This window comes from Mytilus edulis, chromosome 2, assembly GCF_963676685.1.
Source record: "Mytilus edulis chromosome 2, xbMytEdul2.2, whole genome shotgun sequence".
NCBI lineage: Eukaryota > Metazoa > Mollusca > Bivalvia > Mytilida > Mytilidae > Mytilus > Mytilus edulis.
Genome location: NC_092345.1, coordinates 94,138,687 through 94,242,877, shown reverse-complemented (window position 1 = coordinate 94,242,877; position 104,191 = coordinate 94,138,687). Strand labels below are relative to the sequence as shown.

Genomic DNA, 104,191 nt, shown 5'->3' with positions numbered 1-104,191 from the left:
GAGGTCTTGAAAAGCAATAACAAATAATACTGTATTAATGAATGCTCGCAGTGGCTGAAAACAAGCTCAGTGTACATACGAACTAACATGAAACGTTCCAACACCATCATTGAAGTGATCGACGTTTGATTATGAATAGGATTGAGTTTGTAGAAGTATGTCAAATGGTTGAAAATATTGTTTGAAGTAAATCTTATATTCTCTTTAACATTGAATTTCCAGTCGGCCAACTTTTAGGATGTGATGAAAACATGTTAAACTGGCCTATCCCTGTTAACGTCCGCAACTGAACTTATATTAGAAAAGATAGGTACGCAAACATTAAAAACTTTCGAAGTCGTCAGTTATGTTACGTATGAGTGATCTGTGTAGATCTAAAAGACCTATACAAGTTAGAAAATATCTAGAAAGGGATCTTCATACTTTCTTATTATTCAAATTTTTAATTGGTTTGCTTTGCAAATTAACATTTAATTTCAAACATTCCATATACTAAAATGAAATGCGCTGGTTGTGCAGTCCCATCCTCTCATGTCGGTTCCGGTTTCAAAAACATCTCATGAAGCTTTGTTGTGAAATAATCGGAATTTCTGTTAATATTTTAGCATTTGTTATCTACTCTCTGGCTGGGTTGGTGTCTCTTTGACAAATTCCCCATTTCCATTCGCAATTTTATATCCATTCGTTCTTTTATATGGAACGACGTAAAGATGCTGTGATATGTAACCAGTCTTGCCATGGATTTTCCCCGATGTTTCACATTTATGTTGGTTACTACTCGTTTTTGGATTTTGAGTAACAGGCCAACCGGTTGCATTCAGTTTCTTACATCATCTACGTCATTGTGTATCATTGCTGACCGCCTGAACTATACGAAAATTTGTTCAGCCAAGACACGTTGTTTAGAAGGGGAGTTGATGTAGTAGAGGGACATACGATATTTTGGGATAGAATCAACCATTGAAATAGCCGATTAATTTTGTGATATCACGCGGCATTCGAGATTTATTTTTAAAGGTTAAATCGCAATTTGAAGTCTTAACATAAAAAAAAAGATCACAATGGATATTCTAATAATAATATACATGTAAGACATCATCAACAATCATTTTGATATTCATGTTTTATTGCACCGTATTTGTATTATTAAAAAAATATGAAAAATATCAATGTCCAATTGAATCAAACATTCAGGGAAAAATTATATATATCAGTAAAAAAAGAATATGTGACAGGATTGCCAATTAGACAACTCTCCATAAGAGACCAACACCGTCGACACAGAAACCAACAACAATAGACCATCGCACGACCCCAACAACGAGCAAAGCCCATATCGCAGTCAGCCACAAAAGGCCCCGAAACGACAAATGCAAAACATTTAAAACGAGAAAATTAACTGCCCAATTCATACACAAAACAATAAACGAAAAGCAAACATTGGTGGCCTTGGGCTCTTGTCTGCTCTATGGTCGGGTTGTTGTCTCTTTGACACATTCCCCATTTCCATTATCATTTTTATGTAACACATTCTTATATATCTATCGTTCAAATGAGATATTCTCCTTTTCATTATGCATTAATTAAATTGTCTGACCCGTAACATCTTCAGTATTTTACACAAATTTACAGGTTTTGAAAGTTAGTGCATTCTCTAATGCAAGGCAAATGCTATAGTTATTTTGAATGTTAACTATGGCCAGTGACGTCATTGGGCAAAACGCGTCACACAGCTTATATCATACCTTTCCTGGCTTCATTTATATGTAGACTAAAGTGACATTTTAATTTCTAAGCGAACAACATCACGTAGAGTTTGTAAGCAATTTGCCATTGTTTTCTATCGAGAATTCTAAATTCCCCGTAGAGAGCATTTCAAAATGTAATATTATGATCGCTTCTTGAATAATACAATTCGTTAAACAAGTGGGACTGATATTCAAATAACAAACGAACATATTGATTAGAATAACTCCCCAAACACAGAAAAAGCTATACTTTGATTATTTGAACGAGACTACCAGCACTTGTTTAAATTAGAATTTCTGAGTTTTATTGAGATTGTATTTTTCCCGTGTCATTTTTATTGTGTCAATCTGGAGTCATTTTCAAAGAACCATACAGAGAAAACAGAGCAAACCTTTTTGTTATTATAATATTTTATATTTCAATAAACCTTCTTATAAAAATAGCTTGACATTTTTTTTCTTACGGTTTTAAGATTAATTAAATTTTTACAAATGTGTCCGTAAGTGACCCGCGACGAGGTAAAATGCCTGTCTCTGATAAACACGCATGCCCTCTTCCCCATTACAGTCAAAATATATCGCGCTTATAGCAGAACTTGATTTTGAAACTAATCTCATCCTTCATGTTCATAATATATTTCATTTGAGCAAACATTCCGTTGTAAGATTGATTAGTTCTCTTAATTATTTGTTCTTAAAGTTTCTGACTTGACTGATTATCCATGTGTGTTTTGTCTAATAAAGGATGCATTTTTCAATTCAAACACAAGATTGCATGACTATTTAATTGTTTTGCAGACCCGTCGCCATATTTGTGGTCGCTTCATAGTATACGTCAAAAATTTTGTTTGAATAATTCAGTAAATTGAATTTACTTCAAAAGATTGATTTCTTCTATTTGTGTGTATTATTTACTGGAATTGAATATATTTCTGTATCAAATATGAAAACTAATTTAGTAAATATCAAATCTATTACCTAATTAATTTGCAGAATACACAAACATGAAAAGGGAAGTAGCGATTAATTATTGCTAAATAATTACAAAACGGATGTCTATTATTGTATTATCGCTAGTTTAATTGATTCATTTATTTGACACGAACAGCTGGACATAACCACCAAACATGTTTATATATTTTAATCGAAAATTGTTTTAGATGAAAATTTAAAAAAAGAACATAAATATTATTTGAACATTAAAATGAAAACAACATTGGATTTACCTTTATCAGCAACGATCAAAGCCGAATATTTAAAGCCAATGATGTACAATAAACCAAAACAAGTTTTGAAGAGCTATAAAGAACCTAAAAATAATAGCCTTATCCATCTAATACAAACTTTGACTGAGGATGTTGAATTTTAGTTTCTTTATAATCAAAATTTAGAAACGGAGAATGTAGATAGGTTTGTTCTAAATCATGTCAATCTCAAAGTACCTACTACTGGGCTGATTATACCCTCGAGGACAAATAGTCCACCAGCAGAGGTATCTATCTACCCAGTGGTTATTTTAATAAAATAAAAAAAAAGCACGATATAAATTTCATTCGTCCGAAGCGCTTTCCTCGATCAATCTTTATAAGGAACGCACAAAGCCGAATACTTGAAAGCCAAGCATGTATAAGTCCGTCTAAGGCCAACTTTGCCTGAGGGAGTGGAAACCTTAGTTTCTTTAAAATTTTAGAATCTAGAAACGGACAATTTTAGAAAGGTTTGTTCTAAATCTGTCAGTACAGAAGTGCTACTGAGCTGATGAAACCCTCTGAGACTAATAGTCCACCAACAGAGGTATCGACCCAATTTACTTATAGAGTAATATTATAGCGAGAGTGACTTGAATAAAACATTTTTTTCTACACTGCAGAATAAAACTACATAAAGTTCGAAAGAAACGCTGATATAAAGTAGTTTCAGTTTATCTACTTTAATACATTACGTATCACAGAGTACAATACTAACTATAATGTAGACATATATATATTTACTACACTGACTATACAACGTAGACAAGTACTACCCTGACCATAACGTAATCGCAGAGCACTGCACTGACTAGAACGTAGACAAAGAGTACTACACTGACCATAGCGTAGAAATATGGTACTACACCGACAATAACGTAAATACAGAGAACTACACTGACAATAGCGTAAATACAGAGAACTACACTGACAATAACGTAAATACAGAGAACTACACTGACAATAACGTTAATACAGATAACTACACTGACAATAACGTAAATACAGAGAACTACACTGACAATAACGTAAATACAGAGAACTACACTGACAATAGCGTAAATACAGAGAACTACACTGACAATAGCGTAAATACAGAGAACTACATACAGAGAACTACACTGACAATAACGTAAATACAGAGAACTACACTGACAATAACGTAAATACAGAGAACTACACTGACAATAACGTAAAAACAGAGAACTACACTGACAATAACGTAAATACAGAGAACTACACCGACAATAACGTTAATACAGAGAACTACACCGACAATAACGTAAATACAGAAAACTACACCGACAATAACGTAAATACAGAGAACTACACCGACAATAACGTAAATACAGAGAACTACACCGACAATAACCTAAATACAGAGAACTACACTGACAATAACGTAAATACAGAGAACTACACTGACAATAACCTAAATACAGAGAACTACACCGACAATAACGTAAATACAGAGAACTACACCGACAATAACCTAAATACAGAGAACTACACTGACAATAACCTAAATACAGAGAACTACATCGACAATAACGTAAATACAGAGAACTACAGTAACCCTAAACGTAAAAAAGTAAGCTACACTGAACCTATTACGCAGACACAGACTACTACACTAACCAATAACTTAGACAATGTGTTGTAACATAGATAATCTCTTCTTGATAATTAGATGTTTCATACTGATTTGTGACAACTTAAAAAAAATATATATACAGTACTATAGATACAATACAACTTTCAAATTACAGCAACAATTACCGCAGTAAAAAAAGCTGATTCAATCCATTCATAATTTTTTCAAGCACAATTTTACGCTTCATCCATCGGTGTTCAAATAGTTACTTAAAGGTAAAAATGGTTTAGATGGTTAAAGAACGTGACGTCCTAGTAAAAGAAATGGTTGACAATGTGCACATGTAATGATTATTGCCGTGTGAATAAATGGAGTATCAACTACCCAACTCCACTCCATAGAATAGTGTATAGACATAAGCAAAAAGTTAAATCACAAGGGAATTCAAAACGGAAAGTTCCTTATCAAATGGCAAAATCAAAAGCTCAAACACATCAAACAAATGGATAACAACTGTCATATTCCTGACTTGGTACAGGCATTTTCTGTAGAAAATGTTTGATTGAACCTGGTTTTATAGCAAGCTAAACCTCTCACTTGTATGACAATTGCATCAAATTCCATTATATTGACAACGATGCGTGAACAAAACAAGCAGACATAATAGGTAAAAATGTCAAAATAGGGGTACAGTCGTCAACATTGTGAGATTAAAATTAATTCTGAAGTAGAATCGCACGTTTGATGTCACACAGGTAAAGATATAAAATAATTTTGTCGTTCAAAGTAGGAAAAGAATATAGTCATTATGTATCTAAGAAACTCAAAAGGACATAAAGACGAAGCATTAGCAAATATGAAAGACAAGACAAAATGTATCCTTCCAATTTGCAACAGTCTTTTTAAAAGTGAAACGGATGGCATCTTTGAAAACAAATTTCTCCACATAACTTTGACGCCAGTAACACCTTTTTCTGTTCATCAATACGCTGGTAGACGGACCGTGAGTATATTTTTTTTCCGATTTTGACCTACATGTATTCCAACATATACTTATCAAATACGTGTATCTAAAAGCTAGATGGAGAGCAATTGGCGTCATTCGTTGGCTATATAAACTATACATAAAGTCCACAAACTTTATTTCATACTATCAAAATTGCTAAATATATAGTCGTTATTGATACCAGGCCTCACGGTCATAAAACTTTCGAGCATGATTTTTGTACTCAGACTCGAAAATCAACCAATGAAATTGCTGGATTTCATGTTTCAAGCATGATTTTTGTGCTCCGAGCACTGAGTAAAGTTTTATGCCTTCAAGGCCAGGAATAAAATTGTGTACGTCAGACCCGCGTTTCGTCTACAAGTGACGCTCGAATCAAAGAAGTTAAAAAGGCCAAAGCCGGTAAGTATGAAATTGAAGAGGAAGAATAATATTGTATTTGTCAGTAGAACACTTGCGAAATATAAGCAAGCAAAAGGACTTATTTCACATTCAACAACACTTGACTTTCTGGTCTTTAATTGTGAACATAATAATGGCCAATTATATTAGGAACAAGACAACATTGAATGCAATCTGATTGATATTCCGATCTATTGGAACATGTTTGTCGAAGGATATATCGAAAACGAAATAAGAGATCTATGTCGGTCAGTGTATGTTTACTTTTTTGTATTATTATTTAAATGTGTTTTTGATAGAGTTAAGCCATTTCATTTGATATTTTATAGTGAGTGTTTTTATGTTGTAATGTTACACTACTGTGCACAGGTTACGGTAAAGCTTGGCGCCTGTTAAAACGTTTAAACCAGCTGAATGTGTTTATGCTTTAATCTTAAGTCAGAAGCCTCTTGTTCAGAGTTTGTCGTTTGTTGGTGTTGTCAAAGGTATTTCTCGTTTCTCGTTTGTTATATTTTATATAGATTAGACTGTTGGAGGTGGGTATTTTTCCACCAGTTAGAATGGTCAATTTAAGAAAGACAAGAGGTCAGTGCCTTCACCATTAATTATGATGGTTAATGATATTAGAAAGATAAGAGATGAGTGGTTTTACCATCATTTAGAATTACCAATGATATAAGAAAGACAAGCATTTAGTGACTTCACCATTATTAATGAGGGTTAATGACAATATAAAGATGAGAGATAAGTGGTTTTGCTACCATTTAGAACGACCATTGATATACGAAAAGACGTTACCATTATTTATGATGGTAAATTACACTAAAAAGATGAGAGATTTGTGGTTTTACCATCATTTAGAATGGGTTAGTGGAAAGGCAAGACGCTAGTGACTTTACCATTACTTACGATGGTTAATGTCATTAGAAAGATGAGAGATGAGTGGTTTTACCATCATTTATAATGGTCAATGATTTAAGAAGACAAAAGGTCAGTAACTACACCATCATTTATGATGGTTAATGGCATTAAAAAGATGATGAGTTCATCATTTAGAATGGTCAATGATATAAGAAAGACAAGAGGTTAGTGACGTCGCCATTATTTATGATGAGTAATGTCATTAGAAAGATAAGAGACGAGTGATTTTACCATGTTTTATAAAGGCCAATGATATAAAACAGACGAGAGGTTAGTGACTTCACCATTAAATTACCTTAGCCGTAAGGCACAACTTTTGGGAATTTTGGATCCTCACTGCTCTTAAACTTTGTACTTGTTTGGCTTTATAAATATTTTTATATGAGTGTCACTGATGAGTCTTATGTAGGTCTGGCGTAGTAAATTATAATCCTGGTACCTTTGATAACTATTAATGACATTAGAAAGATGAGAAATCAGTGGTGTTACAACCATTTTGAATGGTCTTTGATTTTAGAAGACAGTGACTTCACCATTATTTATGATAGTTAAAGGCTTTAGAAAGAAGAGAGATGAGTGGTTTTACCATCATGCAGGAGGAACATTAAGAGGAACTGATAAGCTAAGGAGAAAGATTGGTACTGTTTTTAAGCAGCAACATCATGTTATTATGTAGTTATTTTCCAGGATTACAAATAGTTTTACTTAATTCACACATTGTCGAGATGAGGAGATAATTGCAATTCATTGGAACATACATTATGTAATCATCGTGACGACTTATTTTAACAAAAGCAATGTCTATAACTGGTTTGTTTTACCATCTTTACTCAGGAGATCATGAACCAATGTAACACTTGTCTTAATCACTTAACTCATTCAAAATTCATGATTGACAAAATTTGATTAATCAACAGTAAGCCTGATTTATAGTAGGAAATGAATTCTTAGTTCTATAACTTGTTATTATTTTCTATTTCAGGTTAAATGAAGCACAAACTACGAATGTTATTTATACCACCGTTTTATTACCTAGTTTAGAAACTTAGCATCAAAGTCATTTAAAATTTCTGAACATTGTTGGTTAATGTTGATGGTACTATAACTTCTGAAAGATATGTTTTAGCATAAATATGCATACATACTATTCTTATTTATCATGGTATAAGACAACAGCTGAGTGGTTTCATCATCATTTAGGATGGTGAATGATAAAAATAATGACAAGCTTTGAGTTATTTCATCTTCATTTATGATGCTGAATGATAAAAAAGGACAAGATGTGAGTGGTTTCATCACCATTTAGATAGCTTATGACATTAAAAAAACCAAGAGATGAGAAGTTTCACCATCATTTAAGATGTTGAATTATATCAAGATGACAAGATATGAGTTGTTTCGTCCGCATTTAGGATGCAAAATGATAAAAAAAAAAAAAAAAAAAAACAAGCTATGAGTGGCGTCGTCATCATTGTGATACCGGAAGTTTATGACACTAAATGGACAAAATATAAGTACTTTCATCATCATTCAGGATGGTGAATAATATCAATATGACAAGATATGAGTGGTTTAGCCATTATGTAGGTGGTAAATGATAAACACGACAAGATATAAGTGGTTTCATCATCATTTAGGATGGAGATAGATACAAAAAGGACAAGTTATGAATGGTTTCATCATCATTTAGGATGGTGAATAATAAAAATGAAAAGATATTAGTGGTTTCATCATCATTTAGGATGGTGAGTGATAAAAAAAACCATGACAAGATATGAGATAGTTAATGACATAAAAAAGATACGAGATTAGTAGTTTCATCATCATTTAGGAAATGACAAGATAAAAGTGGTTTTGTTCTCATTTAAGGTGGAAAATGATAAAAAAAAAAAAAAAAAAAAAAAAAAAAAAAAGAAGATATGAGTGGTTTCGTCACCATTTAGATGGTTAATTGCATCAAAGAGACACGAGATTAGTAGTTTTATCATCATTTAGAATAGTAAATAATAATAATAATGACAAGTTATTTTATCTTCATTTATGATGCTGAATGATAAAAAAGGACAAGATGTGAGTGGTTTCATCACCATTTAGATAGCTTATGACATTAAAAAAAATAAGAGATCAGAGGTTTCACCATCATTTAAGATGTTGAATTATATCAAGATGACAAGATATGAGTTGTTTCGTCAGCATTTAGGATGAAAAATGATAAAATAAAAAAAAATAAAAAAACAAGCTATGAGTGGCGTCGTCATCATTGTGATACCGGAAGTTTATGACACTAAATGGACAAAATATAAGTACTTTCATCATCATTCAGGATGGTGAATAATATCAATATGACAAGATATGAGTGGTTTAGCCATTATGTAGGTGGTAAATGATAAACACGACAAGATATAAGTGGTTTCATCATCATTTAGGATGGAGATAGATACAAAAAGGACAAGTTATGAATGGTTTCATCATCATTTAGGATGGTGAATAATAAAAATGAAAAGATATTAGTGGTTTCATCATCATTTAGGATGGTGAGTGATAAAAAAAATCATGACAAGATATGAGATAGTTAATGACATAAAAAAGATACGAGATTAGTAGTTTCATCATCATTTAGGATATGACAAGATAAAAGTGGTTTCGTTCTCATTTAAGGTGGAAAATGATAAAAAAAAAAAAAAAAAAAAAAAAGAAGATATGAGTGGTTTCGTCACCATTTAGATAGTTAATTGCATCAAAGAGACACGAGATTAGTAGTTTTATCATCATTTAGAATAGTGAATAATAAAAATAATGACAAGCTTCGAGTTATTTCGTCTTCATTTATGATGTTGAATGATAAAAAAGGACAAGATGTGAGTGGTTTCATCACCATTTAGATAGCTTATGACATTAAAAAAACCAAGAGATGAGAAGTTTCACCATCATTCAAGATGTTGAATTATATCAAGATGACAAGATATGAGTTGTTTCGTCAGCATTTAGGATGCAAAATGATAAAAAAAAAAAAAAAAAAAAAAAAAAAAAAAACAAGCTTTGAGTGGCGTCGTCATCATTGTGATACCGGAAGTTTATGACACTAAATGGACAAAATATAAGTACTTTCTATCATCATTCAGGATGGTTAATAATATCAATATGACAAGATATGAGTGGTTTAGCCATTATGTAGGTGGTGAATAATAAACACGACAAGATATAAGTGGTTTCATCATCATTTAGGATGGAGATAGATAGAAAAAGGACAAGTTATGAATAGTTTCATCATCATTTAGGATGTTGAATAACAAAAATGAAAAGATATTAGTGGTTTCATCATCATTTAGGATGGTGAGTAATAAAAAAAAACATGACAAGATATGAGATTAGTAGTTTCATCATCATTTAGGATGGTGAATAATATCAAATATGACAAGATAAGAGTGGTTTCGTTATCGTTTAAGGTTGAGAATGATAAAAAAAAATTTATGAGTGGTTTCGTCACTATTTAGATAGTTAATGACATCAAAGAGACATGAGATTAGTAGCTTTATCATCATTTAGAATGGTGAATAATGAAAAAAAAAGATATGAGTGTTTTCGTCGTCATTTAGAGTGGTGAATGATAAAAACAAAAACAAAAAAACAAGATATGAATGGTTTCATAATGATTTAAATGTGCCCCTCTTCTTGCCGACTTGTTTCTTTATTATTATGAGGCTGACTTCATACAGGAACTTCTTAGAAAGAAAGATAAGAAGTTAGCATTATCCTTCAACTCTACTTTCCGTTATGTAGATGACGTTCTTTCACTAAATAATTCAAAATTTGGTGACTATGTTGAACGCATCTATCCATTCGAACTAGAGATAAAGGATACAACAGACGCAGTTAAGTCGGCCTCATATCTTGACTTACATCTAGAAATTGACAATGAGGGTCGGTTGAAAACAAAACTTTACGACAAAAGAGATGATTTTAGCTTTCCAATTGTGAACTTTCCATTTCTAAGTAGCAACATTCCAGCAGCACCTGCATACGGAGTATATATCTCCCAATTGATACGATATTCCCGTGCTTGCATTTCCTATCATGATTTTCTTGATAGAGGGTTGCTACTCATAAGGAAGATATTAATCCAAGAGTTCCAAATGGTGAAGTTGAAATCATCCCTTCGTACATTTTACAGACACCATCACGAGTTGGTTGACCGTTATGGAATAACAGTTTCACAAATGATATCGGATATATTCCTTACGTCGTAACTACAATCCCCTTCCCTTTTATGAATGTGACCTAGCGAATAAGACTATTTACCGGATTTGTTATAACATAAGCAACATGACGGGTGCCACATTTGGAGCAGGATCTGCTGACCCTTCCGGAGCACCTGATATCCCTAGTTTTTGGTTGGGTTCGTGTTACTTATTCTTTAGTTTTCTATGTTGTGTCGTGTGTTCTTTTGTTTGTGTTTGTCTTCTTTCATTTTTAGCCAGGCGTTGTCAGTTTTTTTCCGATTTATGAGTTTGACTGTACCTGTGGTATCTTTCGTCCCTCTTCTTTAATATCGTGAGTGATAAAAGAGGACAAGATATGAGCGATTTTATCATCATTTAGATAGTTAATGTCATTGAAAGACAAGCGATATGTAATTTCATAATCATTTAGAAAGTCAATGCCATTAAATAGACAAGGGAACAGTGGTTTCATCATTTCCTTATCCCAGGCATAGATTACCTTAGCCGTATTTGGCACAACTTTTTGGAATTTTGGATCCTCAATGCTCTTCAACTTTGTACTTGTTTGGCTTTATAAATATTTTGATATGAGCGTCACTGATTAGTCTAATGTAGACGAAACGCGCGTCTGGCGTACTAAGTTATAATCCTGGTACCTTTGATAACTATATTCATCATAATTCAGGACGATGAATAAAATAAAAGACCAGATATGAATGTTTTTATCATCATTCAGGATGATAAAAAAAAAAAAAAAAAAAAGACTAGATATGAGTTTATTCATTTGTTGGTTATTGATATCAATATCACTTGAGATGAGTGGTTTCTTTATCATAAAAGAATAAAACTTAGAGAAAGACATTAGCATAAATATTCATCTTTAACTCAATGAGAGGTACAACTAGTTTTTAAACCTATGAATAGTTTGGATGAAAAAAGAATGGAGATAAAACTTGATTGCTGAGACTTATTTATCATGTTTGTGTATCTCTTCATGTTGTACATTAATGCCAATGTATTTACACGAACATTGCATCTCTTAAATTTGTCCTAATATAGGGTCAATCGTTAGACTAGTTATTTGATCATCTCTGCACGCGATCTGTCAGAAATCTAGAAATCTGATACAATGAACTGCTTCGTTATGTAAAATAAGATTCACTAATGAATATAATTTTTACAATTATATCAAAAGATTACCGGTTTAAAGAGGCTAGAAGACCAGCAAAATACAAATGAACGGTTATTGCATTAAACTTTACGTGAGCCCAGTGTACTCTTCGTGATATAGTGTTATTATATAGTATAAGAAACCTTAATTAGTTATTGCTAATGTCATGGAAAGGATGTAGCCCAATTCACATTACCGAAAATGATATGCAACGTTTATCAATATCAAATGGCTTATAAAAGCTTGTAAAAATAAGAGGGTAAAGTAAAAAAAAAAAGTATCGGACAAAATGGTAAACAATGGAAAAACAATCAACACAACACCAGCAAAAGTATTAATTAACCACTGTGATACAAGTTTATAGTCAAAGATATATTATGCTTTGTTGTATTCTTTAAAGAAATAAGTAACACTGGACGTTTGACATACACGGCGTTTTGTGATTGTGAAGTGGTCGTATTAGGCACTTGGATGTTCATATAACACAAAATGCATGCATGTGGCCAACGGCTTTTTTTTTTTTTTTTTAACTCTTTGGTTGGGTTGTTGTCTCTGTTGATACATTCCACATTTCCATTCTCTATTTTAAATTTAATACGTGAACGACGTATGATTATTGTTTTGTACTTACCTACAATTATTGCAGCACATAAGCCGGGCTTCAAAAATTATTGTGAATAGTAAAATCACAAAAATACCAAACGACGAGGAAAATTCAAAACGGAAAGTCCTCAATCAAATGGCAAATTAAAAAAACTCAAACACATCAAACGAACGGATAACAACGGTCATATTCCTCACTTGTTACAGGCATTTTCTTATGTAGAAATCATGGATTAACCCTGGTTTTATTGCTAGCTAAACATCTCACTTGTATGACAGTCGCATAAAATTCCATTATATTGACAACTGTGTGTGAACAAAACAAACAGAGATAACTGGTAAAAATGTTAAAAATACAGCAGTCATCATTGTGTCATCTTAATCACTATAAAAACAAACAAATAGGTAACAAAGAAACACTAAAAAGCATACAGATAAAGGCTAAAGCACATTAGAAAAAATGAAAGACAGAAATACAAGAATTTACCATAGCACAATAACACAATGACAGGAAGTATAAGTACAGAGCCGCGTCATATGTAACAAAGAAACACAAAAAGGCATATACACAAAGCACATAAGAAAAAATGAAAAAGAAGAATACAAAAATTTACAATAGCACAAAAACACAATGGCGGTATGAACAAGTACAGAGCCACGTCAAATGGATATAACCAAAACAGACTAAACAGTAAAAGAAATTGAAAGAGTTGTTCCTGCTTTCTTTCATAAAAAAGAAACCAAACGTAGTTAAAAATATGGGCGTGCCAAAAAATATCTTGTCTTCGAGATGAATAAATCCTATTTGTAGAAATTCCCTGATTCAAACAAAATAATCTCTAAGACTGACATTATCAAGATGTTTAATTTCTTGATTGACAACATATTTGTCATGTTTAAAGGATAGATTTTTCAACAAACAATCGGCATTCCCATGGTAACCAACTATGCCTCTTATCTTGCCGACTTGTTTCTTTTTTCATATGAGACTATGAGACTGACTCCATAAGGAACTTCTTCGGAAGAAAGAAAAGAAGTTAGCAATATTCTTTACTATACTTTTCGCTATATAGATAATGATCTATCACTAAATAATTCAAAATGTGGTGACCTATCACATCGAACTTGATGAATGATACACCAGATGCAGTAACGGCTGCCTCATGTCTTGACTTACATCTAAAAATTGACAATGAGGGTTGGTTAAAAACAAAACATTACGACAAAAGAGGGGATTTTTGTTTCCCAATTGTAGCAACGTTTCAGCAGCACCTGCATACGGAGTATATATCTCCCAGTTGGTATGATATTCCAGGGCTTGTATTTCCAAGATTTCCTTGGTAGAGGGTTGCTGTTCACAAGGACGTTATCAAACCAAGAGTTCTATTGGTTAAGTTGAAATCATTCCTTCATAAATTTGACGAACACCAATGGTCATCAAGATTTGGTTGACCGATACGTGTTTTATACGTTTCACAGATAATAGCAGATATGTTCTTCATGCCGTAACTTCAACCCCGTTCGTCCGCGTTTTGGCGTTGTTTCCTACTTAAGAATTTAAATGTCCCTCTGGTATCTTTCGCCTCTATTTTGTCGCATTGACAATCATACCACGTCATCGTATTTTTAAATCTACAATGAGGGATGATTAATTTTATTTTGTTATTATTAAAAAAGTTCATGTTTTAACCTAAAACAGTATGAAAACAAATTTGAAGCAGTTGTTCCAGCTACCTTGATTACTTCGTCTGGTCTGCTATGTATTCTATTTTTAGAAATATACCTGTGATAAAATAAACGTTACAAAAATACGTCATGTTTTACGGCCTTGATATGGTCGTGTGACGCAGAGTTCATAATTCTACTATGGTGTACTAGTGTACTGTTGTATATTTTTTGGAGGTGGTGTCCGTTGTTATTCTGTGGTTTACATGTTGTAATGTACTACTCTATTATACATTTATGTATTTCTCTGTCCTGAGTGTTATTGTGTTTACTTGTATTGTATTCCTGACACGTAATGATTTCATTTTAGCGGTATTTTTAACATTGTCATATAAGCGGGAGGTTTGGTTTGCCAGAAAATCAGGTTGCACTTCAGTGTTTCTGTTGTTCCGTTGTTTTTCCTCTTATTGTTGAAGTGTTTTTCAGTTGTTCCGTTGTTTTCATCTTTTTCTTGTAGTGTTTCTCTGGGTTTGGGTTTATGACCCGGATTTATTTTTGCTTTATCGATTAATGACTATTGAACAGCGGTATACTATTATGTTGCCTGTATTGATTAGTAGTTATATTAATGCCTACAATATTCGAAACCTTACAACTATAACTTTCTTTCAAAGTGATATACAAAAGTTTTATTACATATGCGATAGCATTGAAGACCCATTGGTAGCCTTCAGCTGTCTTTGCCATATTCCTCATTCCCATTCTCGATCTTAAGTGATCCCGCAATTTGATGTATTAAACATCAAGTACGTCAACATGGTTCCAATTGTTTTAAATTTTAACCCCACCTAAAACCATGCCTGTTTCAATAAGAAGCCAGTAAGTGTTACTTGGTAAATGAAAATGTAATATTTTAGGCTATATAGTTTTGTATTATACTCATTTTTAGCCTGTTCGGCTTTTGATCATAAGAACACAAGAAGCACAAAGGATGTCATTATCCGAATTCGTGACATCGTAATTGAGTATGGATGATGAATGCTAAGCTTCACTCTGTGAACACAACCGTCTTCAATTTGTTTGCAGTTAGCAACATCCCAGCAGCACCTACATACGGGGTATATATCTCCAAATTGATACGATATTCCCGTGCTTGTATTTCCTATCATAATTTTCTTGATAGGGGTTTGCTGCTCACAAGGAAGCTACTAAACCAAGAGTTCCAAATGGTGAAGTTAAATTCATCCCTTCGTAAATTTTACGGACGCCATCACGAGTTGGCTGACCGTTATGACAGATGATATCGGATATGTTCCTTACGTCGTAACTACAATCCCCTTCCCTTTCATGAATGTGACCTACCGAAATAGACAATTTACCGGGTTTGTAATAACATGAGCAACACGACGGGTGCCACATGTGGAGCAGGATCTGCTTACCTTTCCGGAGCACCTGAGATCACCCCCAGTTTTTGGTGGGGGTCGTGTTGCTTAGTCTTTAGTTTTCTATGTTGTGTCATGTGTACTATTATTTGTATGTTTGTCTTTTTCATTTTTAGCCATGACGTTGTTAGCTTATTGTCGATTTATGAGTTTGACTGTCCCTTTGGTCTCTTTCGCCACTCTTTTGTGCTATTGATCATGGTTTTTATTTCCAAATTCGATTTGCGGTACAAAAGCAAGCGAATTAAATATCGGTTGATTGATGTTTGCTCAAATTGTTCATGAAGGACGTGACCAACTTTATAATGGATACAATATTTTCGTCCAGAATAAAAGGTGGTATATTTATTATTTGAAATTTGGTACAGTAACTGCATGAGAGTATTATTATATCGGCACCAAGTGTCTTTTGTCTTTTTGTAAGTTGGTTTTGTGACTTATACCTATATATAATGAGTCTAGCCCTTTTCAACCAATGTGTACCTTTAGTTTACCTGTTGCGTTGTTACACCCCTATCCGAGGGGTGTTTGGACGCTCATAGATATGCTCATGGATGTGTTAATCACTCATAGCTATAGTGTTCATCAGGTTTGGGTTTTCTATTTCAAATAGTTTCTCGTTTTGTAATACATGTACAATTTTACTGTACGTATGCGTTTCGTGCATTGCTAGTCTCTCTTGATATTAACTGTTGAAATACCGCATCTTCTCTTTTTTCCATATTTGATCTTGTAAGAAGTAATCACTTAAGCAATCGATTATTGAATCTAATTTGACATTGTTAGAGCATAACATTAGTGTCGTTGGTGGTTTCATATATAAAAACGTGTAACATGCATGCAGAATGTACAAAGATATATATACGTAACGAACAGATTCATGGTATACACAAAGACATTGCAAAACTATTATCAAAGTTGGATAAATCACGTCTTGTAAAGCGTTCAAAATTAAACATCGTGAATCTTAAAATATTCGCAAGGTGTTACTATGACGTCATTTACTTCTATTTTAATCTCATTTCATTAAAAACAAAAAGACCGTAACACTTTATCATCATTTAGTAATCTGAAAAGAAATGACCCGTTGAAGAAGATTGAAGAGAAAAGTTTATAGAAGATTTATCTGATCTGACGGCTAACCAAGGAGTTTGACAATTGTATAAAGGTATAATTCCTTTTCAGATAAGACTTCCTTCATAGATAAGACTGTATAAACTATAACTTGTAACATTTCGGCATCGGGAATGTCTTTGAAAAAATATCAAAGACAATATGTCTTTTAAATTACCCACTAACTGAAAAGCAAATTGTGTGTATGGGCCACAATCTGTCTTTGTAATACAAATTCACCTATCATACATACCAAAGAAACAATAAGGTAAACAGTGAAGTAATCATCTGAGTACCTGGTAACTTACATTACCTAAAGGCTCATGTCATAGTCCTTATAGAGATATCAAATGTCCTCCGAATCAACCTTACAGTTGAGGAATTCTATAGTTATATCGAGATATGGTATGATTGCAAATACGACAACTATCCTTAAGAGGTGAATGGACGAGGATGCAACAACTATATGTAATTATACAACATTTAATAATGAGCAAAACATTAGTCGAAAAACATATATATGGCAGTCAACCATTCAATTAACGGCTCTGAATGACAAGAATCAGAACAATCAATTAAAGAGAACCTGGCTCGTCAGGTTGGCACGAAGAACAAAACAAGAACTAACAAAATGACATTAAGCAAAAAGTTTCGATATAAAAGTACTCTCAATTACTGAAAGCTAGTTCACAGCCAGTTTCAACTTATTATTTTACCATGTCTGCCCAGAATAAAAATATCAATCAATCAAATACTCATCAAACAGAATAAGAATTAGGACATCAGTATGACAAGCCGTTTTGCTATTTATTCTAGCTTCAAGATATCTCAACAACTTTAAGTATATGTTATATCTTACAACCTATATGAAATATCTTATAAAGTATATAAGATATCTGATATCTTATATACTATATAATATAAGATATCTTACATACTATATGAGATATCTTGCATACTATATAAGATATCTCATATAAAATATTATAATGTAGAGTAAAGTTATTTCTATTTAACACATGACATGGGCAAAATCTCTTTGTTCTTACTGTACTATAATCTGGATAATGCACAGCAAAGGTGTGCATTAACTACCTCAGATATACTGCACAGTTCAAATCTATTTTTACCTTTAGGGGCGGTTCCTAGATGTTGACAGGGGCGTTATTCTATCAAATTAAAAAAATATATCACCGAGTGTAGCGAGACTAAAACAACATTGACGATTTTAAGGCAAAACACGATACTTTGTCCAATCCTAGGGTGAACGACATGTTCGTCCCCACCCCCGAATCCGACTTCTGCCTTGAAATTGCGACAAAATTTAACTTTGTACAAACATCGTAGTTTCAAAATAGGAAAAAAGAAAGGTTTCCCATTCCTTTTTTTTCATCTTAGCTTGAACATAAAAATTTTATTATATTTTGCGTACAACATGAATCTAAAATCAGTGTTTCAAAGTCAGAAAGAGAGTTAAAACAGTGTTTGGTCATTTCCGCCAAAAAAGAAATGTATCTAAAAATATCCGAATAAAAGAAATCTGATTTGGATTAGTTTTAGACTCAATGGAATTTAATATAACGACTTTTTCAATATATATATCTATTCCTAGCTGGAGATCAATCAGACTTCATTTAGATGGACGTGTCTTAAAAATTAATACAGTAGATTCAAAGAAATTTGGGGGAGGGGGAGGAAAAGATTGGAAAGAGAAACGTATTTTCTGTTTATTCAACATTTAAAATTTAGGTAATATAACATCTTCCTCGGTTTATCTTTCTCTATTAAAGCACATCTTTGATGGAAAGATATTCAAAAGCAATTAATCTAAACTCAATAACCCTTTCAGTTATGATTTTTTTTTCATACAACGATTTGAAGGTACTCAAATTGTCAAAGTCTTAATCGTCACTTATAAAAAAAAATGCGAATAGATTAAACAGAAACATTAAGAAAAAATCGTTAAATCGCAATTTTACAAAAAGTCTAAACCCCAAAAAAGTTGTCAATTTAAAACTCACCAATGAAAGTCGTATTTCCCCCTTTCTTATGATCCGTGGATTGCGGAAAATCGTCCACATCTAAAACGTTCACGTAAATTAATGACGTCATGTGTTAAAACAGTTATTGGCCAATCAAATCGGTATATAGAATTTAATCTGCACGCGCTCAGGATGACCCTTTAACCCGAACTCCTACGTCGTTCGGGTTAATAAGGGTCACCTGAGCTGTGCAGATTAAATTCTATATACCGACTTGCTTGGTCAATAACTATAACATATTTCATTTCTGAGTTGTTTAATTATTTCTTTAATTGTATGTGATTGTATTTTGTATTTTTTGTAATTTATCTCTTGTTTCACATGTCAATGTGACGGAGTGTTTTTGAAATAAAAGCATATTGTATATTGTATTGTATTGCATTTAACACATGACATGGGTAAAATCTCTTTGTTCTTACTGTGCTATAATTTGGATAATGCACAGCAAAGGCGTGCATTAACTACCTCAGATATACTGCACAGTTCAAATCTATTTTTACCTTTAGGGGCGGTTCCTAGATTTTGAAAGGGGCGTTATTCTATCAAATTAAAAAAATATATCACCGAGTGTAGGGAGACTAAGAACAATATTGACGATTTTAAGGCAAAACACGATACTTTGTCCAATCCTAGGGTGAACGACATGTTCGTCCCCACCCCGAATCCGCCATCTGCCTTGAAATTACGACACAATTGAACTTTGTACAAACATCGTAGTTTCAAAATAGGAAAAAAGAAAGGTTTCTCATTCTTTTTTTTTTTTACATCTTAGCTTGAACATAAAATGTTTTATTATATTTTGCGTACAACATAAATCTTAAATCAGTGTTTTAAAGTCAGAAAGATAGTTAAAACATTTGTTGGTAATTTCCGCCAAAAAAGAAATGTATTTAAGAATATCCGAATAAAAGAAATCTGATTTGGATTAGTTGAAGACTCAATGGAATTTATAACGACTTTTTGAATATCTATTCCCCATATTTTTGGATCGAATTTAAAGGGGATCATATTTAAGTTTGTTTGAAAACAGGGAGATTAGCTGGAGATCAATCAGACTTCATTTAGATGGACGTGTCTTAAAAATTAATACAGTAGATACAAAGAAATTTGGGGAAGGGGGGGGGGGAGTAAAACATTGGAAAGAGAAACGTATTTTCCGTTTATTCAACATTGAAAATTTAGGTAATATAACTAACATCTTCCTCGGTTTATCTTTCTCTATTAAAGCATATCATTGATGGAAAGAAATTCAAAAGCAATTAATCTAAACTCAATAACCCTTCCGGTTATGATTTTTTTTTCATACAACGATTTGAAAGTACTCAATTTGTCAAAGTCTTAAACGTCACTTATTAAATAAAAATGGTAATAGATTTAACAGAAACATTAAAAAAAATCTACCATTAAATCGCAATTTTACAATAAGTCTAAACCCCCCAAAAAGTTATCAATTTGAGACTTACCAATGAAAGTCGTATTTCCCCCTTTCTTTACCCTACAATAAACTTTCCTAGGATCCGTGGATTGCGGAACATCGTCCACATCTAAAACGTTCACGTAAATAAATGACGTCATGTGTTAAAACAGTTATTGGCCAATCAAATCGGTATATAGAATTTAATCTGCACGCGCTCAGGATGACCCTTTAACCCGAACTCCTACGTCGTTCGGGTTAATAAGGGTCACCTGAGCTGTGCAGATTAAATTCTATATACCGACTTGCTTGGTCAATAACTATAACATAATACATAAGATATCTATATCTTATATAATCTTTTTTTTATAAGATATCTCATATAATATATAAGATATCTCATATAATATATAAGATATCTTAAATAGTTTATAAGATATCTTAAATAGTTTATAAGATATCTTATAAAGTATATAAGATAACTTATATACTTTATGAGATATCTCCGAAAGTTTATGAAATATCTTATAAACATATTTTATACAAGATATCTTATATACTTTATAATATATATCATATAGTTTATAAGATATCTTATATAGTCTACAAGATTTCTTATATAATTTAGAAGATATCTTATAAAGAAAATTATATGAGATATCTTATAAACTATATGAGATATCTCATAAACTATATAAAATATCTATAAAGTTGATGAGATATCTTGTATAAAATATGTTTATAAGATATTTCATAAACTTTCGGATATATCTCATAAAGTATATAAATAGCAAAACGGCTTGTCATACTGATGTCATAATTCTTATTCTGTTAAGTCTTTATTAGATATCTTGTATAAATTTCTTTATAAGATATCTCATAAACTACACTAGATATCTTATAAACTATATAAGATATCTTATAAACTATATGAGATATCTCATAAACTTTAGAAGGTAACTCATATAATAAAAAAGATATCTCATATATTATATGAGATATCTTATATAGTACATGAGATATCTTATATAAAAGGAAAACGAACAACAGACAAACAACAGTACATAAAACACATCATCCTTTCATATAGAGATTTAAAAATATATTCAGTTTCGACTTAATAGTTTGTATGTCTCTTTGGTATTTTTCGCCCCCCCCCCCCCCCCCCCCACCCCCACCCCCGCTGCCTTGCTTAGTGTAAATGGTTTTAATTTTAAATTATGCACATATAAACGACCAATAATTTGTGTTCTAGTCAATAAGAGTACAATATTAAATGTGTACTTCGCCATTAACCAAAATCATTGGTAATGAAAAAGAGCATACAGCCCGTAACAGAGAAGTGATCGAATTGATGTTTCTTTATCGTCAAAATTAGCTACGTTATCGACAAACTTAATTAAGTAGTGACCGACCTATTGGTACTTTAACGTTAAAAAGATTGACAATGCTGACAAACTTCCATGTGTCGATAATCAATTTTAATACCGATAATATTGAAAATAATGCTAATAATATGAAACAAAATATGTCCATGCACCATTTCGATTGAGCGAAAAGTAGTCATTTCTTCAAAGTCAGAACAGAAAAAAAAAAGATTTATGGAAGGACGTCTTAATAGTATTATTTCCTTTACAATTTTACCCAAAACTTAAAGAAATATACTGTAAACAAGTAAAAAGGTGTTTGATAGGAATGAAGTCCTTTATTTTTTCGGACTACAATGTGTCCTCGTAGTGAACGCACCCGACTACGCGTGCAGTAAAAAGTATACTCTAACGTCGGATACCGGGCAGTTTCTTTGTTATACAGCCCGTAACAGAGAAGTGATCGAATTGATGTTTCTTTACCGTCAAAATTAGCTACGTTATCGACAAACTTAATTGAGTAGTGACCGACCTATTGGTACTTTAACGTTAAAAAGATTAACAATGGTGACAAACTTTCATGTGTCGATAATCAAGTTGAATACCGATAATATTGAAAACAAGTTGCTTTCTTTAAAAAAAGAAATGCAATCGTAAACCCAAAAGCTTAATTGTTTAATAAAGATGTGTTGTGTTATTTTAATTTTGTTGTATAAAATTAAGAAACTGACAGCTATTGTTTACTTACTGTAACTTCTGTTCAATGTGGGTGAAATATTCTTGTTGAAAGAATTTTTTTTTTATCTCATCTCTCCCGAAAGACAACATTCTAAGTCACACACGGCTGTTCCATTCTAAGGTGATGTTTTTTTTTAAATAAGATTTAGTTTAAAGACTAAAGTTCAATTGCAAATGTGAAGAAATATAATCAATTAATCATAACAGGCTCCATTTTCCCACATAAGGAAATACATAAAGTAACATGGAAATCCCCTGATGGAAAAACAACAAACCAGATAGATCATATAATGGTACGAGGGGACATGAGGACATCAATATTAGATACAAGAGTAATGAGAGGAGCAGATGTGTATACTGACCACTACTTAGTAAGGTCAAAGATCAGACTCAAACTGGCAAGAAATAAAGGTGATAAGAACAAATGCAAAAGAGAGAGATATGACCTAAACAAGCTAAAAAGTATGGATGTAAGGAAAAAGTACAATATTGAAGTGAGAAACAGATTCCAAGTACTGGAAGAAGGTAACATAGAAGATCCAGTGTTGAAATATGAAGGTGCAGTAGAGATATACACTTAGGCAGCTTAACAGGTATTGGGGAGCAGTAAAAAGATCAGTAAACCATGGATAACCAACAATACATGGAAAATGGTTGATGAAAGAAAAGAAATTAAAAATAAATTGGAAGGAACTAGATCGGAAAGATCAAAAGTGAGACTCAACGAAGAATACAAGCAGAAAAATAAAGGGGTTAAGAAAAGTGCCCGAGAGGATAAAAGGAAGTGGTACAATATGATGGCTGAAGATGCAGAAAAAGCAGCAGAAAATGGCAGAAGCAAAGAGCTTTATAACATCACTAAAATCCTAACAGGTGAAAGAAAGAGGCAACACACAGGAGTAAAAAGTAAAGAAGGAGAACTGAAAAGTGAAAGAAATGATATATTGAATAGATGGGTAGAACATTTTAGTGAAGTTTTAAATAGGCAAGACCCTCTTCATCCAATTTCAGAGGAAGATGTAGATATGGCCGAAATTATAATAGACGAGATCGAGCTAGGAGAATGGACAGTAGATGAAGTTAAAAGAGCCCTGAAGAAGACGCAAAATGGGAAGTCAGCAGGAATAGACAGTGTAACACCAGAGCTTCTAAAGACAGACATCGACCTTACAGCAGAGAAAATGGCAGAAATATTTAATAGCCTATGGGAAGAAAAAAATTGGCCATCAGACTGGAGAAATGGATTGATTTGTAAGATCTTTAAGAAGGGCGATATGACAGATTGTAACAACTGGAGGGGAGTGACGCTTTTACCTGTTTTCAGTAAAGTATTCTGCAGAATGCTAATAGAAAGAATAAAAGAAGGAATAGACAAGAGGTTGAGGAATGAGCAGGCAGGATTTAGACCAAAAAGAGGAACAACTGAACAAATTTTATCCTTCGAAACATACTCGAGCAAACAAATGAATGGAGGGCAGCTTTAATAATACTTTTTATAGACTTCGAAAAAGCATTTGACTCAGTCCACCGAGAGAGTCTATGGTATATCATGAAGAGCTACGGAATACCTGACAAGATCATAAGAACCATAAAGGAGATATATAAAGGATTTAAGTGTTCTGTCATCGATCAGGGAGAAACATCAGAATGGTTTGAGATAAAATCAGGAGTGAAACAGGGATGCGTAATGTCAGGTTTTCTTTTCCTTCTAGTCGTAGACTGGATCATGCGGAAAACAACTGCAGACAAAGCCAGAGGGATACGATGGAACTTTAATACTGTTCTAGAAGATCTTGACTTTGCTGACGACATCGCACTTCTTTCCTCAAAATTTAGCGACCTTGATGAAAAAACACAGAAATTAACAACTGAAGCTGAAAGAGTTGGAATGAAACTTAACCCCAAAAAGTGTAAAACTCTGAGCTCAAAACAAACAAAGAATAAAGAGTTGATAACACTATACGACCAGAAAGTAGAAGATGTAGACAAGTTCACATACCTGGGAGCAGTCATGGACAAAGAGGGAGGAGGAAGTTGTGACATCAAAAACAGAATACAGAAAGCAAGAGGGACATTCCATCGCCTAAGAAATATATGGTATGCAAGAGGAATTGGCCGAAAAACAAAAATTCACCTATATAAATCATTAGTTAGACCTGTATTATTGTATGGATGCGAAACATGGAAACTAACAAACATTGAAGAAAAGAAACTAAATACTGTAGAACACCAATGCCTAAGAAAGATCCCAAAAATAAGATGGCAAAGTAAAACATCGAACAAAACAGTAAACGAAATAGCTAACACCAGAAACATCAGTTGTGAAATCAGAAGGAGACGTTGGACATGGATAGGACATATTTTAAGGCGTGAAAGAGACAACAACAGCTATGTAGCTCTACAATGGGCACCTGAAGGGAAAAGAACTAGAGTAAGGCCAAAAACTACATGGAGAAGAACAACAGAGAGAGAAAGGAACCAACAAGGATGGACAAGTTGGAACGTAGCCAGAACAGCGGCAAAAGATAGAAAAGGGTGGAAAAGCAGCGTGGAGGCCTTATGCGACTTCTGGCGCGGAGAGAATTAAGGTTAAGGTAAGGAATCATGACTATTTGTTTATGTAGTCAATTTGAAAATAATTAAAAATTCTAGCTGCATTCTTTTTTGACAATCACCAACTAAATGACCTTTTTTTAAGACGTATCAAACTGGTTTATATTTATATATGTATATTAAGGGTACATATTACTTCTCTTAATATCACAACAAAAATGTTAAATCTGCAAATTGCGGAAGTAATTTTTTGTTTTTTCCTCGCCAAAATACTTATACATAATTTCATTTAATGTTTTCATTTTTTAATATAGGTGTATTTTTTTGTCATTGGCTATCATAACGATATTTCTGATTAATCTGTAAATACCATGGCAACAAACTCAAATCAAGCTTTTGGAATGAAACAGTATAAATCATGAACTTTATACTTTTCCAACAAATCTCACTTTTTTATTTCTATCTTGTTCTTTTGTAAATTATCTCAAATAAAAAGCAGCTGTAGCTTTGTTGTTTTATACGACTAGGCGATAGAAACTGAGGAGGAAGCAGGATGAAAAGGGCCAATGCAGTATATTTATATCTATATTTGTGGATAGGGTAGTCGACACAGGTCGGTATGCCTTGGAAATCCCCCCTCCCGAAAAATAAATGAATAAAAGCAACAACAAAAGAGAAGACAAACGGATCTCTGACTTGATAAGGTATTCATCACTAAATAACTACGTAAACAATATAGTTTGTTTTTTTAAACCACATACCGGTAGTAATTACAATAGTTTTCGATGGCAAACATTTCAGGAATATATCAAACCCCATTTTTGTTTATCGCAATGACCATATCTTTTAAAGATTTAGGAAGTCAGTGTTCTTAAATCGTTTTATATTGATCTATAGAATAATCAGTTTGAGGATTTAGTCTAACGCGTATGATACGGTACTTTTTGTCCGCAATTCTCTTTTTGTCCGCTTTTGCTTTTTGTCCGATAATTTTGCTTTTTGTCCAACACTTTTGCTTTTTGTCCGTTGTATTTTGTCCGTTTTGCTTTTTGTCCGATTATTTTGCTTTTTGTCCGACACTTTTGCTTTTTGTCCGTTGCTTTTTGTCCGTTTTGCTTTTTGTCCGATTATTTTGCTTTTTGTCCGACACTTTTTCTTTTTTGGCCAGTGAATCTAATGGCAAATGGTCACTATGTCTAATGGCGAATGGTCACTATGTAAAATGGCAAATGGCCCGTGAATCTGATGGCAAATGGTCACCATGTCTAATGGCGAATTGCCAGTGAATCTTATGGCAAAATGTCACTATGTCTAATGGCAATTGGTCACCAAGTCTTGTGGCAAATGGTCAGTGGACCTAATGGCAAATGGTCAGTGGATCTAATGGAGATTTGTCATTATGTCTAATGGCAAATGGCCCGTGAATCAGATGGCAAATGGTCAACATGTCTAATGGCGAATTGCCAGTGAATCTAATGGCAAATAATCACTATGTCTAATGGCAAATGGCCAGTGAATCTAATTGCAAATGATCACTCGTGCATTAACTTTTTTTTTTGGCACACAAAACTGTTTTTAAAAAGCATTCTACATCTGAACTAGTAGAATTCGCTTAATTATGATTTGACGAAAGGTTTATTTTTTGTATTCAAAGTATGGTGGGCAAGGAAATTATTTATTAGCTTTAAAAAAATTAATCCGTGCTATACATTAACTTGTAATTTTGATCAAGTAGGCCATAGATCTCTAGCTTACGTTTTCACCTAGTGCAGATAAAAGTATTGCCGCAGAATATTTTTAATTAACTGTAACGGTTGGGTTGGGTGGGGTATCCGACCTCAACTTAAGACCTACTTTAGAAAAAAACACTAAGCATAACACCACCCTTTATTTTTTCTACTGTAGACCTCAGCTACCTACCTTCCCTTTGCACCTAGTGCGGACAAATTTTATTACATTTTCGGTAAGGGTGGGGCTGGGTGTCCGACCCTAACTTTGGACCTATATTAAAAAAAAAAGCTGAACAGCAACCTTGGTTTTTTTTTCTCCAGTAGACATCAGCTATCCAACCCCCCTTTACACATTGTGTGGACAAAAGTATTGCCGTAGAAATTTGTTTATTAACTTTTCTGTAATGATGGGGTAGGGTGGGTAGATGAGGTCAACTTGAAAAAAAAATACAGGAACTCCAATGTGGTTTTATGCAGAACAATTACCGGAAATCTATGGTAGTTTGCAAAATAATAGTCTTTTTTATAATGTGATATGTAATATGTTGTCAAATAATGAAAGCTCGCATCTTAATTAATATACATAGAAATAAAGAGAAACCGTATGATAACCAATAAAAATCTCCCAGAGACAAACTAACGTTCATTAAGGCAACTAGTATGTTGGTCTGGATTCGGGGTTCTTAATTTCTGTATTCTTTGATATTTTAGGCCATATTTCTCTATTCTTTATACTTTTTTATCCTCTTCTCGTTATATTTTATAACACCAATATTCTCGCTATTTTATTTATTTCTTAGTCCATTATTTATATTTTTGTCCACTATTCCCAATTCCATAGTCCCCCATCAACGCCCTAGTTCTAGTTAAAGTCAAAATATAGCCTTCACAAATAAGCAAAACTTATACCGAATAGGCTCCGAATGGCAAAATAATTGAATGCTTGTTTGAATTGTGAAATTGCGGAAATTTGTTTTTTTATCTATTGATCAAGCAAAATTGTTCGTAAAATACTGGCAGATGCATAGGCGGATCCAGGGGGGGGGGGGGTCTGCGGCCCCCTTTTCGTGGGAAAAATTTGGTTGATTATATAGGGAATCATTGAAGCATGACTGGAGTGCCCCCATTTTAGGTCAGTCAGCGCCCCCCCCCCCCCTTAGAAAAAGTTCTGGATCCGCCACTGAGATGGACCTTGGTCATCAATTCTAATAATCTTAGATCAACCTTTCTAAACTTAAAAGTAAAGTTCACTCACCCTTATTGTTCAGATTTTTAAAGATTTTTGCATTCGTCGACATTTTCTTCGATTAAAGTAGTATTGATCTGACAACCGCTGTGCATGTATACTTTAAGGATATAAAGTACTAAATGGTGGCCCCATTGCCGGCAATGCTATTTTTAGCAATTATCTCCTTAAAAGGCGCTTTTAATAAACTAATTATGGAAAAACTGCTGTTGTCTAATTGAAGCTCGATATCTATTCGCGATTTTACCGCACTCAAATATATATGATCCCATGGCTTTTCTTGGTGAATTTTGTTTTTTTTTACGATACCTGACGATTTCGCAGAAAAAATTCCCTAATTTTGAGCAACATAAAAAAAATATTTCCGGCCCTTCATACTATACACGCATGGACAATAGTATCCTTTTAATATAGATAGCCTATAACCTATTAGAAGATACAATCAACAACTCATGTTACTTCATTTAATTTACTGATGATTATGTATAACATATCAAAAAATATACATACAAGTTTTTTTTGTTTTTTTTATTTTGATACAATCATCAATCTTTAAGTGTAATTATTGTCAATTTTTTAATATATCTTGTGCGTAAACAACACAACCTGTTTCGCCAATTCTTTTAAAACCTTTTTTTCAAATTGGAAGGATAATATTAAATTGACTTCGATTGACAAATACGTACCCGAATTCGTCAATATATCTGATCAATGTACGTGTCCACACGTGGGTTTATTAAGGGTATATAAGCAACTTTGCATCACATGAGACTCAAACAGCCGGAATCGTGGATGCACGACTGGGAGTTTTCCTTTTCTTGCTTGTGACAGTCCTACAGACAGCAGTTATATTGGTAAGTTGAAATTTTAAAGATGTTATGTAAGTATTATCTGTATGTAGATATCCGAAAGGTTTGTTAGTTTTACTTCCTTTTTAAAATTAAATACTTTTGAAAATTTGTTGATGGAAGAGTCTACACAAATACTGTACACTTATACACAGCGACATAGAAATTACCGTAAATGACCTAATCAGAATCGAAATAATTGATTATCACTCTGGCAAAAATAATCACGAATATAATACCTACCCATGTTAAAACTACAATAAAGTATAGCTGGCATCAATTATTTCTTAAATAAAGTACAATTCTTAAATAGGTACTGGAGTTTGAATTACGATTTTTACCCATGTCTGTGTTGTTGGGGTAAAAAGCATGATAAAAAGAGAAAATATCAACAATAACAAAAGAAAAAAAAAAGGGAAACAAAATCAGCAGCAGTAAAAGATCAATCAACTGAAATTCTAGTCATGAATATATTCTAGCGTAATACATTGGAGCTTGACTTTCTAATTTCCATAAAAACATACTGCATTCTATTTCAAAAATGAAATGCCGACTAGCGGTATTTTTTAAATACATTGTACTTATTCAAGACGAGAAAAAAAATGAATAAATAATAATACAATGTATAATAGTGCACAAATATAACATTCATTTCCTTTTCCTGTTCTGGTAATTCAAGATATATTTGGTTGAAATGCACAAGAAATTACCAATTGAGGGGAACTAACTCCGTAATTTGCTATCATTCTAACCAAAAGATATCTGGAGATTAGTCGAATTACCAGACACACAGAAACCAAAGAGCTACCATTCCTACCTCAAGATGAACGTTACTTCAAATTGGATGATTAAGTTGGTTTGGTTATTTTTCGGTCAAATTTGAACTTCTTCTAAATTGCCTGACGTTTACAAAGAATTAAATATATATAACACAGTTCACACAGATTATAAAGATGAATAAAACAAATTTTCGTTTTTGGAAAACTGCATGGAATTTTTCAATTTCAAACAATATTCTCAAGCTTCAACTTATTAAAGTTTTTCGTTTTGCCTTATTCTACATGTGTAACTTCCAAAAATTATTTTTCGAATAAAAAGAAGCAATACACTATTCAAATTCAACATGCGTCGGTGTAAGTTATCACATCGGTGAAATATAATTGTATTTAATACAATTAAAACATGTGTTACGTAGCCAAAACAAGGAGATGCAATATTCGGAAATAATGATAATTTCAGATATATGAGAAGGTATATTAGACATGTGATTACGATGTTTAAATTAATATTTACGGATGGACAATGGTATCATTTTAATATAGATAGCCTATAACCTTTTGGAAGATACAATCAACAACTCATGTTACTTCATTTAATTTACTGATGATTATGTATAACATATCAAAAAAATATACATACAAGTTTTTTTTGTTTTTTAAATTTTGATACAATCATCAATCTTTAAGTGTAATTATTGTCAATTTTTTAATATATCTTGTGCGTAAACAACACAACCTGTTTCGCCAATTCTTTTAAAACCTTTTTTTTTTAAATTGGAAGGATAATATTAAATTGACTTCGATTGACAAATACGTACCCGAATTCGTCAATATATCTGATCAATGTACGTGTCCACACGTGGGTTTATGAAGGGTATATAAGCAACTTTGCATCACATGAGACTCAAACAGCCGGAATCATGGATGCACGACTGGGAGTTTTCCTTTGCTGTCACAATTATCATTTTATTTTCGGAAATCAATTTTCTTTTACACATCAACACACACTACTTAAACCTTTTTAAGGGCTTACATGGAATAATATATGTGTTGTTAATCAATGTGTCGGATTTTTTTCAAAACAAAATGGCATATAGACAAAGCAAACAATCATATATGATTCCATACATGCGCATTGCTTTCGTTTTTATATTTATTAAATGATTTTTGCGAGTTTAAGGTTCATTATAACAAATGGACAAAAATTGCTGTGTTTAGAGTACAAAAAACTACTCCGAGTACAGACTACATTCATCTTTCTTTGATGGTACATGCATACTCTATTAATAAAAAATATACCGAACATTTTATCCCATTTACGGATTAGTATTAACAGTATTGCATTTCAGTGAAGAAAACAATAATAAATTGTTCAAATAAGGCCTTCGAAAATAGTGGAATTAATTACTTTCGGAGTGTCAAGAGCTCGTTGGAAGTACTTAATAAATTGCATGCTTATATTGGTGATTTTGAATCTGTTCAAAGTTTTGATTTTTCTACCCTGTATACCACATTGCCTCACATTCTCATTAAGAAAAAAATCACACACCTAATTAAATGGGCATTTAAAAAGTCAGAATGTGAATATATATGTTCAAACTCTTTTAGGTCATTTTTAGTAGCAATAAACAAAAAAACTATGTCAATTGGACATGCTTTGATACTATATATGCCCTTGAATTTTTATTAGATAACATTTTTGTTCGCTTTGGGGATTCCGTATATCGTCAGATTATCGGAATTCCAATGGGGACTTTCTGTGCACCACTTATTGCGGACCTGTTTTTGTATTGCTATGAGTTACAATATATGACAAAATTAAGCGAAGACCCATCGAAACAACATCTGATAAACAAATTTAATAATACTTTTAGATATTTGAATGATATTTTGGCTCTCAATAATGACGACTTCAGTATGTATATTAAAGAAATTTATCCTGTTGAACTTACTTTAAATAAAGCTAATACTAACAATGACCACTGCCCTTTCCTCGATCTTGATATCTATATCATTAACGGAAAGCTGAATACTAAAATTTATGATAAAAGAGATGATTTTTCATTTCCTATCGTTAATTATCCATTTTTAGATGGTGACGTTCCCTTGTCACCATCTTACGGTGTTTATATATCTCAACTTGTACGATTCGCTCGTGTATGTAACAATGTTTTAGATTTTAACGAGAGAAATTTATGTATTACTGATAAATTATTACACCAGGGTTTTCGATATCACAAACTAGTCAAAACATTTACTAAATTTTATCATCGGAATAATGGCCATCATTCGTAAATATAGCTCAACATGCAGACTTCTTATACGTTCAGGTATTTCACATCCAATTTTTTATGGAAATATTCTTTATAAAGCACAAAGGTGTCAGTATTCACCTCAAAAACTAACAAAACCTTTGAATAGACTTATTAAGCAGGGATATAGTTACGATACTGCTGTCAGGTCATTAATGATTGCATATTTTGGCGTTAATATTGATTCACTTATAGGGTCTTTGCATCTGAACTAAACACATTTATTCAAAAACCAGTTGTTGGCATGACACGGGTTATGATCTTCTCATATATGTTATGATGGTATGATACTAAACCCCTAACGGGAAGGATTGTGCCTGATGTTCATATGATGAAATCATAATCTTTCAGTCAGTTTAATTGAAGTTTGGAGCTGGCATGTCAGTTAACTGCTAGTAGTCTGTTGTTATTTATGTATTATTGTCATTTTGTTTATTTTCTTTGGTTACATCTTCTGACATCAGACTCGGACTTCTCTTGAACTGAATTTTAATGTGCGTATTGTTATGCGTTTACTTTTCTACATTGGCTAGAGGTATAGGGGGAGGGTTGAGATCTCACAAACATGTTTAACACCGCCGCATTTTTGCGCCTGTCCCAAGTCAGGAGCATCTGGCCTTTGTTAGTCTTGTATTATTTTTAATTTTAGTTTCTTGTGTACAATTTGGAAATTAGTATGGCGTTCATTATCACTGAACTAGCATATATTTGTTTAGGGGCCAGCTGAAGGACGCCTCCGGGTGCGGGAATTTCTCGCTACATTGAAGACCTGTTAGTGACCTTCTGCTGTTGTGTTTTTTCTAAGGTCGGGTTGTTGTCTCTTTGGCATATTCCCCATTTCCATTCTCAATTTTATAAATAACAATAACTTCTACTTTTTTTCCGCCCTACAGACTTGAGGAAGTCTAATGGCAATTGGTCACGAAGTCTTGTGGCAAGTGGTCACTTTGTCTAATGGCAAATGGTCAGTGGATCTAGTGGCAAATGGTCACAAAGTCTTATTGCAAATGACCAGTGAATCTAAGTAGACATGGTAACCATTTGCCATTAGATTCACTGGCAATTCGCTATTAGACATGGTGAACATTTGCCATCAGATTCACGGGTCATTTACCATTGGACATAGTGATCATTTGCCATTAGACATAGTGACCATTCGCCATTAGATCCACTGACCATTTGCCATTAGGTCCACTGACCATTTGCCACAAGACTTGGTGACCAATTGCCATTAGACATAGTGACCATATGCCATTAGGTCCACTGACCATTTGCCATTAGACATAGTGGCCATTTGCCATTAGATTCACTGACAATTTGCCATCCAACATAGTGATCATTTGCCATTAGATTTACTGACCAATTGCCATTAGACATGGTGACTATTTGCCATTAGATTCACTGACCATTTGCCATGGTGACCATTTGCAATTAGATTCACTGGTCATTTACCATTAGACATAGTGACCATTTGCCATTAGATTCACTGGCAATTCGCCATTAGACATGGTGACCATTTGCGGTCAGATTCACGGGCGTTTTGCCATTGCACATAGTGACCATTTGCCATTAGACATAGTGACCATTCGCCATTAGATCCACTGACCATTTGCCATTAGGTCCACTAACCATTTGTCACAAGACTTGGTGACCAATTGCCATTAGACATAGTGACAATTTGCCATTAGATTCACTGGCAATTCGCCATTAGACATGGTGACCATTTGCCATTGGACATAGTGACCATTTGCCATTGGACATAGTGACCATTTGCCATTAGACATAGTGACCATTTGCCATTAGACATAGTGACCATTCGCCATTAGATTCACTGGCCAAAAAAGCAAAAGTGTCGGACAAAAAGCAAAATAATCGGACAAAAAGCAAAAGTGTCGGACAAAATACAAAATAATCGGACAAAAAGCAAAACGGACAAAAAGCAACGGACAAAAAGCAAAAGTGTCGGACAAAAAGCAAAATTATCGGACAAAGAGCAAAAGCGGACAAAAAGCACCGTATCACGCGTATTCATTGATCACAATTTTGCATTTAATTGGCCAGACGCTTATAATATTTCACTGATTTAACACACTCAAAATGTGCCTTTTAAATTTTGTCCTAATTTCCAGGGTTAACTGGCATTGTTTTCATATAAGAATATAACATTGATAAAAAAAAATATGGAAATATGCGACGGTATGATTGCCAAACTCGGAGGCAACTATCCAATATGGCTCAAATGAAGTGGAGGTGAGCAATGACTGGCAACCGTTTAACCGCATTTTATTCTGTTAAGAATTTAAAAGCTGCTTAAATCTGACTACGCTCTTTTTTTTATTTCGCTAAATTGGCAAAATTTAATATCATACAAACGCCTTATCTATTCTCTGCCAATCTCTTAAAATCTTATCTCGTATTGGAGCACACCTACTGATGTAGGATATCTGTGAAAAAATATATAAGAAATATAGTCCCAGAGGATATCAAATGATAGAGGGGGGGCAAGGGGGGTCCCCATAACAGCAAAACAGTGAATTGATTTGGTGAAAAACAGATAACAAGGAATTGAAAAGGGATAATAATTAACAGATAACAGTAAATGAAATATGAAAATAGATCTGTCCAGGACCAATCCAGTAGATGACTCGTAGATCTTAGTATATAACTTGTGGTATGGACCTAGAAAATTGTAATTGGTAAACAAGACGGTTCGGCCGTTGAGGCAGTTCTGCCTTGGTTGATTTTTTTCCGTAATTTGTACAATAAGTTATAGTATGGATGTTGAATTTTTTCTGAACGAAATTACTGGTTTCTGTTTTTGGTATAGGGATATTTTTAATCTAGGGCATTTGAGGGATCAATTTTTAATGATTTAGATTTTTTTATTTAATTTTTAAAAATAGTGCAGCCAGTGACACTTTATTATCAATTTGATTTTTTTTCTTCTGAAAAGCAATATATGTCATATATATAATTTACAAGTAATAAAAAAAAAACATTGATGCACAATATTTTTTTTTTATTTAATGACCTCATGATAAAACTTACTTATAAAATACAAAAATACCCAGATCAGTGGAGACAGGACATGTAACTGAAACATGCATACCTGTTATGGTTATTCTGATAATAGAAATTGACTCAAGTGACAATTCTGATAGTATAATAGAAATTGGACCTAGTGAAAATTTGGATGACACCAAGTGAAACACCAATCATGTATCTTATGTGAAATTATAGAATATGAAAAATTTTGGTACAGCATTGGAGAAGCTGTAGGATTTTAAAAAGGGTATTTACCGAAAAATTAAACTGAAGACACATCTGTGTTTGCATCAATGGTTTCTGAGCTTCAATTTTCGCCATGTGAAGCAGTTAAAAAGCTTTTAAATATATGGTGGTCAGGGTTCTCTTTCATGTAAATGAAAAGAGAGGTAGTAGCACATACTAAAAGAAAAAGATGTTGTATAATTCCCAAAGCCAATATTCAAACCCACACCACTTAGTAATGTAAAATCCAAGCTCCTGACGTGGAAATAGGCACATACAGAATGTGACTGCGTCAACTTTAGCATGCTAGTTGGTGTCTAATCCTCCCCTAATCAGGGACAGTGGTGTAATAGTACAACATAAAGATTATTATGTGGTCATTGAATAAAAAAATCTATAGGGTGTACCAATGTTTTTATAACAAAATCCATACTATGAGTTATTGTACAAGTAATAAGTGAATTATAATTTGTACAAAATGCTACATGTTCACAGACAATGGAATTTATTACAAAGGATAATAATAATATATACTGGAATGGTCCTGGGTCCAATTGATTTTATATGTTTATGTGATGTATGTTACTGAAATTCTTCTGCAAATACAGGGCCACCCTATAATACCAGTAGAAAGGCCCAATAGATATACATTGTAAGAAGATGTGGTAAGCGTGTCAATGAGACTATTATCCATTCAAATCACAATTTTCAATTATCTTCAATTTCTACGGAAGATTGGCTGTCAAAATGCTAACATTCCAATTTTCAATAACAGTTAACAGCAAATAGATTCTCACAATAACAGATAACAAAATAGATAATAGTCATATAACAGCTAACAAAGAATAAGACAATAACAGCTAACAGTAAATATATTTTCAGAATAACAGATAACAAAGAATTAAAATGCCCTATAACAGCATAACAGTTAAACCCCTTGCCCCCCCTCATGATACATATAGTCTCGATAAATCCTCAACAACGGTACGTTTGACTCTAATTAAAATAAATACGCATATATATGTACGGTAAATATTAGCAGCTTGGGTATTACATCTATGGTGCAAGGAAGTATTCAAATGTTCATTAAAGTAGCTTGCGTCATAGTTTTTTCGCATCATATGTAACATATTTCTATAGCAACTTAAAGATGCTAATGCTTATTTAACAGGTCAAATAATTAAGCTATTGCGCATCATGACAGGTGGCCATAGAAAGAACAGATGTATTCCGAATAACATCCGGTGTTCCGAAAGACTACGGACATCGTCCAATATATACTGCGTAAACCCCTGATATACTGCGTAAACCCTCAGGGGTTTACGCAATAATGCTAATAATATGAAACAAAATATGTCCATGCACCATTTCGATTGAGCGAAAAGTATAGTCATTTCTTCAAAGTCAAAACAGAAAAAAAAAAGATTTAGGACGTCTTGATAGTATTATTTCCTTTACAATTTTACCCAAAACTTAAAGAAATATACTGGTAAACAAGTAAAAAGGTGTTTGATAGGAATGAAGTCCTTTATTTTTTTTCGGACTACAATGTGTCCTCGTAGTGAACGCACCCGACTACGCGTGTAGTAAAAAGTGTACTCTTACGTCGGATACAGGGCAGTTTCTTTGTTATATCTGTACTTTATCAAATACATGTATATGTTAATATTTACTTAATATTAAATAGGTAAAAATTATTGCTGAGAGCCTGTTCAGGGTTTCTTTCTTGTGTATGATTATATAATTTTTCACATGCCTGAACTCATTGACGATAATGTAAGGTTCTCTATTAGAAAAAAATGGATTTCTGGTTCGGGTTTGAAAAAGAAATTTCGCCTTTTCTTGAGCCTGTTTTGTACATTTAGTTTAACAGATATGATCCAATGGAAATTTTCACATGGAACCTTCGGTAAATAGGAAAATGAAAAGATATGGGGTAATTTACAGAGAGACCACACTCCATCCATGAGGAAAACGGAGGGAATTTAAAAATCTAGAGGTCTCCACAAGGCTTTCAACAAGGGTGGAATCTCACTCCTTCTGAAAAGCTCTAAATCGCCCCAACGTGTACATACGTTTGGTCATCAAGAGATTCTGGTTTCTCTTTTTGTGTGTCATAAACATTCAATTCGGATTTGAATTTAATTTACCGAAATATTTCCGTACATTAAATCTTAGGACGGTCAGAACATTTTAAGGACGCAACAGATCGAAGTACAATTTTAAGTAGTAGGTTATTACATTGATGTGCAATAATTCAGCTTCCTGTACATGTTCATGAAGTTTTAAATGTTGAATGTTGGTTTCTTTAAAAAAAACACAATTTTTTTTACAATAATAAATCTCAAAATGTCCGTTAACAATGAAAAAGTTTGACCATGAAAAATCACATATCTAAGAAAAGCAGTCATTTAATTGATTATAAGAAAGTTTCATTATATCATGTCAAATTTCTTTAATTTGAAAGTTTTCCTTTAGTTACAAATGTAGCTCCATGTCTGATGGTAAAATAAAAAGGAATGTCTCAGAAAGTGGTGAATTAGTTTCCATAAATGACAGATGAATCGGGCCAAGCTTAGTAAATTACAGTAAACAGACTACTGTAATATTGACGCACTCGTCGAACTGTAAAAGATTTGTGTTTATGACCAAAAATTTATATACAACTTCATTTATAAATTAATCTGAATTTCATAGCGCGTCGTCACAATAATGAAAGTTATAAAAAAATAATCTATAACCAGCAGATCTATACTTCTATAAAGAAAGTATTCTTGTACAAAAGGGTATTTATTATAAAATGGTCCTAACAATAGAATAGATAGTTTACCACAGAAATCTTAAACGGAAGTTTCGACAATTTTAAACAGAAGAGATTTGAAAATAAATTTAACTTTATATAAACACTGCAATAATTTTAATACCTCGAAGGTGGAATAAACCAACAATCTCAATCTTTAAAAGTGTCTTCATTGCACTAACCGACGAGTTCGTGTTTACAGTAGAAACAGTGGATTTGACTCCAATAAATTCATCATCATTGTAGTCATGAATATTAATCGCTTATATTAAATTGATAAAGATTTTATCGAGGTCGAACCAACTGTTTCTACAGCTAAGAACCGTTACATGTAACATCATGATCTCGTCGATGCGCACGACGAAGCCATTGTTTATGACAGAACACACATTCTAGATTATGTATTTTTGTTTCCGTCAGTTCGAAAGTATTTGATAATTTCAACTCCTTTGTATTTCACAATATGTGTCATGAACAAAGACATATGTTCGATTGAATAATGATTTCCTCGTAACAAATGATAGAAATTTCGGAGATCCCGTATTTGATCCTTTACCGTTTAAATGCCAATGACAGAGGTTGATTATAAAAAAAATATGTTTTACTGTGTTAAAATAACTTCGAATTAAACAATGAAAACTTACACGTTGGACATGAAATATTTTGTCGATGAAGAAAATTAAATTATATCACTTCTGAAATAAGTTTGTCGATAACGTAACTTATTCTGACGGTAAAGAAACGCATCACTACTCTGTTACGGGCTGTATTTACAGGAGACCGTTAACCGATTCTGCTGTTATAGTAAAACATTACACTTTATCATTATAGTCATAGGAAATTGTCAAAGAGAAGTTAATGTCTTTATATGGCAGCTTGAATTGATATGAGATGTCTGCAAAAAGCTTGAAAACATTAAAGTCTTCTCTTTTTGGATATCAAGAAGTTTTACATTCTACTTTACTTATTTCTGGGAAATTAAGTTATAGGCAGACTTGAGAATCTTAAAACTTTTAGCTTCTTCGGCTGGCATTACTTTTATCAGTTTATTAACATGTCATCTTTAAAAGGATTCAATTGAATACGAATCCTTAAGTTTTATGACAAGATGACGTATCCTAAGAACGTGAGATTTTCATTTCTGACTGACGAGGCCATGATGTGGTATAGTATCCATATTTGGTTCTGTCACAAACAACTGTTTTACATAATTTATCTAACTTGAATCTTACAATATCCCGAAGATGTTAGTTGGCAAAGTTTCGTTTATATCTAGTAATAATTTTGAGACACTTCTAAAATGCATTTAGTAATTGCGACACTTTCAGATACTTTGATTTTGTCGGAATTTTTATTGCCCCGGTATGAGAAATAAGTTTTACATTACAATACAATAAGCTTTATTTCAAGTCAGCACATTTACAGATACACAGATGTTAATAGATTGTATAACCGAAAAGAAAACGTAATATAAAAATAAGGAGATGTGGTATGATTGCCAATATAACAAGTATCCACCAACGTTCAAATGAAGTCGATGTAAGCAATTATCGGCTACCGAACAGCCTTCGACAATGAGAAAATCCTATACCGGATGGTCGGCTATAAAAGGCCCCCACTTGAAAAATAGGAACCAATTCAATTGAGCAAGCTTACCACCTAATTTATAACCAAACAATTTAGGAAAAACAAATATAACAGACATGAACCAACAACAACCGCTGATCTATAGGCTCATAACTTGGGACTGACACATTAAGAAATATGGCAGGGTTTAACATGTTTTGTGAGCGCTTCACCCTTACCCTAACATAGCTGGGACAGTGGTGTAACAGTACAACATAAGAACAAACTATAACCAGATGCTCCGCAGGGCGCAGCTTTATACGACCGCAGAGGTTGAACCCTGAACGTTTGGGGCAAGTATAGACACAACATTCAAGCTGGATTCAGCTCTAAATTTGGATTGTGATTAAATAGTTGACACTGCATAGGTTTCGGACACAGAATGAATGCGGTCTAATGAACTTGAAATATTTTTTTTTGCCTTTGAGCAATTCACTATGCTGTTGAATATTAATCCTCTCAAAAAAATGTTTGAAGAAATTTTCTTTTTATTTATGAAATCTGAAATGAAAAAAGATTAACCACCCCCCTTTTTGTTTTTACATCCCCCTTTTCCCTTTTTCCAAAACTGATCTCAATTCAAATTTCTAATGGAGTTTGCAACAATAACTACTCATTTAAATACATCATAAAATATTAAAATGTAACAAAAGGTGCTTGTTATCACTGAATGGTAAAGATTGTTTTAATTTATCAGTTAGTAGTAAAAGTGAATATACATTTTATATTGTATAAAACAATGCTTTTAGTTGATTCAACTACTATTCTGGACAAAGAAAGATAACTCCAATCAATTGAAAATTTCTTGCTATTGCACAATATTGTGCAATTAGATATTTCTTGCTATTGCGCAATACTGTGTAATTGAAAATATTTGCTTTTTGCACAATACTGTGCAATTGAAGATTTCTTGCTATTGCACAATACTGTGCAATTGAAAATTTCTTGCTATTGCACAATTCTGTGCAATTGAAGATTTCTTGCTATTGCTGAATACTGTGCAATTGAAAATTTCTTGCTATTGCACAATACCTTAATATAATAATTTTGGATCCTGATTTGAACCAACTTGAAAACAGGGCCCATAATAAAAAAAAAGCCCAAGAATTCAATTTTTGTTAAAATCAAACTTAGTTTAATTTTGGACCCTTTGGACTTTAATGTAGACCAATTTGAAAACTGGACTAAAAATTAAGAATCTACATACACAGTTAGATTTGGCATATCAAAGAACCCCAATTATTCAATTTTTGATGAAATCAAACAAAGTTTAATTTTAGACCACGATTTGGACCAACTTGAAAACTGGGCCAATAATAAAAAATCTAAGAACATTTTTAGATTCAGCATATCAAAGAACCCCAAGAATTCATTTTTTGTTAAAATCAAACTAAGTTTAATTTTGAACCCTTTGGACCTTAATGTAGACCAATTTGAAAACGGGACCAAAAATTAAGAATCTACATACACAGTTAGATTTGGCATATCAATGAACCCCAATTATTCAATTTTTTATGAAATCAAACAAAGTTCAAGTTTGGACTCTTTGGGCCCCTTATTCCTAAACTGTTGGGACCAAAATTCCCAAAATCAAACCCAACCTTTCTTTAGTGGTCATAAACCTTGTGCTTAAATTTCATAGATTTCTATTTACTTATACTAAAGATATGGTTCGAAAACCAAGATTAATGCTTACTTGGGCCCCTAATTCCTAAACTGTTCAGTCCTCAACTCTCAAAATCAATCCCAACCTTCCTTTTGTGGTCATAAACCTTGTGTCAAAATCTCATAGATTTCTATTTACTTAAACTAAAGTTATAGTGCGAAAACAAACGACGACGACGCCAACGTGATACCAATATACGACCAAAATTTTTTAATTTTTGCGGTCGTATAAAAATCAGTAGAAAAAGGCTTAACTCGTCAGATGGATACAAAAAGAAATACATCTCATAAAAACACAGAGTAGAGGGGGACGGGTACTTATACATCCAAGACAAAAAGACAACAAATACAAATCTGGGAGTACACTATACAAATCCTTGGCCTAATTCCGTAATAAGGTATTGAAAATTCAACTTTTATCCTTTAGGCGCTTACCAATGAGCAAAAAATCCTAGTTAATCAAAGTTCTATTACATGTTCCTTTGGGTCTTCTTACTTTATTGGTTACAAACATTATATAAGTGTCCTCACGCATGAGCATGTCTGTAAATGACATTATCATAATGATTAATGTATTTATTGAAATCTAGTGTTTTGTTTGAAAAACGTTTTTAAACAATCAGCTTTCAAATGGGCACCAACTATGCTTCTCTTTTATCCGACTTTATTAATTTATTCTTATGAGATTATATACATGGATGAGATTTTAGGGAAGAATGAATAGAAGATACTAGTATCCTTAAATTTCACATTCCGCTACAACTTAACGATTTTTGTTTTGCTTAACGTCCAGTCGCAAATATTTCATGCATGTTTAAACAAGAACAAGTTTACAATAACGACTGTAATCGAGGTCGTCCAGGATGATGGTAGGGGAAATGTCGACTGCCACTGGATCAGAGGGCATATTGTATAAGGACAGACATTTAGCCATACAAAAGGTACCAAAGAGTTTTTGCAAGGGTTTTCAACTTGCTTCACGAGGCACCAGATTTAACCCATATTCTCATCGGGCATGACTGCCAACTTGTACACGAACATGCAAACAGAGAAATAACTTTGACCAGGGTTTTACTTCCAGTCGTAAGAAGACCTGCAGTGGCCATATTTTTATGTTAACTATCCTTGAAACAAAGGATACCACAGAAACAGTTAAGACTGATTCATACCTAGGAATTGATAATGAGGGTCAGTTTTAAACAAAACTTTATGACAAAAAAGATAATTCCTTTTCTTTTTAGCTATATTCCTGCAGTGCCTGCATACGGAGAATAAATTCCCTTGTTTATACAAAACCAGAGCTATTTTCTTTTTTGTTTGTTTGACATCACAAAGCAACAATGTTCAATTTTATGAGGAGTTGATCAAAGTGAGACAGACCAAAGGAAGAGCTGAATGTTCTTTTTATGCTAAACCTTCTAGGTCCATAATACACTGATGCCCCAAAACCATTACCTGAACCATGGCAGACGGGCGAACAGATGAAAGGTGAAACTAAAAGACACACAGACCAGAAAACATAATGCCCCCTCTACTATCGTAGGTGGGTCATAAAAAGTGTGGAAAAACTGTTTTTCCAGATGTACTGAGTTCCAACCTTAAGTCACCTTGGAATTTGTCGGTTGGGGACTAATAAAACCACAAGATCAGTTTGGCTGATTGAATTATTTATTTACAAATGTTGTTGTTAACAAGTTGACTAGTGTCAGGAAATAAATAGGTGTTTTCCTGAACAATTTAATTCTTACACCAATCAGTCTACTTTTTTCAATATTTCCTTCAAAGTATTTGATTGTATAATACATAGCACTATATTTAAAAAAAATAGCTCTGTCATCATTTTATCAAAGACAAATCAATAAAATATTTACCTGTCATTAGCCCTATACTTTTAACACATAATATAGTCACTTGTTTTACTCACCTGTCAAAATCTTAAATTAACTAATCTTGATACTTATCTTTTTTCAAAAAATAAATCTTTGGTCTTTGAAAATATTTATTTTTATAACAGTATACTTAATGCAAATTTTATAAAATTTGATTTAAATTAAAATAAAACCTAGTAATTATAAAAGTTATATAAAAAGTTATAAAAAAATATAATGTGTCATTAGATTAAACATTAAAGAAAGGCCTTCATTGCTTAGATATCAGAAATCTGAGGAATTCAAACAAGCACAAAATTTAATTTGTATTCTGTAGCCTGATCAAAGCAACATCTTCACAAAGTTAATTTGATAAAAAAAAAGACATACAAACATGACTAAAAAAGACATTTACCTACTATACTGAAATAAGAAACAGTGTGTAAAACAAGAAAAAAAACCAAGAAAAAATTGAAGTAAGAACAACAAATATGAAAGCTAAAAAAGAGGAATAAGAAGGGAAAAAAACTCAAAAGAAATACAGACTAGTGTTTAAAATGCCTTACGGTGTATTGCACATCTGAAATAAAAAAAACAAAAGCAAGATAAAACTAAGCCACAAATAAAACTAAAATTCTTCTAACATAATGAGTATCAATTTCATTGCAATTGTCTTCTTGAGCTTGACAAGATTCCATGTAAAGCCTCAAAAAAACATTTTAAATATGAGACAGTGATAAGAATACAAAATCATTAAAAAAATATTTCAAAACATATAAAATTTTACCCGTATATAACAATGTGGAGATTTTCATATAGGAGACAACTCAAAACAATCTCTCATATAAAATTACAAAATACCTATAAAAAAAGGTTTGATATACATGTATTTAATAAAAACATATTACTCAATTTCTCCAACAATTGTAACCCTATTACATCAATGTCAAAGATCTTTAGTCAAACTTCTTAAAATCTTCTACAAGTTCAGTCCACTATTAATGGAGCTTCGTATGAACCTGAAAATCTAGATTATCTTCAGATTCCACCAATGTATAAAATTTAGGGCCCAAAATATCATGAAATGATTTTTTTGTCCCACTTAGATTAATTCAATGTCAGCTATTGACACTTACTTTCAATTATTTTATGTGAATGACAATTTATTATGGTCCATTCTAGTTGAAAAGGATTGGTCAAGAGTATATTTCCATCAATATCATATGTCAGTGGTCACTACAGCGACCTTCTTTTCAATAAAAAATAAATGTTTAATATAAGAACAATTTGACAAACACTAAGCTTTTCTTCATCTTTCAAGGACAAATAATTTACATATTTCTCCCCAAGGAATAAATATTGTTTCGTCCTGTAAATTAAGCTACCTTGTATTTACCACACATATTTTAACCTTGAACATTGTGCAGGTTATGTGAAAAAATAGTTGTCTTGAACAGACACTGCAAAAATCAAAGCAACCTATACAACACTGCCATTAACTATAAATAAGTTGCAGTTAACTTTCAAAGTTTATTCCTATATCAAAACAGCTTATTGCAAGCTAAACATCCTAAGTTACTCCCTTCATTTCATACTTTCTAGAAACATCAAAAATGGTGTATGAATAAAATGAATACCAACTATTAAATCTTGTTTTCTGAATTTTATTTCAATATGTATCATTAATAAATAAATAAGGATGAATAATACATGAGTGATTTCTTGTTGTATAAAAAGTTTTTACAATTCAATACGATCATACACTTTTGATAACAATTCGTTTAATAAATAAGTTAAACAAGTATGTTTCTATTAAAACATACAAAGCACTGATTGTGTTAAATACAGTTCAGAAAAAAGTTTATACAATATGAAACTATTTCATATATTTTCATGGAAATTCACTCAATCTTTCTTAAAAATATATAAACCATTCCCATTTTCAACTTAGAAATTCAAACACTCTTATAAAAAATTCTATGATATAAAACTCACAAAATGACAACATTCATAACAATCATGTATTCATACATACAAAGTTTCATTCTATAAAAATGTCATTGAAATAACAAATTCCTTTTCATTCATATTCCCATAAAAACATATAATTAAGTATCAAGGCACTAGTCCAACAATAACAAAGCTGTGTAAATGTTTCTGAGATACACCCTGGCCATCCCCTGGCAGTAAATGTTTCTGAGATACACCCTGGCCATCCCCTGGCAGTAAATGTTTCTGAGATACACCCTGGCCATCCCCTGGCAGTAAATGTTTCTGAGATACACCCTGGCCATCCCCTGGCAGTAAATGTTTCTGAGATACACCCTGGCCATCCCCTGGCAGTAAATGTTTCTGAGATACACCCTGGCCATCTCCTGGCAGTAAATGACTGTGATGAACTTTGGTGATCACTATGAAAGACGACTGTTAACATTGCTGTGTTGTTTTCAACTCTCTTTTCTTTACCAAGGCCATTCTCTGGATTTTCTTGGCAATGATTTACTTCTGCGAACTTTTGTTATCACTATAGGAGAAGGCTCATCTTCTTTATATGGGTAGGTAAAATCTTTTGGCTTCTGAAATATAATTAAAATGTTGATATATTTATCTAAGGCTATTCAAATGTTAACTGTTTATGCATAGCTGTCAATAAAAAAAAATGCAACTACAACTTTTTAAAGACTATCATATTAAAATTTGGTTACTGCAAATATTTTTGTTTTTATACTGTGTTCCAGTTATTTTTATACATGTATCATTTTCGTTGAAATACATCACTATAGAGTAATATATCATCAAATATTAAAGTTTACTTAAATAAACAACATTTTAACTATGTTGAAAGTTTTTGGACATCCAATCTACGAAAACTGGAGTATAGTTGATTTAGAATAGTCAAATATAGGAGTTTAGTGTGAATCATTGATAAACAGTTGAATATTGCAGGTTGATCTAGTTTAAAGTTGAAACATTTTTTAATGGTTAAAAAAATAACAATGAGAAATTACTGTAAAAACTTAGGTTATGGGAGATATCTTTCTTTTTCTTTTTCTTTTTTTCAACAACATTTATCATCAATGTTGTTTGAGTATGGCCAAAACTGGTATTAGGTAAAAAATAATTATCCTTTCAAAAATTCTACATTTTAAACTTAAAGAGTAAAGAAATAGCTCATTATTTTGTACAACATCCTTTTTGGAATGTACAAGCAACTTATACTGTGTTTAGTCTAACAAGTATCATTTTCAACCTTTAAGAATAATAATATAAACAAACCTGTTGTAGTATAGGTCTGGGTAGGGATGGTAGTTTTGACTGAGGCGTATGGTGTATCTTCTCATCTGTAGAAATGTCATGGTTCCAGACTACCTTACTGGCTCTCTTGGGAGCTGAAATAATAATTAAAACAATAAATTACATTATTAGTCACTATATTCAGATGTAAATGGAGTCAATCTTAAAAATCATCTGCATGTAATATTCTAATTATTATCCCTACATGAATTTCTATACCCTATAATAAATTCTCTTTGAAAACCTGTTTATATTACATTTTCATTTAGTGCACTAGTAAATTATTTTTTACAAAATTAATTCACAAATCGTAACACTAATAATCCAAAATAGTACTGATTTGTATCACTAAGACATAAAACTTGTGATTAGATATAGGAAGGTGTGGTATGAGTGCCAATGACACAACTCTCCATCCAAATAACAATTTATAAAAGTAAACCATTATAGGTCAAAGTATACTTACGAGGAAAATGTTTGAAGTTAAGAGGAATATCATTGAGATCTAGATACTGTACAGTTCTCTGGCCATTACATATTGTGTGGATCTTTGTGATAGTGTCTATCTCTTCTTCACTCTGTAAGGAATCAAATACTTATTATATTGATAGACGTTGAAAATATAAGTTATACATATACAAAAATGGTAGAAAAGGATTTTTTCCCCATATTAATAAGATTTTATTCTTTAAAGATAACTGACTTGAAGTGTTAATTGAATGAATGCAACCACTGGTATTTTTTTTTCCAGATTTGAATTCCTATCTTTAAATAAAACAACCTCATTTAAAATTTATTATTTGCATAAATTCATTCAATAATTGACTTTGCTTTCAAACTGCAAATTATAAACTTGTTTCTTGCATATTTACAAAATTTAATTTTAATTTGTTAGCTTGAACAAGGCTGTAATCTTTTGTAAGTTTTTAACAATAGCATGAACAGATCTTTTGAGGTTAGACTTACCAACATCCTGGTCTTTTTACTGTGACATGTGACATCTGCAGCAGATTCACTTTTTACTGAAGACTGAAATAGAAGAATATTTAGTAAAAAGATTTGTAAATATAGGTTATAATTAAACCTAAATGATCAAAATGAATAACAAGGTCTGGCTGGGTATAAGATACTTCAAATTTTTCTCAAAACAATTTACAGAAATTTCACTGTTAGGCTGAATCTATAGGCAAAGCAAGAAATGTTATAAAAGGAAACTCACAAATGATTGTACTGCACCCTTAATTTAAACCATGATTTTAATCCTACATTTTTTTTTATCTATGCCCATTTATCATAAAACAAGAAATAAAACAAAACTATAAAACTCATTAAATATCTTGCATAAAGACAGATGTGTGATCGTACCTTATTGTAAGAGTTATCCACCCTTTCTTTAAGAACCACTTTACTTGTCATCTTTGTATCAGCTGTCTTAACTTTCTTATCAGGGACACTCTCAGCTGAAATATAAATTGGAATAATAAAATTTGTACTTAGTTTGCTATTAATGTCTAGGAAACAAATAAAATGCATTTATCACAAGTTTACTGATACCCATTTTTTGTAACCTCCAATATTTTGAACATACAAATTGCATTCATATCAATTCTAATGACCTTCCTCTGTAACTCTTTATAAAACAATATAATTAACATTACCTGGTTTTCTAAGAACAAGAACTTGTCTTTTCATTTTAAGCCTAAGATAATATGCAAGTGTTGTCGTCTATTATTATTCTACAATCTATGACATACAATTAATATTTCCAGTTTATATAGGCAGCATTGTTATTAACTTGTCAATATTTGTCATCAGGAAAATTCTAGAATTTTCAAGTGACATTTTCCCAATGGATAGATTTAATTGACATTTATTTGAACTTCTATGGAAACAACCCTTGTTTCATTACAAAGTTGAAGTGTAAATTACATTGTATGTTACAAATAGCAACATTGGTTATCTTGAAATTTCTGATCATAAACAAACGGATTATAGGAATTATTTTACAGCATTCAACTGGATTTTCTGGAACAAACAAGCTTTCTCTGTCTATTTTCAAATCGTTCATTTAAGCCTAACTTTGATGACATTGCATTGATACAAATTGTTGCACATAATAAATTATACAATTAGTTGCTGTTCAGGTGGTTGCAAGAATTGTTTATCCCCCCCAAAATATTATCTCTACTGAGCAGTTAATATACTGAGCTCAAATAAGATTTTCCATGTATCATGTGTATAGTGAGGACATAAAGGTGTTACCACTGAACTTAAGATTAAAGAATATATTTTTCATGTTTTGGTTGCATTTTGCTTTTTGTATTTACATTATTTAAGATATTTATCATAATTAATGTACTGAACATTTAAAAAACAAATTACCTTTACTAATTTTTCTGGTTTTAGCCTCAGCTGTTTGATAAGGTGCAGGAACAAATGTTGCCATGGAGAAATCATCAAGGTTTGTCTCTAGTCTGGTAGATGAAACATTAGACACAAGGTCATCAGAAATAAGAGATGTATCCATGGTGTTGTCAAGACAGGATGATGATAAGGACGAATCACTATCGTTCTCTTCACCAAAGTATATACCAATTATCTGATTACAGAGGTCTGATTCTGACACGTCACGACTCGTCTGTAACAACGATTCCGTTGATGACACATCTGGTGTTTTGTCATAGTCATTGTTCTCGATCCAGAAAGCTGTTTTCTCCATCGATTGACGAACTTCTAAAGGACTCTTGCATGTATCAATGTCAATGTCACAGTGATTTTCTACCATGCTATGTGAACGAATTTGTAAAGCTGGACTGTTACTGATAACCTGTCGAGATGATCTAGAGGTATCAAGTGGTTGAGATATATTTAGTCTTTTGTTGAATACTAATTGAGGTTTGGTAGAACAATCACTCTTACTTCGATGAAGTTTTTTAACACTGTTTCCTAACTTGATTCCACTACGACCTCTAAAACTACTTCCACTACTATCACTTCCTGAACGTGACCTTGAAAAGTTGCTGCTGTCACTATCAGAGTATGGTTCACAAAAATTATCACATAAAGACTTGTTCACTGACATAGAACTAGAGGATCTTAATGGCAAAGTGTCACATAAAGACTTGTTCACTGTCAAACTACTAGAGCATCTTACTGGCAAAGTGTTTGAATGTTTTGATAAAATCACAGAATTGTTATCAACTGAAGAACATTTTTTCAGTGAGGATGACTTGTTCCACTCTAAAGGCGGTCTCTTTTGGAGAACTCTTTTGGGTGAAGCTTTTAATTCAGGAACACTTAAAGTGCAATTGTTTTTATTTGTAGACGAATCAGTCTTTTTGCTGCCTTTCATGAATTTCCTTATTGATAAGTCCAATTTACTGCCTTTTTTCATAAACTTCCTGAGTGAGAGATTCAGTCTGCTATTACTTCTAGCTAATTTCTTCACTGGTTGATTGGTCTTGTCAGTTTTAACATTTGTTGGTGGTAAAACTGAAGAATTTAAGCACCATTGGTTAGATTGTTCACAATCAGAATCGGAGTCTGTGTCAGAATCATATCTTTGACTTCTATGTGATTTAGTTTTACTACCAGAATCTGAATCACTTTCAGATTCACTCTGTGCAGGTGTTCTCTGTAAACTATCCTCACTCTCAGATTCTGACGATTCTGAATCACAACAGGAACCACAACGTCCACAAGTACAAGAAGAATTATTGTCACTTAAAGTACAAAAGGATGAGGCAGAAGTATTATGCGTAAATGTCAAATTTTCATACTTTGAATTGTCTTTTTCATGCTTTGAATTAGCATCCTCTAATAATAAATCATCTTCTGGCGAAGCAATGGGTGCTCGGCCACAGGGTTTACAGTGTTTATCACTCATTACTTCATAGGAACTACCTAAACTTTCTATACTACTCAGACTACTTGTAGATATTTGACCACAATCCACTCCACTATCAATAGAAACTAAAGTATCTAAACTTGAAATACTACTACTTGATGAACCTTTCACATGTGTATCAGTGTCATGGTTGCTCCTATACAGAACAGAATCAGTGTCTCTACAAACATTTCCTAATACAATCATCTGCTCCTGAGGTACATCATTTTCTACGCTGACAGTTGTCTTCTTACTTTTACGGAATCCAGGAATAAACAATACAGTACGACGTTTCTGGGTTTTCTTCATCTTCTGGTCACTACCTTCATCTAAGAATACGTTGTCGTCTTCTTCCTCTTCTGTGCTGATTCTTCTGCAAAAAATTTCATTACAATGTAGACAAATATGTAAATTTCAAATTAAGAGCACTATCAGGTTTACATTCATTTTTCCATTATTTTCCAATCCTCAACATTTAAAATTCTGCTAAATCTAAGCCACCAAATATTAAATAATATATTCCTCAAATGCATAAAAATATTTACATCCTTTCTTAATGTTGTATGGACTCACAATAATTCAACATGTCATAGCATTAGTCAACTGATATTTGTGTCCTGTTATTGTCCAGTAAAAGCCAGAAAAACAACATATTTACAAATCACAGGCTATTTTCTGATTGCTATCTTATCAAATCTTATTATTTTTCCTGGGGACCCCAACAAGGATTTGTTATAGGTTACCATTAATACTTATTAATTTTCTTTAAAAAAAAGTTTAATAAAAGATAATTTAAGTTAGCGATGAATTGATAAAATATTCTCTTCAAATAAATAATATCATAAAATAGCTTAAAATGTACAATTCAAACTATTTTCCTGTAAATTTCCCTTTTGAAGCCCCAATTCACAGGTCAAACATCTGATAAGGAGCACACAGATGACAAAGCCATGCAGACAACCTGAGGCCATACAGCTCAATTTCCAATCATTTAAGAGGATTACTAGTTTACAATTAAACCAACATTATAAGTGTAACATGAACATCAAGGACTTTTTCATTTCCTGCTTTAAAAAAATGTTAACCTTTTTTTTTTAACTATTTACCAACTGGAAATTACAGACAACTGTTTTCATGAACATTTACTTTTCATTTTGAATATTTAAAGCAATAAATTATAATTTTCATTTTTTTCATAAAATTTAAAAGAATAATCATCAATATTTTTGAGGGACAAATTTTTTCAAACACAAAAATGTATAAATTATTTTTTTTATTATTAAATCTCAAGGGTCATGAGGGTGGTACAAATTAATAAACAGATTTATTTTACAAAAAATCTTTAAAACATACTCAAATTAAGGTTAAAACATCATTCATACCTGTTAAAGACAAATACTGGACTTTTTAACCTAAATTTGTGGAAGCTTTAAGAAAGTGACAATTTGCAATAAGAAATAAACATTAAATAATTGATTTAAAAGAATATTTGACATTTATATTGTATAAAATGACATCAATCACTCACCTATACATGACAGGTAACTCTTTAGTCAACCATGATTATTTTACAGTTTCTTTACTAATATATGAACATATCAATAAATATTGATAAATTTTTCAAACAAATATAAATAAAGAAATAAAAATTTAACATTCATTATTCAAAAAGATGTCCTTGCAGGTTTCTTTATTCTTTTTGAAATAAAAAACTTTCAAATTAAATATTTTTAAGTGGATAAAAAATGTGTCAAGTGATAAACATTATTTCCCTTTATTAATTTGCAAATTAAATCGATCTCTTTGAAGTAATTTAAGTGATTTTCTCACCTGATTTCCCTGTCCTTATGAAATAGTTTCATCAATGTGTGGAATTGCTTTAGGTCAAGTTCCTCATTAACAATTATTTACTACAAGTTAAATTTTTTGTAATTATTTTCTCCTATTTAAAAAGTGACTTGAAATGGTACTTTGTCTAATGATATTTTTATACTGGCACCAAAATATCCAAACAGCCAGTTTATTAATCTATTACTTGCAAGTTGTACTCCAAAATTGTCTATCAGCTGAATACTACTTTGTAAATTATTATTAAAAATAACACTTCTAAAATATATCTTTTTCAAAACATAAATTCGACAGCTTGGGGTGCTCAAACTCAAAATTCCCAAGGAAAACAAAAATATCACACAGGTACTTGGTGTAATTAACAGGTAATTATTTAATTGTTTTGATTACAAAGGTGATTAACTCCACAGGTATAATAACATTTATCTTTACTTATCTCAGAAAATTAAGTCCAAGATACTAATTTATTAAAGTTGTTGACTTTGTAATTCACAGGTTTATGAGAAGTGTGGAAAATCATTCAAACCCCCTAGTATTGGAAATTATTTTAATCCTTTTACGCTTTATATTGTTTGCTTGGACAAACGTTTCACAAATTTTTATATTTTAATGTATATATGTACAACTGGCAAAAAATATGTATTTTCCTAATGAAAAAAATGTATTTTTTACAAGTATATCTAAATACTATATAGCTTAATTTGTGTTAAGGACGAAAATTATTAAAAATAAATGGGGAATGTGTCCATGGAACACAGATGATGCCCCAGCTTGCATATCATATAAAAGGGTATAACTGAAGAATGGTAAAAGTGACGCTTCCCAAATTTTTACTGATTTGAGTTTTGTAGTAATAAGTATTGTTTATATAACTTTTTATAACATTTGGTAGAGACAAACTTAAGTAAGAGAACAGAAATGAAAATAATCAGCAATTCTTTCCTTTTGTAAAAGGGCATCTCTAGAACAGTAAAAGTCATGCAACCTAAATTTATACTTGATCTGTGTTTTGTGGTAATAAGCATTGTGTATAAGTTTCATAACATTTGATAGGGGCAAACTAAAGTTAGAGAACGGCAACAAAAATTTTAGCAATTAATCCATTTGTATAGGGGCATAACTCTAGAGCAGTTAGAGTGACATGTCACACCACCAAAATTCAATTTCGATTTGTCTTTTGTGGAAATAAGCATTATGAATGAGATTTATAACATTAGGTTGAGCCAAACTAAAGTCAGAGAAAGCCTAAAAGGAAACGAAAAATTCAGCAATTAATCAATTTGTAAAGAGGCATAACTCAAGAAGTTAAAGTGACACCACCAAAATTCAAACTTAGTCTGTATTTCGTGGTAATAAGCATTGTGTTTAAGTTTCATAACATTTGGTATAGCCAAACTAAAGTTTGAGAATGGAAACCAACTTCAGGATGTACATACGTATCAAGGAATTAAATAGTGAGTCTGCCAAGGTCTTGTCCTGTCCAATAAATGCGTCCGGATATTGTTTCTGTCATTGGACGGACTTTAACGTCATATATAAGACTTCCGTTAAGAAATTTTTTCTTAAGTTCTTGGGGACAGGACAATTATTTGCCCGTTAATCTGCATGTATACTTTGATCATACTACTATAATATATAGAGACTCTCCATATAATATATCAGTGACCGCCATGAATAATAAATGAATAATAAACTTGGAAGCGATAATAAATAGATACAATATACAATTATGTATCGGTTCATAGTATACAGATTGAAACGCTAAAAAAATTGAAACTAACAGAAATATATAAAAAAAGAAATTCTAGTCATAAAATCTTTAAAAAAAACCACCCGTCAACAGTTTACATACTTTCAACCACGCTCTCTAAATGCCAGCGATTTCACGGGTGTGTTCTAGTATATACTTATTTGTAGATCTTACTTTGCTGAACATTAATGCTGTTTACAGTCAGTTTATCATTATCTTTATTTATATTCAATGATTATAACCAACAAGAGTACACACGCTGAAATGTCTTGCCTTCTTTACTAATCATTGATATTATGTATTTATAGTCCTAAATATAAAGCTTTATTACAACTGTCACATAAACTTAACAATAATCAAGAAAACTAAACTTCGACCAATGAACCATGAAAATCAGGTCAAGGTCAGATGAACCATGTCAGGCAGGCATGCACGGCTAACAATTCTTCCATACAACAAATTAAGTTGACCAATTGCTTATAATTTAAGAAAAACAGACCAAAACACAAAAACTTAACACAGAGCAATGAACCGTGAAAATTGGGTCAAGGTCAAATAAAACTTGTGCAACTGACATAGAGATCATTAAATATTTCCATACACCAAATATAGTTGACCTATTGCATATAGTATTTAGAAAAAAAAAGACCAAAAATCAAAAACTTAACTTTGACCACTGAACCATGAAAATGAGGTCAAGGTCAGATGACACCTGTCAGCTAGACATGTACACCTTACAATCATTCCATACACCAAATATAGTAGACCTTTTGCATACAGTATGAGAAAAACAGACCATTGCACAAATACTTAACTATAACCACTGAACCATGAAAATGAAGTCAAGGTCAGATGACTCCTGCCAGTTGGACATGCGTTGTTAGTTTCATCTAAAATTTCAGGGCTGATAGTACTTGCTCTATTGAACAATTTAACCTATGTAAGATTTGCTTTAAATGCTTTAGTTTTTGAGATATATTAAAGCCAAAAACTGTATTTTACCTCTATGTTCTATTTTTAGCCATGGTGGCCATGTTTTTTTTAATGAAACAGAAAATAAAGCACAAACTTTATTCTAGATACCCTAAGGATCATTCAGTTTAAGTTTGGTAGAAATTGGTTCAGTAGATTCGGAGGAAAAGAAGTTTGAAAAAGTTTACACAGACCTACCTATTATCATGATGATATTAAGCATTGATAAACATGTGACAAAGAAAAATCTATTTAAAATATTCAAGACAGATTTCTGTGGTGTAAAAACATTATTTGAAATTTCCAATTTTGTTTTCTGACAACTGTTTAGAGAGACATCTAGATGTGTTTACAGTTTACAGGCATGTTTACAGTTTACAGGCATGTTTACATAAACTTGTTTTTATTTACTGCTCATTGTTATCAAAAATATTTTTGTTTTCTTTGCAACAGTGTCAACAAAAATATCAAAAACATGAAATCAAAATATTTTTTTGATCAGAAACTTTTTGCTACAAATTTATCCTAAGACCAAACAATCAATGTTTATCATAGTGATTACTTAGAACACCTGGGGGAGGGTTGTTATTATGGAATATTTCACAACTGTTTAAACATAATAATAATGATTTGTGTCTAAACAGCAATTTATAAAATAAATGACTTCTAAAATTGCCATTAATGATGAAGTCTTTGTTCAATGATGAAATGCAAGAAAAATTACAATGTTACATTAGTTTAAATCACATAAATGTATATGTACCAAAACAATACATGAAACAAACAGTTTTTGGCTGAATTACTTTTTCTGTTACTTCTATACTTTAAATATGTATTTAAATTTGATTAGTAAAAAAACCCAGAGATATATGTCTCTGGTACAGGTAGCAGAAAAATCCACCCAAAATATACATTAATCGTCATTATTTCAATATTTTATTTTAAAATTATTCGAAATCTTACCAATTTTTGTGCCTATTCTGTTTTCAATAATGCTATCTCTTTCTAATTGAATAATTTCTGTTTTTCTGCTGTTTGCTTCTATTAAAAACTAGTATATCTATCACAATATAATATATTTGAAACCTTTGATCTGTTAATTGAACTTTATCTCTTCAAACTACCATAAAATTGACTAGAAATTTTATGTAATAAATGGTCAAATTAGTAATTCCCACCTTGTTTAATATTTAATAAGTTGCAATAAACCACAGGTGACATCCTGTCTAGGTAGACAATACCTTATACAGGTGTGAACAGGTGATATTATACATGGCATTAGATTAGCAGATCCTATGTTAATTGTCACTTTATCATAAGGAATAACAAACAAGAGATTATAAATCAATGAATATTTTCCATTTCATATTGAATGTGATAATACCTCATTTTCTCTAAATATTCCCAAAACAATAATGACAAAGAAGAATTTTTCATAGCTATTTATCTTTTTTTTTGCATTATACTTTAAGTTACCCATCTATTAATTACGTTTACATATTATCTTTTCAGTTTTTTATTTCAATATATTCTATTTAAAGCTGTCTTGATGCTGTAAAATAAGGCGAATAAACAGCTGCACCATGAACGCATGATACACCAGTCGCTTTTTTTATGAATAAAGTTCAATAACTTCCCAATGTCATATCAGAAATTCATGAAAAACTAAAGGGAGGTTATCAAAATAGATATAAACCAGTCATCAAAGTTCATGATAACTGCTGAAATCATTGTAAGAAAACTGGAAAATCAACCCTTTTTATAAACAAAATCCATAAACTCGGAAAATAAAACCTATAATTTATAAAAATCGAAAGGGAGCTTAGGTCAACAGATATAAACAATTCACAGATGTTTCAGAAAACTGCCGAAAGCATTTTTGAATAATTGTGCGAAAACTGGAAAATCCACCATTTTTTTAATGAACATGATGAATAAAATCCCACAACACGGAAACATAAAATCTAATATTTATAAAAATCACAAGAGAACTCATGTCAATAGATCTATATAAAAAAATCACCTAAGTTTCTAGCAAATTGGTGAAAGTGTTTTTTGAGTTATTGTCGGAAACCACCCTTTTAATGAAAAAAAAAGTTTCACAATACTTCCAATGGGCATAACTCTTATGCAAAAATTATTGACACTGATTTTTGAACTCTTCCAAATTATTGCTGAAATCAACCTCTGATAAAATTTTCATAAAAACTGGTGAGAATGGTACAGATGAGAGTGCTAACAATACTGGAAGAGCAGACGTCCAATATTTCTATGTCCACTTGTTGCACTGGGAACAAAAAAGAAATATAGATTCCACAACTGCAACAAGTGTGTTATGAAATTTTTCCACTCAAGACAGTTAAGTTTTAATATTTAAAGCACAAGGCTTGCTGAGCTTTGTAAATAATTGAAATTTAACTGTTAGAGTGAAGAAATATTGTAATTCGCGAGTTAAAGTGGCGGAATCTGTTTCTATAATGATTTTTATCCTTCCTTTTCAAAGATTTAAAGAAAGTTGTCTACTTTTTATGTGACGTCATCAGACATGATCTTCTTTTTCTATGGCGTCACAATAGGAAAATACAAAAGAAACCAAGAAAATTTAACGCCACAATTCAACTTTGACCAATCATTTGCATAGAACAGATTTTTCACTTGTGAGAAGAAATATTTTTCTCACACTGAACAAGAAATGTTAAAATTGCACAAAAATTAGAGAACTGTACCTTACACATAGTCAAGCCAAGGGTCCTGGAAATAGTCTAATACTTATACAATTGTTTTTTTTTATCTACTTGTACTGTTAGATTATTTTGGAGGAAGAGTTATATCCCGTAGACATTTAGATTTCTTTCTACTTATCAGGGCTCACGCTATCAGGCGACTAGGGCGAAGAAGTCGCTTTCCCGACTGTCACTTTGCTTTCCCTGACCCCCAAAAGTGAAAACAAGTTGCCCTGTTCTTGTCGATACTTGCTTTCAGTCGCTTCCGTCATCCTACATTTTCAATTTTTACCTTCGGGCCAGGTAAGCTAAAAACCGCAAAATTTCCTTAAAACTACCAATTCAGGGGCAGCAACCCAACAACAGGTTGTCCGATCCATCTGAAAATTTCAGGGCAGATAAATTTGACCTGATAAACAATTTAACTCCGTCAGATTTGCTCTAAATGCTTTGGTTTTTGATTTATAAGCCAAAAACTGCATTTTACCCCTATGTTCTATTTTTAGCCTTGGCAGCCATCTTGGTAGAATGGCCGGGTCACCAGACACATTTTTTTTATACTAGATACCCCAATAATGATTGTGGCCAAGTTTGGTTTAATTTGGCCCAGTAGTTTCAGAGGAAAAGATTTTTGTAAAAGTTAACAGACGACAACGGACGACAGACGCAAAGTGATGAGAAAAGCTCACTTGGCTCTTCGGGCCAGGTGAGCTAAAAAGCATAATTTCATGAACAATGCAATTTTGTATGTCAGTTATCTTCAAAATACTGCTCATTTAAAAGCCACCAGGTAAATTTTTGAAGGCCTTGCACAATTACTTAACAACTTTGGGACAGGGCTGGGCAGTGGAATTTTTTTGCTTAGTTCTTGAAATAAAAGATTGACCTCTAATAACAAATAAATGAGCCAACAAGAAATAAGTTGCATTTTAACAACATTTAAATAGAAATGAAAATTAAAAGTCATAAATAATTGAATTACATTTGTAAATCTTTGAATTTTGATTACATCCACAAAATCATTAATTAACAACACATGTGGACTTATATAGGCTACTCTGATTTTAGCAATTATTTGACATGAACATGACGAAAAACTTGTAAATTATTCCAATAGATATAGGAAGATGTGGTATGAGTGCCATTGAGACAACTCTCCATCCACGTCACATTGAATGGCAACAAATAATTACCCTTTAAATACCAAATGGCATAATAATTGTTTTAGATTAATGGTGGATGTATTAAATCTGACATCCATCAGAGAAATTCAACTTTTTCAATGTTACACCTTCCACTAAACCTAAGAAAAGCATTTTTCTGAACAAGATTATTTCTGTTGGCCTTGCTTTTAATTAGGGGTTAAAAATTAGCTGTGGTCATACAACTGTGACCATCCATTTTCCATCTTTTGACTCACCAGAAAGTTCAGGACGCATTGGTTTTTTGATAATGTAAAATTTTTACTTTGTCGTTTTTCATGTTTTTATGGTGATTATTTAATTACCAGACCAAATATTTCATGAGTAACTGTAATCTAAGACTGAATTTTTTAATTTTTGTTTATCTGGGACTGAATTTTTAATATTTGTTTATCTTGTTTAAAAAAATTATTATAATGATTGTGTGAATATATTGTCAAAAAAAATTATGCTCAGGGGCGGATGCAGGAATTTTCAAAAGGGGGGGTGCTAACCCAGGGCACACAGGGCAAAGGGGGGGTGCAAAACATATGTCCCGATACAAATGCATTGATCGGCAAAAATAAAGAGGGGGTGCGCACCCCCGGAACCCCCCCCCTGGATCCGCCACTGATGCTTTTGTTATTACTTAAGACACCCCCATGAGCGGCCTCCTTGGAGAGAACCCTGTATAACATGAGAGGTGGTTTACTGTGCCAGTCCGACCATGCAAGGGTTGTATAGCCAGTCAAGGTCTTTAAAAACTCCCATTTGATGCTGTGCCAAGGACCGACCGGGCAAGGTCTGTATAGCCAGTCAAGGTCGTTAAAAACATCTGAATTCATGAAATTCTTTGGTAAAACTATGTTTCTCTGTATAATGTTTGAATTGATTTAAGTAAAATCAGGAAATCCTTAAGATTTGAGATGTTTTATGAGACCAAAATAAGTCTCTTCATAAGAGGTCCCAATCAATTGCATGCCACAGGTTTAACCGCATACAACATCTTCCATGAGTAAAAACAGCTTCAAATACGAGTTGAGAATATAAGGCATTCATTTAGGAAACAAAATATAAAGATATGATAGATAAAATGAATGCATCCAGAATTCCAGATTATAAAGCAAACTGAGTACATAAATTTATATGCGATAGGTTTGTGCAATTTGCATAAGTCATCCAGTTAGTAGAATTTGAGATTTGCCAATGGGTTATAATCGAAAAAAATATGTACATTCCCAAGTAATATATAAAATAGTCGAGCTTTAAAATAACTATTCAAATAGAAGCTGTAAATATATACGTTCAACTGGCTTCTTCACAGTCAATTATTTTAATTCAAAAGCAAACACAAATTCAGCAACAATCTTTTGGTGACCCGACAGTCAGCGGTCTTAGGTTCATGTGTTGCTTTTGTTTTTTTAAAGAAAGCAACTTGGTTTTCATATTTCCTGTTATTCCAAATAATTATGACAGCTGAGCTATTATATTTTTTTCTTTAACGCCTTACAGCGGTGCATGAAGGCATCAAAACAAAAAAAATAATATAGCCTTCTTAAGACTTATAATTATTTGCTGGTGATGTTTCGCATTAGCTGATTTCGTAATATCCACACTGTAACACAAATAAAATTGTTCTTATAAGTTATAATTGTCTTAGCCTTCAGAAGGGATAGAAAATATTAAAATTGATAAGTTATTTATAACTGCAATTCCGTGATTTACCAGACTGTATATGTTTTTAACTTTGACAACAATATTTCTTTGAATTTTTCAGTATATGGATAGTAAACTGCACATTGCTGGAAAACAAAGAAATACTGAAGCCAACATTGAACACGTTAATAATGTAATTTATCGTCCTTCCCTACGCCTATATTGCCCTGCTCTGTCGCTCTGTAATTCACATATCAAGGCTTCAAAACGAGACCAGGCATTATCAGCGATGTCACAATGTGAGAGGAGAAGTTATCAGCGATTTCACAATGCGAGAGGAGACGTTTTCAAGCTTGCTTTCGTCATGCGTAAAACTGTCTTAGGAAGAGGGAAAAGATCAGTAATAGAACGATAAAAAGATAATCAGGTTTTCTTCTTATATAGATATCGTAAAATATCAGCCGCTCTGAATAATGTGAAACTTTTTAGCTCATTTGCTGCGTTCACTCGCCAAAAAGGTTTACATTCATGACATTGTGGCTCGCGGCTGATATTTTACGATATCAATGTGTAGAAAACCCTATAATCTATATGTTACAGGCATTTTCTAAATTTAGGCATTTTGTAAAATGACTGAATTTTCAGGCAGTTTACAAAATGCCTAATCTTGACAGGCATTATACAAAATGACTAAAATTACCTAGTCATTTTGTAAAATGACTGAAATTTTTGAACAAAATTTAACAAATTGCCTGTCCAGTTTTAGGCAATTTGTAGAAAAAAGATATCATTGAGATGCAATAAAAAAAAGGACAAAAACACAACATCTCGGAAATAAAATAACCATGATAACTAATGATTCGAGAATTAATTCATTTTGCAAAAAAAAACAGATTGGAAGGTTTGTATGTCATATGATATGTCCTTTTAGTGAAACTAAGTCAAGTATGTCCTCACTCTGTATTAAGTTACTGAGCGTCACTGATGAGTCTTGTGTATACGAAACGCGCGTCTGGCGTACTAAATTATAATTCTGGTACTTTTGATAACTATTTACTAGTAGTAAATTTATCATTATGTTGTCAAAACGACAGAAGGACAAATTGTTCTTTCAATAGAATAACATTTACAATGAATTTTTAAATCATCTAGATTTAAAATAGTGAATTGAAACATATGAAGCAGAGAAAACGTTTGTTTATATTTGACTGATTGATGTTTGTTTGTTTCAGTGGCAAATATTTCATGCATTTTTAAAGACGAGAACCGTTTGGTCATAATTCATCTTGGTTATTTCTGCAGTGGATTGACATGGGTAAAGAATTTGAAATCTAACTGCCACTTGCTTTTGAAATAACGGTGTTTTGGATAGGGACAATAAAAATCCAATTGAAAAACGATCATAGGGTTCTCAATGTGCAGAGCGTGCTGCAATTTACTGACATGCGGCAATATATTTAATGTTCCCATTCAGAAAGAATGAGAATTTATACATCAACAACCAAACTTATTCACCTCTTTAGCATGGGTTTTGCCATTCAAGGTCCTTTTTTTGTTGTTGTGATTCAAATATAAGTATCTGAGTTTCAATAAAAAGAACATATTATTTGTCAGACTTACTGCCGCAAGGAAATTCGTGGGTCTTTGCAGTCTGATAAATTAACAAAACAGTAGTTAACTGTGGTAAAAAATCTTAATATTCGCAAAAAAAACCAGATTTTACGCCAAACAATGTATTTGCAAAAAATCAGGACAAATATTGTGTAACAGTTCAGTTCTGTCATCCAAGCATTTTTGAAATAACAAATAATTGTCCAGCTCTGTGCTTGTGTGAATTTGGAATAATTCAGTAAAAAAAATTAATGTAAACTCTAAACATTCAGTAATTATCAACCCTAAAACTGCTTTGTTCACCAAATTTTTCAATCGTTTTTTTTAACATTTTATTTTATTAAACAAATTTCAGGCATTTTGTAAAATGCCTTTCAATTTTTCCAGGCATTTTGTAAAATGCCTAGAAAAATTAGGCATTATGTAAAATGACTGAATCTTGCAGGCATTTTAGAAAATGCCTAAAATTTTCAGGCATTTTACAAAATGCCTAAATTTAGAAAATGCCTGTAACATATACATATAATATGATAAATACTAAAATAGCCAGGAAATACAATAAAAAACATTTGAAAAACAAAAACAAAAATAATCTGCTAATCGAGTCCCTGCTAGTTATCTACTCTTTTTTATTGTACATTTTTTCTTTATTTTATTGACTTAAATGGTTTATCTTTTACACAATTGTAATGGTTGTGCATATGGAATATTGACCATTTATTTTTGTTTTTCTTTTTGCATCAACCTCAAAACATTTATCAAACAAATGTTTGCGTATTTTGAAAAGAGTGTTCCTTATTCGCAATCTTGTTCAAGACAACATTTTGATTAGTACCTAATAAACGAGTAAAACATCTTCTTTTTCTTCTGGACATTTCTGTTTGCTAAAGTATTTTTTATCTCGGATTCTTTCACATCTCGGTCCCCGTTCAAATTTCGCGTCTTACCCATGATGCATCAATGTAGTTTGTATGGGGAGATAACTGTGTTAGATTAGTATCTGAAGTTCCTGGGGCGAGTTATCGAAGGTACGAGTTTGATATTGGCAAAGGTGTTCTCTGAGACGTCCGCGCACTGTAATAATATAATTTGCGGATTCCCATGTTCCCTTTTCCCGTGGTAAGAAATTTGACCTACATTCATATAATGGATATATGTCAATGACATATAAGTAATCATAAAGGATCTATATATGAAAATAAGTTAATTTATACTAAAAGAGTAATTTTTTTCACTTTCATCCTGAGCTGAGACTTACTATTCCAAATAGACGTATTTACACTTGTATGTATGTATGTACTCGAGATTCCGCCAATTTAGACGCACCCCATGATTGACTGCAAGGGTACAGCGGATCCATGTACACTCCCTAAGGATTAATGGAGATGTGTCCTTTACAATATTATCCCACCACCAGAACAATCCCCACCCAACACCGCCAAGGGAGCGTGTAGGACACCGGGAAGTCTGTTATTATGGTGGAGGAAGCTGAAGTACTTGGAGAGAACCACCGGGCCACTCGGTGGAAACAGACAAACCAGAGAGATATCAGAAGATTGATCTCCAGGTCAAAGTAGGGGACAACTTTGACCAACCGAGGCCCCCAAAGTACCCATTCTAGTTTATGTATAATTTGTATGCAAATTTGTCCACCATTACGTAAAATCACACAGGTTCCTGTAAACTTTGACATCATAATTTAAAATATTTGACGTCACAATTTAAAAGTGATTGTTGCTTGACGTCAAAAGGTGATTCGGAGTAGATCTAAGGTCATTCGGAGGCAAGATTCAGCTAAATACCAAAAGTGTAAATACGTTTATTGCTAAAAAATATTTGCGTTTCAATCTGTCAGACAAAGATACTAGATGACAGCCTAAAATAACTATTAACACCTCCCTTTGTGTGCCTGATTGTTTTCTGTTAAATATATTCAATTTCACCTTCAAAATATGGATATATTCCCAACAACCAAATTATGAAAACCTGTTTATAGTTACAGTCCACATGAGTAAAATCAATGTTTTTAAGGAATCAAAGTCATTTTGTACCCAGACCATTTCGTACCACCCATTTTGTACCATAACAAGAAACCATTTCATACTATAACAAAAACCATTTCGTATAATAACAAAAACTATTTCAACCATAACATAAACCATTTCGTACCATGATCATTTTGTACCATAAGAAAGATTATAATTATTAAAGACCATCTTCTGAGAAAGATATCTATTGATCATTCACATTTCTTAAAAAATAAAAGTTCTTAAGATTTTTTGTAATATCAATTTCTCTCTTAAAATTATTTTGAGTAATAGGATACCTTGCAAGATCCTCATCCCCATCAGACAATTTTGACTTGACCTGTGCCTCATTTCACATGTTTCATAGATCAGTGAACAAGGATTTCAACAAGGTTAAGTTTTGGTGTTGAAGTTCATATCTCAGATACTATATAAGCAATAGGTCTAGCTAGCTGGTATATTTGGTGTATGGAAAGACTGTAAGGTGTACAAGTCCAGATGTCCTCTGACCTTGACCTCATTTTCATGGTTCAGTGTTTTAGTTAAGTTTGTGTTTTGGTCTTTTTTTCATATACTGTATGCAATAAGTCTACCATATTTGGTGTATGGAATGATTGTAAGGTGTACATGTCCAACTGGCAGGTGTCATCTGACCTTGACCTTATTTTCATGATTCAGTGGTCAAAAGTTAAGTTTTTGAGTTCCAACTGTTGTGGTCTTTTTTTCTAATACCAAATGCAATAGGTCAACTATATTTGGTGTATGGTAATATTTTATGATTTACATGTCAGTCTCACTTCACCATGACCTTCTTTTTAAACGGTTCATGTCAGGGTTAAGTTTTTAGTTCACCTGGCCCAAAGTGCCAAGTAAGCTCTTCTCATCACTTGGCGTCCATCATCTGTCGTCCGTAGTCTTTGTTGTTAATCTTTTAAATTTTGGTCTTCTTCTAGAGAACCACCAAATGGAATGGAACCAAACATGGCATGAAAGTTCCTTATGAGGTCCTGACCAAGTGTTGTTACTTTGAAGCTGATCCATCATTTAAGATGGCCGCTAGTGGGGAGACATAGTTTAACATAGGACCCTATGGGAAATACATACAAATGTCTTCTTTTAGAGAACCACCACTGAATGGAATGAAACCAAACATGAAACATGGCATGAATGTACCTTATTTAGAACCACTGAATGGAATGATTTACTGTTCAAGATGGCCACCAGGATATTTGATTAAATTACGGGACCAATATTAAACAAAATTTGGCCTCAATCATTATTTGGGTATGATACTATCTGTTATGATTTTTTTCTATTTTTATATGATTTCCAAAACCAAAGTAGAGTCAGGTGAGCGACACAGTCTCTTGAGAGCCTGTAGTTGTGCTTTATATTTAGGACTTTCAACATAATATCAATGTTAAGAAAAGAAGGCGAGACATTTCAGAGTGTGCATTCTTGTTATTACTATAAATTGATGCCTGTTTCGGGTATTCTATAATAATACCCTTCAATGGGGATGATACTTATGAGAATCTTCCCCAACCTGTTAAAAAGTTGTGAATAAATATATACAGAAGACTATACCGGTACAAGAAAAGTACTTAAGTGAGATTATATAATAATATCCGTATATTAGAGATAAAAAAACAACACAATATTAGTACCATATTACAGAACTCTCCCAGTTATTGCAGTGAACTTTCTAGAAAACAATTACTAATATATAACAGAATCTTTGACGTGTTGAAGATGGCAATTTTCTGCCAGATGCAGATAAACAGTACATGAAGAAAGTTTTGCCTGTACAGAATTTCAATCCTGAAAAACAAACAACATTTTAATTTTGCTACAAACCATAACTTTTAAATAAAATTAAATAAGTGATTCAATCTATGCTTATCACCAGATTTACAAGACATAATAATTGAACAACAACAGTATTAATATAATAATGTTTAAAAATATTGCTATTAAGTTAAAAAGAAAGAATTAAAGTATAAAGTTAGTAGTTGTTGGTTTACTCATAATTAAGAAATCATAGTTTTTATTTTCAATGCAATAAAACATGTTAAATTTTATTTATTATCTTAAAGGAAGTGCACAATGGGAGTGTTTGAGAAGAAATCATGTTATGTTATAGCTGGTGCAAGCAGAGGTCTTGGAAGAAGTATGGCCATAAACTTTGCTAAGAAAGCTAGAAGGGAAAGTGTAATGATACTGCTTTCAAGGGATATGAAAGCTTTAAAAGAGGTTGAAACAGAAATCAAGTCATCTTGTCAGGATGTTAAAGTAGTTGTCAGTGGATTTGATCAAGGAGATTTAGATGAAAAAAAGTTTAACAATATTTTCGAAAATATTTTTAAAGAAAGCAATTTGTCTATTGATAACTTTGAGCAGGCAGTTATTGTGCACAATGCAGGGACATTAGGAGACAACAGTAAATATGTTAAAGATCTGGTTAATGTTTCAGAGTTGAACACACATTTTGGAGTTAACGTGACTGGAAATATTTTGTTGAATTCTGCATGTTTGAAATTTTTTACCCAAGAGAAATTTGCACACAGATATGTGATTAATATATCATCACTTACAGCAATTAAAGCATTTAAAAGCTTCTCTCTATATTGTACAGGTGAGTTCAGTTCTGTAAAATTACATAATTTCATTCAATGTGAAAAAATTAAGAGGGAGCAACATCTTTGTGTGTTAGGATTTCATAAAACAACTATTGTATGTTGTGTGCTTTTCAAAATTCATTGTATCACAATTTAAGTTTTGTGAAAATTTGGTGAGAGAAAAAATCACTATTTTTTAGAAATATCCTTTTCTTCTATTATTTCAAGTAAATTAATTAAGATGTATAAGAAGGTTAAAATTATTCTACTCCAAATTTCTAGTGTCGAATTTTCTGTAAGGTAAAATTTTGGGAAAGAATTTAAATACTTGTTGTAAGAGAGGTAAGTTATTGTTAGAAAAAATCTAAAGAATGCCCTTATTTTGCCCAAAATTTAGTTTATTTTAAGTAACCATGCATGCATGATCTTAAATTTGGCTTTAAAGTTTCATTTCTAAGGTGAATGGTGTATAGATAATATTAAAAAATAAATCACATATGACAAGTTTCCATCGCAACGAACTATGATAAAATTTGTATATTTTGTAAACATTTTATGATTTTTCTTGTTTCGTATCATTTATGTATATTTTGGGCAGAGAAAGTATGAGTTGACCAGTTCCTAACTGATTCCCAGTTCTAAAATGTTTTAAAATGTACTTTTTATTGAAAATTTCTATGCTAGGATTTCAACAAAAAAATTGATCTATAGGCATTTTATGCTATTCCAAATTAATTATCAGTGCGGGGTTATACATGTAAGCTTACTTTATATCAGAAAGTTACCATTTTTGGAAAGATTTTTTGTTTATGATGATAATCGAAATTGATATGCATTCCAAAATTGGTTCTTGACGTCAAAATTGTAAATTTTGTTATAAATGAATTATGAATTTTAAGAAATGTTGAAAATTTGCTAGGATTTCATTGACAATGAGGACCAGTATAAGATGCTTTTCCCATTTGATTTCTGATGTCAGTAATTATTGGATGGACTCCTTTTTTAAATTGTAGCCAAAATACTTAGTGCTTGAATTTCAACAAAAGCTTACATTTGTAAAGGATACATTCTGGTGGCAATATATATGAAAATTGACAGCCCATGAACATTTATGCGTTTTTACATCTGACATTGCAGAACAATTTTGTCTGTACCTCACACAATAACATATATCTTAAGATTTCATTAGATAGATTATTTTATGCATAAACCTATTTTTTCCAGTAAAAGCAGCACGTGATATGTTCTATAAGGTTATGACAGAAGAGGAACCCACAATAAGGGTACTGAGTTATGCCCCTGGTCCTTGTGAAACAGATATGCAGATCAAATGTAGAGAAAATACTTCAGACCCAGAGGTTAAACAAATGTTTGAATGTAAGTATTAATGATGCTTCTAAGTTTCTTATTTGAACTAATTGGAGTGGAGATAAGATGCATACATTATAATAAACTAGCAACCTAAAAAGTTGTCTATAACCATAACAAGTGGAACTGTTTGCTACTGCTCAATAATGATATCCTCATGTTAGTATTCAATTAACAGGAAGGTGAGAATGCATCACATCGTACATTGTAAAGCATGCTTGCATGAATTTTGATATTAAAAAATTCAGAGTGTTCTGATTTGCAGTTCCTGAATAAAACGTGACAGAAATGTCATACATGGTTCCTATCTGTAAGAATTTATAAGTTCTTTGGATTTATTATTATTGATTGGATACTCATTTTTGTGGGTTTCATGGGAATAGGCAAGCCACAAACATCCAACAAATTAAGAATATTCTATTGCCTTATACACAGACATTGAATGGCATTGAATGGCAATGAAAACCACAATCAAATATCCACGAAAATGCTAGTTTTCCTCAATCCATAAAAATCGATACCCACGAAAATAAATGAATCGACAGCGAGCTCTGCACTATATTGGATACGGGAAACTGTGCGTCTGTTTGTAGGCAAAGGTCCCCAAAATTGTCTTATCGCACAATAGCCAGAAGCAATGAGCCAATCTCGAACAGTTCTTGTTTAAAGGCTCCTGTATGGTCATCACTCTCTTTTAAGGATTCTATTGTTTGCAATGGGTTTTCTTCTGATTAACCTTCATTTTGCTTGATTTTCCCTAGCAGATGTTGTAGGGGGTCTCCTTGATCTCCGAAGGTCTTTAACAACGCTTGTTGGCTGATTTTTATTTTCAAAACGACTTATAGTGAAATGGTGATGACCAACCATATGTGCAATTGTCACAGCGACATACCTGCTTCTCTCATGCTGATTATCTACCATCTTGCTGCAGTTATCTGTTATGAGTTGTGGATGACCAATTGAAAGGTGTCAATCACATAACTTTATAAACTTGGTTACTTAAAGTGTTGAAAACAATGAGGATAAAAACATCTGTTTTACTGTTTACGAGTACAGTAGCTGCATGTGCAGATAAGAACTCATCAAGTCGATATGTATTGATTAAACTCAGGTGATATTTAAATAATGGGTAACTAGATCTATTTTAACAAATTATATCACCAAAAAATAAAGAGTGTTTTTATACAACCGCAAAAATTGAAAAATTTTTTGGTCGTATATTGGTATTTCAATATATATGAAAATTGACAGCCCATGAACATTTATGCGTTTTTACATCTGACATTGCAGAACAATTTTGTCTGTACCTCACACAATAACATATATCTTAAGATTTCACCAGATAGATTATTTTATGCATAAACCTACTTTTCCAGTAGCGGCGGCGTTGTTGTCCGAAGACTTTTAGTTTTCGCACTCTAACTTTAGTATAAGTGAATAGAAATCTATGAAATTTAAACACAAGGTTTATGACCATAAAAGGAAGGATGGGATTGATTTTGGAAGTTTTGGTCCCAACTGTTTAGGAATTAGGGGCCAAAAAGGGTCCAAATAAGCATTTTCTTGGTTTTCGCACTATAACTTTAGTTTAAGTCAATAGAAAACTATGAAATTTTGACACAAGGTTTATGACTACAAAAGGAAGGTTGGGATTGATTTTGGGAGTTTTGGTTTCAACAGTTTAGGAATTAGGGGCTAAAAAAGGGCCCAAATAAGCATTATTCTTTTTTTTTCACACAATAACTTTAGTATAAGTAAATAGAAATCAATGAAATTTAAACACAAGGTTTATGACCACAAAAGGAAGGTTGGGATTGATTTTGGGAGTTGAGATCCCAATAGCTTAGGAATTAGGGGCCAAAAAGGGGCCCAAATATTAATAAGCATTTTTCTTGGTTTTCGCACCATAACTTTAGTATAAGTAAAGTGTAATCTATGAAATTTGAATTGAGATCAGTTTTGGAATAACGGAAAGAGGGATGTGAAAAAAAAATTTGGGGTGGGTGGGGGGGGGGGGGGGGGGTTTCAATTTTTCTCATTTCAAATTTCATAAATAAAACGAAAATTTCTTCAAACATTCTTTTGAGAGGATTAATATTCAGCAGCATAGTGAATTGGTCAAGGGCAAAAAAAAAAAATTTAAGTTCATTAGACCACATTCATTCTGTGTCAGAAACCTATGCTGTGTCAACTATTTAATCACAATCCAAATTTAGAGCTGAATCCAGCTTGAATGTTGTGTCCATACTTGCCCCAACAGTTCAGGGTTCAACCTCTGCGGTCGTATAAAGCTGGGCTCTGTGGAGCATCTGGTTTTAATTGAATTTCAATTTGGTGTTGCAATACTTTTTTCCATGTGTATATTTTTGTTTTGGAGTAACTGCTATTGATATTAGGCCTGATTTACCACCAAACAGTAAGAGAATATATTTTTCTTTCTGTTTCAGCCTTGTACAAGGAAGGCAATGTATTGGAATGTGATGCCTCTATCCAGAAACTGGTTCAGATTTTAGAGACTGATACATTTGTCTCAGGAGCACATATAGATTATTATGATGTTTAGGTGGAAGAAAGAAAAGAAAAGAAAATGCAAATTGTAGACATTTCTGTATTAATATTTGTAGCTTTAAAAAGTGTCTTTACTTTTCAACTTATGACATGTAAGTCTTTATGAAAACAACAACATTAGCTTATCTCCATTACTAAAATGTGATGTTAGGATAAATTATTTGTCAAGAACTCAAGCATCACAGAAACAATTTTTGTGAGCAAGTAGATAAAATAAGCTACTTTTGTGATTATTGTTTTGGCGACATTTGTTCTCTATTGTTATTTCTAAGTACCGGTGTCTATTTTCAAATTGTCCAGTTTTATGGCAAGTTTGTAATTTTTGTGTAAATTTTTGTTTTTTCATGTCTGTAGATCTAATAGATCAGAAATATTTTTAAACAAAAAACTCCTAGATTTATTGAAAATCATAGATTCAAGTTTTAATTTCTCCAAATTTCAGAACATTTTATGGTGAAATTTACCGATTTGTTATATGTTTTGTTAAAATATAGTAATTTGCCAAAACCACCATTGTTATATGAAAGCAGAAAATTAGAAGCCTATGTTGAATTATAAAACCTCTTTTCAACTTATTTATTTATATTTGTGAAAACTAAAAAGTGAAAATATAAAGTAGGAATTGAGCAGTCATCAAATTTGATTTAATCACATGTTGGGATATCTACAGGGGTTGATAGTGCATTGTATTTTTTTTTTTAATATTGCATGTATATATAGCTTTTACATTCCTAGTCTAATTTTTATTTTCAAACCCCAATCCATTGATGGCAGGGGATATAGTTATCATGGTTATAGTAATGTTTTTTTCAAACATTTTGGTTATATTTTTATTATATTATCTGTTATTTGTTTTTCTATGAACCAATTATCAACTACGATTTGTTATTGTAATACTGGCTAAACGACTTGGCTAATCTAAAACTAGGTATACATAAATACCAGAAAAAGTTAACTCATTGGTCCAGTTCAAAGCATTCTCATGAGCCCTTACTGGTTTAAAAACTTTTTAATCTTCATTAAACATTTCAGAGGTTAAGGATCAATGACAAATCCGTGTTTGCATGTTAAAAGCATGGAAAGAAATTCATGGATAGTTTTTGGATCAGAGATAACTGGTCAAGCTGAGGTTTGAGTTTCCAATGTTTATTCATTTAGTATACTAAATTCTAGAAGAAGAATAGCAATAGGAATCTGTGTAAGTTTTATGTTACATTTGTTATTTTTACATGTACAGCACTCAGCATGTCAATCTAGTACATTTTTGACACTTTTTTTTGTCAATATTTAGTTTAATTTACATTTAAGATACATTCCTTATTTTATATAAGTTCTTGTTTTGTGGCTTTTAGCATTATATTATATTTGTCTGTTGGAAATAATAAATCTTTTTGTTTGGAAGTATGATATTTATTAAAAAGAAGATGTGGTAGGATTGCCAATGAGACATCTCTTCACAATACCCAATAGTTGTTAAATGATACAGAAATTAACAACTATAGGTCACCATACAGCATTTAACAATAGGCAAAGCACAAACCAAATAGTCAGCTATTAAAGACCCTGAATTGACAAATGTTAAACAATTGAAATGGGGAAAACTTACACCCTAAACTAAAAAACAAATACTGTAAATTCAGAAATTATTGCGTGCATTTATTATTGCGGTTTTGTCAATTTAGACTTAAGTGCGATTTTGAGAAGAATCCTGTTTAATTCATATACAATATTTCAAAATGCGAGTTTTAATTATTGTGTTTACAACTCTGTCGCATTTTTCGCAATAATAAAAACCTCGCAATAAATTCTGAATTTACAGCATGTTACACAGCATCAAATGACAACCTCTTAATTACAGACTTCAAACTTGGGACAGGCACATACATAATGAGGTGGGTTTAAACATGTTAGCAGGTGCCCAACCCCTCCCCTCACCTGGGACAGTGGTGTAACAGTTAAACATAACATTATCTTTTGTGTATTATCTTTAGCTCTATTAATGGGTGGTGCAAGATATACTTGTCCATCTAATGTGTTTGCCTCAAATGTAAAACCAAAGATTTTTAAAATTGGTATTTGCTGCTCTTCCACAAAGCACAAAGGAATAAGAGCAAAGATTTTTTTTTATCCTAGTCAGAATAATGTGTAAACTCAGGTAGGATGACATGTTTTCCTGCGGACTGTTACATTTAGAACTAGCAGATTGAAAATCAGCTCTCAGCAATGTCAATCTAGTACAAGGCAAAGTTAATAGTCGTATAAATATAACACGTTCTTGTGCTGAATATGCATTTGATTTGCCACTTGACTTTAAACAGACATCCATCATCTGAAACCACTGTCAAAAATGAAAAAAAAAGTTGGTAGAATCCATCAGAAACACTGATCCAAAGGAATGTTAAGTAAGTATTATCCATCTGAAACCACTGCCACAAAGAAAGGTTAAGTAAGTATCTTCCAACTGAAATCACTGACACAAAGAACTGTTAAATTGTTATCATTCATCTGAAACCACTGACTCAAAGAAATGTTAACTTGATATCATCCATCTGAAACCTCTGTCACAAGAAATGATAAATCTAAACCAGTGACACAAAGAAATGTTGAGTTGGTATCATACATCTGAAACCAATGTTACAAAGAAGTTTTTAGTTGGTATCGACCATCTAAAACCACTGACACATAGAAATGTTAAGTTGTTATTATACATCTGAAACCACTATCACAAAGAAATTTTCAGTTGGTATCATAAAAGAATATTAAGTTGGTATCATCCATCTGAAACCACTGTCATAAAGTAATGTTAATTTGGTATCATCAATTTGAAACCAGGTCCACTGCCACAAAGAAAGGTTAAGTTAGTACATGTATCATCAAACTGAAATCACTGACACAAAGAAATGTAAAGTTGGTATAATCAATCTAAAACCACTGACACAAATAAATAATAATTTGGTATTATCAATTTGAAACCACTGCCATAAAAAAAGGTTAAGTTAGTATCATCAAACTGAAATCACTGACACGAAGAAATGTAAAGTTGGTATAATCAATCTGAAACCACAGACACAAAGAAATAATAATGTGGTATCATCCATCTGAAACCTCTCACAAAGAAATGTTAAATTGGTATCAAACATCTGAAACCAGTGACATTAAGAAATTTTTAAGTTGATATCATCCATCTGAAACCACTGACACAAAGAAATATTAATTTGGTATCATATATCTGAAACCAGTCACAAATGAATGTAAAAGTTGGTATAATCCACCAGAAACACTGACCTAAAGGAATGTTAAGTTGGTATAATCCATCTGAAACCACTGACACAAAGAAATGTTAACTAGGCAATATCCATCAGAAACCACCAACCTTAAGAATGTTAAGTTGATATCGTCCATCTAAAACCAATGACACAAAGAAATATTGAGTTGATATTCATCCATCTGAAACCACTGACACAAAAGAAATGTTAATTTGGTATCATTTACCTGAAACCACAAGAAATGTTAACTGGGTAATATTTATCTCAAACTCTGACACAAAAAAAAATGTTAGGTTGGTATCATCCATCTGAAACCACTGAAACAAAGAAGTTTTAAGTCTGAAACACTGACATTCAAAAGTTAAGTTGGTATCATTCATCTAAAATAAAGACAAAGTAATGTTGAGTTGGTATCATCCATTCGAAATCACTGACAAACAAAAATGGTTAGTTTATATCATCCATCTGAAACCACTGATCTAAAGAAATTTTAAGTTGGTACAATCCATTAGAATGTCGTTGTAATTGGTGTTGAACCAGATTTCAGTTACTATGAGTTGTTTGTATCTTTTGGTTTTTTTTGTTGGTTGTTTTAGTGGTTTCTTATGATCTGATGAGTAAAGCTTTTTTGAACTAATTTTTCTAGTTTGTTCTTTTGTTGTGCTGTTACACCACTGCCCCTGCTGGTAAGGGGGACACTGACCAGCCAGACATGTATAACCTCCATACATTGTTTGTGCTTGTCCTAGGCCAGGAGCCAGTCATTCAGAGCTTGTCATTTGTTGCTGTATATCATACCTGGGTTATTGTTTTGTACACAAGTTAGACTGTTATTTTTCTATTTTGAATTGTTTTACATTTGTTGTGTGGGAGCCTTTTATAGCTTCTTGCAATATTACAGTATTGGTTTTGTTCACCGTTAAAGGTAGTTTGGTGACCTATAGTTGCTAACTTCTATGTCTCTGTTGGATAGTGGTCTTATTGGCAAAATTAACAAAACTTTTTACACAGTTCCTTCCTTGCTTAATTTGAAAATTGTAAATGCATGTTAAAGACAAAAAATAAAAAAGAATCTGGTATTCAAAATCCCTTGAAATTTCATCAAAATGTAATGCACACATTTAGAAACTGTTGCAATAGATAGTTAATTATTGCCTTATCACAGTAAAGTGTTCTGACCACCAAAAAATCAAATCTCATGGGTAGACAAGGTTTTTAAAAAGTAATGATATCCATTTCAATTTCAATGCTCCAGTTACTGAAATACATTCCAGGATAATAGAAACCTTAATTCTACAAGATATAACTTCTTTTAAGGGGTATTACTGTCTCCAACATGATTTAGTTCAGTAGGTCATTATGATCTGCAGTCTTTGATTTTCACATTGATCAGTTCTTAAAGTAATTTCATGGTTAAGTGACTTTGGTTAAGTTCAGTTCTTAGAACATTAATTTTTATAAATTGATGTTGGCATGCAAACAAGTCTATAAATGTCTCAAATTTATTTATTGGCAATTGTGTTGTTATAAATTAGGTTGGTAGTTTTCTTGCTCTAATCGATATTGTTTATCATTTTTATTGTCTGGGCTTTTTTAAGCGGACTATATAGTACAGGTTGTTCTCATTGTTGAAAGTTGTACAGTGACCAAATTGCTTACTTCCACATCATCTCAACTGGGTTACCTGTAGATATTGGCAATCTTACCACATATTCAATTTTTATGCCAAAGTCACCTTCATGAAGTGCTACCCTTGAGTCCTTGACAGTTCCTCTTTTTGTCCTTCCCATTTTCGTTTCCATACTCTTAGTAAAGGTTTACCTCATGCAGACTTTATAAAACTCATACACAATGCTAAGAACCAGATCACACGGACACAGTTTGTATTTGGCCCTAAATTGGGCAGTGACATTTGGGTCCTCAGACACGTTCTTCTTTATTATATAAAATATATTTTAAAATCTTATGGTCTAATGGTCAATCCACTAAATTAATTTCTAAGGAAGAGATATTTGAAAGATATGATCTTTTACATGAAATACAATGAAAGTTTTATGCAATCTATGTTACTTTTCCCTGATTGAACCTGTTCTTCTAGTTCTTTTAGAATCCATTCAAACTAGAGTTATCTAGTGATATTCTTGAACAGTAAATGTCAACTGTACATTATTATCCACAACATTGTCTTAAATTCAAATAGAAAATATAACCAAAACTGTTTAAAAAAATAAGGGGCATAACTCTTGATCAGTCAATGTCAAATCTTTGATTAACACACTTCACCTTTTGTTTATGTTCCATGGAATTATATCAAAATTTAAAAATATTCTGTCAAATAGAACATTTATATCCTACGATTCATAACATTATTTTAAATCTAAAATATTTTCTCCCAAAGACATTTTGTTCACATTCCAAAATTTGGTCATGGTACTTTATTTATCATCTTGAAACCGAAATTCTGACAGCAAGACAGACAGAGGAATAAATGAACAAAAACATTTTAAATTCCATTCATAATAAATTGTTCTCAGATATTGAGTAAAATTTGTCTTTTTAACTCTTTAAGAAAAATAATTTGGAACCCATGTGAAATGTTTGACATGTGTTTAGACGTTCTTAGCATAGTTTTGCCAAGGCTCCGTGTTGAAGACCTTACTTTGACCTATAATGGTTTACTTTTACAAATTGTGACTCGGATGGAGAATTGTCTTATTGGCACTCATGCCACATCTTCTCACATATCTATTTTGAATTCTCATTGGTTTAGTTAAATTATACTAAGTTGAGTAGTATATAGTTATTAACAGTAGAGAAACTACATGTCTTCTATAACTTGGCTGTTACAGTGTCAAACTGTATGTGTTGCTTTCTTCCCATTTGTGAATTTATGATGTTTTTGTCAGTATGAATGATTTCACACGTCAGTGTCTTTGTGCATATAAACATGCCTTTTGTTAATTTATTTTCAGACTAATGTTCTGTATTTTATCGGTTGCTGACATGAATGTTTAAAAGAGGTGCGGTTTGGGAAATCATCACAACAATAACAAAAGCAATATTTAATCAATCTACATAAAACTATAACTTTATATAAATCAAGTATTGATACATATATTTATCAGCAGTACATTTTCTGTATCTGACACCTTATAATATAAAACTCCCATACATTAAACATATATTTAATATATAAATCCCTTGCACTTATCAATTGCACCACATTCATATATTCCCTTTTATCCTCAAACAAATTTATATGTATATTGTATATTTAACAGATTTTTAAAAAATCTTCAAGGAATGCATGATTTTGGATTTCTAACAAAGAATAGAGAACAAACCTACTAACAAAACTCCTATCATACACATATAATCAAGAATAAAACTATAACATTTTTTCAATTGCAAACTTGTTTCTTCTAATACAAACATCAACTTTTGAAGTAAGATAAAAAAAAAAGTACAAGAGTCAGCTAAATAAATCAATGAATAGTTAGCTATTCGAGGAAAAATTTCCATTGTATATATAAACCATGGGACAAGTGAACTTGCAAAAATTTAAGTAGTCTGACAAAGAGGAACTCATTCTGGGAAAGGTTTCATTTCTTTGGTCATGATAAAAAATCCAAAGAAAAATGCATTTGATTAAATCTGAAAAAGTGGAAATTGTTTGGTTGACATCTTAATTTGGACACTTAAACATAGTAAACTGAGTGCAACATTAAATCTCTTCAAAAACTGATAGAGAATACAAGAAAGGAACTTTTATGAAAATCTATAAAAATTTAAATGCCAAGCCTCAATAAGGTAGAAGCACATCATAGGAATGAAATTATGCTTTATAATGATAGCATATATATTACCAATGACATAACAATTAATTTTCAAAGATCAAATATCATTTTTTTATTTTTTCATTAAAACAAAAAAATGGATAAAAAAGGGAAGATAATATTTTGGATTTGACCTTGGTAAAATATGGTTCAAATAGTGAATGCCAAAATTTTCAAATATTAATTAATTTCCTATAGATATGAGCTATTATAACATATTTTCAAAAATAAAAGTGTAAATATATATTAGTTGCCTTCTAACACTATTTCATCAGAAAGTTAAACAAAATTAATATCATATAACTAATAATAATTTAATGAAACGAATGCCAGTTATATTTATAACCTATTTCTTGAGACATATATTTATGATAAGGACCATGTGCTGTAGCATTGATTAATGGTTTATCTTTAAACTCAACAGTACATCCAGTCTGGGTTTTACATGGTGCCATTTCAAGTTCAAACATAATCACATTATTAACAGTGTTTGGAGCCAGGTAAGGCTTTGGTACAAACAGTCTTATTTGTGGTCCAGCAATGGGCCAATATCTTCCTATGTTATACGCTATGTTACTCCTTATGATTGTCTGACCCTGAAAGAAAAAATATTTTATAATATTATATACAAATAGGTTTAAAAGATACTGATTTAGTTTATTTGGATTTAAAAATAAAAACAACACAAAATAAAAATTATTTCATGTGAGGTGCAAAATGATGGTTTGGATAAGTGGGATCAAAATGTTGTACCCTACCCATCGATATGATTCAAATAAAAAATTTATGAGAAAGTAAACCAACTAGTTAATTTTAGGTCAAACCAGTAACACTAACCAACTGATTGTGATTTATTTTTAAATATGAGAACTGACTACATTACAGAGATGTGGCTAAACCTTAAGGAGACAACATCCTAACAATAAAACAAGAACTGACTACATTACAGAGATGTGGCTAAACCTTAAGGAGACAACATCCTAACAATAAAACAAGAACTGACTACATTACAGAGATGTGGCTAAACCTTAAGGAGACAACATCCTAACAATAAAACAAGAACTGACTACATTACAGAGATGTGGCTAAACCTTAAGGAGACAACATCCTAACAATAAAACAAGAACTGACTACATTACAGAGATGTGGCTAAACCTTTAGGAGACAACATCCTAACAATAAAACAAGAACTGACTACATTACAGAGATGTGGCTAAACCTTAAGGAGACAACATCCTAACAATAAAACAAGAACTGACTACATTACAGAGATGTGGCTAAACCTTAAGGAGACAACATCCTAACAATAAAACAAGAACTGACTACATTACAGAGATGTGGCTAAACCTTAAGGAGACAACATCCTAACAATAAAACAAGAACTGACTACATTACAGAGATGTGGCTAAACCTTAAGGAGACAACATCCTAACAATAAAACAAGAACTGACTACATTACAGAGATGTGGCTAAACCTTTAGGAGACAACATCCTAACAATAAAACAAGAACTGACTACATTACAGAGATGTGGCTAAACCTTAAGGAGACAACATCCTAACAATAAAACAAGAACTGACTACATTACAGAGATGTGGCTAAACCTTAAGGAGACAACATCCTAACAATAAAACAAGAACTGACTACATTACAGAGATGTGGCTAAACCTTAAGGAGACAACATCCTAACAATAAAACAAGAACTGACTACATTACAGAGATGTGGCTAAACCTTTAGGAGACAACATCCTAACAATAAAACAAGAACTGACTACATTACAGAGATGTGGCTAAACCTTAAGGAGACAACATCCTAACAATAAAACAAGAACTGACTACATTACAGAGATGTGGCTAAACCTTTAGGAGACAACATCCTAACAATAAAACAAGAACTGACTACATTACAGAGATGTGGCTAAACCTTAAGGAGACAACATCCTAACAATAAAACAAGAACTGACTACATTACAGAGATGTGGCTAAACCTTAAGGAGACAACATCCTAACAATAAAACAAGAACTGACTACATTACAGAGATGTGGCTAAACCTTAAGGAGACAACATCCTAACAATAAAACAAGAACTGACTACATTACAGAGATGTGGCTAAACCTTTAGGAGACAACATCCTAACAATAAAACAAGAACTGACTACATTACAGAGATGTGGCTAAACCTTAAGGAGACAACATCCTAACAATAAAACAAGAACTGACTACATTACAGAGATGTGGCTAAACCTTAAGGAGACAACATCCTAACAATAAAACAAGAACTGACTACATTACAGAGATGTGGCTAAACCTTTAGGAGACAACATCCTAACAATAAAACAAGAACTGACTACATTACAGAGATGTGGCTAAACCTTAAGGAGACAACATCCTAACAATAAAACAAGAACTGACTACATTACAGAGATGTGGCTAAACCTTAAGGAGACAACATCCTAACAATAAAACAAAGTCATCAGAAATTAACTTATTGTTTACCTTCCAAGAGCCATTGTGGACTCAGATTCAGGTATCATCTGAATTATTAGGAGTTATACTTTGTAAGTTAATTACCTTTGACCAGGTAGTGGGATCTACATAGGTATCTTGAGGGTCTGTAAGGGTAGGCATCTGTCCTACATAAATAGAGGGCGACATAAATCTCCCATCCTTACTGTAATAAGGTGTTCCAGTACTGAAAAATATCAATACAACAAAGATACAATTGTTTATACAAACATGAAAACATACAATTTGCTATGGAATAAAATCATTTAGTCCTCAAGGTCAAGATATAGGATGAAAAAATGTAGATAGCTATCATCTTGTCATCATCTTCCTCCTCAATATAAAATTACTAGATATTTTCATGAAATGTAATGATATACATGTACAGTCTTTATTTTCATATTTGTTCAGTTTAATAAATATGCATTATCATTTCTAAGTACCTTTTAAATGTATCTGTACTTGGTTCAAATAATTCAGGAGATACAGGATACATTTCCCAGTCTGTTAATATTGTGGTTCCTATGGTAACATTTTGTATGATACCCTGTTAAAATAACAAAAAAACAAAGTGTTTTCTTTCCAAAACATTTCAGGTAAGGAACCTTCTATAAAATAATGACATACCAATTCATGTATCAAAGAAGTTAGTATTGTTAATGGACATTAGCTGTCAAATTCATGTTCGCCAATTGAATAACTAGATTTTATTGAATAGACAATTAATTATATTGTACTAACTATATGCAGTTCAAAACCCTTATATATGAAAAACCACTTCAAAAAGATAAAAAGATTGTTGTTCTATCTCAGATTTAAATTGAAACCCACATTTGATGTCTGAGTCAGTAGTTTCTAAGTTGAATTTGATTTATAATAAAAACCAAATTGTATGGCAATTATGACAGTTTTGGCAATGGAGACCTTCATTTTTGAAACAGATGTCTGATTAAAAGTATTCTTCAACAAAATGGAACTTGTGATTTCAAGAAAAGTTGCATATCTAAGAAGTGACACTGATTTCTGGTCTGAAGTTTATATCAACTTACTTCTACCACAACTTAGCATTGTCAATTTCAAGAGATACCAACATACCTTAGTATTGTTATTAATACCAGATCCAAAATTTATATGTCCTTGGTTCTCTACTAATATATCCAATGTTTGACCTTTCTTTGCTGTTATACTTAAAGATAAATTATGTATTCTTTCCCTTATCACCAGACCAACAGGAACCTAAAAAATATAACATGATTTGCAAACAACAAATATTGTGTTCCTATTAAAATTGGTTATTGAATAAAATATCAACATAAACTAGAGGCTCTAAAGAGCCTGTGTCGCTCACCTTGGTCTATGTGAATATTAAACAATGGACACAGATGGATTCATGACAAAATTGTGTTTTGGTGATGGTGATGTGTTTGTAGATCTTACTTTACTAAACATTCTTGCTGCTTACAATTATCTCTATCTATAACAGTACTTTCTGTGGAAAATGTTATTGAAAATCTTCAAATTTTAAGAAAATTGTTAAAAATTGACTATGAAGGGCAATAACTCCTTAGGGGGTCAATTGACTATTTTGGTCATTCTGACTTATTTTTAGTTCTTACTTTGCTGTACATTATTGCTGTTTACAGTTTATCTCTATCTATAATAATATTCAAGATAATAACAAAAAAACAGCAAAATTTCCTCAAAATTACCAATTCAGGGGCAGCAACCCAACAACCGATTATCCGATTCATCTGAAAATTCCAGGGCAGATAGATCGTGACCTGATCAACAATTTTACTTCCTGTCAGATTTGCTCTAAATGCTTTGGTTTTTGAGTTATAAGCCAAAAACTGCATTTTACCCCTATGTTCTATTTTTAGCCATGGGGGCCATCTTGGTTGGTTGGGCGGGGCACCGGACACATTTTTTAAACTAGATACCCCAATGATGATTGTGGCCAAGTTTAGTTAAATTTGGCCCAGTAGTTTCAGAGGAGAAGATTTTTCTAAAAGATTACTAAGATTTACGAAAAATGGTTAAAAATTGACTATAAAGGGCAATAACTCCTAAAGTGGTCAACTGACCATTTTGGTCATTTGACTTATTTGTAGATCTTACTTTGCTGAAAATTATTGCTGTTTACAGTTTATCTTTATCTATAATAATATTCAAGATAATAACCAAAAACAGCAAAATTTCCTTAAAATTACCATTTCAGGGGCAGCAACCCAACAACGAAATGTCTGATTCATCTGAAAATTTCAGGGCAGATAGATCTTGACCTGATGAACAATATTACCCCGTCAGATTTGCTCTAAATACTTTGGTTTTTGAGTTATAAGCCAAAAACTGCATTTTACCCCTATGTTCTATTTTTAGCCATGGCGGCCATCTTGGTTGGTTGGGCGGGGCACCGGACACATTTTTTTAAACTAGATACCCCAATGATGATTGTGGCCAAGTTTGGTTAAATTTGGCCCAGTAGTTTCAGAGGAGAAGATTTTTGTAAAAGTTAACGCAGGACGACGACACACGACGAGGGACGACGCCGGACGCCGGACGCCGGAAGCCAAGTGATGAGAAAATCTCACTTGGCCTTTTGGCCAGGTGAGCTAAAAATATGTATAACAGAAAACATTTGACAAAAGAACACTTTGAATATTTATTTCATTATAGTCCTCATTTATTGAATTTATCTAGTCATCAGTGGTAAAACACTATGTAATAAATTTCAAGGTCTTTATCCAAATTCTATTGTTTGACAGATACTCCATTTTCATACATTCTAATGTATTTTAAATAACAACTGTAATGAAAAAATGCTATCGTACCTGGTCTATCATAACATATCCCCTGTCTCTGATACCAACCACTGACAGATTCTGAGCTGTAGGGTAATCTTACCTGGTCTATCATAACATATCCTCTGTCTCTGATACCAACCACTGACAGATTCTGAGCTGTAGGGTAATCTTGTTTGAATATGTGTCTATACAAGGCATAACCTTGATACTGAAAAGACAGGAATTATACAGTTATATTATACCAGAGTGAAATCTATAATTATGACAATATCAATAATAGTCCATGTCAACACAGAAAAGCTGACAACTGGGCTGGTGATACCCTGAATGTTACTTACACATCAAATTTGAAACATATACAAATAATAATTTCAACCGGTCTTTTGCTCAAAACTTTATGAACATGGAAACAGAATACTTGTACACCTAAAATAGCAAATACAGATTAGTGCTTATAATATTTATATGTTCCTTATTCACTGATATTCTAAATAATGTTAGATTACTCTGGTATACATTGTCATTTATAGTTTGTTTTATACCTGTCCAAATGCTTGCATGTAAACAGGATAAGTTGCAGTCACTGGTTTCTGGTTTGGTTTTCTCAATTTATCAAGTAGATCTTGAACTGTTCCTGCCTGTCAAAAAAATCAATAAAACTTTAGATAAGTTTATTAATGATTTGTTTTTATAATAAGTTGAATCGATGAATGAATAGATCTGTCCATTTATAAAACCTTTTTGAATATTGTCAATCTTAAATAAAATGTTTAACACATTCACAATGTAAGTCTGTTAATGTACAGACCTTAAATAGCAAAAAATAACTAAAATTTTGTATTAAAGAAGGATTAGATATAGGTCACATGTAACCAAGAAATGTATTGGCAATTGTCAATATCACATTCTGTTTAAGTTTAATATCACTTCAAAGATTTATTAAAGAAGCTACAGGATATAGGGACAAATTTATGATTGATAAATACATGTATAAACATAGAAAAAGCAAGAAACCATATGGATGTAAAATTCCATAAGTTCATTTGTAAAAAATAAAATGCTTGATTATCATAAGAATAATTCCTTTACATATGGAACATATGAAAAGCAAGAAAACAACAGATGAAGTAAGTAACGGGATAGCACATCCTCATTTTTACAGAAATGTTGTTAACTGTGCTTGGAAATTTAGAAATGATCCTTGTAAACTTATCGCTCCTTTAAATAAACTTATTCTAAAAGGTTACCAATTCAACACTGTAATAAGATCATTCAATATTGTTTTTATTGGTATAAATATTGATTTTGTTATCAGTAAATTAATAGCAAACTAAATATTACTACATGTAGTATGTTATATACATATACACATTCATGGATCTACAATCTGTCGATACCTGTATCTTGGCATTGCACAAGGTCATGTTTTGTCTCTGACTGTTTATGACGTCTTTACATTAAACCCATTGGATGTTGGATGTATACAGACTGATAATTTAGTCTTAAATGCATGATTTTTTTTATTAGTTGTTAGTGGCTTTGAACTAGCTGTCAGTTAACTGCGAGTACTATCAGATCTGTTCCTAGTGTCTTTTTGTTGTTGGGATGTACAAGTTCCCGGCCACGTCCACTTGTATTTTTGTCCATCTGATGAGTTAAGCTTTTTCAACTGATTTTTATAGTTCGTTCTTATGTTATACTGTTAAACCACTGTCAAAGGTTAGGGGAGAGTTGGGATCCCGATAACATGTTTAACCCCGCCACATCATGTATGTATGTGCCTGTCCCAAGTCAGGAGCTTGTAATTCAGTGGTTGTCGTTTGTTTATGTGTTACATATTTGTTTTTCGTTCATTTTTTTTATACATTAATAAGGCCGTTAGTTTTCTTGTTTGAATAGTTTTACATTGTCATTTCGGGGCCTTTTATAGCTGATTTTACAGTAAGGGCTTTGCTCATTGTAGAAGCTGTACGGTGACCTGTAGTTGAAAATTTCTGTGTCATTTTGGTCTCTTGTAGAGTTGTCTCATTGGCAATCATATCACATCTTCTTCTTTATTCTTATTACTGTTTTGGATTAAAATCTTTTTAACATAGAATACACATTGTACAAATATATAACCACAATCATATCTTACTTACAAACTTCATTTCTATTTTTCCATAAGCCATCTTTGGGGTATTAGCTGGAATAGGTATGGGTGGTGTTTTAACATACTGTAGAAATATAATCATAAACAATTGAAGGTTGTGGAAAAAATAAGAGTTTCAAATAATACTAAAATATGTAACCACTAAATATGTAGATTTACATAGAGCAGATATAGAATATTTGTTAACAGAAGTTGTTGGACAGTTGTCTTACAACTACCATAAAACTAAGACTGCTATTAACAAGAGGCTGTCACAACGACAGCAAACCGGATTTATTAACATTTATTTGTGTCCTGGCAATATCACAAGAACCATTACTGATGAATGGTGAAAGTGAAAATCGTCAATATCAAATTTGACCTCCATTTTGTCATCAGTATCAACATATTAAAATTTGAAAAGCTTAGATTGAATGGTTCATGAGTAAATGCAACAACGTGAATGGAAACGCCATTTTATGATCTTTCAAGAACCATAACTCCTGAACGGTAAAAGTCAAAATCGTCATTATTGAACTTGACCTCTATTTTGTCATCAGTAACAACATATTAAAATTTCAAAAGCTTTGGTTGAATGGTTCAGGAGAAAATGCACGGACACGACGGGAAACACCATTTTTCAATCTTTCAAGAACCATAACTCCTGAACGGTAAAAGTCAAAATTGTCATTATTGAACTTGACCTCCATTTTGTCATCAGTAACAGCATATTAAAATTTCGGAAGCTTTGGTAGAACAGTTCATGCATAAATGCACGGACACGACTGGAAACTCCATTTTTCAATCTTTCAAGAACCATAACTCCTGAACGGTAAAAGTCAAAATCGCCATTATTGAACTTGACCTTCGTATAGTTGTCAGTAATAACATATTAAAATTTTAAAAGCTTTGAACGGTTCATGAGTTAATGCACGGACAACATTTGATTGCCGCCCGGCCGCCCGCCGTACATCCCCAAATCAATAACAGACATTTTTGTCACAAAAATCCGGTTAATAATACATTTTAAAACACCAATTAAACCCTGTTATATGTCAAACACCAATCCAATGTCAGAAATTTCATCTGTAGTTCTTCTTTTGTTATGTTTCATTTTTCCTGTTTTGGTTGATTCTGTTTGTTAGTTTTGACGAACTTCATATTTACCTTGGATAATGGTATTTTTGTTATTACATTTTTTAAGTCTTTGAGAATTTGGTGTTTGTGTCAGTTCTGTTGAAGATATGGAAGATTACCATACAATGTCAGTGATAGTAAAATGTTGAAGGCTGAATGAACGGCATTGATTGTCTATTCAGCTTACTAGTATTTTTTTTTCTTTCATTGCATTTACTCTACATCTCTCATATTCATTTTATTTTTCAGTTTTGTCATTCAACATTCTAACCTCTATTTATCCCACATATTTTTTATTCATAGTCAGAATAATCTGTTCGTGTAAGGTGATATGTCTTCCTGCAGATTGTTACTTTGTGAACTAGCATGTTAAATATCTAACTGTGAATATCATTTCAGTTCAAAGCAAGATTCTTATTCATATCTCATTAATATCCCTAATAACTATTTTTAATGAACATTCCTCATTAAAGGATTTCCTATACCCTGTCCCTGATCCTACCTTTGAAATGACTTGTCTAAGTGCCAAATATTTATCAGTTACATCTCCTGCTTCAGTAAGAGGACCATCATAGTCATAGCTTGTAGGTACGGGCAAGAATGCTGGATAATTTGCTCCTACAATGTTAAATTTAAAACGCTTTCTTAAAATCTACAGTTCATGTCAGATATATTTTGTATACAAGTTAATCTGATGTATGATTTTCCTACATTTATTCTTTAACATGGAATATCAAAATTAAGTTGTGCGTGTAACTTCTTTCAGAGTATTTAATCAAATGATCTTAAAAGTATACTCATGGTGTCCTTAACCAGTCTTTCCAACTATTCATTTGTAGCTTGGAACTTAATTGAAAATGTTTGCATGCAAAAATCCCCACATTATGAACTAAACAGGAATTCAACATGATATGAAAAGTTTTTTTCTCCCATAGATTTATCTTTGGAAGTTATTAAAAACCCAGAATAACACATTCAATTGGTTTAAATGCATGCAACATATCAAACGAACAAATAAATCATACTTATATAGTCTGCCCCTGTGTTAAATTTGAAGCACAAATGACATTAATGTTATTTTTTCATTGTAGATTTTGCATCATATAAAGATGGAATGAATGAATCTGACTAATATAAAAGTTTAAATAGATATCATGCCAAAAATATTTCATATAGAAAGTCTTTACAATGGTCCATTATGATTTATTAATCTTTGATTAATACATTCAAAGTATTAGTTTAAACATGTTTATTCATAGTGGATTGGGAAACAAGTTATTCCAACTTATATTAATCCCTTTCCATTTATCATCCCCTTCCGATGGACTATCATTGTTTCTGAAGACCATACTCTCAAATGGTGTCGAGGGAGAGGTGAAAATTCAGTCCCTGATATTTTCTCCCCTGAACAGGGATTGAAACCAGGAACCTTTGTGTTTGTAGTCTGATACGCAAACAACTACACCAAGGATCTTCAAAGTATAAGTGTTTTCAATTTTTTTAAAACATCAGTTTAGCAATAAAAAATAAAAATGTTCAACTTATAGAAATCATTTTGCTTGCTTGTTTTGACTTACCATTCCAGTAGCCAAAGTTGGTTCCACCTTCAAACATATACCTTTAAAATCACAAGAACCAGTTGATTAAAACAATTTCAAAAGAAATAAAATTGTAATGCTTAATAACTATTCTAATTTTAATCCTAGATTTTAAAACTTCTGTTCTCTCCAGGCACTCCTTCTCATGTGAATAGTTGTCTCATTGGCAAACATACCACATCTTCTTTTTTATATATACTCAGGCTGCCTTGAAAAAGCAAATAGAGCTGAAAGTGGTGTTTAACAGAAAAAATAAATCAATCAAAATCATGTTCCAATTGCAAAACCTAGCAGGTCATGTTGTTACAAACAGACAATCATTACTTAAACTCTTATAGCTGTTAATTATGTCTTTCATGATTTTAAGTGTCTATGTATAATTAGCAAAACATTAAATCGTGATATTATATCTGTTTCACTTCTTGTATTGTTGACAAGCTTACTTAATATTGCTAATTTGTCTTGTTTCCAGACCATCATATACTTGTCATAATTCTGTTTATAATGTAAGTCTACTCACATGTTAATGTTAGCACCATAGGCTAGTAACACATCTAAACTCTTGGCAACAATATCTAAACCTGTTGTTGAATGTTTGAATCCCCAGTGATCTAACCAACCAGTGTAAAACTCAGAGTTTACCTGTTCAACAAGGTAAAAAAAAATCAATTAGGTTATTAAGACGTTTTCTGTAAATTAAAAACTGTGTATTTAAAGCATGCCCTGTACCACTTTTGATCATTGCTTCTAAACTTTAAATGGCTTTGTCGCCTTTTCCTTGTCCTCTTTTGGCAATTCATTAACTTGTTTTTACACTTTTTTAGATTAAATTTTATCTTCAGTGTAAAACATGATGTACCCCGGTACTGTCTTTTTTATACAACAAACAACAAAATCAATCAATGATTGCAAACATCTAACAATAGTTTCAAATCAAAATTTAGTATATGTAATCAGTTTGTTTAAGTTACTTAACATACCAAAGGCCCTTTAGGTTCCCAGTCTCTTTGTGGTTGAAATGCTTTCTTGGGATCCACTACAAAAACATCAAGAAACATTGACATGTCTAATCAAACTCTAAATAAGCAAACATTTTTACATTCCCTTCACTTCAAACTTTTTTTCTCATAAAAATATACAAACAATTGAACTTCTTAATTATTTATGTCAGCTCTGTCATTAAACTGTATAGAAAATTGAGGCATGATTTATAGTATACCAAATAATTTTTTGTTTATGGCAAGAAAAGTATGTTTAAAGAATTAAAAAATATTCATGTCTATTGCAAACAATAGTATAGCCATGGAAAAGAGCTAGGCGTGCAGGTTTGTTTGACATTGCTTTTAACAAGAGTGCACACGCTGAAATGTCTTGCCTTCTTTACTAATCATTGATATTATGTTGATAGTCCAAAATATAAAGCTTTATTACAACTGTCACATAAACTTCACATTAACCAAGAAAACTAAACATTGACCAATGAACCATGAAAATAAGGTCAAGGTCAGATGAACCATGTCAGGCAGGCATGTACAGCTAACAATTTTTCCATACAAAAAATATAGTTGATCTATTGCTTATTGTTTAAGAAAAACAGACCAAAACACAAAAAATTAACACTGTGCAATGAACCTTGAAAATGAGGTCACGGTCAAATGGCACCTGCCAGCTAGACATGTACACCTTACAATCATTCCATACACCAAATATAGTTGATCTATTGCATACAGTATAAGAAAAACAGACCAAAACACAAAAACTTAACTTTGACCACTGAACCATGAAAATGAGGTCAAGATCAAATGACACCTGCCAGCTAGACATGCATACCTTACAATCATTACATACACCAAATATAGTTGACCTATTGCATACAGTATAAGAAAAACAGACCAAAACACAAAAACTTAACTATAAGCACTGAACCATGAAAATGAGGTCCAAGGTCAGATGACACCTGCCAGTTGGACATGTACACATTACAGTCCTTCCATACACCAAATATACTAGACCTATTGCTTATAGTATCTGAGATATGGACTTGACCAACAAAACTTAACCTTGTTCACTGATCCATTAAATGAGGTCGAGGTCAAGTGAAAACTGTCTGACGGGCATGAGGACCTTGCAAGGTATGCACATACCAAATAAAGTTATCCTATTACTTATAATAAGAGAGAATTTAACATTATAAAAAATCTTTTTTTCAAAGTAGTCACTGAACCATGAAAATGAGGTCAAGGACATTGGACATGTGACTGACGGAAATTTCGTAACATGAAGCATCCATATACAAATAATGAAGCATCCAGGTCTTCCACCTTCTATAATATAAAGCTTTTTAGAAGTTAGCTAACGCTGCTGCTGCCGAATCACTATCCCTATGTCGAGCTTTCTGCGACAAAAATCGCAGTCTCTACAAAAATAAGCTTTTAAGATGGTTCACTCAGACATATTGTATACTGTAAGATATGCAGTTGCTAATCCAAAAAAAAAAAACATGGTGAGGTCCATTCCATTACACTAGTGCTCAATTTGAAGTGAAAATGGAGAAGTGAATTAATCCTGTGAAGTGGTTTATTTTTACAAATACAAAATTTTGCAATTTTATTTTACCAAAGCTAATCATGAGGTTTTATTTACATGTTTTTTTGTTTGTTTCTGGTTTTGCCTTAAGATCAAATTTACCGTCAAGGTTATTTTTCATGACTTTATTTTAGTCACCAAATTAATGCAAATAAATCCTGGAAGAAAAATCTAACATCACAGTATTAGCCCTCACTTATCCAGTCTGAGTCTCACCGCTTTTGATTAAAATATAAGATTTACCACTATTGAGGTAAGCTTTTGATATGTAAATTAGCTTTTGAATAAGTGCAAAAAATTAACATGATACACATAACTGACAATGAAATAATAAAACTAAAACTATTTGGCTATTTTCTGTATACAATAAATATTCAGGATTTAGAGATGATTAGGGTGAGAAAGCTGTGAACTATGTGCAAAATTATAAAGCATGCAAAAACTATTGAAGATTGTTGGATAAATAAAGGGAAAAACTTACTGGTAACCCCAAAATCAACAGTAGCATAAACACCCTCTAGGTTACCACACTTAAGATAGCCATCACCACTCCCGTCAGTGGTTATGAGAATAACCTCTTGACCCAGATAGGCCAAAGCCTTTTCACGTAGATATCGTAGATAATCATAATCACAAGCAAAATAACTGCCATATTCATTTTCAATCTGAAAAGCAGACCACAGAATATCATCATAGATAATCATACAAGACAAAAGAGGATATAACAAACAAAATAAATCTCACAGCCCTCACTTGCACCTAGGGAAAAGAAAACAGAAGCAATAAAACCTGCTGTAGCAATCATTTTCCTGGTTTTCATCTGTTTTTACTTTACATATGATTCTTTAAAGAGATTCATAGAAATCCACAAACAACAATTCTCTGTGATTGTCATTTTTCAGAAAGATTTAAAAGCAATAGTAAAACTACAACAGTTTCTAAGATAAGAAATACAGAAGAGGAAATGAAATGTTGAGATTTAAATCCTTTATGTACAAGAAAAAATGTTGGTCATGTACGTTTCAAAGGCGTTGTTAAAAAGTTTTACCATTGCTCAGGTGTAGAAATATAGATTCCACCACTGAATCAAGTGTGTTACGGTATTTCTCCACCCAAGATAGTTAAATTTTAAAACTTAAAACCTGAGGCTTGCCAAGACTCTTAAATATTTAAAATTCAAGTGTTGAGAGTGGAGAAATATCATAATGCATGAGTAATATAGTGTTGGAATCGGTTTCTCTAATAATTAAAAGATACTATCTTAACAAAGTTAACCATCCTTTTCAAAGATTTTCGAAAAACTTAGTTCTTTTATACGTAAAGTCATCAGGCATGGTAACCTTTTTTCATGACATCACACTAGGAAATTCAGAAGAAATCAAGAAAATTTGACCTAGTAATTGAATTTAGACCAATCTTTTGTAGAGAAAGTTCTTTCTAGAGATATAAAAATATTTTTCTCACACCAATTGAAAAATGTGAAAATAGTTTGAAAATTAGAGAAATTAAATGGTCCACTGAATTACAGAGAAATACAATATGAGGAATCAATAAATTAATGTGAAGAAATAAAGCCAATTGTTTGTGAGCAACTGAGTGGTGTTATCAACAGATTAATTCAGGTAAATGATTGCCACATATAAATACATGAAGTTGTGTTATTAGTTTTAGAAAAGAAGCTCACCACTACATGGTACATAGTATGTTTCTCATATTCTCTTTAAATATTTTACTAAGGAATTATTTATACATGTATACTGATTTAACATTTACAACTAAGCTATTTGGTAGTCACCAAATGGACATTGAAAGTACCATGTTTGTGTGATTTAAATAACCATAGCCCTAAAAAAAATAGAAACCATGCATCCAAAGTATTTCCTTTCATAATTTGTTTCCAGTTTCATTTTGGAAAGTTAGATATGTAAATTCAATGTCTAAATTTTAATTGGATTTGTGATATTGTATGGTATATATCTTTAATATGCATTTAAAGTTCATCTAAATGATTGAACTTTAAATGATTATTAAATTTGCTATATGCTGAATTATGAATGAGAAACATACAATGCACATGTACACTGCTGATAAAGTAGTTCCTATAAATACAACATAAAATGCAATTGTTTTGAGGATAAATTCTTTTCATTCTATTGTCGCTTTAGGCAATGTTATATAAGAATTTAAATTGTGAAATATACAATTCTTGATGTTTACAAAAACAAAATATTCTTATTGCCTAGATAACTAATTGGGATCAAACAGATAGAATCTATATTCAAAACAATTGCATACAAATAGGCCATTAAAAGCAGCTGCAACAGAGAGTTGTCTCCACTTACGGGTAGGATGAAAATCTATTGTGGCATATACTCCTTCAATAGTGCCACATCTTAACTCAGGGCTGTCACGGTCACCATCAGTGGTAAATATAACCGCTTCTTTGCCTAAAAGTGAAAATGCTTTGTTCCTCAGATGTCTCATATAGTCATGATCACAGTATCCCCCTGTTACCTTGTAACTACCATATTCATTCTCTATCTGAAAAAAATCAACATGTTTCTGTATTATCAATTCTTTTTCTTTACTTTTCAACACTCATAAATCCTTTATTGCACTCCTTGCTGTTAAACAAAATATTTAATGTACAGCAGTATCCCCGATACATTGTTTACTGAAAAAAGAATATGAATATTGTTTGAATATAAACTGTTTGATGCTGGTGTTAATTTCTTCTGTTGAATTTAAATAGAGTCACTAAAACTATTAAGCATTCAAATCACAATACAGCCTATACTATAGCTACATATTTGTGTGCATAATGATGATTTAGGCAGGTTTCGTTTCATGTTTGAAAAAACAGTATTAAACAGCATTTTTGAGAGTCTGTTGTGATAATGTTATTCGCCTGTTTTGAACAAAACAACTATTAACAACAATCAGTGTGTCTTTCTATGTTGTGATGTTACACTATCGTTTCAGATAAGGGTGAAGGTTTGGTACCATTAACCTGTTTAAACCTGCAATTGTATGCACCTGTCCTAAGTCAGGAATTTGATGTGCAGTAGTTATCGTTTGTTGATGTGGTTCTCGTTTTTCGTTTTTTTTATAGATAAGACCAATAGTTTTCCAGTTTGAATGGTTTAACACTAGTAATTTTTAGGGCCATTTATAGCTTGCTGTTTGTGTGAGTCAAGGCTGCGTGTTGAAGACCTTACTTTGACCTATAATGGTTTACTTTTATAAATTGTAACTTGGATGGAGAGTTGTCTCACCACATATTCTTATATCTATGTCAGCATTTCTTTTATAAAGAAAAGGAGATGTGGGTGAACATAATTAAGACAGTAACAAAAAGACAAAAATAACCAAAAGACATGATACACCGTTGTGTTTTTGAAGAATAAAGTTCACTCACTTCTCAATGTCAAATCAGATTCAATAGATATAAACAATTTACCAAAGTTTAATGAGAATTGCTGAAAGCTTTTTTTGAGTTGTTGTCAGAAAACTGGAAAATCTGCCCTATTTTAATGAATAAATCCCCAGAATTTGGAGAAGTAAAATATAAAAATTTATAGAAAACTAAAGGGAGCTTATGTCAATAGATATACACTATTCACCAAAGTTTCATGAGAACTGCTAAAAGCATTTTTGAGTTATTGTCCGAAAACTTGAAAATCCCCCCTTTTTTAATGAATAAAACCCCAGAACTCAGAAACATAAAATCTAAAATTAAAAAAAAAAAAAAAGGGAGCTCATGTAAGTAAATATTAACAATCCACCAAAGATTTATTCAAATTGGTTAAAGTGTTTTTGAGTTAATGTCTGACATGTTGACAACGGACAAGGGTATACCATAATATGTCCCGTAAATGGGCTCATAAAATAAGTGATTGATACTTGCAATTAAAGAGAACGGTGCATACAAATAATGCATCAAAATTTAAAAACAGACTTTTTTTTTAATTGTGTGAAACCTATTCCATCGTTATTTTAGCTATAATAACAAGAGTGCACATGCTGAAATGTCTAGCCTTCTTTACTAATCATTGATATCATGTTGATAGTCCTATATATAAAGCTTTATTACAACTGTTAAATAAACTCATCATTAACCAAAAAAACTAAACATTGATCAATGAACCGCCGTAGCCGCTGTAGCCGCCGCTGGAACACTATCCCTATGTCGAGCCTATAACAAAAGTTGCAGGCTCGACAAAAACCTTGCAACATTTCTGGAGTATTTATTTTATGATCTTTGAATTAATTTGAAAGTGGCTACATCTTTTATGTCCGCTTTATTATAAGATTTCTCTTTACCATCATATCAATAAGATCTGCATAAATCATAGAAAGACCAATATTAGAAATACTAAAACAAATATGTACAGCAAAGGTTTTAACATTGAATACAACACATCTAACCATTTGTCTACATACTTTACATACCTGAACCATTAACACTGGCCCACCATTTATGTACAGCAAAGATTATAACATTGGATACAACACATCTAACCATTTGTCTATATACTTTACATACCTGAACCATTAACACTGGCCCACCATTTATGTACAGCAAAGATTATAACATTGGATACAACACATCTAACCATTTGTTTATATACTTTACATACCTGAACCATTAACACTGGCCCACCATTTATGTACAGCAAAGATTATAACATTGGATACAACACATCTAACCATTTGTTTATATACTTTACATACCTGAACCATTAACACTGGCCCACCATTTATGTACAGCAAAGATTGTAACATTGGATACAACACATCTAACCATTTGTTTATATACTTTACATACCTGAACCATTAACACTGGCCCACCATTTATGTACAGCAAAGGTTTTAACATTGGATACAACACATCTAACCATTTGTCTACATACTTTACATACCTGAACCATTAACACTGGCCCACCATTTATGAACAGCAAAGGTTTTAACATTGAATACAACACATCTAACCATTTGTCTATATACTTTACATACCTGAACCATTAACACTGGCCCACCATTTATGTACAGCAAAGGTTTTAACATTGGATACAACACATCTAACCATTTGTCTACATACTTTATATAGGCTAGTAAATTGAAAAAGTTATCATTATATACAATGAATAAATTTTAAAAAAAGACATTATTTGGTAGATGCTTCTATATAAGGTAGCACAATACAAAGATTTTTTTACTTCCAATCACTAACCTTTAAAATGGTGTAACTTTCTTATGAATGCATATAAAATAATAAAAGAGGTACATATAGATAGATAAAAGATTAATCTTTTAAATGAATGCAATATTGTTATTATGCAGTTATTATGTAATCAATTATTATGTAATAAGGGGCAACATCTTGGTCAGTTCACTTGAATGAATTTAGCTCTGTCATCTCTTTAACTATACAGAAAATTTTAACGAAATCTTAATCAACACATCATGGGCTTCAAAAGGGTGTCTCAAATTGTCCCTATGGTATTTCATTCTCTCATAAATCTCTATTTAGTGTAAACATCCTTACCACATAAAAGAAGATAATGTTCAATTAGGTGTAAAATTTGTTCTATACATTCTATCTAAAATCTGAGACACCTTTTTGTAGATAATGGCCATAGGAACAACATGTAATAAAATCAACCCTCTAGGAATACCTATGCAGAAGCTAATTTCAATTGAAAGTGGAAATTTGGTGAAAAATATTTTAGACACATTTAACATTATAATTGGTTACATAACTGTTGTATAATACTAACATTGCATTAATTTAAAAGAGTAATCTGTTAGCTATTGATAACTACCACTATTATAAGTTTTCAAGCATTATTAAGAAAGTTACAGCATTTTAAAACTTGGGAGTTGGAAATCTTTGTATTGTGATAACATTAAAAAATACTAAGAAGTCTGATGAATTTTTCAATCTTTCATGAAATGAAAAATCTGCAGAAAAAATGGAAAAACAAATATATCTTAACTGTTGTTTCTTACTTCTTTTTGTCAGTGTTGTCTTTTTTCCATGTTTTTATTTTCCCTTTGGCACCAAATTATTATTTTGGTGAGAATCATGAATTTTTCACATAGTTTTAAAAGTCTTTAAAATACATATGATAAAATTAATGAGAAATGGAAAAACTTCTGCCATACACACTGCAAATTTTTTGGTTATTCTACAGAGATTCAAGAAATTTATTCAAGTTTTAAAAATCTTTAATACTAGAAATAAAAATGATAACAGAAAAAAAGAGAAATCAACTCCAGTACCTATAAACACAAAATGTTGACTTTTGTTGGGATAACTTACTTGAATCCATGGTGCGGAATATTGTATTAGGATTCTTGGCTAATATGTATGGAGGAAATCCACCCTGAAATATATTACAGAATAGTTATAGTATAATACATTGTTCTCTTATAGTAGGACATAAAAACAATAGAATTTCACAAATATGTAATATCTAATTTAGATGTCAACCACATGAGACCATTCAAATTATTAGATAAAAGACCAATACACAGTTTATACAGACATCTTAACAGAAAATAATTATCTATGACCAATTGGTATATAAATTTCTACCCATTGTTATAATGTCTCCCAAAGTTCTCCAAATCTATTTTTCACTGCCAGTCATGGAAGAAAATCTACAGGTTCTCACTATTATTTAATTGCAAAATACCAAAATTGTGTGAGTCCTTTGCAACTTTTAACATTAATTTACTCTGACATTAAAAAATCTTTATCTGAATTATCTATACATGTAAACTTAATTTATATCCAGAGTATCACTTACTTGTGGCTTTTAGGAAAAATTACCTTATAAAGAAGATAAAGTCAATATATAAAACAATGAAAATGAGATCTAGGCCAGGTGACTATACATGAACTTGCAATTACTGAGAAACTTATCAAGTGATGAAAAACTAAACACTGATCATTAGACCATAATAAAGAGTGGCGGTAGGAGTCTCATCCAAAACTCCTGTGAAAATAAATGTAAAATCCTGAATTTCTGTGAAAATAATGTGTAAGTTTCCGCCTCACAAAGGTATAAAAACTCCAAATTCCTGACAATTTTAATGAATTACCGGTGGCTATTATTGAATTCCAACAAATTAAACTTCCTTCCCAACAAAGGTCTCTCTGTACCTCAATCAAGGAAACCAAACCCATGTGACCTCTTTAAAATATATTGATTGATATCTTTATCTTAAAATGATTTTCTGATCAGAAAAAAAGATCCAGCTCAAAGTACAATAACTTACAAAGTCCCATTCTCCACAGATATATGGCCCTGCTCTAAGTACAACAAACAAGTCAACTTCCTGTGCCTGCTTAATGAATCCAACTAAATCTTTGTCACCTTCAAAATTCAATTCATTCTCCTCCATCTCATGGAAATTCCAAGGTACATATCTAGAAATTAAAAAAACCCATTTAAATTTCTTTTCTAGAAATGTGTATCATTTAATTTGCTTAAATTCTATTATCATCTACAGAAAACCAACTCATTCTTTAGGAGGGGGGATTTGTACATTTTTTTGGTTTATAATATAGATACTGCTTAAATTAATTGTACCAAGATGTTTGCAAGATAGTTTGAATATGAAAAGGAATCATTAATTCTGACATCCTGTCCTAATCTTCAATGTAAAGCAGAGCTGAACTGATGATTCAATTTGTAATACAGTAAGTACAAAATGTAATAATAGATGATGACTGTCAGCATAGTTTATACTTGTGTATAGATTAAATAGATCATTTTGGTATTAATATTTATTTTAGAAAAATTCATCCTGAAGTCATGTAAGTCTAATGGACTACCTACACTTGAACAGCATTTAAGCCAGCAGCTTTCATTTTCTGTAATCTGTCTTTCCAGTAATATGAAGGTATCCTGCTATAATGTATACTGCCAGATATATAACGGAAAGGTTTGCCATCCATACGGAACATGTCATTATCATAATCAATTGTAAACGTTCTGTTTGCCTGAATATAATGGAAAATTAATTAGAATCTAATTCATAACAGTGTGGATGTTATTTCATTCTATTCATTACAGTTAATAAATTGCTTTGCCGAGTGCAGCTGGATACGACTGCAGGGGTCCAACCCTGAACAGTTGGGGCAAAAATGGACACAATATTTAACGCTTGATACAGGTCTGAATTTGGATTGTAATTAAAAATTTGACACATAATAGGTTTCTGACACAGAATAAAGTCGAAGAACTTGAATTGATTTAATGAATATGATTTGAATTTATACTCAATTTTTTGCTTTTGTGCAATACACTATGCTGTTGTGAATTTTCCTCCCCTCTCAAATAAAAATTAAAAAAAACTTTTTTTTTTAATTTTATGCAATACACTATGATGTTGCATATTTGCACAAAAAAAAATATGAAGAAATTTTCATTTAAATTTCTGAAATCTGAATTGAAAAAAATTGCCCCTACAACTTCTCTCCCCCCCCCCCCCCCCCCCCCCAATTTTTTTCACCTCCCCCACCCTTTTCCTTTCCCTCGAGTAATGTTATAATCTCAATTCAAATTTCCATTTGAGTTTGCAACCATAATTACCCATTAAATACATCATAAAAGTATTAACATTGATATTAATATTCCTTAATCAGCATAATTCTTAAAGTAAATTGACAGCTAATCACCTCAAAACAATACATTTCTTTGTACATAATTTAAATGCAGTGTTAGGGAGGTAATCCAAAAATTGTCTTAATTCTCAATTAACCAGGAAACCCTTGTTTTCCCCCTTTTTTGCCCCTAATTCATATACAGTTTGAACCATAACCCCCCAAACCCAATCTTAACCATCCGTTTGTAGTCTGGAAACTTGAGGTATTATTTCAGAGAGATCCATACACTTCAACACAATTTATTGTCTGGAACTAGAAAAAAGCATATTTGGGCCTCTTAATTCCTAAATTGTTGGGACAATAAGGCATAACCCCAAAAATCAATCCAAACTTTCTTTTTGTGGATATAATTAACCTTGTGTTTAAATTTCAGAGATTTCTATTTACTTATACTAAAGTTATTGTCCGGAAACCAAATGTCTTCAGACGACGAGGACGAGGACGACTACGTCATGTACGTGATACCAATATATGATCACAAAAAAATTTGCAGTTGTATAAAAACTATCAATTATTTGCAAGATATTTGTAATTGTTGTCAGACAAGGACAATGACAATTGATGACAATTATTGAATTAATATGGGGACGGAGTCCCCAATAACAGTAGAAAATTCAATAAAAAAAAAATACGGGAAAATTTCCCGAATTTTTCATTGTACTAATGAACTCAAAATCGTTCAAATTTTTTTTGTCGTGTTTTGAAATCCTGGACCTGCGCAGAAATGTACAATGTACTTCCTTTTTCCGGTCTCGTTTGTATGAAACTTTGAGTAAAATATATATTTATCAGTCTAGTATAAAATAGGAAGGAACGTGCAATACCAATTTCATTTTTAATAATTCCTTGATATGAAAAAACGTTACCTGATGATAGCGTTTCTTTGTTTACATTGCATATGACGTCATAATTTAAATGACGTCACAACTAAATCCCTTACAACAGAACCAAAATCGGAAACATTACGGTATTTCCGTTTCTTTTTTTTTAAACAAAATATTTAAGTTACAAAAAAATAATTCATACAGACTTCGTCCCCATTTACAGGTAGTGCCTGCCTCATATTAGCTCACACTGGCTCTTTGGTCCAAAAATTTGATTTGATTTGATATATGAATGATCATGAATTTTGTTAGATTGAGTATTGATTTGATTTGATTAAAATTTGTTTTCACTCCTCTGAAAGATGTTTGAGAACACTAATCTAAAATTTTAAATGTTTTGAACCAAAATATAAGTTAACTTGTGTAACAAATACCTTTAGTGCATGTATGATCATAAATAAAAAGACGAAAGTGAAAGTTGGACGAAACATGTAAGTCGCCATTTTCAATGTTTTGTTGAAGTCATGTGATTAGATCATATGACTTGGTTACACGTTAACTCGTACCTTTACCAATTCGTACCCAATATTTAATATAAGTGTACCGATATCCTATTACTGCATTGACAATTCTACCCTATTGACAATTCGTCCCTGTATTTGATATAGATATATAAATATATAAAGTAAAACAGCTTTTTATATTCCCTAATTTTCATATAAATATATATGAATCAGTGGTGATCTGGAACTGTGATATTAACCTGTTGCAATGCGAAGTCCTCCGCAAGGCTAGTGTATATGCACAAATATTGTAGTTGCTTAAAGGACACTCAAGCAACTAAACCGAAGCCGGATATTGTTTAAAGCACTTTACAATACATCTTTAAACTTATGTTCAAAAACTTATGATCTAGTCCTGATAAGCAGCTGTTGCCTAAATACAGGCTCTCAAAAAACATTGTTGAAATAAAAAAATAAGCGCAAACATTACTTGGATTTATATGCAGCCTCTAGTACAACTTGTCCCAATGCTCTGAGGGAGAAAAAAATCAACAACAAAAATCATAGATCCTTAATAGTTAAAATGTCAAAGTTGGATATCATTTCCTGGGACAAATTTGTAATTGTTTGCTTCTCTAATTATTTATTGAGGTAAAAAAAGAAGAAGTAAAACCATCTCAACCTCAGACCTAAGCATCTATGACAAGCTATTTCGTGTCGAGGATTGCCCTGATATCTTCCCTTTTCAATCTTTAAAGTGTGTTCTGACACATGCAACCTTGTCGGATTTTGTCTACAATGTCAACACTTTGGATTACAGATGCATATTTTTTTACAACAAAGTTATGTGTCCAAGTGTACAAGAGAATAGTTTACTTCAAGTAGGCCTATATGTATGTAAATCAGATCCTATAGGTTTGTACAAAAAAAAACAACAGAATATTATATGTCTTATATCCCAGATGCACAATATGACCAAAATTAAAAGACTGAAAATACGACGAAAAGACAAATAACAGAAAACGAAACACAATACAAAAGACCGTAATATTGAACAACACAAATCTCAGCCAAAACAGGCCAGGTCAAACTTCTGCATGTGCTCATGTAGGATAAACAGAACTTTTTGCATTAGAGAAACTAATTGAGATATTGCTTGAATAAGAGTTAAGGGTTTTACAAAGCATCCAATCTAATTAAAATATTGATCTCTGATTTCGTTAAACTACATATCAGTCATATATAGTATAACAAAATTAGAGATCAATATCTTAATTATAATTAGATTGACAAGGCATCAGTTGTCCCTTCCAAAATAAAACACTTTACTTATATCTGCGCTTGACTTTTTTTAAAACTGAGTTTGACTTATAGTTTCGATCTGAATGAGGGATGTTGAAACTATTCCAATATCTGCTATTTACATCATAAACTATCCGGGCAAAAGGGTAAACAATGTAGATATGATATTTTTTATCATCAAATCTTTTAAGGAGAAAAAAGGGAATTTACTAATATCCAAATTGTAAAAGAATAAACAGAACTTTATAGATCAAGATAATCATACTAAAAAAATCAAATATATATCGTTCTCATCTAACATAGGTCTATATTCAAACTAGAGTGAAGGTAAAAGCACAAAAAAAATCAACGGTAAAGGTGTGTATTTCACGACAATAACTCTTATAGAGAGTACATTAACGATTTCGGTCAAGGACTTATGTTATATGTCAGTTTGGTATGTTCAGGACGTTTGAATATTTCAAGTTTACTATCACACACGTTATTTCTTTGAAATAGCCTTTTTTTGTAGATCCTGGTTTGCTGATGATTTAGCTGCGAATAATTTGTCACCATCTATTTAAGTTTTCATATATATACAAAAGTCAAATGCGACAACACTGAAACTGTTATCATACCCTCAAAAATGTGTTTTAACAAGTTTAATTTAATAATCAATAAGTTCTTCGTTTCTTTCTATATGTGACCCCCTCATATGTATCATTTTGTACACAAACATATCAGGAATACATCAGTGCAACCATAAACTTGTACAATATATGTCCGGCCTTCTTTTTTTGGGGGGGGGGGGGGGTGGGGTTGGGGGGGGGGGGTAAACCGGCTAGCTACACCGCCACTGTCCTGAAAATGTTGGAAGCCTGAGATACAAAATATATCAATAAATAGTTGAAATTTGATCCGAACGAACATTCTTAACAAAAACAAAAAACCCTGTATTTTCATTATTTATAAATTAGTATAAAAGGTGGGTCTCATTGGGGTCTAAGCGTGACGCGGTATTGCCGATTTTTTGTAAGCGTGACACGTGAAAGTCAAATGATTGTGCCGTGAAAACGGGAAATGATGTCTAGCGGAAAAATGAGATATTATTGCTTTCATACTTAGTGTAAGCGGGATACGGAAATCTGACAAAACAGTAAACGGGATCCGGGATCAGAACCCCCCCAACTTGAGACCCCTAATAGTCCATGATTATACAATATACATATGTTTCTGTTTGTCTAAACAAACAAACAAACTATTATTAACTTGGAGATTCAGCGGGAAATATCTTATTCTAGAAAATATTGACTTCCGTATTTTCTATTATTCATTTATAAAAACTTTTTGAGAGTCCGTTACTGTTATTAAAGTTGAAGGCATATGGCCAGTCAAATGATGACGTTAAACTTAACGACAACTATCTGTCGAACAGAAAACAATGTGTTAAAGTGGTTGCATATTTTAGCACCTGGAAAAACATTTATAAAGATGTACCGCAGGGGTCAATATCGGGTCCTGTGCTTTTCAAAATTTTTATAAACGACATTTTCAATTTTGTAAATGAAAATGAGTTGTAAAACTATGCAGATAATAATACATTGTCACACTCAGGACCAGCTATAAACGGATTAGTTAAATCTTGGGAAAGGAAAGTGCAGTTTTAATAGATTGGTTTGCTAATAACAAAATGAAAGCTAATCCGGATAAATTTCAAGCTATTGCCATTGGCTATAAATCTAAAAGTGGGGATATTAAATTCAATTTTGATGAGAATGAAATTTCATGTGACACTGAGGTAAAGCTCCTGGGAGTGACAATAGATTATCAACTCAAGTTTAAAACACATATTTCTGAAATTTGTAAAAAAGCATCAAGGCAGTTAAATGTACTAAAAAGAATTGGGAAACATCTATCTAAATTGGGAAGGTTAACTAATCATCATTCATATATTATGTCAAATTTCAACTATTGTCCCGTTGTTTGGCATTTTTGTGGGGAGGGTAACACTAAAAAATATATTGAAAAAAATACAAGAACGAGCCGACAACCTTGCTTCGGAAGTTGGAAGTACGGTACACTCTGGAATGAGCTGCCTGACGCGATATGTGCGCAGTCGAATCTGAACCATAATAATAATAATGAATAA

At 32.1% G+C, this 104,191-nt stretch overlaps 3 protein-coding genes across 10 annotated transcripts; 1 reads left to right on the top strand and 2 right to left on the bottom strand.

The window, feature by feature from the left end:
* The first annotated feature begins 28,880 nt into the window (after positions 1–28,880).
* Positions 28,881–72,293, top strand: LOC139513513 (sepiapterin reductase-like). Of its 7 annotated transcripts, XM_071302102.1 has the most exons (6): positions 28,882–29,076; positions 59,699–59,846; positions 60,822–60,893; positions 66,435–66,973; positions 68,181–68,333; positions 70,772–72,293. In XM_071302102.1, coding segments are annotated over exons 3-6 (810 nt in total). In that variant the 5' UTR covers positions 28,882–29,076; positions 59,699–59,846; positions 60,822–60,891; the 3' UTR covers positions 70,888–72,293. The 7 variants fall into 7 exon arrangements, with proteins under 7 accessions (XP_071158202.1, XP_071158203.1, XP_071158205.1 ...); XM_071302101.1 differs by lacking the exons at positions 59,699–59,846; positions 60,822–60,893 and adding an exon at positions 49,091–49,145 and having other exon boundaries at positions 28,881–29,076; XM_071302104.1 differs by lacking the exon at positions 59,699–59,846.
* LOC139513512 (uncharacterized) lies at positions 43,173–63,289 on the bottom strand. The gene is made up of 7 exons (XM_071302100.1): positions 63,147–63,289; positions 49,067–50,943; positions 48,050–48,144; positions 47,651–47,713; positions 47,151–47,262; positions 46,667–46,779; positions 43,173–45,966 (listed from the first exon to the last, which is right to left on the bottom strand). The coding sequence occupies exons 1-7, from the start codon at positions 63,260–63,262 to the stop codon at positions 45,853–45,855; spliced, it is 2,490 nt and encodes an 829-aa protein (XP_071158201.1). The 5' UTR covers positions 63,263–63,289; the 3' UTR covers positions 43,173–45,852.
* Positions 72,294–77,205: 4,912 nt separating the features above from the next.
* LOC139513491 (beta-galactosidase-like) lies at positions 77,206–100,788 on the bottom strand. 2 transcript variants are annotated; one of them, XM_071302046.1, is made up of 17 exons: positions 100,693–100,788; positions 98,605–98,768; positions 98,042–98,192; positions 97,080–97,143; positions 95,771–95,865; positions 93,097–93,295; positions 89,149–89,204; positions 88,689–88,810; positions 88,148–88,188; positions 87,073–87,188; positions 85,444–85,518; positions 83,845–83,940; positions 83,403–83,510; positions 81,594–81,734; positions 80,942–81,045; positions 80,565–80,685; positions 77,206–78,590 (listed from the first exon to the last, which is right to left on the bottom strand). In XM_071302046.1, the coding sequence occupies exons 1-17, from the start codon at positions 100,759–100,761 to the stop codon at positions 78,309–78,311; spliced, it is 2,004 nt and encodes a 667-aa protein (XP_071158147.1). In that variant the 5' UTR covers positions 100,762–100,788; the 3' UTR covers positions 77,206–78,308. The 2 variants fall into 2 exon arrangements, with proteins under 2 accessions (XP_071158147.1, XP_071158148.1); XM_071302047.1 differs by lacking the exon at positions 93,097–93,295 and adding an exon at positions 91,236–91,419.
* Between the last annotated feature and the right edge of the window lie 3,403 nt (positions 100,789–104,191).

Excerpts from the sequence above, each read along its gene's own strand:
- LOC139513513 (XM_071302101.1), top strand. Across the intron at positions 66,974-68,180 it reads CTTCTCTCTATATTGTACAG|TAAAAGCAGCACGTGATATG; the intron begins GTGAGTTCAGTT and ends TATTTTTTCCAG. Across the intron at positions 68,334-70,771 it reads GGTTAAACAAATGTTTGAAT|CCTTGTACAAGGAAGGCAAT; the intron begins GTAAGTATTAAT and ends TTTCTGTTTCAG.
- LOC139513512 (XM_071302100.1), bottom strand. The coding sequence starts at position 63,262 with ATGGGTAAGACGCGAAATTTGAACGGGGACCGAGATGTGAAAGAATCC. Across the intron at positions 50,944-63,146 it reads ATGTTTTACTCGTTTATTAG|AAGAATCAGCACAGAAGAGG; the intron begins GTACTAATCAAA and ends AATTTTTTGCAG. Across the intron at positions 47,263-47,650 it reads GTAAAAAGACCAGGATGTTG|AGTGAAGAAGAGATAGACAC; the intron begins GTAAGTCTAACC and ends GATTCCTTACAG.
- LOC139513491 (XM_071302046.1), bottom strand. The coding sequence starts at position 100,761 with ATGGCGACTTACATGTTTCGTCCAACTTTCACTTTCGTCTTTTTATTT. Across the intron at positions 85,519-87,072 it reads TTAGACAAGTCATTTCAAAG|TATGTTAAAACACCACCCAT; the intron begins GTAGGATCAGGG and ends ATATTTCTACAG. Across the intron at positions 81,046-81,593 it reads GTATTAATAACAATACTAAG|GGTATCATACAAAATGTTAC; the intron begins GTATGTTGGTAT and ends TTATTTTAACAG.